This window comes from Microtus pennsylvanicus, chromosome 15 (assembly GCF_037038515.1).
Source record: "Microtus pennsylvanicus isolate mMicPen1 chromosome 15, mMicPen1.hap1, whole genome shotgun sequence".
In the NCBI taxonomy this organism is placed as follows: Eukaryota; Metazoa; Chordata; class Mammalia; order Rodentia; family Cricetidae; genus Microtus; species Microtus pennsylvanicus.
Window position 1 is genome coordinate 21,195,962 of NC_134593.1, and position 144,179 is coordinate 21,340,140.

The 144,179-nt window shown below is 42.2% G+C and overlaps 2 protein-coding genes and 1 long non-coding RNA gene across 3 annotated transcripts; 1 reads left to right on the forward strand and 2 right to left on the reverse strand.

Moving 5' to 3' along the window:
• Positions 1–1,868: 1,868 nt before the first annotated feature.
• Positions 1,869–3,324, forward strand: LOC142835707 (uncharacterized). The gene is made up of 3 exons (XR_012907919.1): positions 1,869–2,007; positions 2,192–2,428; positions 3,030–3,324. It is a non-coding gene; the product is annotated as an uncharacterized LOC142835707 (long non-coding RNA).
• An 8,509-nt stretch (positions 3,325–11,833) lies between these two features.
• Ebpl (EBP like) lies at positions 11,834–38,707 on the reverse strand. The gene is made up of 4 exons (XM_075950238.1): positions 38,436–38,707; positions 16,620–16,689; positions 12,905–13,043; positions 11,834–12,197 (listed from the first exon to the last, which is right to left on the reverse strand). The coding sequence occupies exons 1-4, from the start codon at positions 38,580–38,582 to the stop codon at positions 11,957–11,959; spliced, it is 597 nt and encodes a 198-aa protein (XP_075806353.1). The 5' UTR covers positions 38,583–38,707; the 3' UTR covers positions 11,834–11,956.
• Positions 38,708–44,400: 5,693 nt separating this feature from the next.
• Positions 44,401–114,267, reverse strand: Kpna3 (karyopherin subunit alpha 3). Its single transcript, XM_075950237.1, has 17 exons — positions 114,108–114,267; positions 84,482–84,526; positions 72,879–72,968; positions 72,665–72,694; positions 72,519–72,571; positions 72,301–72,396; positions 68,327–68,412; positions 65,655–65,741; positions 65,137–65,306; positions 63,982–64,026; positions 55,402–55,533; positions 54,212–54,340; positions 50,530–50,634; positions 50,362–50,433; positions 50,049–50,211; positions 47,514–47,608; positions 44,401–46,919 (listed from the first exon to the last, which is right to left on the reverse strand). The coding sequence occupies exons 1-17, from the start codon at positions 114,174–114,176 to the stop codon at positions 46,821–46,823; spliced, it is 1,566 nt and encodes a 521-aa protein (XP_075806352.1). The 5' UTR covers positions 114,177–114,267; the 3' UTR covers positions 44,401–46,820.
• Positions 114,268–144,179: the final 29,912 nt, after the last annotated feature.

A 144,179-nucleotide genomic window follows, 5' to 3' on the forward strand; every position in this document is an offset into this window, starting at 1 on the left:
AGATTGGAGGCTGAGAGAGTAGAATAGCTCTGAAACCTACAAACCAGCCAGACTGGAACACACAGAGGCACAGAAACATTGCGAGACCCTGTCTCACCCAGCGAAAGCAGAGAGCCGTTTCCTGAAGGTTATCCTCTGCCCTTCACACACACACACACACACACACACACACACACACACATGTGCGCACACACATGTATGCATGTACGTATACACACACGCACTAGCATAGCACAAACAGGCATATTAATTCAAGCACACAAGCAAACACACACTCCAATAGTAATTTTTAGGATGATACAATATTGATTATTCAGATAATAAATGGTGTCTATATATTCATTGGCACTCATGTTGTGTAACTAACATATAAGGAAAATATTTTCAGGGTCTTCTCAGTCATCTTCAGTGTTTCTAATTTCCATGTGACATGTGTCCTGGAAAACTATACTTGTACCATGTGGCCCTTTCATTTCCTTTTTACAACTGGCTTAAGCATATTTAGTTAATGATGAAGCAATGAGTGAAACATATGGCGTGTGAAAGTGTGTCTAAGGCTCACAAATCTCTAGCTTTGATGTGTTCACGCTCATCATTCTCAAGGAAACCAATGAACTGAACATTTTCACGTGATGCCCTTGAGCAGTTTGGACACACATGTAGTATGTTACTTCCTCATATGTTTTCCTTTACAAACAATGCTTCTCAAGCTATTTTGTTTACCATCTCCGTGTGACATTGTTTGATCATGTTGGGTAAGCTTTGGAACGTTTTCACATAAGTAGCACAAATCCTCCTCAAACCTGGTACATGAGTCTGTTCTCATTCAAGCCACCACAGAGATGCTGAAACAGTCCATTGCATTCATCAGCCATATATAAAAACAGTCATAGCTAAGGAGTAAGAGTTTGGATGGCCTCTCCCAGAACCCTTCCTTCAGCCCCATAGTTTCCATCCACTGTGGGAAGTGGCACACTTTATTCATGCATTTCAAAAGTCACCCTCCCTATTCTGTTATCCCAGGAACCTAATGGGCAATTGTGAAAGCCATGGGGAAAGCAGTAGTGTGGTGCAGAAGAGCGAGGTTCTTTTTGTTTCCAAAGCCCCCGATTGTCACATTCTCTTAATCTGGATGGAATGTAAAATCCTTGTCATAAAGACAGGAGAGGACACATTGTGTCTTTTTTTTTCATCTTTCCATTATAGAGAGGTAGCAAAGAACAGCAGAAAAGAAGGCATAAAGCTGAATAGGTCCCCTTTTAAGATTCTCAAACTCTGGGCCTTTGACTAAACCAATGGAAGCAAAAGTTTCAGGATATCAGCGGTTATAGTGATAAAATTAGCCTGAGAAAACAAACATTTGGGGACTCTAAATCAAGACCCTGACATTATCAGATAAGTTCTAAAATGAACAAAAAATAAGTGAAATTTTCAATGAAATCTAACATCTCAAAATTTCCTTAAAGGTTGAAACAAAGAAGGGAGAAGATTTCCTTCCTCCATCCAATATGCATGACATCGTGCCCCAGCCTCCTGCCCATGCCAATGCCACATCAACTTCTCATGTTAGTGAAACAGGTGACAATCGTCAGTCTTCTGAGGAGACTACTGTTAACACCAGCAGCGTTAGTGAAAGAGGTGACAATCGTCAGTCTTCTGAGGAGACTACTGTTAACACCACCAGCGTTAGTGAAAGAGGTGACAATCGTCAGTCTTCTGAGGAGACTGCTGTTAACACCAGCAGCGTTAGTGAAAGAGGTGACAATCGTCAGTCTTCTGAGGAGACTACTGTTAACACCACCAGCGTTAGTGAAAGAGGTGACAATCGCCGGTCATCTGAAAAAACTACTGTTAACACCACCAGCGTTAGTGAAACAGGTGACAATCGTCAGTCATCCAAGGAAACTACTGTTAACACCACCAGCGTTAGTGAAAGAGGTGACAATCGTCAGTCTTCTGAGGAGACTCCTGTTAACAACACCAGCGTGGATCACACACCTTCTCGAGGTACTTATACTGGGCATGCAAGGGGGAGAACACATGCTGTCCCTGAGCTTGCTCCTGGTAGCCACACTGGTGATACCATGGACCCTGTGCAACATTCTGACCTTGTTCTTGATACCTGCTTAGAAGAGAACACAGTGTCTTAGCTTCACTACTGACCAGGAATCTGCTCTTGTTTGTATCCCAGGTGACGCGTTGGACCCTCAGAATGCTCATATGCGGGTTCTTGTTTCAAGTCCTGCTCACGGCACCAGCTATGCAGCGAAGACTCCTGTCATGGTTTTTCTACTTTGGGCAGCAACCACATCCTTGCTCCTCCTAACATCGTCAATGTGGTTGCTGCAGTTGGTGGCTTTGACGATGCCGTGGATATGGAACCTAATTTAGAAATCCTGCACAGTTAAAGTTAAAGGAGCTTAACAAGGTAAGGTAGACCACACCAATGGCTTAAAATAGATAAATATTTCTGTGCGGGAAATCCAATTCTCTTTGGCTCTAATATGCATGATGATAAATAAATTTCATACTTTGTATAGGACTCTTTAGATATTACCTATAACTAGAAAAAATGATTATCTTTTCTAGTCATATTGAAAATGCATCACATAAAATTACCAATTCAGTTTAGTCCAACCAAACTGATCAAGTAAAGTTGGTAAGCACACAGTTGCCTCCCATGCTGGAATGAGGAAATGATTTTCACTCTTAATGTGAAACTTGTATTTTCTGAATGGCTAAGCAGGGAAATGTAACTGTTAGATATTAGTTGTTATTTTTCTGTGCCCATACACTGTGACTTATGTGGACAGCAGTGTTTTGGAAACAAACACCCCAAAAGAAACAACCTCTGAGAATAAAACCAATGAAACAAGACTCCACATTCTCACCATTCTCAAATACAATGATACTCATTGTGACATGACACTACATAGGATTCTACGGGTGATGCCTCTGTTACTGCTTATCTTGACGATGCCACCAATGATGTTCTTGATACTACTGATAATTCTTGCTTTTCTTTTTAGTTTCTGCTGAACAACCTAAGAGGAGCTCCTGTCAACAAATGACAAGCTGTTAGAAATATTTTTTTAAGGTTTTCTTTCATTTTATTGTTTGAAGAATATTTTCAGTTTACTCTTTGACATTTTAATGTATGTAATTCAGATCATCCATGTTGCTCATATCTTCCCCATCCCTGTCCTCTGCCTCCATCCCATCCCATTTTTGTGTCATTTATCTTAAGGAGTAAGACTTCCAGTAGGATCCCCCACAGCCAAGTGCATGTGGACATTATCAGTTGGACTAAGTGAGTTATTAAAAAAGGGAGGGAGGCATAACATTCATCTTTCACCAGTGTTGCAGATAAATTACATATAGTGTTTTGTTCCTTGAATTACTGGCCAGGCATTAAAACATTAAATCTTATCTAATTCTATAGACCTTATTATGCTTTCAGTACATGTAAAGCTTGCTAAACTTTCATTCACCTATTTAAACATGTACTGTACATGCATCCCCAGAGAGAGGACACAACTCAAGGGGATACACAATTCAATAGGAATTTGACTTATCTAGTGGAACACATTGATAAATTCTGAAAGATAAACAAAAACACTTTGCTACTTGGACTTAATCCTTGATCAGAAGCCTCCTAGTTGTGTGGAATTCTAAGGAGGTTAAGGAGCTTTAATGGATAGTTGAAAGCAGCAAGGGTCAAAAGTATTTCCAAGAGATCAATAAATTCATTATTCTGCCATCTGATAAAATATTGAAATCAATTTCTGCCTAGAATGAATTTCATGAGATTTCCAGAAAACGAGTAGAGTTGTTCATTTGTAACAAAAGATGACAAATATTAGATGCCAAGTTTGCCACATATTTATGAATACAAATATAGATATGTATGGGTTCCTTGGCACCCTTCAACATTCAAAAATGAAAAATTCCACTGAGAATTGTTGAGACTAAGAGGCCCAGCTAGGGCTAGAATATAAAAATCAACATGGCTTATGTGTGTGGGAGGTTATATATTTATATATGTACAATTAAAATACCTGGTCTTTTAAATGAGCTCAATATTTTCAGAATGCATGATTTTAAAACTCTGTTTTTGAGGAAACGTGGAATGTACTGCAGGGGATGAAAGAATACTATAAAAATATATAAAAAATAAATTATAATGTATTTCTGGTTCCTTCTTATATATATATATATATATATATATATATATATATATATATATATATATATATATATATATGTAATCTAGTTCCTTCTTAGTCCACCTCCTTTTTGGTATTCTAAAAAAAACTATTAACCTGTTGTACATTATTTTGAAAGATTAAAGATATAAGACACCTTTAAAAATGATGTTATTATGATATTATTACATTGGCTTTCAAGTGGCAATCTGTCAGAAATATTTTATAAAATTTAGAAATTTTCCTCAATTGGACCTTGGGAGCTCAGTCCAGTGCTCCAATGTGGGTCTCTGTCTCTCTCTCCATCCATTGCCAGATGAAGGTTCTATGGTGATATGCAAGATATTCATCAGTGTGGCTATAAGATAGGGACAGTTCAGGCGCCCTCTCCTCAGCTGCTCAAGGAACAAGCTGGGGACATCTCCTTGGACACCTGGGAACCTCTCTAGAGTCCAGTCTCTTGCCAACCCTAAAATGGCTCCCTTAATTAAGATATATACTTCCCTGCTCCCATATCCACTCTTCCTCCATCCCCACCATCCCATTCCCCCAAGCTCTCCCCATCCTCCCCTTCTCACTTCTCTCTCCCCCTCTCCACCTCACCCAACCCTCAAGCTTCCAATTTTTGCCTGGATATCTTGTCTACTTCCAATATCTAGGAGGCTAACTATGTTTTTCTTTGGGTTCACCTTCCTATTTAGCTTCTCTAGGATCACGAAGTATAGGTTCAATGTCCTTTATTTATGGCTAGAATCCACTAATGAGTGAATACATACCATATTCATCTTTTTGGGTCTGGGTTACCTCACTCAGGATAGTGTGTTCTATTTCCATCCATTTGCATGCAAAATTCAAGATGTCATTGTTTTTTACCACTGAGGAGAGAGAACATGAACAAGGAAGTCAGGACCGCAAGGGGTACACCCACCCACTGTGACAGTGGGGCTGATCTAATGGGAACTCACCAAGTCCAGCTGGACTGGGACTGATGGAGCATGTGATCAAACCAGACTCTCTGAACATGGCTAACAAGGAGGGCTGACTGAGAAGCCAAGGACAATGGCACTGGGTTTTGATTCTACTGCATGTACTGGCTTTGTGGGAACCTAGTCTATTTGGATGCTCACCTTCCTAGACCTAGATGGAGGAGGGAGGACCTTGGACTTCCCACAGGGCAGGGAACCCTGACTGCTCTTTGGACTGCTGTGCCCAACTGTTTTGGTGGAAACTCATTTAGAAGTGTTTTCAACCTCTATGTTTGCTCTTTTATACAAATGATATACATGAATTGTTCTGGATCAGGGGCACAGAAAAAGACATAATTTAACATTACAATTAAGTATTAGTTTAGTTTGTAAAAGGCGGCTATTATAAAGACCAAGGAAAGTGGTGGTAATTGTTACATTTTTCTCTTAAAAGTTGGCTAAACAATCAATTTGAGTACACAGTAGGAGAGCAGCCTTATGTCTTAAGTGACCTCAAGATATGTTATGAACTCTGGCTGTGATGTCAAGCAATTGTTTCAGTCTCTAGAATAAGACATATTTTCATATTACATCACCATGGCCTCAGTCATTGGGCTCTTAACCAAGTTTACAGAACCAGCCAAGAGTTCCCTACTGTATGGTAGACCTAAAATCAAAGCACAAATTTCATTGTTCCTCTAAGAGTCAACACACAGAGAATATCTTGCCAGGCAAGTTGTCACACACAGGGTCTACAGATGGGTAGAATCATTGCCAACTTCCCTCATCCAGTAGCTTGCATAGAAGTTCTAGTACTGTGTACTGGTGTAAATAAATGCAAGGCTGATATTAAAGAATATATACAGCTTTAATGTTTAAATAAACTTACAGAACCGAGGTTCCCGCACAGCCGTTTTCACAGGAGGCAGGAAAAAGGAGGAGCAGCCTCCCGCGCTCCCGATTTATTCATACACATTTGCCCGAGGCAAACCTGCCCCCTAAAGGGGCTGGCTTAACCCTACATCTCCCCCTTTTGTCTAAATAAGACAGAACTAAACCAAATATAACTATAAATAATAATAACAAATGATAAATATAACAAACACTATTGAGAACAAAAGATAACTGTAGGAAAATATGTTGCTTGTTATAGGAAATTTAAACATTAACAACAAGGACATATACTGACATATAAAGAAAGACACAGATATGAGGAAAGGCAAAGAAAGTTTATCAAGTATAAAATTATTCTTATTCTGTCCCATTTCATGGATCCTGACCTGAGACAGAAACTCTGAAATATCTATTATCAACAGGCTTGGAATTGAAGAGGGACTGAGCCATAGTCCAATTCCAAAACCAGCTCTACACATTTATAAAGAAGTGTTCAATAAAACATATAAATATATATTAAAATATCAATACTTACAGTATGTATAGAATTTTATTGTTGATACTTAGTGGGTCGTAACTATTTTCCATCCATCAGTAATTAAATATTCAGGGTCCCTTAAATTCTTTGAAGATGAATATTTTCCTGTAGAGATAAGAAAAGAACCCTGCCCCAAACCTATCTGTAAACCTTACCCTCAGTATGCTCGCCATCCTTGTGAATGAATTGTTATTTATCTTTTCCAAGTGACTTCTCTTCTTCAAACTGAACCTTTATTAATTTTGACGGTATCCATAATTTTTCCTCACCTGTGGAGATAAGAGCAAAACCCCTTCCCCAATGCAGCACATCTCCTGGCTTCCATTGTGAGGTGAGCACATCCTTGAAATAAACTGGTTGATTTAGTTCAGCAGACTTTTCCATTATCCAACGTCTTTCTGCAGCCGTCGTTCCCTTCTCATTAGCGTTGAGAAAATTCAAGGTTAACAAAGCATTATGTAACCTATTTCTGGGGGTGTTTTCCACCCCTTTCTGTTTGTTCAACATATCCTTTATAGTTCGATTTGATCTTTCTATGACTGCTTGACCTGTAGGATTGTATGGTATACCTGTAACATGCTTGATATTGTAATAATCAAAAAACCGTTTCATTTTCCTAGAGACATAAGCAGGACCATTATTCGTCTTTATTTGTGTAGGTATACCCATGATAGCCATGACTTCTAATAAATGAGTGGTTACTGAATCAGCTTTTTCTGAACTTAAAGCAGTTGCCCACTGAAAGCCTGAATAAGTGTCAATGGTGTGATGAACATATTTTAATTTGCCAAATTCTGCAAAGTGGAACACATCCATCTGCCAGATTTCATTCCTATGGGTGCCCTTTGAATTAGCCCCTGCTGGCAGTGGTGTTTGGTTATAGAAAGAGCAAGTAGGGCATTTCTTTACAATCTCCTTAGCTTGTTGCCATGTAATTGAAAACTCTTTCTTCAAACCTTTGCTATTAACATGATGTTTTTTATGAAATTCAGAGGCTTGTAGCACACTACCAATCAATAATTGATCAATTTCTGCATTACCTTGTGCTAGACGACCTGGCAGACCCATATGGGATCAGATGTGTGTTATGTACATAGGGCAAAGCCTGTTCCTGATCAAATCTTGAACCTGGAGAAACAATGAGGTTAGTTCTGTATCATCAGGTATAAATTCAGCAGTTTCAATATGTAAAATAACTCTTTCTGCATATTGTGAATCAGTAACTAAATTAATAGGTTCTTTAAAATCCCTTAGCACCATAAGAATGGCATATAATTCTGCCTTCTGGACAGAATCATAAGGACTTTGTTCCACCTTACCCAAGTCTTCTGATTTGTAACCTGCCTTTCCTGATTGATTGGCATCAGTATAGAATGTATGGGCTCCAGTTATTGGAGCATCACGGACGATTCGAGGAAGGATCCAAGAAGTTCTCTTTATGAAGTTAAGCCTCTTGCTTTTTGGATAGTTGTTATTAATGTCTCCCAAAAAATTAGCACAAGCTCTTTGCCATGGTTCATTATCTTCCCATAATTTCTTTAGTTCATCAGCAGTGAAAGGCACTATAATTTCTGCTGGGTCTATGCCTGCTAGTTGACGAAGTCTCAGCTTGCCTTTTATAATTAACTCAGAGACTTTTTCCACATAAGTTTTCAGTTTCTTACTTGGTTTATGTGGTAAAAAGATCCATTCCAAGATAATATCATCTCTCTGCATTAAAATTCCTGTAGGAGAAATTTTTGATGGTAGTATGACGAGAATACAATCGAGCTCTGGATTCACCCTGTCCACATGTGCCTGTTGTAATTTTTCCTCAATCATTGTCAGTTCCTTTTCTGCTTCTGCTGTTAATTCTCTGGGACTGTTTAAATCTTTATCACCATCCAAGGTTTTGTTCAAATGAATTATTAGATCAGGTGTTATCCCAATAGCTGGTCGTAGACTGGAATTGTCTCCTAACAGTCTCTGAAAGTCATTAAGAGTCAGTAGGCGATCTCTTCTAATTTGTGCCTTTTGTGTCTTAATTTTTGCAAACCTATTTTATAACCTAAATAATTAACAGAATCTCCCTTCTGAATCTTTTCAGGAGCAATTTGCAATCCCCATTTAGGTAAAAGTATCTTTATTTCTTCAAACAGCCTGTTCAAGGTATCCATGTTTGAATCGGATAACAAAATGTCGTCCATGTAATGGTATACTATAGATTTGGGAAATTTCTTGTGTATTATTTGCCTTTCTACCCTTTGCTCTTCTTCATCAGAATTTAGAAATTCCTCAATCTTTTCAATTCTATTCACTATTGCCTTCTGCAATGTCTGAATCTCCTGTCCAGAATTATGTTCCAAAGCCTTCATTGAGGATTCTAAAGTATGAAGTTTGTCCATTAGAGATAACATCTCATCTTTGGACATAATTTTTATGGCATAAAACGTGCCTTCTTGAATTGACAATCTTTCTGCCAATCTGTCATAAACTTTAGACAAAATCCAATTGTCACATTCAGCAGTTTTGATTCTCTCAGTTAATGTTTCATTTCCTACAGAAAGGGACTGAAACTTACGATCCAAATCAGCTGTTCCCTCTTCCATAGTAATGAATTTCTCCTTAATATCAGCCACTAATGTTTCAGTTCCTACAGAAAGGGACTGAAGCTTATGATCCAAATCAGCTGTTCCCTCTTCCATAGTAATGAATTTCTCCTTAACATCAGCCTGGAGAACTTCAAACTGATTCTTGAGAAGATTGTTGTCATTCTCAATTGTTTTTAAGCGTTCAATCTTTGCCTTAAGAATCCTGGATTAGTCTCATAAAGACTTTATCATATTTCTATTATCAAACCATTTAGTGCCAATGAAAACTATGAATCCCAGAAGGATCCATAGATGTGGGGTGATAGACACCTCTTGTAAAATCTCCCATATGGTACAATTAAAAAAACTGTTAAATTCTTGAACAGTAACATGTTCAGACATTTTATTTTTAAAAGAAAAATTTTTACCTGCAATGATCGGTTCCTGCCAGTGGTGGTCTCTGTGTTTTTGGAGCCTGTCCTAAAACTAGCTCTTGTAGACCAGGCTGGCCTTGAACTCACAAAGATCTGCCTGTCTCTGCCTCCCAAGTGCTGGGATTAAAGGCGTGCACTACCACCGCCTGGCCGGCCTCAAACTCACAGAGATCCGTCTGCCTCTGCTTCCCAAGTGCTGGGATTAAAGGTGTGCGCCACCACCGCCCGGCCAAGTCACTTTGTATCAGACCAAATCTGCCACTGTGGCGGCTTTTGTTGCGAAACCGCAGGTACTTGAGCTTCTGCTAATTCAGGCAGTGGGGTTCCGCTGCAAACTTAGCCACGGCAGGCAGAATGGGCCTGTGTGGCCGAGTGTGTCTCGGACTCCGCACTGGGGCTGGAGTCACGAACTAAAAAACAGCACCCAGGAGGGTGCTGTGTTATCTAGCAGGCTACCCGCTTGAGTAGGGGGCAAAATAGCCCGACGTTGGACGCCAAAATGTAACAGCGTAAACGAATGCAGACAGATTGTAAAGATATATATACAGCTTTAATGGCGAAATAGACTTACAGAACCACTGTTCCCGTGGAGACCAGGAAAGCAGAAGAAACGGCTGGGAGCATGTTCGCCAAATTTATAGGCAAACATTAGCCCGAGGTGAACATGCCCCCTAAGGGGCGGGACTTATCCCTACAGGTTCATCTTAGATCTTCAGACCAGGAGGTTTCACTGTGCAGCCCCATGCAGTTCACACTCACAGTCCCACAGCTAGGGAACAGTTTTGCCCCTAAGCATCTCTGGTACAGGCTAGTCAACTTGTGTGAAATTTACATACATGAAATCGCACACTCTGCATTCTCTTGGCACAGCTTTCCCACCTTGTGATGTCATGAGCATCAGTTTCCTCTTCTTTGTTTTCAGTGCACTTGGTTCACGGTGTACCCATCATAGAGTGAACATCTGCTTCCAAACACTTGTGGTGAAAAACAGCCACCATTTCTGGTGCCCACATCAGACATTCCGTGAGGTCTATGAGATTTATATCTAGGGGTCAAATCTCTGAGTTACAAGGTACAGCTTCTAGAGATGACTTCCAACCCACAGAGAGGACTCTGCCACAAGAGGTGTGGTATGACCAACAGGCCAACTCTGGGACTACTCACTTCTTAGTCTTGCTTCTGGATGACCCACCTCCACGAAAGCTCACCGAGCATAAAGCCACATTTGAGGAGTCGGTGAAATGGCTCAGAGGACAAATGTGTCTGCCACCAAGCCTGACAACCTGGGTTCAAACCTGGGACCCACATGGTGGGGAAAACTGATTCCAGCATGTTGAAACATAACGTGGGCCTGTCCAATCCTGGTACAGAACACAGACACCAAGTTTGTACTCTACTTCTCTCAGTCACCCCAACTGCTAAGGTACAAATCACACTGTGACAAATCTGTTGAAATTTATTTTATTATTTTATTTTTTGGTTTTACAAGAAAGGGTTTCTCTGTAGCTTTGGGCCTATCCTGGACCTAGCTCTTGTAATATTGTTAAGGTTTACCAGTCAGTTGTGGTGGCACACACCTTTAGTCCCAGTGCTCAGAGGCAGAAGCAGGAATATCTCTATGAGTTCAAGACAAGGCTGGACCACAAAGTGAGTACCAGGACAGCCAGGACTACACAAAGAAATCATTTCTCAAAAAACTTTCTTTCTCTCTCTCTCTCTCTCTCTCTCTCTCTCTCTCTCTCTCTCTCTAGCTAGGATCTACACTATATCAACCAGACTTGCCTCAAACCCATGAACTGCCTTAGCTTGCCAAGTACACACAAACGCCACTGCTTCAGGTACTGCTACTATTTTCTCCTGGTGCACAAATTTTAAAAAATTTAAGTACAAGACAGAATCATTTCTTTTACTTCTAGGTTTAAACCACTAACCCAAAGAGACCACTGAGAAGAATTAAAGCTGAAGGAAAATATATTTTTGGAATAAAAATTTATACTACTCCTTACACTATTCTGCAATATTCATTTGCTTTTATTGGCATAACAATTATGCAAGTCATAAGAGTATCTTGTTAAACATGATCTTATTACAAGTGAAAACTTACCCGCCACCACCTTCTGTTGCTGAGAGTGCAACTCAGGGCCTTGTGAGCCAGGCAAGCACCACACCCCACAGCCCCTCTTTTCGTTATATTATCATGTAATAAAGACAAAAGCAAACAGCAAAGTTGCCACCTTCCAACCCATCTGTGATGGCTGTTTGGAACAACACTGAAAAACAAAGTATTTATTGGAATATCTGATCAATTCTGACTCACAAAGCAGAACTTCACATGGAATGTTTTGAGAATTTACAAGTGCTTTTTCCCTAAGTGGGCCCTTTGGTAATGTGTCTCCTTCAGCTCCATCCATGACTGCCACAGCAGCAGGCCAGGGATCAGAACCCACAAGCCATTAAAAAACAGCAAGTAGACCCAAAAGTAGAGCCAGCTCTCGGTGTTGAGGTTGGGGCTTCCAACAAGCCACTCGGGGAAGAAGGTCATCCAGCCACCGTAGAGTTCACACACACACAAGGTGATCTGTATGAAATGCCTGTGGGAGAACACACGACATGAAGCAGGTACAGCTTGGGACTCTGAATTATGGCATCTTTTATTTCGTCTTTACTACAGAAACTTGTGGGCTCCTGGGTGGTGCTTCTTTGATGGGCCAAGCCAGCCTAGAGAGCAAAGACACCATCCCTGCTTGCAGAAGCAGTGCCGCCCCTCCCAGCACTTAGAGTTCTAAGGACACTTGAGTGTCCTGTACTACTCTCAGGATGTAGTGAGGTCACCGCTGACCCTCAAAGAGACCTGGATATGAACTTGACCCCAGCCAGCTTCATCTGTTGTAAAGGTGACAACTGTCCTTCCTCAAAGGGCACTGCGGAGAGTAAATGGACGATGTAGATGAAGGGTCTTCATTACCTGTGGCTGACACAGGTCATGCGCATATTATCAGTGCTGGAGACAACACACATGTAAATTTGTAATGTGTCCACAAATGTGGTCTTGGAGCCAAAACAATGTTAAAGCAGTCAAGAAAAATCACTACTAACTATCTGTGGAAGTGGTGGGGAAAGGGGATTAAAAGCTGGAGGACTCTCTCAAATCTGAGATTTCATGACAAAGCTTTACATCTTGAAGTCTTATATAAAGCTCCTGTCTTGCGGGTAAACACGCTTGCAACTGCATCCAAACGTGGCGCGGGCACTGGGCAGCTAATATCCCTCCCTTCCCACTGGATGGCAGTGAACTTACCTGTAATATTTCTCCTTGACTATGGCGTAAATGAGAACCAATGCCAGAATCCCATCCAAGACAACAGTCAGAATTTCCAAAGACACAATGGTTGGGTCAAAATACAGCCATCTTGAATCAGCCTTGCCGTATTCTTTCCCTAAAGACAAAATACCTGTGTTTAGTCTCTCAGCTGGCAAACATTTTGTGTTGTTAATCTTTTAGGGAGAAGACAAACAAATGGGCTGCATCACGACAAATTCAGACAAGCCATCAGTTTATTCTGTTTATTCATGCGCGCCACCTCGTTACCCCCTCGGCTGCTCTCTTTTCTCCCCTAAATGGCCGCTTTCTACTTCCATGCCCTGTATACCTTCTAATCTCTATTTGCGGAAATGTGGTCCTTGCCCATTTATTGATTGGAGAATGAAGGGTACATGCCTGGGGCCAGAAGCCAGGCAGCTGCAGCCAGAAAGCCAGACAGAAACAGCAGAAAAGTACAATACACAGAAAAACAGAAAGAAAGGTAAAAATCCCTCAGGTGAAAAGAAAAATAAAGAGAAACAGATTAAAATAAGATCTAAGATAAGGCCGAACATTCATAACTAATAAGAGTTTCTGTGTCATGTTTTGGGAGCTGGTTGGTGGCCCAAAAGAGAGCCTGGCACAGCAGTGTTGATTGTTTCTTATCACAACCTAGGATCACATGGGAGATGGGCGTCTGGGGCTGGAGCTGGGGCTGCTTTGCTATCACTAACGGAGGCGGGAATCCTGCCCACTGTTGGTGGCATCACTCCCTGGGCAGGGAATCCTGGACTGTGTGAGGGCTGAGGGAGCAAGCTGAGCATCGTATGTGTATGTCCATGGCTCTCTGTTCCTGACTGTGGTTGTGAAGGGGCAAACTCCCACCACAGTGACTTCTGGGCCACGAGGGACTGCTCCTGAGCTGTGAGCTGGGCAAACCCTTCTCCTTCAGGTGGCTTCTGTCATTTTATCACAGCGACAGGAACAGAAAGTAAGATACACATGCATGAAAAAAGGCAGGCAGGATGGTTCAGTGGGTAAAGGCTCCTGCTGCCAAGTCTCACAAGCTGTGTTCCACCCCAAGGACCCACGGTGTTCACACACACACACACACACACACACACACACACACACACACACACACAAATTTAATTTTAAAAGTTAACAATCTTATGAAAACATTACACTCACTTCAAATATAAAGTTTTCAAGTGTAATTTAGATGTGGGAAATTATAAGGAAATATTTCTTAGAACACATTCTGAGGGGCTGGAGAGAGCGCAGTGACTAAGGGCACTTACTACTACTGCAGAGGGCCCAGGTTCCGTTCCAGCACCCACCTGGAGGCTGCCACCCCCTGTAACTGCAGTTCTAGGTGATCTGAAGCCCTCCCGCTTCTGGCTTCTGTGGGTAGCAGGCCTGCATGTGGTGCACATATATACACATACATTCAGGAGAAACATTCGTGCACATAAAAACAAATAGATCTTATATAACAAAACATACTTGTACCTGGACATAGTGGCACATGCCTTTAATCCCAGCACTTAGGAGGCAGAAGTGGGTAGACCTCCATGAGACCCTGTCTTCAAAATCCCATTTTGTGATTTTTGAATTTTTACTTAGTTTTACTAAAAAGAAGTTTCTGCCATTCCACCCAGGCTAGCCTTGAGCTTGCGATAGCCCACCTCTGCCTCCTGAAGACACCCGGCACACCTGCCAGCTGAAGACTGAGTGCTGAAGGCCTCAGATGACGCAGATATGTAATAAATAAATGAAGATAAAAGCAGAGTAGAATAACAACATAAAGAAAAGAAGGAAAAACAAAGACACACAGTAGACAATGCAGACTTGCAGATGCCAAACCTGAAAGCACTAAGAGATGCTGGCACCTGGTTCACTGACTTAACCACACTGGTATAGAACACACTGGGAAGTCAATATTAGTTGTCTAAGTGTTGGTCAATTTACACAGAGTGTAAAGAAGATGGCAAAACTACTTTATAGCTCTATAGGGTAGGAGGAAATGTGGGATTCCCCTCTGTATGCTGTGAATACCATTGGTTAATAAAGAAACTGGCTTGGCCTGATAGGGTAGAACTTAGCTAGGTGGGGAAAACTAAACTGAATGCTGAGAGGAAGAAGGCAGAGTCAGGAAAAACTATGGAGCCGTAGCCATAGACAGACATGTTGAAACCTGGCCAGTAGGCCACAAGCCTTGTGGTAAAATATAAAATAATGGAGATGGATTAGTCCTAGATGTAAGAGCTAGCTAGCAATACGCTTAGGTAATTGGCCAAGCAGTGATTTAATTAATACAGTTTCTGTGTGGTTATTTCAGGAGTCTGGGCAGCCAGGAAATGAAAAGTGGCCTCCTTACAACAAGGAAGTTTGGACGCCCAAAGAGGCCAAAGGTCAGAGAGTTTGGGACTTGTTTCTAATTCATTGAAGGTTATTGTGCTTCTAACAAAGGTCCCACCTAGTTGTAAATCAGAGTTCTGCTCTTTCAAGGCCATTGTCAACAGGTCTTGCTCCTGAAATAGGGAAGTAGTTGGTTCCTACCTAAATCAAAGGTCTAAGGATCCAACTAAGTTCCAGTTCAATTATGGAAATAACTTGGGATTTCACCCAGGGAGTGGTTTGCCTACAGAGTGTTTGGTCTAGGGCGTGAATCAAGGACAGGAGCAAGGAATGTACCCTGCTACTTTCAATTTGTTGTATGTCAATGCAGTCTTTTGTTTTACTCCTACCTTTTGGGGCAAGGGGCAAATTAACCAGTTGGAAATTAAACATGGGCGAAATTTTAGTACTCACTGAAATTCCCTCCTAATACTATCCTATATGTTTCTGTGTTTTATTATTTTCATTTATGTCTTCGTATTCTTTACTATATTTCTAAATCCCCACGCCTCTACTCTGGAAGAGGTATATTTGTCAAGGCTGGCCCCCGACAAGGAGGGATTTGGAGAATTATATAGAAGATAGGTATAGACATACAATCAAGGGAAGACTGTGGGCTGGAGAGATGGCTCAGCAGTTAAGAGTATACATATGCTTTTCCAGAAGACCTGAGTTCAGTTACCAGCATCCACACTGGGCACTCACAACTGCCTGACTCCAGCTCCAAGGGAGCTGGTGCCCTCTTCTGGCCTCTGAGGACACTGCTCACATGACAAACCCACACAGACACACATGCAGAATTAAAAATAAAGTTTAAAAAGTAAATTTACATAAAATATCTGGAGAAGCACCCAGTTTAAGAACTTCAGGCCTTTTGGTGTCTTTTGTTTTATAGTGTTGTGTAGGGGCTCACACATGTTAGGTGAGCACTCAACCACTGAGCCACACCCCAGCTGTATACACTCTGTTCACTAATAGATTGCTGAGATGTAATTCACATGGCATACAATTCCAATTTTATTACGTCACAGATCTGAATAGACACAGTCTAACTGAGAATGTTGCAAACGAGAACCCTCACCCATTAACAGTCACCCATCTTCCCGCCCACAATCTGACTCTCATCCCCTGCCCCGGGCAACCACTAATTTGCTGTCTGTCTCTACAGATTCACCTATTCTGGACAGGACAGGACAGGACAGGACAGGTCAATGGAATCGTACAATATGAGATACAGACATTCGGTTCATAGTAGCCATTCTTGCAATTAATCTCCTCAGACATTCAAATGTAAACGTTTTTAATTACTTACATAAAGATGCAATCAAGCCTTGGGAATCTGCAACGTTTCCTACTAAAGACAAGTAGACGAAAGCGCCTTCCTAGAGGGAAGAAAAGGGAGACAGGCTCTGTTTAGCCTCACCACCACAGGGCACGGCAGACACAAAGGCACTGCATGGCAGCAGCTCCCCCTGCCCCTCTGTAAGGTGTTCAAATCTTGGTCCAAGGACTTGAGGACCACAGCATTTCTGGAGGCTAACCAGAGATATGAGCATGACCAAAATTAATAATAAATGTTACTTTTTAATGATTGGCATTATCAAACCAGAGGTGTGTTCTTATGTAGAAAAAAAGTGAAAATTTTATGGAGAGTGCTTGACTGTTGTACAAAATAAAAGTTAGCTTTAGATTATTCCAAAGATCTTAAATCTTCAAAAAGACTGGCAATAGTTCATTTTTTTAACCTTAAAAATGAAACACATGTGGCCAGCAAATGTCTATAGTAGAGTTGAGCCCCTCCCTATATTGTTGCCTGAGGGAAAATCCACAAAGGTTTTCTTTGGATATTTAGTGATCAAAATGTCTGCAAGTATCTAGTATTCCCCAATCATGGAAGTATTTCTTTACCCAAGCTTCCAAAATTCAAACAGCACTCTCTGCCCCCCACCCCACAGCTTCATATGACACTGGCACTCTCTGTCCCCACCCCACAGCTTCATGTGACATTGGCACTCTCTGCTCACCCTCTACTCGCTTGGGTACCATGTTTTACCACTTCTGGGAGCTACCTGCTTCTTGAGACCATTCACCCTGTAAGTTATTCATTGACATCAGCCCCTCCCAGGCCTCCCAGCAGTAAGTCTGGGGCTTACTCTATGTCACACAACAATGAAGCTCTCCTCTTGTGCAAATCTGTACCTTCGGGAATGGACTGAAAGTGTCAGTCCACTCAGTCATCTGTGTGGTGTGGGCCCCTTGCTAAGAGCACAAGATGCCTCTACGTTCTCATTCCGGAGTCCAGCGGCCGACTTCTGTCCATTTTGGTTGTTAACACAGAAGACACTGCCCATGGATTAAATTCCCATCCTGGTTCTGCAAGCCTATGCAGTTACTTTCTCTGTTTTATCTGTCAGTGGTTTCTAAAACCGGAAAAGCCACTTGAGCCATTCCTACCGTGCTTGTAGAGGTGGTGTTCACTGCAGGGGACCATGGATCTTTTTCTTTACTGACCCAGTGTCTTGACCCTGTGTCACTTTGTGGTACAGTTAGAGGTGGAAGGTCCTTCCCTACCTGTCTCAAAATCACACTGTATTAGTTTGCTTCATATGTGGGCTAGGGCTTACTAGTGAGAGATGTCTGTCCATCCCACAGTTTCTGACTGTCTGTCCTTCTCTGATTTTCACGTTATCTCTTGACTGTCATTCAGCCCCTTTCCCGCCCTAATCTCTGCTAACACAGGCTCGGACGCAGGTCTATGCTACCTTTTCTTGACTCTCTTTCTGGGTCACCTAATTAGTAAATGTGCTTTGTCTGAGTAAATCTAAAATGCATCTTCTTTTTTTTTTTTTTTTTTTTTTTTTTGGTTTTTCGAGACAGGGTTTCTCTGTGGGTTTGGAGCCTATCCTGGAACTAGCTCTTGTAGACCAGGCTGGTCTCGAACTCACAGAGATCCACCTGCCTCTGCCTCCCGAGTGCTGGGATTAAAGATGCATCTTCTTGATAGGAGATTTAGACCAGGCATGGTAGGAAAAAACCTGTACACAAGTCAATGCCAGCATAGTCTACACTGTGAGTTATAGGCTAGCCAGAGATGAAAGAATAGGGGTGAGGAAGAGCAAGAATGAAAGAAAGGAAGAAAGAAATGGAGAAAGAAAGGGAAAAGGAAGACTCTAAAGTGTGCAGACTGAGGACACAGCGCAGAGGCAGATCACTTTTCTGGCGTGCACAAGAACCATCGTTCCGTTTCTACTTCCCAGGAAAACCAAGAGCAGCTGAAGGGTTTAAGATATATTTTAATTGTATGCATGTGTCTGTCTGTATGCATGTTAGTGCAAGTGAGTACAGGTGCCTAGGAGGTCAGAAGAGAGAGTTGGGTCCCCCGAGGTGAACATTTAGGTGGTTGCTAGGAGCCCAGTTTGAGTCCTCTGCAAGAACAGGATGCACTCTTGATCACTGGACTGATCACCAAACCAACCCAGTTTATCTCAGTTGCTCTCTCTCTCTCTCTCTCTCTCTCTCTCTCTCTCTCTCTCTCTCTCTCTCTCTCTCTCTCTCTCTCTCATACATTACAATTCATAAACAGTAGCAAAATTACATTTATGAAGTAGCAATGAAATAATCATATGGTTGGGGTCAGCACAACATGAGGAACTGTATTAAAGGGTCTCAGCATTAGGAAGGTTGAAACCCACTGCATTAGGAGGTAGAGGCAAGAAGATCAAGACAGTAAAGCTAGCCTTAGCTTTCTGGTGAGTTCTAGGCTAGCCTGGGAAACATGAGGTCTTGTCTCAAATAGAAGATTAGCAGACTGCATCAACCTGCACCCAAGGTGCGATGGTGTAGAGTAACTGTCATCTCACAAAAGTGTAGAGGACACTGTCATCTCACAAAAGTGTAGAGGACACTGTCATCTCACAGGTGTAGAGGACACTGTCATCTCACAGGTGTAGAGTACACTGTCATCTCACAGGTGTAGAGTAACTGTCATCTCACAGGTGTAGAGGACACTGTCATCTCACAAAAGTGTAGAGGACACTGTCATCTCACAGGTGTAGAGGACACTGTCATCTCACAGGTGTACAGTACACTGTCATCTCACAAAAGTGTAGAGGACACTGTCATCTCACAGGTGTAGAGGACACTGTCATCTCACAGATGTAGAGTACACTGTCATCTCACAGGTGTAGAGTACACTGTCATCTCACAGGTGTAGAGTACACTGTCATCTCACAGGTGTAGAGTAACTGTCATCTCACAGGTGTAGAGTACACTGTCATCTCACAGGTGTAGAATACACTGTCATCTCACAAGCTGTGATATACACTGTCATCTCACAGGTGTAGAGTAACTGTCATCTCACAGGTGTAGAGTAACTGTCATCTCACAGGTGTAGAGGACACTGTCATCTCACAAAGGTGTACAGTACACTGTCATCTCACAGGTGTAGAGGACACTGTCATCTCACAGGTGTAGAGGACACTGTCATCTCACAGGTGTACAGTACACTGTCATCTCACAGGTGTACAGTACACTGTCATCTCACAGGTGTAGAGTACACTGTCATCTCACAAAGCTGTGATATACACTGTCATCTCACAGGTGTAGAGTAACTGTCATCTCACAGGTGTAGAGGACACTGTCATCTCACAGGTGTACAGTACACTGTCATCTCACAGGTGTACAGTACACTGTCATCTCACAGGTGTACAGCACACTGGCATCTCACAGGTGTAGAGGACACTGTCATCTCACAGGTGTAGAGGACACTGTCATCTCACAGGTGTAGAGTACACTGGCATCTCACAGGTGTAGAGGACACTGTCATCTCACAGGTGTAGAGTAACTGTCATCTCACAGGTGTAGAGTACACTGTCATCTCACAGGTGTAGAGTACACTGTCATCTCACAAAGGTGTAGAGGACACTGGCATCTCACAGGTGTAGAGTAACTGTCATCTCACAGGTGTAGAGGACACTGTCATCTCACAGGTGTACAGTACACTGTCATCTCACAGGTGTAGAGGACACTGTCATCTCACAGGTGTACAGTACACTGTCATCTCACAGGTGTACAGTACACTGTCATCTCACAGGTGTACAGTACACTGTCATCTCACAGGTGTACAGTACACTGTCATCTCACAGGTGTAGAGGACACTGTCATCTCACAGGTGTAGAGTACACTGTCATCTCACAGGTGTACAGTACACTGTCATCTCACAGGTGTACAGTACACTGTCATCTCACAAAGGTGTACAGTACACTGTCATCTCACAGGTGTAGAGTACACTGTCATCTCACAGGTGTACAGTACACTGTCATCTCACAGGTGTAGAGGACACTGTCATCTCACAGGTGTACAGTACACTGTCATCTCACAGGTGTACAGTACACTGTCATCTCACAGGTGTAGAGTAACTGTCATCTCACAGGTGTAGAGTAACTGTCATCTCACAGGTGTAGAGGACACTGTCATCTCACAGGTGTAGAGGACACTGTCATCTCACAGGTGTAGAGTACACTGTCATCTTACAGGTGTAGAGGACACTGTCATCTCACAGGTGTAGAGTACACTGTCATCTCACAGGTGTAGAGTAACTGTCATCTCACAGGTGTAGAGGACACTGTCATCTCACAGGTGTAGAGGACACTGTCATCTCACAGGTGTAGAGGACACTGTCATCTCACAGGTGTAGAGGACACTGTCATCTCACAGGTGTACAGTACACTGTCATCTCACAGGTGTAGAGGACACTGTCATCTCACAGGTGTAGAGGACACTGTCATCTCACAGGTGTAGAGTACACTGTCATCTCACAGGTGTACAGTACACTGTCATCTCACAAAGCTGTGATATACACTGTCATCTCACAGGTGTAGAGTAACTGTCATCTCACAGGTGTACAGTACACTGTCATCTCACAGGTGTAGAGTAACTGTCATCTCACAGGTGTACAGTACACTGTCATCTCACAAAGGTGTACAGTACACTGTCATCTCACAGGTGTAGAGTACACTGTCATCTTACAGGTGTAGAGGACACTGTCATCTCACAAGTGTAGAGTACACTGTCATCTTACAGGTGTAGAGGACACTGTCATCTCACAGGTGTAGAGTAACTGTCATCTCACAGGTGTACAGTACACTGTCATCTCACAGGTGTACAGTACACTGTCATCTCACAGGTGTAGAGTAACTGTCATCTCACAGGTGTAGAGTAACTGTCATCTCACAGGTGTAGAGGACACTGTCATCTCACAGGTGTAGAGGACACTGTCATCTCACAGGTGTAGAGTACACTGTCATCTTACAGGTGTAGAGGACACTGTCATCTCACAGGTGTAGAGTACACTGTCATCTCACAGGTGTAGAGTAACTGTCATCTCACAGGTGTAGAGGACACTGTCATCTCACAGGTGTAGAGGACACTGTCATCTCACAGGTGTAGAGGACACTGTCATCTCACAGGTGTAGAGGACACTGTCATCTCACAGGTGTACAGTACACTGTCATCTCACAGGTGTAGAGGACACTGTCATCTCACAGGTGTAGAGGACACTGTCATCTCACAGGTGTAGAGTACACTGTCATCTCACAGGTGTACAGTACACTGTCATCTCACAGGTGTAGAGGACACTGTCATCTCACAGGTGTAGAGTACACTGTCATCTCACAGGTGTAGAGTAACTGTCATCACACAGGTGTACAGTACACTGTCATCTCACAGGTGTAGAGTAACTGTCATCTCACAGGTGTACAGTACACTGTCATCTCACAAAGGTGTACAGTACACTGTCATCTCACAGGTGTAGAGTACACTGTCATCTTACAGGTGTAGAGGACACTGTCATCTCACAGGTGTAGAGGACACTGTCATCTCACAGGTGTAGAGTACACTGTCATCTCACAGGTGTAGAGTAACTGTCATCTCACAGGTGTACAGTACACTGTCATCTCACAGGTGTAGAGTACACTGTCATCTCACAGGTGTAGAGTAACTGTCATCTCACAGGTGTACAGTACACTGTCATCTCACAGGTGTAGAGTACACTGTCATCTTACAGGTGTAGAGGACACTGTCATCTCACAGGTGTAGAGGACACTGTCATCTCACAGGTGTAGAGGACACTGTCATCTCACAGGTGTAGAGTAACTGTCATCTCACAGGTGTACAGTACACTGTCATCTCACAAAGGTGTACAGTACACTGTCATCTCACAGGTGTAGAGTACACTGTCATCTTACAGGTGTAGAGGACACTGTCATCTCACAAAGGTGTAGAGTACACTGTCATCTCACAGGTGTACAGTACACTGTCATCTCACAAAGGTGTACAGTACACTGTCATCTCACAGGTGTACAGTACACTGTCATCTCACAGGTGTAGAGGACACTGTCATCTTACAGGTGTAGAGTACACTGTCATCTCACAGGTGTAGAGTAACTGTCATCTCACAGGTGTACAGTACACTGTCATCTCACAGGTGTAGAGTAACTGTCATCTCACAGGTGTAGAGTACACTGTCATCTCACAGGTGTAGAGGACACTGTCATCTCACAGGTGTACAGTACACTGTCATCTCACAGGTGTACAGTACACTGTCATCTCACAGGTGTACAGTACACTGTCATCTCACAGGTGTACAGTACACTGTCATCTCACAGGTGTAGAGTAACTGTCATCTCACAGGTGTACAGTACACTGTCATCTCACAAAGGTGTACAGTACACTGTCATCTCACAGGTGTAGAGTACACTGTCATCTTACAGGTGTAGAGGACACTGTCATCTCACAGGTGTAGAGGACACTGTCATCTCACAGGTGTAGAGTAACTGTCATCTCACAAAGGTGTACAGTACACTGTCATCTCACAGGTGTACAGTACACTGTCATCTCACAGGTGTACAGTACACTGTCATCTCACAGGTGTACAGTACACTGTCATCTCACAGGTGTACACTACACTGTCATCTCACAGGTGTAGAGGACACTGTCATCTCACAGGTGTAGAGGACACTGTCATCTCACAGGTGTACAGTACACTGTCATCTCACAGGTGTACACTACACTGTCATCTCACAGGTGAAGAGGACACTGTCATCTCACAGGTGTAGAGGACACTGTCATCTCACAGGTGTACAGTACACTGTCATCTCACAGGTGTACACTACACTGTCATCTCACAGGTGTAGAGGACACTGTCATCTCACAGGTGTACAGTACACTGTCATCTCACAGGTGTAGAGTAACTGTCATCTCACAAAGGTGTAGAGCACACTGTCATCTCACAGGTGTAGAGTAACTGTCATCTCACAGGTGTACAGTACACTGTCATCTCACAGGTGTAGAGGACACTGGCATCTCACAGGTGTAGAGGACACTGTCATCTCACAGGTGTAGAGGACACTGTCATCTCACAGGTGGAGAGTAACTGTCATCTCACAGGTGTACAGTACACTGTCATCTCACAGGTGTACAGTACACTGTCATCTCACAGGTGTAGAGTACACTGGCATCTCACAGGTGTAGAGTAACTGTCATCTCACAGGTGTACAGTACACTGTCATCTCACAAAGGTGTACAGTACACTGTCAACTCACAGGTGTAGAGGACACTGGCATCTCACAGGTGTACAGTACACTGTCATCTCACAGGTGTAGAGGACACTGGCATCTCACAGGTGTAGAGTACACTGTCATCTCACAGGTGTAGAGTACACTGTCATCTCACAGGTGTACAGTACACTGTCATCTCACAGGTGTAGAGGACACTGTCATCTCACAGGTGTAGAGTACACTGTCATCTCACAGGTGTAGAGTAACTGTCATCTCACAAAGGTGTAGAGGACACTGTCATCTCACAGGTGTACAGTACACTGTCATCTCACAGGTGTACAGGACACTGTCATCTCACAGGTGTAGAGTACACTGTCATCTCACAGGTGTAGAGTACACTGTCATCTCACAGGTGTAGAGTACACTGTCATCTCACAGGTGTAGAGGACACTGTCATCTCACAGGTGTAGAGTACACTGTCATCTCACAGGTGTAGAGTAACTGTCATCTCACAAAGGTGTAGAGGACACTGGCATCTCACAGGTGTAGAGGACACTGTCATCTCACAAAGGTGTAGAGGACACTGTCATCTCACAGGTGTACAGTACACTGTCATCTCACAGGTGTAGAGGACACTGTCATCTCACAGGTGTACAGTACACTGTCATCTCACAGGTGTAGAGTAACTGTCATCTCACAGGTGTAGAGTACACTGTCATCTCACAGGTGTAGAGTAACTGTCATCTCACAGGTGTACAGTACACTGTCATCTCACAGGTGTAGAGTACACTGTCATCTCACAGGTGTAGAGGACACTGGCATCTCACAGGTGTAGAGTACACTGTCATCTCACAGGTGTAGAGTACACTGTCATCTCACAGGTGTAGAGTAACTGTCATCTCACAGGTGTAGAGTACACTGGCATCTCACAGGTGTAGAGTACACTGTCATCTCACAGGTGTAGAGTAACTGTCATCTCACAGGTGTACAGTACACTGTCATCTCACAGGTGTAGAGTACACTGTCATCTCACAGGTGTAGAGGACACTGGCATCTCACAGGTGTAGAGTACACTGTCATCTCACAGGTGTAGAGTACACTGTCATCTCACAGGTGTAGAGTACACTGTCATCTCACAGGTGTAGAGTACACTGGCATCTCACAGGTGTAGAGTACACTGTCATCTCACAGGTGTAGAGTAACTGTCATCTCACAGGTGTAGAGTAACTGTCATCTCACAAAGGTGTAGAGGACACTGTCATCTCACAGGTGTACAGTACACTGTCATCTCACAGGTGTAGAGGACACTGTCATCTCACAGGTGTAGAGGACACTGTCATCTCACAGGTGTAGAGTAACTGTCATCTCACAGGTGTAGAGGACACTGGCATCTCACAGGTGTAGAGTAACTGTCATCTCACAAAGGTGTAGAGGACACTGTCATCTCACAGGTGTACAGTACACTGTCATCTCACAGGTGTAGAGGACACTGTCATCTCACAGGTGTAGAGGACACTGTCATCTCACAGGTGTAGAGTACACTGTCATCTCACAGGTGTAGAGGACACTGTCATCTCACAGGTGTACAGTACACTGTCATCTCACAGGTGTACAGTACACTGTCATCTCACAGGTGTAGAGGACACTGGCATCTCACAGGTGTACAGTACACTGTCATCTCACAGGTGTAGAGTAACTGTCATCTCACAGGTGTACAGTACACTGTCATCTCACAGGTGTAGAGGACACTGTCATCTCACAGGTGTACAGTACACTGTCATCTCACAGGTGTACAGTACACTGTCATCTCACAGGTGTAGAGGACACTGGCATCTCACAGGTGTACAGTACACTGTCATCTCACAGGTGTAGAGGACACTGTCATCTCACAGGTGTAGAGGACACTGTCATCTCACAGGTGTACAGTACACTGTCATCTCACAGGTGTACAGTACACTGTCATCTCACAGGTGTAGAGGACACTGGCATCTCACAGGTGTAGAGTACACTGTCATCTCACAAAGGTGTAGAGGACACTGTCATCTCACAGGTGTACAGTACACTGTCATCTCACAGGTGTAGAGGACACTGTCATCTCACAGGTGTAGAGGACACTGTCATCTCACAGGTGTACAGTACACTGTCATCTCACAGGTGTACAGTACACTGTCATCTCACAGGTGTAGAGGACACTGGCATCTCACAGGTGTAGAGTACACTGTCATCTCACAAAGGTGTAGAGGACACTGTCATCTCACAGGTGTACAGTACACTGTCATCTCACAGGTGTAGAGGACACTGTCATCTCACAGGTGTAGAGGACACTGGCATCTCACAGGTGTAGAGTACACTGTCATCTCACAAAGGTGTGGTCTCCAAGCCAAGGGAGAAGGCACCGACTGTGAGCAACTGTGAGGTCTTTCCTCAAGGTTAACAATGAGGGCTGAGAAACTCTCTCCTTTCCCTCAGAGCAACTCTAATCTGGTAAACCTTCCCAGCAAGCACATTAGCCAGGCATCCACTACCACAGCAGCTCCCCCGAGAAGGGCTGACTTCAGAGGAAGGGGTCCCTTGGCTCACCATTTCAGGGCGCGAGGGTCTGGATGGCCCAGCCTACAATGGACAGAGAATGGTGGAGTCTATGTGGAAGAGAAACCACATCTCAAACCAGGCTTGGTTCTTTTACAGCAATCCTCTGTGTGAACTGTCAATGGGTCCCATGAGGACTACCATATCCCTCAATGACCTTCCCTTTAGATGTCACCTCTTTCAGATGGTATTTCTGGAAGGTTCTGTGACTTCAGCCTGGTCTGTTCTTACACTGAAAGAACTCGGAGAAACACAAATAGGCAGGCATAGGACCACTGCAGCAGCTACCCTAAAGTCCACAGACGCCCCAACAACACACTGAGCAAGACACCGGAGGCAGAAATTGGACACACAAGGAGACCAGTGACTTGGGTTCTAAAGATTCCTGAGGACCCCTGACCAGTGTTCTCTAACCACGCAGGAAGTACACCAGAAACCATCTAGTGTGATTTCCCAGGGGCCAACATTGTTGAAGGAGACCTACAGGGCTCCTGACATGAATCCACTTTGCGTTGATGAACTGAAAAGCTGCTTTTTCTACCCCTTCAAGTTATTTTAGCCTCTGAAGCTTCAAATATGCAGGGACCCTTTCATAAGCAGCACCCAGAGTTACTAGCTTCAGAAGTTTTACATCATAACACACACTCCATATCCAACCTTTCAGATTAATAGCCAAAGTATACGAGAACTTAAAAATAACCAAAAGAGTAACAACAATTTTAACACCAAAACAAGTCAATGAATCAATAAGCAAATGGACAAGCAAACAGCATTTCCCAAGGTTCAAAGGGCCACAAGCATGCGACAAAATCTTCAACACCTTTAGCCATCAGAGACAAGTAAATCTGAACTACATTGAGACTCTATCTTACATCAGTTGGGATACCTAGTATACAAGGAATGGGTGCTAGAGAGACATTCAGAATGGTTAAGAGAACAGGCTGCTCTTCCAGAGGTCCTGAGTTCAAGTCCCAACAACCAGATGGCAGCCCACAGTTATCTATAATGAGATCTGATGCCCTCCTCCAAATGCAGAAAGAGCACCCATATACATAAAAATACATTTAAAAAATCGAGCTGGGCACAAATGATAGTATACACCTTTAAAATCTCAGAACCAGGCTGAACCAGGAGGATCTCTAATTTCAGGCTAACATGAGCTACATAATGAGACCCTTTCTCAGAAATCAGGCTGACAAAATGATTTATCAGGTCAAGGCACTTCCTGTCCAAGCTGGTAGGCCTGTTTGAGCCTAGAACCCACATAGAGATGGAAAGAGAACCAAGGCCACAAAGTTGTCCTCAGACTTCCACAGAAGCGCCATGGTAGATACACAGATACACACATGGTAATAATACTAAAAAACCCACACAGAAACCTACTACTGTAGAAGCTTCCTAAAACACATACATACACAAAAAAATTAAATGGAGTCCATATGTAATGGAGGAGACAATACTCTAACTAGACATCAAATGGTACCACGTAAAGACCCCAGTTATAGGGAGTGGTATCTTTTGATTCACTGGCCAAAGAGGACTTAAAGGCCCACCATACTCTATAGACTATTGCCAGTGCTGTTGGTTACCATCCACAACCTTACAGTAAGGCCATGTTGCAGGGAGACACTACATACTTTTGGCACAGAACATGGAGAAGTCAGGCTGGTGCTCAACCGGAAGCTTCACCGCTACTGGCTAGTGTCCATAGTGTTAGAAGGTGCTATGCACACAACCAAGTGAGAAAAGTCATTATCAGTGTTATCCAGGGATGAAACCAATGAGAAAGAACAAGAAGTTGGGTGGGTAGGGATGGAGCCTGGAGGAGATGGGAGGAGTTGGAGGACAGGGAAGAATGTTATAAAAAAAATATATATAGTGTATGAAATTCCCAAAGGGGGAAAAATAAAAATAACCAAACCAAAACATTACCCATGCCAACCACTTCCTGCACAGCTTGGTCTTATTAGCTGGACTGGGGTGATGAGAGAATGAACAAAGACAAGACACAAACACACACACACACATGCACACGCACACACACACGCACACGCACACACACACACACGCACACGCACACGCACACACATCTGGGAGTGTAGTCAATGCATTCCGTGTACTCTGTCAACACTCACACATGGACCACAGGGAGGCTGTGCTAATTCTGAGTTTGACCCGGGGAAGGCTTTGCCATTTTCATGGATCTGATGCACTGGGTCCTTGACACAGCCATGTCACTAACACACATTCACTCAGGGCTCCCTCGCTCCCCACACATGCCCAGATGGGAAATGACCAGTCATCAAAATGCTCACCCCTGCCTCAGGTTGTAGAAGGCATATTACTCTCCAATGAGGTCTGCATAAGGTGACCAAGTTTGCTTATTTAAAAAAAAAAAAGTAAAGTTCTGAATATCAAGGTATTTGGCCAAAAAACAAAACAACAACAATAAAAGCCAAGATAGTTCCTGTTGCAAGGCTAAAACAGGAATGAGCTAACTTTGTCTAACTGAGAAGCTTGCAAAGCCACTTTAAATGGACCTTGGCAGATGAAGTTAACAAAACTCTGCCTCCTTTTTCTTTTCAGGTATTCAGACTTGTGGCTTGTAACAATGTATTTTATAGATTTCTAGAAACTGGGAGTCAAAAGAAGCCAGCGTCTTGCTACTGTGATCTAGGATTGAGTAACAATTGTACAAGAAGTGGTGCGTGCACTCATTTAGTCCTCAAAGAGATGAAAAAAAGTGGCTTTACCTAGACTAAAAAACAAAAACACAAAATGAGGCCAATTTGTATGTAAAACATCTTGGCATTTTTTGGTTTTTCTCTTCTTTGCTTGAAAAGTACTTGAATGGAGACTCAGAAAACAATGTGGCACTCTGCATTAAGAGTGGAAAGTAAGGTGGAGTGGGAGTGGGTTAGCGCACACTAACCCTGGCGACACGTATCAGTACTTTCAGATCTGTCCAGGTGTCTCAGCCTCATCACACTGGGGTTGTCATGGCAACAGCCTGCACACCATTCAAGGGAGGACCAGCTGCAGCAGCCCTCCCCCAGGCTTGACTGACTTTAGACATGTCTAGTGACAGCTGCCATTCTCCTATTGAAATGACACTCCCCTTTGATGGAGTCTTTCTCAGCCCCAGCAGCCGGATGTCACCTGACATTACCAGTGGATAGTGGCGGCTCCTTCGGAACCTTGGTGTCAGTCACACTAATTCTACTGCACCCGTGATACTGGGCTTAGTGCTGGATTTAGGACATGGGAACCTCTGTCCTCTTAAGAGGATCCTCATTTCTGCTGAGACAGCTGTTCTCAGGCTAAGGACCAGCCGGGAAGCCTTGAGGATCACTGTGACAGGACATGGGGATTATGCTGTCTGGTACATGAACAGGATGAAAAGGGCAGAGGGGAGTTGGTGAAGGATGCAGGCAGAGGCTGGGGAAATGCCAGGCACTCTGTGTCCTTGCAGCCCTGGTCCTGGAATTACAGATCTCCTATGGGAGTTTGTCACCAGTGCAGATTCTCAGCTAATCCCAGTGTGACTGTGTACATGGTCAAGTCTGAGAAACGCTGCTTGAAATCACAAATGGTATTTAATCCTTATAACAGGTTGTTTGTTTGTTTGTTTGTTTGTTTTGAGGCAGGGTGTGAATTTGTGGTGTGCGCTAGCCTCCATCTCAAAATCCCCCTGTCTCAAACACTGAGCTTTTCAGAGTGAGCCACATGACTCCTGGGTTTGCAGCACCCTTTGAAGAGAATGATTATTTCCATGTTTGAGGATGCTACTCAAGACTGGAGAGATGGCTCAGAGGTTAAACACACTGGCTGCTCTTCCAGAAGTCCTGAGTTCAACTCCCAGCAACTACATGATGGCTCATAATTATCTGCAATGAGATCTGGTGCCCTCCTCTGGCATGGAAGTGTACATGCAGGAGGAACATTGTATACATAATAAATACATCTTTTAAAAACGGATGTTAGTCAGCTTCAGCTGTCACAACCATCTGAAGGAGTTTCAACAGAGGAATTTCCCAGCCCAAGAGTTGTCTTGATTGATGTGGGAAAGCCCAGCTTGCCACAGGAGGCCAGCTTACTGCACCTGGTACTATCTTGCCAGGCAGGTGAAGGGGATGTACAGGAAAGCTAACAAAGTAGCCTTCCTTCTGCCATGCCTCCTGCCTGATTTCCCTCACAGGTGGCCTGTGGCCTGGAGGCAGCCGGTGAAATAAACCCTTTTCTCCCTGCTGCTTCTGGTCAGAACATCACAGCAACAGCAAGCAAACTAGGAAGATGGATAAGGAAACAGAGAAGGGAGTTTCCATCCTTCCTCCTCTTCCTCATTACTGGAAGGGTTTACTGTGGGAGGGGCCTGCCTGTGCATTCCCAGCAGGCAAAGCACAGCACTGGGCTCAAGTGCACGTCTGTTCTTCCTCACACCTCACATCCTTCCCTCCATCCCCAGAGCTACCAAACTGAACAGTGAACGAATACTTAATAACTGACCCTGAGCTTACCTTATTTTATTGTTTTTTTTTTACAGGACAGGGTCTCCTATATAGCCCTGGCTGTCCTAGAACTCACTATATAGACCAGGCTGGCCTTGAACTCACAGACATCTGCCTACCTGGGCCTCCCGAGTGTTGGGACTAAAGGTGTGTGCCACTATGCCCACCAATCCGATGTGTAAAGAGGAATCTACAGCCGGCAGGAATGGGGGAGGACAAGAAGAGTGGCCAGCTTAGCAACTTGTAGACACATGACCTCACTACCCTTGGTTACAAGTGAATGCTGGGCTGGGCCTGGCAAAGAGAAGCCATCAGAGGTCAATTTCAATTCCATATCAGAAAGACTTCTACAAATAGGGCTGCTCCAGCCCGAGAAATGGTGCTCACTAAAGCTCTCAGACAAGTAGGTGTGTCAGGAAGATCCTGGCTTCCAGGGCCAATGGAACCACTAGGGACTTAAGACTGTTCCTCAGACCCAGCTGCTACCACCTTCTTTCTTCGTTACATTTATTTATTATTCATTACATTCATGACATCTTTTTGGCTGTGTGTACATGTGCCACGGTACACACATGGAAGCTGGAAGACAATTTTTGGCAGTCAGTTTTCTCCTTCTAGCATGTGAGTCCTGAGGATTAAACTCAGTTCTTTAAGCTTGGGAGAAAGTGCCTTTACCAACTAAGACATCTTGCCACATCTCTGCTATCACCTTCTGTCCCTGCACCTGGTGCTCCCGGGACACATCTAAGTAGTATGTGCTGTGCTTGGCATGAGCTCATCCAGCTTCCAGTATGTCAGTTGTCTTAGTTTTCTATTGCCATGACAAAATACCATGACCAAGGCAACTTATAAAAAAATTAACTTGGGCTGGAGAGATGGCTCAGAGGTTAAGAGCATTGCCTGCTCTTCCAAAGGTCCTGAGTTCAATTCCCAGCAACCACATGGTGGCTCACAACCATCTGTAATGAGGTCTGGTGCCCTCTTCTGGCCTGCAGGCATACACACAGAATATTGTATACATAAAAAATAAATATTTTTTAAAAAAGAAAAAAAATTAACTTGAGGGACCAGGGTTCTAGAAGGTTAGAGTCCATGGCAATCATGGCAGGGAACATGGCAGCAGATAGGCACGGTGCTGCAGCAGAAACTGAGGGTTTACATCTGGATCCAAATGCATAAGGCAGGTTGGAGAACTAACTGGGAATAGTGTGGGCTTTGAAACCTCAAAGCCTCCAGTGACGTACCTCCTTCAACAAGGGTATATCTCCTAATCCTTCCCAAACAGTTCCACCAACTGTGTAACAAATATTCAAACAGATGGTCCTATCAGGGCATTCTCCACAACAGCTATGGAGGACACAGGTGACTGGACCAAAGATGAAGATAGAACATACCAACCCTCGAGGAGGTAACTCCCAGATGGACGGCTGGTGGAAAGTAGTCACCTGTAAAGACTAGCTGGTAAATGACATCTTTGCCCTCTGAAATACAGACTGAGAAACAGAAGGAAGAAGTCATGGGACTCCAGGAAGGTGGCTCAGTGGATAAAGGCATTTGCTGCCAAGTCTGACGAGCTTGCTCCCCAGGGTTTCCATGGTAAAATAAGAGAACCAAGGCTTGCAAACTGTCCTCTGACCTCCACATACATGCTGTGGCAAACACATATGCTCCTCCAAATAAGTAAATAAATAATAAATAAATGTAATAGCAAAAAAAAGAATGGGTGGCCAGAGCCAATCAGAATGCACACACACACACACACACAGACACACACACACATGCACACACGCACACACACGCACACCAATGCTGTGGGATGTCCTTCTGTATATGTGTTACTTTTATTGGTTAATGAATAAAGCTGCTTTGGCCTACTATGTCAGGACAGAATATAGCCAGGCTCGAAGAGATATAGAGAACAGGCAGAGTCTAGGAGACACCATTTAGCTGCTGCAGGAGAAAGTCGCCATGGCTGAAACCTTGCCAGTAAACCACAGCCTTGTTACAATACACAGATTAATAAAAATGGGTTAATTTAAGATATAAGAGCTAGGTAGGAATATACCTAAGCTATTGGCCAAGCAGTGCTGTAATTAATATAGTTTCTGTGTGATTATTGGGTCTGGGTGGCCAGGAAATGAATTAGCAGTCTTCATTTACAAAATGGTGTACACCATCTGGGGCATGAATCCACATAAGACCTAATAAAAGCTTAAGGGAAAAAAAAAGAGAGCTTCTAGACTCACAAAAATGGAAGCCACGTGCAGTTTCTTGGTAGCCATATTTTTTCAGATAGGCTTTGTTTGCTGGCAGCAAGCAGAGGTGTAGCTCCTTTAAGAGTGGGCTTCCTGACTCAGCACTAGCAGCAAAAACTGCACAGCCTCTTTAAGGGAAGGTTTCCTGATTTGTGCTGGCAGCAGGAACTCTAGCTCTTTTGGGAGGGTTTTGTGAGCAGCATGCTACTCGTTGCTTAATGGAGACATAGACCGACTGCATCCCGGGAGCTGGAGCAATGAGCACAGTTGGCAGAGGCGGTGAACAGACCTCTACCAATTTGGATGGAGTGAAGCCAGCAGCCAGGGCCATGGAGTTGGTCCTAGTCATGTCTGCTTAGCATTTAAAAAAAAAAAGAAAAAGGTGTTCTTTGTCAGAAAATTATTACAGGCACGTAATAAAGACAGATTCACACAAGAAAACCCACCTCTGAATGGGTCACAGTGTTGGATAACTGTAATAGGCTTATGAAAGAGAAGAAAGAGTACAGACAGTCATAGATTAAAGGAGTAAGGATAATAAAATAAATCTTAAAAGAAATAAAATAAAAAAGCCACGTAAAGGTGAAAAATACACAGAGTCTGGATTGTGCATATTATTGTGTTTTCTTTGAATTTTTTTGACTGCAGAGAGACATTTGATTCTGGGGGCTACTAAGTTAAACCAACATAAAGGTATCTTGACTTCAAAATTTGGGTCTAAGAATATGCTGCTTTGGAAAAGAGGTTCTGCTTTTGTTTCTACAGAAGATGAGAACCTCTGGATTCCTTCCACGCTAATGTAGTTTGATGGAACAAGACCCACCCAAAAGGTCTTCATGAACCTTAAAAGTACCTCGCCCAACAAACAGCAGGAGTAGTTTGGGAAAAACTTTTTTTTTTTGAGAAAAAAATCCCAAAATGATTGTTTATAAATGTTTGTTTTCATTTAAAGGAAGTTAATTATAAGTGATTAATGGACAAGTCAATTTCAAAAAAGGGGGGGAGATATGATATAGAGAGGAACACTTTCCATTGGTATGAATCTTGGTCTATTGATACAGATTTAAGGGCTATTTTGTTACACTGTATATATGTATATTTCTACTGTTATTTAAGTATTATGCTTAGACATCTCATTTAAAAATGTAATCTATAATTAAAAGTTGCAGATTAATAGGTAGTCATTTATAATAGTCAAACTTGTAGTCATGTTAGTTAGGTTTTCTAGATATACAGAGATATATTTCAGTTAGATAATCTTCATCACTTCAAAGACCTACAAAACATGGCATTAATGTTTTAAGAACTTAAGACTTTTCTAGACAATGAAATATGTCTGCTTCTGGCAGCACCAATTACTTCAGAAAGGTTGATGGGCATTGAAGAAACTTGCTGTGGCATTTGCCTTCAATGTGACAAAACTAGTAATTTGGGCAAGAAACTGCTCTTGCCTAGACTGCTTGATGGTGTGCTGTATGAACTGGAGATGCAGGACCCACAGAAAAATGACTGCTGAACTTTCCAAAATACAGAATGGTACTTCAAGGTTCCTGTTTCACATAAAAAAAAACTGCCAGATATTTTGCAAGACATAAGCAACTAATGAACTTTACCATTATAAGGCAGAAAAGATCTTCAGATTTCCTGCTTCACTGAAAAGTCTGCCAGATATTATGGGCCTGTAGGCTAAAGATGGATGTCCCAACATTACAGAAGAACTTTGGGTGATTGTTCAGATAGTGAGATATCTCTGTCAATTCTAGAACTTTGGAAGTTGCTTACAATGCACTTCCTATTTACTCAGGTAATATCATATCCTTCTGGGGTCTTTGGTGGAGATAAAGACTAGTTAATTAAAATTCTAGTTTTCCTTAGTTATAATAAAGGATAAATTAGATATAAAACTTTAGACTCACAAAGATATGATAGATGATAGAGTATTTTCCTTTTTTTGTCAAATACAAATAGACTAAATACTGTAATTCTTGCTTGATTTCTGTTTTATGTAATTTTACTATTTTAAAGTTAAAAACTTCCTTTTTTTAAAATTAGACAGAAAAGGGGAGATGATGTAGGATGTCCTTTTGTATATGTGTTGCTTTTATTGATTAAGGAATAAAGCTGCTTTGGCCTATGGCAGGACAGAATAGAGCCAAGCTGGAAAAGACATAGAGAGAGAGTAGGTGTCTAAGAGATGTCATGTAGCTGCTGAAGGAGAAAGACGCTGCTGCCAGAACCTTTCTGATAAACCACAGTCTCTGGGACAGCAGTTCAGCTCAAAGGTTCAAGCTATGCATCACACAGGCAGTTCACCTCAAGTGTCCAACCAGAGTGTACTGAGTAATCATGATTATCAACCTGACTGGATTCCGAAGCACCTGGAGCTGAGTGGAGCCCCCTCTGTGTGAGGGGACTGGGGTGACAGATAATGAGCAAGGCTGTTACATGGTGGGAAGGATTTGAACAGGAACACAGGTGACTATACTACAACTATACCATGTTATACCTGGGAGGTCTCAGAGGCAATGAGGGCAGCCTGAGTACTAAGGGCGAAGCTTTTGTTCTCAAGGCTCTACCTTGTAGTATCAAGTAATTCCGTACTTTTGGATACCCTTACCTATCAGGCTTCATTTGCAGCCAACTGCTAACGGAAGCTAATCCAGGCAAGTACTTACAGGCCTCACTGCTAATTCCTGTCCTCCCCACATCTCTAAAGACACTGGGCAAAAGCACTGTTAGTAACTGCAAAATGTCCATTAATGTGAGTTTATTAGGATATGTAAGATTTGTCTTAATTTCAGAGAGATTAGAGTACCAACCAAGTGGCGTGGGCTTGTCAGTGATCACGTCCATATATGGAGAAAAGAATACCTCAGATGGGAAGAACTAGGGCAGGAGCAGGGTCATCACAAAGGAGCCCTTCCCAACAGGCTATCAAAGGCTATTTGGGGGCATTTCCTTTATATCTGGAGAGGTGGTGGGGCATGGTGGGGGCGGAGACAGACCATTTCTACACAGACCACATCTCCAGGTAGCGTGAATAGAGGCAAGTGCCATGCTACCTAGTCAACATAAACAGGGTTGCGGACATACAAGTATATTTTTTTGAGAATCTTTACACCTTTATATATTTCTGGAATGTTATCATCCCCCTTAAGTGGGACAGTTTGCTTGTTTGTTTTTGAGACAGGACATCATGTGCCCCAAGTTGTCCTTGAGCTGACTATGTAACCAAAGATCAATTCTTTAAACAAAGGTTTCGAGGGAAAGAACCTTGCTCCAGTCTCTGCACAAAATTACTAGGAAATTACTGGGAAAGAAGGAATTTCATCTTTGCGAATACCTGGTATTGACACATTAAACTGGAAATGCTCATTGACCTAAACCATTGCCAAACACCATGTCTTCTTTGTATTTCAAGACTATGGACTTTAACTTCACATTAGCTGGAGGGAAGGCCAGATTTTATTTTTTAAAAAGGGGGTATTTAAGATTATATTTTTAAAAACTTGAGGGGAGTAGATTTCATTAGTACTATTTATGTATAGTCACATTGGCTATTTATAAAGTGGGGTGAGGGACCAGAGAGATGGCTCAGTGGACAAAGTCCCTTCGGCCAACTGAGGCCCAAAGTTTGAGCCGTAAAACTCAATAGTGGGAAGACAGAAGTGACTGCAAGTTGTCTACTGCTCTCCAGATGTAATCCTGTGGCGGGTGCACGATCCCCCAACCCATCCAATTAAATAAATGAAAAAAAAAATTATTCACTTTATTTTAGGTGAATATTAAGGACACATTATGGTTAATCTGGACTGTCAACTTGATGGGACCTAGAATCACCATGGAAACAATGCCCTGTCAGGGATTGTCTATACTAGGTTAACCGAGAGGAGGAGACCCACTGTACATGTGGGTGGTACCATGCCGTCAGTGGGGTCATGGGCTGAAGTTTCTGACTGTGGACCCTAGGTGTGCAGCTGCCCCTGCTCTTGCCAAACCTTCCCTGCCACAGCGGACCACGGCCCCTTCACTGTGAGTCAGAGCAAACCCTTCCTTCCTAAAATTTCTCCAGCCAGGATTTTGTTGCAGCAATAACACAAGTAACTAATACAGGAACTTAATAACCTGACCATGCAGTTCTTGGGCCTTTGGAACTGGATTGTAAGAAGAATGTGAATAGTTTGAAACTTTGGGCTAGAAAAGCTCTAGAGTGCTCTAAGCAACGTTTTATAGGCCATTCTGGCAAAAGTTTAGAAGACCAGAATACTGTGAGAAAAGATGAAAGTGGAAACCAGGCTCATGAGAGACCAGGGGTGTAGTAATAGGAGGAGCGGGCTGCGTTCCTACAGCACAGGGGTGTAAGGCCTCTGAGAAGCTGACCTAGACGCCATTCAGGTTACACCCTGACACAGAATCTGATTGCTTTCTAGCTGTATCTTGAGTGCGTAAGACCGGAAATGCACACACCACAACAGATTTGTGGATGAGTGGGTAGTTGAATAAATCAAGGAAATTTTAAAACATGATCTCAGAATTACGTGAAAATGAAAAATACCAAGCTTGTGGGATGAAATAAAAGCGGTACTAAGAGTGGAAGTTCTTAGCACCTACATTAAAAAAAAAATCAAAAATAGTTCGAATAAATAACTTAATGATGCACCTCAAGAATTTGAAAAAAAAAACAGGAATAAACCGAATTCCAAAACAGGAGATTGATTGTAAGAAATAATTAAAACCGAAGGAGAAATTAATAAAATAAAAAACAAAAGAATCAATAAAAGAGAAAGCTGATTCTTTGAAAATATTAGCAAGATTGACAAATCCCTAGCCAAAATAACCAAAAGACAGAAGACCTAAATTAATAAATTTAGATTAACAGACATCAGAGAAATTCAGAAACTCGTAGGGACATACTTGAAAAACCTATTCTACAGAATTAGGAAAGCTACAAGAAATGGATTTCTGGATATATCTGTCACACAAAAGATAAACCAAGATGAATGGTGTTGGGAGAGGGGTGGAGGAGGTGAAATTCCTGTAGCAATTCTCAGGGGATACCTTTGATAGAAGACCAGGCAGCACCTGAGAAGAAGGGTTCGGTTTGAACCAGGAAATCAGCCTCGTTAAAGGGGGCGCCCTCTGGCCTCCCGGGATCTCAGCAGGTTCCCAAACTTTCTCCCGTGGGCGGAACCCAGGCAGTTGGCAAGGCGGCAATGCTTACCAGCACGAAGTGCACCAGGGCATCGTAACAGAGCCAGGCGAGCACCCCACGCTCCACCGCGCTCCGCCCGCGGCCCAGGCGCAGGCCCAGCGCGCACCCCACGGCCAGCAGCGCCGAGCAAAGCAGCAAGGAGGAGCCCGTCGCCATGCTCAGTGCCCACTCCTCGTTCACAGGTTCCCCAAATAGCCCAAATCTCTGCAAGCCAGGCAGCGAGACTGTCGTAGGCGGGGCTTCCCACGGACTGAGCTTCTCTTGAGCTCCGTGCTCGTAGGTGGGAGGGAAGGAGGGACTTCTCGTGGGCGGGTCCCTATGGGCGGAGCTTCTCGCGAGCGGGCGGAGCTTCGCGTGGGAGGGATCCTGAGGGGTGGTGACGGGAACCCAGGGGCGGAGCTTCTCGTGGGCGGGCCTCCAAGGGGCCTGCCCACAAAGCTGGCTTGGCCAGCCTGGACTGGATGGTTTCTGGACCTAGGATCATGTGTTACATGCTTAACGGCTTCCACAAGATATGTGAAGTCTGATGTCTAACAAGGTTCAAAAGATTAAGCCACTGAGTGAAAGTCCAGACGGTGGAGATTTCGTCGGAGACAGAAATCTTGAGAACAAAGGTTCTGAAGAGGCCTAAGCAAAGATCTTCACAGTCATTACAGGCCTTTCAACCATTGCTTCGTTTGTTTGAGATAGCCTAGCTACTTAGCTCAAGATAAAATGGAAACCAGTATGCAGCCCAGGCAGGTCGAACTCAAGGTTATCCTCCTGCCCTGACTTCCTGAGGGCAGCAAAGACAGGAGCATCACCATGCTACCACCCGACCTGGGCTCCCTTGCAGGATTTTTAAATCTCATACAGCTGACTGACCCTATTTCTAATATTTAACCCACAAAAGTCAGGTGCTGTGTGCCTCTGCTGGGGATGGGTCTCCACAACACAACACTTGCCTAACACCCACTACATTTCCAGGTTTCCGGGTGGGGGCAGATTTTGGGAAAGAGGGAAGGGCAGCTGCTTAATGGAATTAATTCCAACTTTGCAACACAGGACACTTCTGTAGGCTGGCCTCACGGCAGTGTGAGCACACTAAGCACCACGGAGCTATATGCCTTAAAGATGGCTGGCTAGGAGGGTGGATTTTTCCGTATCTGCAGAAGGTATCTCTTTACTGTGTATTGCTCCTCCCTCGCACTAGAACATAAACTCCACGAGACAGGGACTGTGACTGCCTGTCTGGTAGGGGATACCTGACACCTATTGCAGATCTGGCACATACCAGCTGTCTAAAATCTGCTGACTGAGGGGGCAGAGCCAATCCTGCCAGACTAGTAACAGCAAACTAATGACTCTTTAGTATGGCCGGTGCATTTCTCAACGACACTGACAGGCTCTAAGGTCAACAGAGAGCCGAGCCTCTCTGAGCATGCCTAGCAAGCATTCTCTGGATTAGCTTAGTGACGCTGGGAAGGCGCTATTCCATAGAATGGGCTCTGCACTGAGGAAAGAAAGGCAAGGCGCTGGCATGCTTCACTCTGCCTCCTGACTGCATGCCACAGCCTCTAGCTCCTGCCTCCATGATTGCCCTCCACGAACTGGGAGCCAAAGTAAATCCCTTCTCCTTTAGATAGCTTCTGTCAGTACATTTTTTATCACAGCAGCAAGAAAAGCCATGCACTTGGGAACTAACCTGTCTTCTAGATGAAAAAGCTGGAGGTGGCTCCTGCCCTTTCAGAGGGTCTGAGTTCAGTTGCCACCTCATCAACCACCTCTAACTCCTGCTCCAGGGCACCCAATGATCTCTTCTGGCCTCTGCAGCACAGCCTGCACATACACATGTACAATTTAAGAAATAGAAACATTGTAAGAGCTTAGATTAAGAGCCTTCAGAGTCCGCTCCTGCTCTGCAATCTTCTGGTTTCTGCCTTCACCACCATCCCGCAACAGCTCCCTCTGATCTGTGACTTCCTCATCAGTCCTTCCTACACTTTAAACCAACTTACTTCACTTCGCACATCAAGGTCCGATTCTTTCCTGTGCCTCAAGTTAATTCCATTCCCTCCTATCTAGAACCAGCCAGAATCCGAGAATCATTCTCAATACTTCTCTCCGCAGACTGCCCCTCTCGGGCATCACCAGCCTGGTGTGTACAGCTGCCAGGCACCTCTGACCCTCACTCTCCATCTTTCACCTGTCTCATCCGCACTAAACTGACCAATTATCCTGAAATGACTAAAGCTGAAAGACTTGGCTACCAACTAGCTGTCCTTATTAGAATTCATCTTCTGTGTACATAAATGGGTTAGGGTAGGTCTTGGGCCTGCCACTCCCAGAGGACAGAAGATGGCACTGATCCACTGGTGATGGAGTTATGGACACCTGTAAACTGCAATGTGGGTCCTCTGCAAGACTAACAAGTGCTCTTAACCTGTGAGCCATCTCTACAGCCCCAAACACCATCTTCCTTTATCCCCTTTGCGCCAATTTCCTACTGCTCTGTGCAGATATCCTAGGGCTGACCACCGGGCTGTGTCACCTGCCCCATCAGCCCCTTGCTGGCCCCTACTTACCCCTCTCCGTTCTCATCACAACCTTGCACACCCTTTTGTACACCCCACAATGCCTGTGTAGTTTTCCCACCTCCACATTTTTCAGCGAAACTGCCCAGTCAACCCCTGCTCTTGAGGCTTCAGTTTGGAGAAAACACAGCTGGACAGATCTTCTTCACCAGGTCAAGAGTACTGCACTAAATCAAAAGCACAACTGACCTCAGGGAACGCTCGCTAGCCTTTCTGAGCAGGCCTCTTCCTGACAGTTGTTTATCCTATGCCCTAGCGTAGTGCCTGGCATGAGATAGGATGCTCAATAAATACCTTAATGTTTCTAAAGGCTTAGTCAAAACCATTCATTAAGAAAAAATTACTGTCAAGGCACAGATAGAGTTAAAAGAATATGATAAGGAAAACTGGAATAAGATAGTATGAAATTTAAGTTTCAGACAGGCAGATGCCTAGTGATTGGGCAAAGGAAGTTCAGGCTGTTCACTCCAAGTCCAAGAGTTGGAAAATGACTGAAACTCTCTTTTCCCACACTAGAATTAAGGGTCGAGAGGACGGAAGCTGGTTACACTACTCATTGTTGGGGTACACAGCCTGTTTAAGTTGAAAGGAACCAGGCTCAATTTACAACCAGGACGGGGCCAATGCATGGGTGCTCTGGTGTGTGTGTGAGGGGCTCTTGTAAAAACAGCTCAGTCTCTTCTGCTCTCTGAAAAAAAATCAAGCACTAGTTCTAATCACACTTGTAACGACAGCCATTCAAGAGTTTTTCAGGGATAGGAGGAACTCTATAGCAACAGCAGCCAACACTGCAGACTAAGCTCCTTTGAAGTGACTCATTACTTCTCAATCTTATCCCATAAAATGGCTGCCTCAAAAATCTGGTTTTATCTCCAAAATAACACATGGATGTAAATGCTCTGGAACACAGGTTCGCAGCTTCATAAAACTAGTAAAGCTGCTACCCCATGAAGACATTCCTTATTTTTCAGCTTAACAAGGTTTTGTCTTTGGACACCGTCATTGGGAAGGGAGCCATTCAAAAAGCAGACGGTAATTTTTAAGGGAATGCCGGAGGATACCATTCCTTAGCACTGGTACCCACTTTATTTAATGGTTCTGGAATGTGTACTCAGGGTCTGGAGCGTGCCACTCCATCTCTCTACATCGCTCCTGTATTACTCAATACCCTTGCAAGCTTTCCAAGGGAACAAAATTCTGTGTGACTTAGGAAGTGATGAGCATGAAAGTTTTCAAACTACGCTGCCTTAGGGCCAACACTAACTCGCCGGACTTGCTGACCTCTGAGAACAGCCTACAACTGGTCACACACTGTCTTAGCTGGGCCTTTTACACGGGAGTTGACTTAGACCAACAGTGTACTAGGATGGAAGTCGGGCCCCAGGAGACATTTAGGAATTTCATGTTCAGGTGTCTGGACTGGAAGAGCATGAGGTGCTAACTAGGACCTCGTGAGGATGAGCACAGATGAGGCTAATCATCTCATAGTGCACAGGAGAACACCTCAACAATCAATTACCCAACAGCTTGAAATGGACTGAAATGAGTTGCACTACCGGTTGAGCTAAGAGATCATGGGGACAGACTGTATTCCCACAACCGTTTTCCCGAGCACCCTTCTTGATGACTGATCTCCACATACATTTCCGAGTCTTGCACAACCGTTTTCCCGAACACCCTTCTTTTTTTTTTAAAATTTATTTATTTATTTATTAAGGATTTCTGCCTCCTCCCCTCAACCGCCTCCCATTTCCCTCCCCCTCCCCCGATCAAGTCACCCTCCCTCATCTGCTCAAAGAGCAATCAGGGTTCCCTGACCTGTGGGAAGCCCAAGGACCGCCCACCTCTATCCAGGTCTCCAAAGGTGAGCATCCAAACTGCCTAGGCTCCCCCAAAGCCAGTATGTGCAGTAGGATCAAAAACCCACTGCGATTGTTCCTGAGATGACTGATCTTTACATACATTTCCGAGTCTTGCACAACCATTTTCCCGAGCACCCTTCTTGATGACTGATCTTTACATACATTTCCGAGTCCTGCAGTCCCAGTCTTTTGCGTCTGCATGAAAAGTTTTCTTTTAAGCTTCAAGGTGGGTTCATGAGCACTTTTTAGGCCAGTTGAATTAAGAATCAGGTTAATAAATATAAATTACACACCCCCTTCCCTCCAAGAGTTAAAAGTTTTCCAGAAGTTTAAAAATTATAGGTCAATTCTGCCTCCCCTCCATCCAGATCGAAACAATAATAGTAAAATAAAACAAGTAAGAACAGGACAAAACAAACCAACAAGAGCCAAAGATAGGGGAACCATAAACAGAATGTATTGGATGAAAAAAATTTCTCTCTCTTTTTATTTTTGTTTTATAAAGACAGGGCTTCTCTGTGCAGCCTTTGTTGTGCTGATCAACTCACTCTGTAGACCAGGCTGGCCTCAAACTCGGAGATATGCCTGACGCTGCCTCCAGAGTGTTGGCATTAAAGATGTGTGATACCATACCTAACTGAAAAAAAAAATCTATTTTCAATAAATGAAAAATATCAAAACAAAAAAAAATATAGGTCAAAAAGTGTTTTTAAAAGTCACAAAAAGGCTATCTGAAAGCCAGATGCTGTTGGTTTACCTGTAACAACGAAGGCCCTAAAGAAGAAGGCACCTCGGAAGGAAGCGATGGAAAGATCACATGATCACATTGATTTTCTTATACATCTTTTACAGGTAGTCTGAAGTGGCAGCATATAGAAGAATATCTCTATGCTCAAAAGTCCAGCTGCTTCTTTGTTGTTCTTACTAATCCAAGATTTCATTCTGAGCTACACTTCTACCTCGACAGGGAACACTTTCAAGGTTACTTCAATGACTACTTTCTGTTACAATTACATGCTTTCATAGCTTAGGCAGCCTTACTCTGAATGGCTAGTTTGTTGCATCAAAATCATAACCACACTATTTTTCCAAATAATGGTTTTCCCCCTAAATTACAGATTGGCAAAGAATGGCAGGATGAACTTATGAGCCAAGGATTGCTGTTCACCATCAGAAGCCAGAAAGGAACCCTTTCCAGGCTTGAGAGTGGAAGACAGCCTGGAACAGACAGCTGGGCTTGACATGACTTCTCACTGCCAGATCTGCACCCATTTCTGAGGTTTGAAGCCCCTGGGTCACAGGGTTACTGTTTTGATGGCTTAGGGAATTATACACGTTGGTACTTCTGATGTGCCACAAAATATTCTCTAGGGTAGCTACTGGTTAGTCACTGTTGTGGTAGAAAGGAGACATCAAAAAACAAAGGCAGTCACTAATGCTTTACCATCACTGTGGCTGGCACTTGAAGACATTTCAAAAGTTAAACTTAACCACACAGAAAACAAGCTACAATTATTTTTAAAAATAAATCTTTCAATGTTTTATCATATTTGATAGCAGCTTTTTTATTGGTTACAAAAACCTAAGCCCATATACAAAATTAGGAACACGTTTAGATGCCTCTTTTGAAAGAACATTTTAGTTATTTTTAAACTGAGTTTAAAAAAAAATAAAAACAATGCAATTTTTAAACACTGTTTTGAAAACTTAAAAGTGCAGCAATACACTCAGTTCCTTTGTCTACGAAATGGTGCGATTCCAATTCAGGCCTGGTAAGGTCACGGCAAACTGAATCAAGCCAACGCACAGTCTGCACTGCTTGATGCTACTGTTACTTAAAGGTTAGTTTGCACTTAGGACGCGAGAGGACATAGGGATCATCACAGTAGAGGCCCAATTTTCATCTCAATGTGTGCAAATTTTAGAAGGTAACTGTCAGTTAAGTAGGGAGAGTCCAGAAGAAACTAAACCTGAAGGGGGACAATTCACAACATCAAGAAGATTTGGACTTTAAGGGTTTCACCAAAGTTTGTGACCTTAATTCATTCTTTGTTATTCCTACTTTTAGTGAACACTACACAGTTTCAAAATTTTTAGACAAGTGTTTGAACAGGATGCAGTTACCATATGAAGCTTTAACTCAAAATTTGGGTAAAGAAAAAAAGGCACAATGAACTTCAACTCAATTTTATGTGCACAAGAGTTGAAAAATCTGAGCCACCTTAAAGAGAAATTGATTCTAAAATTTATAAAACCTATAAATAATCAGAGGCCAAACCACTATATTAAAACAGATTCTCTAGCAAGTAAAAATCTTGCAGTTTAAACATACGCTTGTATCCATTTTGGATACAAGACAAAGCTCGCTCTTTAAAGTGGCTCCACCTTGGCAGATACACACGTCTGTAATGAAGCACACCTGCTGTGTTGTCGCTCAGGGAAAACACCCCAGCTGGCTCACAAAGCTCTGATGGCATCGGCTCCTCTTCGTCACAGTAGACACGCCCCCATCTGAACACTAACTTAGTTTAGATTTCTATCCCTTCACATCAATGCATTGGGAAATTATACCCAGTGAACAAGAGCAACAAACCATTTCTGTGACAGCACAAATTATTTAGTTTAAAAAACTGCAAATCCATATTCATCCATCAATATCCGGATCAGACAATTTGCCAAAAGCAACAACTTTACATAGTAATACCGGTTTTACAGATGAAAGAGCTCTGCAAATCGGGCTGAGTTAAATAACTGCACATCATTCCTCTACACAGATCCTGGCTTTCTCTTTAACGTGCGGATGCTCTGAGTGGGATCGGAATGAGCTCCCCGATCCTCAAGAATGAAGTCTTGGAACACTTCTAAAGAGTTGCTGGTTGGTTGCCACCACTTTATCAAAAGTACTGGTTACTAAGTAAAAAATGTTTTAAGACTAAATTACAGTAAACATGAAAGCTCCACAGTTTAAACCCAATATAAATCAACCATATCCAATTATCAAATTAAAACAAAAAATAACTCCTGGAAGCTGAAAGCAAGACTATCTTAAAACATTACCAATGAGTATTTTAGACCTTTTTCATTCCTGTTTTGACGTATTTATTTATTGACGTATTTTTTTGTAGTCAGGGACTCTTGCTTTCAACTTAACAGAAGTTCAAGTCTGTAACAGGTTGCAGCTCAGGTAGAGACCATGCACAGCATTTGATTATTCAAAACAGCAGGAACACACAGGCTGAGTGAGTGGTCAAATAGGGTTTGCTGTTCTCAAAAATTAGGTATAATGGCGAAAGCATTACCATTGGTATCTAAAGCTCTTGCTCCAACCCTGGCTTCTGAGGCAGATAATAAACACATCAATTAATGGTAGGTGAAGTACAGTTTTAAAAAACTTATCTTTTTTAATCAATAACCAAGTTTCTTGTTTTTAAGTTATTACTTTTTTGTGTCAGTTCCACCAATGAAAATCATTTGGCTTGTACTTTAATTCTTCCACATAAGAATATGAAAATATGTTTGTGGAGGACAATGATGGAGGCTCAGATCACACTGCACCTCTGTAGTCTTCCAACACGAATATATATCATACCAAAGTGTCTTGATCCACAGTGCACCTTTTTCCAAAGGAGTACCAGCGGGCAGCTGATACGTCACCACTATGGAGAATTCTAACTGGAGACTGCAGTTGTCAGCATGTGGCACCAGGGAACATGGAAAAATAGGGTAGTTGAGATCGTTAAGGAGAATTCTAAAACAGTTCAGGAAATCATGCATATGCATTTACAGTCCATGTGAGAGTGACTTTTGGCAACTGCAAAGTGACTGAGACATGGCTTGCTTTAGAAGCATCAAAACCAAGAGGCAAGAGTGCTGGGAGCCTTCTGCTGCTTGCTGTCTTATCGCTTGGTGGCCATCTGGTGGTGTTTGTATTGAATGAACGATGCTGCACTTAATGGACCTTAGAAATTAAATTCCTTTGTCTGGAGGTTGGCTGTTGGATCAAAGTTGTAAGTACCTCCTTGTGTTGCTTCAGGAATGAGGCTGGGATCTTCATCAATCTAAAAAACAAAGAGAAAACTCCAAATGAATATTTTAACTGCCTAAAAATATCCAGGTAATTAGTGATAATTTCATGATATATTAAACAAACACAATTGAATAATTTTTAAAAGGTGCTTGGCTTAATAAGTTTCCATATCACTTCACATGAGTGTCATTTCCAGAATTATCTCTTTCCAGTTAATAGATTATAAAACTGTAACAAGAAATGCTTTTATAATTTTTCCTTATAGTGAAATTGTGAATAAAATGTTTAAGAAAGTGATTAGTGGAGTATCTAATAGAAAACAAAACAAATTTCGTGCACATTAAGAATAAGAGAAAGGAGCTGGAGAGATGGCTCAGAGGTTAAGAGCATAGCCTGCTCTTCCAAAGGTCTTGAGTTCAATTCCCAGCAACCACATGGTGGCTCACAACCATCTGTAATGAGGTCTGGTGCCCTCTTCTGGCCTTCAGGCATACACACAGAAAGAATATTGTATACATAATAAATAAATAAATATTTTTAAAAATTTAAATAAAGAAAGAATAAGAGAAAAATTCTAAGTAAATGCCCATTACATGCAGACATCTATATTTTAATATTTACTTACATCATCACCAGAGAAATATTGATCTATGATTTCAAATGCTAATTTATATATGTCTTCATTTTCATGTTGCTGCAAAACTTCAATTTTCTCCAAACCTGACAAAAAAATATAAGAATAATTAAGGTGGTAGTAATCTGCATAATCTAGTTACAGAAAAGTTCTATGAACCTCAGAGTATGTCTTTTCTCACTCAAATATGACCGTCTAAGATCTGGAGAGGTGGCTCACCAGTGAAGAGCACTGGCTGCTCTTCCTGAGGACCTGGGTAAATTCCCATCAACCACATTGTGAAGCACAACCATCCATAGTGGGATCTGATGCCCTCTTCTGGAATAAAGATGTGCATGTAGGTACATAAAATAAATCTTTTTTTAAAAAAAGTAACAGTCTGAAAGAACACGCAAAAACCCAACCATCAGCAGATTAATTCCTTTCCCCTTAAAAATATTTGATATTCCCTGGTCTCACAAACCAAAAACAAACAAACAAACAAAAACCCAACTCAATCACCAAAACATTCCACCTGAGATGACAGGGATTTGCTTCTTGGTGCATGGCAAGTTAATGACAGTATAAGATCGGAAAACCTCCCAAAAGGTTTCAATATAATCATGATAGCTCTTCCACAGTTTTCTGAATGTAGGTCTTTAGAAATAAATTGATGGGAGCTTTACATCAAAAACACTGCATTTCAGAAAGGGAGTAAGTCAGGCAGTGGTGGTGCGTGTTTAATCCCAGCACATGGGAGGCAGAGGAAGGCGTATCTCTGTGAGTTTGAGGTCAGCCTGGTCTACAGAGCTAGTTCCAGGACAGACACAAAGTTATATGGAGAAAATCTGTCTGGAAAAAACAATAACGAAGTGAACAGGTTATGTTCCACAGGTATGAACAGCAGAAGGAGGAAGTATTCATCTCCTTTTCAGGTTTTATGAGACAAGACTGTGTAGTCAACTCTGGACTTGAACTTGAGGTCCCCTGCTTCTGTCGAGTGCTGCATACAGGTGTGCACACTTGTGCGCAATTGAGAATATCTTTTATAGTTCCACTGTACCACAGACTTCATGTACCAGGTGCACAACTTTATGTAATTAAAACCTTAGTATTCATCCAGGAGATAACATTTTTTAACATATTAAACCAGCTGACTTTTAAAATATTATATACAAATCAGAATATGAAGAAATAGGTGTCAACACTAATAAATGAAAATGCTTTATGATATTACACATTGTGATTATTACTCCAACAGGAACAAACATAACAACATAACTTTTAACATTAAAGAAAGAATTGTCTAAGCTATTCAAAATTACTGGGTTATGAACTTGACTATGAAATTAATTTTTATCTTAAAAGATATCGTAATAAAAGCATGAGCATGAATTTGCGTGTATCGAAACTATTTACACGATCTTGAACAAAACTCTCACATACCTTTCTGTTTTTATTGATCTGTGAGGCTATTGCATTTATATTCTCTAAAGCATAAGCTGGGTAAACTGCAGAGCTAACAAAATGCAAACAAACAAATCACTACTTATAGTTTTATAGCAATGTCTGGATACTTTAGTACATACTGAACAGGTACTTTTTAAGAACAGAATTTTTAAATATGTATTTCATTATGTTCTTACCAGAAATTATAATACTAAATAAATGACTTCAGTCCTATTAACATCAACACGCTTTTGTAACAATCCTAAAAGTCCTTCCAACTTTTGGAATTCAAATAAGACACGCACAATTGGGCAACCACTTCCCAAAGAAGGGTCTACCCAGACACATGGTACTATGTATAACATAAAAATAATGTGTTTGCTTTGTCTAGAGTTTGAGAATGGAGTAAAGAAAACTTTTACCGACTCGACTAGTCCACCAGGTTTAACATTGTACACTGTGACTTCAAAATGAATGCTGTGGTTTGGTCCTCAGAACTGAGTTGTTGGGAGGACTTTAAGGACCATTAAGTAACGGGGCCTACTGAAGGTTTGATGTTGGGGATCTGGCCTTAGAAGAGTTAGTAAAACTTTTGCAGAACCATCCTTAGCTTTATCTTACACTGTACGTTATTGCAAAGCACTGAGTCTGACCCTGGATCTGTCTTGTATTCTCTTATGTGCTCTGTCCTGCTGCTCCAGCCGAGGAATTTCCTAGAGGCATACGTATCCACACATTACACACGAACTCAACAACCATTCTGTCTTACGCTTTCACTTTCCACAGTTCCCAGCTAAAGAAACCTTGCTTTTCTAAGCACTTAGCCTCACATAGTTCTGGTATGGCGATGGAAAACAAACCATGTAATAATGAGTATTTCCTAAAATCCATCAACCTCCAGGAAAACTGACTTCATGACCAGTATTTCTAAAGTATGACTACTGTATTCTTTTGTGAAAATCCTTCAGCAATGCTAATATGCTGAATAAGACCAGGAAAATACTCTGGTCACTTAATAACAATGAGCCTGTAGTAATTTTCTAGTAAGCTGAGCTGAGAGAAACTAGTATTTTAGAACGCCAATATTCACCTACTCACCTCCGCATTCCTCTATTATTTCAGCTATTGTGCTCGCTTCATCACCAGCCATTATCAGGATGTTTTTAAGACCATCCAGAACCACCTGAACCACCTGAGAGTCTTTCACCGACAGTAAGTTACAGAATGGTGGTATTACATTCTGTTGTACTAGGTACTCCACCTAGACAATACAAAAGAAGAAAGAATCTATGAATTCTCTTTCCCTCTAGAAACTGCAGTAGACGAAAATGTTCAGTAACTTCTAAGAATAAGAAAGAAGTGTCCTTGCTGCAGTTAGTAACAGTGACCAGTTACATTTTTTCAAACTCACTTGATCTTTTCTGCCACTTATCGTTAAGTTGCTAATTGCCCAAGCAGCTTCCTTTTGTGTTCCAAAGTCCCCCTGGAGAGTAAAAACAAATTCATGAAATAAATTCTTTATCCAAAAGTCTGGGTTGTAATAAATTAAGGTAAACAATGTATTAATGATATGACTGACCTTAGCAAGCTGGTGAATGATCATGGGGATTAATCCAGCATCTATTACAGCTTGAACTTGCTGCTGATTGCCTGCTGTTATATTGGAAAGGAACCAAACTGCTTCCTGTAGTGAACAAAATATGGGTCAGTTTTATTGGAAAAACTATATTTATTATCTGTATTTTTCTCTTTTTAATATTATAAATATTTGATAACAAAATCTCCTGAGTAGGGTTAAAGTGACCGTGTCTAAAATGTGACTGGTTAAGACCTCCATTTTCTTTTCTTTTACTTACTATCATTTTATGTGAGTCTAGTGTTTGTAAACAAGTAAACGGATGTGCCCATGCATGCCATGGTGCGCATGTGCAGGTCGGTACTTCCCTCCAGCATGCGGTTCCAGAGATCAAACTCAGGTTGTCAGGTTTACATAGCTAGCACTTAAACCATTATTTATTCAATAATCTGTAAGCCTAGCTAAAGCTACATATTGTTCTAGGCAATGGTGATATGGCAACAAATAAAACAGACCCAAATCTTTAGCCTAGGGGTACATTTCATTCTCTTTTTGAAAGGCAGGCCAGAAGAATGGAGTTTCCAAATACTCGTCAACACTACTTGTATTAAAGAGCTGTAGTTTATTGGAAAGCATGAGGCGGGGGAGAAGGATCACTGGGTAAGGTGCCGAGGTCCTGATGCTCAGCACCTGTGTCAAGATGCATGGTGACAAGCGTCTATACTCACAGCTGCAGAGAAAGCAAAACCCTAATATACAGTCAAGTACAGCCATTAATGAAAGTCTGAAGGTTCCTCAAAAAGCTACCACACAATTGCCATGACTCAGCAACTTCCAGTATGTCAGAAAGGAAATTAAACCAAGGACTGAAACAGTCCCTGAGGTGTCAGTGTTTTCTGCAGCATTAATTACAACAGACACAAGGTATGAACAACCCCAGTGTCAACCAACAGGCAAATGAGGAAAATGAGGCGCATACATATGAACAGAATGGCTTATTCAGCCATAAAAGCAAATCAAGTCAGGGCTCTGGGAAGTGGCTGCGCTGGGGAACGGCTTGCCATGCAAGCATGAACATCTGATGGATCTCCAGCATCCAGGTAAAAGTTGGGCTCAGTGGCATCTCTACCTGGAGCACAACTGAGGCAGAGAGAAGGGGTCTGTGGTGCCCATGTCCAATGAGAGACCCTGACTCAAAATACAAGGTGGAGGAGCTGGAGAGATGGCTCCAAGACAAAGAACATGGACTGCTCTTCTCCAGAATCAGAGCTCAGCTCCTCAGAACCACACTGGGTGGCTGACAACCGCCTGTGCCTCCAGCTCCAGAGAGCTGATGCCAGATGCACATACCCATCCGCCCGTACACTGAAAAGACACAGAACTAATGTAAAAGTAATTTTAAAGAAATACATGTAGAGGGAGGAGAGAGGAAGGGAGGGGAGCAGAGAAAATGTACAGTTCAATAAAAACAAATTTTAAAAAGAAAGGAAAAAAAATACATGTAGAAAGTAACTAAGGAAGATACCTGATGTTAACTTTGGTTCTACACACACACACACACACACACACAGAGAGAGAGAGAGAGAGAGAGAGAGAGAGAGAGAGAGAGAGAGCGAGCTCTAATACATTGTTTTAAATGAACTTTGAAACACGGTATAGGATAGGCAAAACAATCCTGTACAATAAAAAAACTTCTGGAGGCATCATAATTCCTGACTTCAAACTCTACTATAGATCTGCAGCCTGGTATTGTCATAAAAACAGACAGGAGGACCAATGAAACAGAATCAAAGACCCAGATTTAATCCACACACCTACAAACACCTGATTTTTGACAAAGAAGCAAAAAATATAAAATGGAAAAAAAAAGCATATTTAACAAATGATACTGGCATAACTGGATAAACATGTAGAAGAAGCTGGGCGATGGTGGCGCACGCCTTTAATCCCAGCACTCAGGAGGTAGAGGCAGGTGGATCTCTGTGAGTTCGAGACCAGCCTGGTCTACAGAGCTAGTTCCAGGACAGGCTCCAAAGCCACAGAGAAACCCTGTCTCGAAAAAACAAAACAAAACAAAACAAAACAACAACAACAACATGTAGAAGAATGAAAATAGATCTAAGTCTATCACCATGCACAAAGCTTAACTCCAAATAGATCAAAGACCTCAACACAAAGCCAACCACACTGAACCTCACAGAAGAGAAAGTAGGAAGTACACTTGAATGCACTGGCACAGGAGACCACTTTCTAAATATAACCCCAGTAGCACAGACACCGAGAGAAACAGTAACTGGAACCTCCCGAAACTGAGAAGCTTTTGTAAAGCAAAGGACATGGTCAACAAGACAAAATGACAGCCCGCTTCACTAACCCCACATCGGACAGAGGACTGATCTCCAAAATATACAAAGAACTCAAAAAAAGAACAAATAATCCAATTTTAAAAAATGGGGTACAGACTGAAATAGAGAACTCTCAACAGAGGAATCTAAAAATGGCTGAGAGACACTTAAGGAAATGCTCCACATCCTTAGTCATCAGAGAAATGCAAATCAAAACAACTCTGAGATTCCATCTTACACCTGTAAGAAGGGCCAAGATCAAAAACACTGATGACAACTTATGCTGGAGAGGATGTGGGATATTGCTGGTGGGAGTGAAGCTGGTACAGCACCTTTGTATATCATTATGATGATTTCTCAGAAAATTAGGAATCAACCTTCCTCAAGACCCAGTAATATCACTTTTTTTTTTTGCTCAATTGTACTACAAGGACATGTGCTCAACTATGTTCATTGTTTGTCATAATCAGAACCTGGAAACATCTAAAATGCCCCTCGACCGAAGAATGGATAAGGAAAATGTAGTACATTTACACAATGGAGTACTACACAGCAGAAAAAAAATGATATCTTTAAATTTTTAGGCAAATGGGTGGAGCTAGAAAACATCATTTTGAGTGAGGTTACCAGACCCAGAAAAACATATGTACTCACTCACAAGTGGCTTTTAGACATAAAGCAAAGAAAACCAACCCAGAAATCATAAGATCAGAGAACCTAGAGAACAATGAGGACCCTAAGAGAGATAGATATACATTGATCTAATCTATATGGGAAGTAGAAAAAGACAAGATCTCCCGAGTAAATTGGGAGCATGGGGACTATGGAAGAGGGTTGAGGGGAGGGGAGAAAAGAGGAGGGGAGCAGAGAAAAATGTATAGTTCAATAAAATCAATTAAAAAAACATGGTATGTGAAATAAGCCATAAAACTCTTAAATAATTATCTACTATACAATAATAAATTTTTAAATAAATTTGAAACTTTTAAAAGTAAATTTTTATCATCTTTGATAGAAGGCATGACACCTTTAGAATTAGGTCTATTCTAATTTTGCAAGGGAATAACTTAACTGTTTTAAAATTACCAGTTATTTTAGTGAGAGATTATGTTTTTGCATACTGGTTACTAATTTAATGATACTGTTCAATCTGTAAGCACATAAACAGTCCAAACAATTTATTGTGATGATAGTGCGACTAAAGGAGACAGAAACTAAAAGTTTTCAAGATTCACTTACAACCATCCTCATCTTGAGTGCATGACCCTGCGTGAGAAAACACATCGTGACAGCAACAAGGAAACAGCCACAGACAGAAGAAGGGCAGTGTGTGCCTTTACCTTATTTATTTTCTCTTTCGGGTGTGATAAGAGGTTTGGGAAGTGGGACAGGACATCGCAGTTAAGAACCACCTGGGTCTGCTCGTCAGTGCCAGTCACTATGTTCCCAACTGCTCTGAGTGCTGCAGTCTAGAGAGGGGAGAACATGTTTTAAGTATGTTTATAATGAAATTGTCGTCTCTGTAGTTTTCATAACTCTGAGGATGTGAGGAGCAAATGATGAACATTTATTTCATCCCTTCAGCAAAGCCAGAACCAAACTAGCAAGGACTTTTAAACAACCATCTCCTATGGAAAATTATAGAACTCCACAAAAAATAGGTGAAAATTTGTTAGAAAAAAGATTTTTAGGCCTAGCAGTTATGGCACACACCTTTAATCTGGGCACTTGGGAGGCAGAAGCAAGAGGATCTGTGAATTCGAGACCAGCCTAATCTTAATCTCTTACAGAGCGAGTTCTAGGACAGCCTGGGCTAAACAGAGAAAACCTTGTCTTGAAAATAACAAAAGAAAACCAAAACCATGCTCTGCCCTCAAAACCACACAAATATAAAGCATCTAAAAAAGAAAGTTTTTAAAACAGTGGAAACTAAAAATCATCAAGTCCTTTCTTTAAAAACAGTTGTTCTTATGACCAAAGCAGCACCACACATTTTAACATGGCCCTGAGTCAGCACACATTTGTGTTTCTTATATAATATTTAATGTTACCCGGGGTCAGCATGCATTTGTAGGGAGAAAAACACTTCGGCAAAGAAGCATGAGGAGCAGAACTAACTGCCAATCCTAATCAGAACAGAGTCAGGGTTCACAGTTGGAAGGCTCTGGAAACTACCCAGAGACAGAGAGCTGAGATAGGCAGACGGAAAGCTTAAGTGAGATGGAAAAGGAGCTGTGACAGAGGGGCTGGAGGCGAACGTGGGCATCAGACAAGCATTATGCTGTCTCCTAACAGGATACTAGAAGAAAAAGCTATTTGTGGAGACCAACAGTTTCACGTCTTTCTATTTGAAATCATAATGGAATGTATGCAGGTCTATGTTTAATGGCTTATGTAACTGAAAAGCTGAAAAATTATTTCAAATGAACAAATGTGGGTTCAGGAGATAAACTAGGGCAATCCTGAGGTGCATGCTGCTGGACTTAATAAAAAAGAATTTTATACAAGAAAAAAAACAGAAAATACTTACTTGAACTTTCACTTCCTGGTGGCTCAGAAGGGGCACGAGGAATGGGACAACCCCTGAATCAATAACCATCTGTATCTGCTCATTTCCTCCATCTGTCAAGTATGACAGAGCCCAAACAGTGTCCACAAGAATCTATAAGAAGTACAAACAGAAAAAAGCTATTCCAGAAGTTGTAACAGAAAAATAAGGAGTTTTCTGTTTTAACTTGGTGGGAAAGATAACCATGTACATGACTGATATAAGTATAATCTTTTTCTCAGGGCTTACCTGCGATCACCTTTCATAAACATGAGACAGAAGTTTAGGATGCTTGTTTCCAATTTCTGACTTTATGTACCAGATAGATAAAAATAGAAATAATGTGTTGGCAAGATAGCTTAGCAAGCAAAGAGTTTGCAAGTTATCTTGGTGACCTGAGTTTGGTCCCCGAAACCAACATAAAGATGGAAGAAGAGAACCAACTAGAGAAAGTCATCCTCTGATCTCCAAACAGGTACAGCATTCATACATAAACATAATACACAAACATAAAATAAATAAAAATTGTTAAACAAACATAAAATTTTCCCTGAGCCCAAAAATTAGGCACAAAAATAATTGTGATCTATCTCATACACAAGTCTGAGGCCAAAACACTATGCTGCTTCAAATCTAGAAGACCTCAAAATAATCTGCCAATACAATTTTTCCAACTACTAAAGTGAATAGGCTAAGGAATGATTCAGTACTTGAACCTTGACAAAGGCCCTCAAATGAAAAGCATGAAGTACAATAACGTAGTGCTGAGTGTAATGGCACACGTGTGTGATCACAATACATGGGAAATGTAACCAAAGGAGCAGGAGGAAAAGCCACCCTCAGCTACACAGTGAGTGTGAGCAGCCTAGGCTGCATAAGACCCAAAACCCAAATTAAGCCACATCCTCATCCATCTGAAGTTTTCAACTACAAGAACAAGACCAAACAGGATACCAGCCTCCAGGATCTGGTGAACTGATTCAGTACACAGAGGTAGTGTGTGGTTCTCCTTGGTGTCCTAACAGCAGCAAAAGCACAACTCTTAACCCATCTGAAATCCAGAGGCCTTTCTACTAAGTGTCCAAATTAAAGACACCTTTTGCCTGAAGTTTTCAAAAGCAGCTACCTCAACGCACATATCCTTTAAGAAGGCATGCGTACAAGTCAGAGGAGCAGATAAAACTACACATAACTTATACCTTTAGCATTACTAAGAATCATGAGAACACAATTCCAAATTACCTATAAGAAGAAAACAAATACTAATTTGGATCTGGACTCATTCCAAACCTGTGTGAGATGAAAAGAATAAAGAATGAGAAGGAATGGAAGAGGTACAATTATGCATGTTTGAAACAGAAACTGTCAGGGGGGGCATTACGGAGAAAAAAAATCAGAAGGAACTCAAGAGCAACAGCAAAAGAAACCATATAATCTAAGTATGGTTTGAATATAATGACTCCCATCAGCTCATATATTTGAATATTTCGTCATTAGGGGGTGGAACTGTTTTAGAAGAACTAGGAAGTATGGCTTTGTTGGAACAGGTGTGTCATACTGGAAAAAGTAAGTGTGTCATTGGAGATGGGCTCTGAAGTTTCAAAATCCCTAGCCAGGCCTAGTGTCTTTCTCTTCTGTCTCATGTATGTGGATCAGAATGCAAGTTCTCAGCTACTGCGCCAGCACCATGCCTACCTGCGTGCTACCATGCTCCCCACCATGGTGACAATGGACTAAACTTCAAAACTGTAAGCAAGCCCCGATTAAATGCTTTCTTTTGTAAGATTTGCTGTGCTTGTGATGTCTGTTCTCAGCAATTAACACAGAAACTGTACCGAAACTGGGGTGTTGCTGTGACAGGTCTGGCCAAGCAGTTTGTTGGCAGAATGTGGACTCTGGATTAGGAAAGCAGGTGAAAGCTTTAAGTGGGGCTTAACAGGCCAAACTAGTAAGAGCAGGGAAGACGGTGCTGAGAGCAATGGAGACAACAGCCTGGCCCAAGAGGTTTCAGAAGAGAGGAATGTTAATAAGTAGTCTTGAGACCATACTTGCAGTATTTTGGCAAAGAGTGTGGCTGTTTTCTGCCCTTGCCCACCCCACCCCCAATCTGCCTGACAGTAAACCGAAGACTTTTCGATTAATGGCATTTGCAGAGGCGATTTCAAGATAGCCTAGTATTGACTGTGCTGTGTTGCTATTAGTGTTCAATCTTACGTAGATGTTGAACAAGCAAGCTGAACAAGGAGAAATAAAAAAAAATGTACAGTTTGAAGAGAAAAAGGCACCAAGAAATGGAGCTAAGTCTGGTGTTCAAGGAGATAAAAAGTTTAAAGTCCAATGCTAAATAGAATAAAAGGAAATGGTGACCTCCAGGCAAGACCCCATCCAGCTAAGTTTCCAACTTGTGACGAGGGAATTAGAGAAAACCTTAAGTGAAGGAAACCACTGAAAACAGAAAGCTAGACAAGGGGACTGAGCTCCAGCCCCAGTAAGCAACAGATCTTGGCAGCTTTGGCCATGTGCTTCTGACCTTAGTATCAAGGATGCAAAATATGGGTTGTGGAATCTGAGATCTGCTGAAGGCAAGTGTGTGGCAGTGGTGTTCCTTCATGAAAGCCATTGTGGGAAGCTGTGAAGGTGAAGTAGGGATTGCCTTGGAGACCCCAAGATGTTAGAAATGTCAGAGCCACGGGATACCTGCTGAGGAAAGCTTAAGACTGGGTGTGGAACCAGCCCAAGAGAGAGGAGTGTTGTAGTCAACAAAGCTGGAAGGAGTTGGAGTTCTGAAGAGCTCATCGGGCATGGAAATGCAGAATTAGGAGTTTGCTCTGCTGGTTTTCACTCTTGTGTTGTACAGTATTTCCTCATTGTAATCCCTTTCCTCTGTGTTGTTAAGTACAGGATCTACCTTTTTTTGTTTTTTGAGACAGGATTTCTGTGTTGCCCTGGCTGTCCTGGAAATAGCTCTGTAGACCAGGCTAGCTTTGAACTCAGACATCCACCTGCCTTTGCCTCCTGAGTGCTGGAGTTAAAAGCATGTGCCACCAACGCACAGCTGAACTTTAAACTTTTAAACAGTGTTGAGACTTTTAAAAACTTTTGAAGCTGAATCGAATGCATTTTCACATTATGATACGGCTACAGCTTATGGGGCCAGAGAGTGGACTGTGATGGCTTGAAACAGAATGGTTCCCCCAATAAGCTTGTATATCTGAATGATTAGTCATCAGGGAACGGCAATGCTTTTGAAGGATTAGGAGGTATGGCTTTGTTGAAGTGGGTGTGACCTTGTTGGAGGAACAAAGTCAGTGAGGGTGGGTTTTGGGGTTTCAAAAGCCTAAGTATCTCTTTCATACTGCCATCTGAGGATTCTTCTTTAGCACCATGTTTACCTGCACGCTACTATGCTCCCCACCATGCTGACAATGAACTAAACCTCAAAACTGTAAGCAGGCCTCAATTAATTGTTTTCCATTTAAAGAGTTGCTGTGGTCGTGGTGTCTCTTCACAGCTACAGAACACTAAGACATTAAGTAACAGTATTAACAACAACAAACCCAAAAACCTGAAAGGAGCAAAGCCAAGGAGCTTGCAGTACAACAACAAAGCTGATATCTGAGTCATCAAGAGTCCCAGGACAAAGAGTTGGAAACAGCCTTGCTCCCAAGACTGCGAGCCACCTCTGTGTTGAGGAGGTGGGAGTTAAGTATACATTTATTTTTACTGTGATTGTTCAGGACCACACTTTACAAAATGCCTTGTTTCCTTTACTGTTGTTTTTGAAGGGAAAGTTTTATTAAAATTGTTTTAGTTTTGAATACAGAATAGTTCTATTAATTACGACTAATTTTGGAAAACTCTTGAGCTTTCATTCAACTGTTTGCCAAAACCTTCCGAAGTAAAGTGATATTCAAAGACAGTTATTAGACCAGATGTCTTATAGACATTTCTGGGGTATTTACATTTGAAGATTCCATATTAATGAATGTCTGACTTAAATTCTAACCAAAAACTGTAACATTATTCTTCGTATATTTTCGTTATAAGGATTAACAACCTTAGCTGCTGACAAATAAAATATTTAAGCTATTTATTAAAAAAAAAAAAGGTAGAGCTGAAGAAAAATGTGCATAATGGAGGAAAATGCCCCCAACTGTGCAAACAACTTAAATCTATAGATGCAAAAACAGAGATGAAGCAAAAATAAGCTCATTGATCACTGCACAGGCAACTGGAATAAAGGAAAGGTATTTAAAAAGAGGTAAATATACAGATAGCTGCTAGAATAAAGCATATAAGCATATTAGATGATTATAGGATTAAAATTAACTCTTGTGTTAGGGTTGCACACAGGGCTTTGTCTGCACGAGGCAAGCAACATCCTGCGTGGAGCCCTCAATTAGCTTCTTAAATAAAAGCCAACTCTACAACTAAGGGCATACCTATACCAAATAAACAAGAAAAAGAAAGGAGAGGTTGCAATTCTGGTAAGAGAACAGTAGCTAAGAATCAATGCAAAAGATACTTTATGACATGAAACTAATAAAGATACAAATGTCTATTCACCAAATAATACTGCAACTGTCATTATAAAATAGATAATATACAAGAATACTTCAAAAAGCTGGAGAAGTTTGTTCTGTTACTGTTTTTTTGTTTTTTTTTTCTTTTTTGGTTTGTTGAGACAGGGTTTTCTGTGTAACCACTGTGGCTGTCCTGAAACTCTCTCTGTAGACCAGGCTGGTCTGGAACTCTGAGATCTGCCTGTCTCTGCCTCCCGAGTGCTGGGATTAAATGTGTGAGGCACCACTGCCCTGCCTCTGTTACTGTTTTTTTAGACAGGGTCTCTAAGGCTGGCCTTAAATTCCTTATCCTCCTCCCTTTAGCTGCCAGTGTTGGGATTACAGGCATCTGCCACCAATGCCTAGCAATTAGGAAATTTAACACACTACTTTCAGTAACCAGGAGATCAAACCAACAAAGAAACAGCCAACAGGGGCTCTAGATTTGTAACCTATATTGAACTTTGTATCCTGGTGTATCCTTTTGATGGGTAATGACAAGCATGAGTGTGAACAGCTTTCTGAGTCATGAGTCATTCTACTAAGTCATCAAGCGCAAAGTGGTCTTTGGGGCGCCCAAGTCCTCTGTCACTAAATACCAAGTCTTGGCACATAAATGATCTGCTAATATTGATAACTTTCCTTACATTACTAGTAAAAGAGGCTAGGCTGGTGTGAGATGTTATGTGACACTGCATTGTCCACGAACACATTCAAACAGGTGAGAAAGCCAGATACTCTAGCATTACAATCGCAAATTAACTTCCAGCAACAAAACACATAAACAAACTGGCTCTCTGGATTGTCCTGCGATCTTCCACAGTAGGTGTGGTTTGATTTCTGATGCCTCATAACAGACTACTAATGGTATAAATCCATCTAACTTCCCATAATCCCATCTGACCGCCTTCTTTCTCACTAGTTACCATCTCACACATCCTGGTGCCATGGACCCCTTCCTGCTGATAGTTGTGCTGCCATACACATCCTAAAATATAAGTAAGAAACCTGGTATTCCTCATTTCTTTTCTCTCATCACACATATGAAATGCAGCAAACTTTCAATCTAAGCATACTTAAAGTCTCCCACACTTTCATATTTCCCAATCCTCAGCTTTAGCATTGGCTAATTTTCTCCTGTGTCTACCAAAAATGCACTACCAATCTGCCTATAACTCTACAATTCCCTAAAATCTGTACTTTCCTTACAAAATGTGAATTCAGAATAATTTCGACTACTAATTCCTAATTTTGCTATCACCAATATAAAAAGACTATGAGTCTTAATATTTTATCCAAGGCCCTGTATGACCTATAATCTGATCTCTGCCTTTATCAATTCTAATTTTATGTGTTTATTGCTCTGATTTAAAGGGAAAAAAAATAGCAGGTTCATGAAAGGAGCTAACATAAGAATGTCTTTCAGAACTAGTTTTGCTAACTAGGAAAGAGAACAAGAAAGTTTCACAACCACAAATGGTGTGTGTGTGCGCACGCACGCGTGCATGCACACTTAATTGAGCGTTGAAGTGGGAATGCATTAGAAGGGACAGAGCACAGGCGATCATGATGGGACCTTGAACAAAGGCAGCCTCCCTGCTTTAGTTCCCAAAGGAGTCTCAGTAGGAGAGTTAAAGGACAAATGACAGGGGTTCTGAAGCATGGAGCCTTAACAAGGGAGTTTCTGATTCTTATAGGTTGCCAGAGAGCGGACAGACTTCCTATCATGTGACCCACTTTGGTGGGGCCTGTGCACACAGGCAGGCACTAGGCAGGACCACAAGCTTCTCTTGCAGTTGCTAGCGAAGGGTGCTAAGGCTGCTTTCTTACCAACTTCCCACTGGGGTGGCCAGTAGGAGGTTTACTTTCACCCCAGGCCTGAGACATAGCAGGTGTCTGTCAGTACTTTGGTCTAAGAAGTGGACAGTAGATTTCAGGGAGAGAGGGAGACAGCCACAGGGTCTGTGATCTAATATCTGTTATACTTACACCACTTTGTTGGTTTTTCCTCCCTTGCTTCTAAACTTCAAACACAAAGAATTTCGGGCTGAATTTTAGCACTTTCTAGAATACAGCCTTTCCTATGAAATCTTATTCAATGTCCAGGTTTTTATCAGTCCCTCATATTCTGCAAATTTTTAATCTATGCTGGAAAATACTCACAGAAAAAGTTCTATAATTCTGGTCACTTTCCTTTCCTTAGCTGTGCCTATTAGCTGTGTTCAAGTTTTCATCAACTTCAAATCTATTTTAAGAAAATAGTTCTGCTTACTTAAAACTTCCCTACTATAAGTCATACATTTTCTTAGCTGTCTATTACAAGTATCAATTCTCACTTATCCATCTGAAAACCTTCTATAAACCTTACTCATTACCATGCAAAGCCCAAAGTTTCTAAACACAGGACCCAAGACTGTAGATAAACTCCCATCAAACTTTTGAGTCACTGTCTACTTGTACTCTCTAAAACCTCAAGGTATTCAAGTTCTCAATACCCTTCCTGGTGTTCCTGAAATGATGTTCAACCTGACAAAAACAAAAACAAACAAACAAAAACAAAACCTACTAGTCAACTCTATAACTTAGAAATACCATCTCATAGGACTTTATAAATTAAACAAGTTGACATATATTATGGCAAGTGCAAAAAATAGTCTTCTATACATTTTAAACCAAAGATAGGCATCATCTTGACCACTCCTGCCATAATTACCTTGTACTTACAATGCTAGAAGTACTTTATTTTGTTGTGGGTTTTGTTTTCTTTTGGGATAAGATCTCACTAACTCAGGCTGGCCTTGAACTCCTGCTCCTTCTCTCCCTCCCAAGCAGAAGGATTACAGGTGCAAACCACCACACACGGCTCTTATATTGTTCACTGCATATGTTACTTCCTTGGTGTTACTTTTAAAGTTGTCAAATAAAATCATATGGACTTCCATAGTTAGTACTCTGGCTATTTCTCTATTATACTTTCTTGTTTCTTTTTACACCACGTTGTGTGTTTGTGAGATCATGGTATAGATCATGGACCTAGCTTTAATTCTGTCATGGCAATTATTTATTATGACCATAATGGTTCATAAAATTTTTACCATTTTATAGATAGTTGTGGTGTGGGAAGTTCTTCTGTATATGTGTTGCTTTTACTGATTAATAAAGAAGCTGCTTTCAGCCAATGACTTAGCAGAAGATAGCAAGGCTAAAAGAGATATGGAGAGAGAGTAGGAGAAGTCAGTGAGAAGCCATGGAGCAGCCAGAAGAGAAAGAACCACCGACTGGAACCTTGCTAGTAGGCCACAAGCCTCATGGTAAAATACAAAATAAGAGGAATGGGTTATTTTAAGATAGAAGAATTAGCCAGAAATGTGCTTAAGCTATTGGCCAAACAGTATTGCAAATAATATAGTTTCTGTGTGATTATTTCGAGTCAGGGCAGTAGGGAAATGAACTAGCAGCATCCGACAACCTAATTGTGCTTTAAAATTCACTACAGCAGACCCCGTGGGTCTCTAATACCCACATGGATGCCTACTGTGCTACAGCACAGCACAGAAATACTTACATATATAGATAGATGTATGTGTTTTCTTATTCATAGATATTAGATAGTTTAATTCACAAATTAGGCAGATTAATAAATTGACAAAAACTAATGATAAAATAGAGCAAAGATAGGCATATACTACAAAATTATTTTAAATATATTAATAAATTATTCTAAAGCTGTTCGTTTAATATTTTAAGACTGCAACTGACTACAGGTGACTAAAACTTTGGAAAGTGAAACCACAGAAAGAGATTGCTGTTCTGAATCACTTCAGGGACCAACAAATCAGCATACTTGCTGGAAGACTAAAAACAAAAGTTACATCAATCTGATTTAAACTTACTCTCATTCTCCAGCCCCCCCCTCACCCACTATTCTTTAGCACTGCTTTTAGAAAACCCTTCTGGCAGCATCAAGAGACAAACCCCACAGTGACACCACTTCACTCACATTTATGTCCGTGTGGTATATGAGAACACATAGAGCTGGCAAAATCTGAGGAAAGAAGATAAACAGTCATGCTAGTTGATGGAAATGTCTTTATAAAAACAAATAATGACACAAAAAACAGTAACTACTTAAAGTGTGAAATTTGTTTGAATATCTAATTTAATAAATTCAATTTGAAAATCAAAAACGTATTTCAAATGTTTAAAAGATCCAAATAAATCTAACAAAGATTAATACTCCTTAAAAGAAAGTCAACTATTTTCAGAAACCTTATTTATGGCATAAAATGTCAGGTGAGAAGAATGGAGATGTTAGCATACAGGAATACATTGTAGTTACAAGAAATTTCCTTTCACAGTCATCATCGTCTAAATTTTTATTCAATAAGATGCTGGAGTAAAACACTAACTTTAGTCAGGAAAATTACAACCAGCTGGGCAGTGGTGGCGCACGCCTTTAATCCCAGCACTTAGGAGGCAGAGGCAGGTGGATCTCTGTGAATTTGAGACCAGCCTGGTCTACAAGAGCTAGGACTGTTACACAGAGAAACCCTGTCTCAAGAAACAAAAACAAAAACAATTACAACCAGTACAAGGTAGAGGGTTTGTTTGCTGACCCCTGGGTCTAACAGATCTTCTACAAACGTGGAGCAACTGAGTAATGGCTGTTAGGCACTCACACTAAGAATAGACACTAGATAAAGACACAGCTTATAAAGATACAGAGTCAATGACTCTCTAAACAGTAGAGCCAATAAAGGTTTTAAAGGATTTTTAAATTTTAAAGTAGAGCACATTTCTAAGAACACCAATTTTTTCAGAATTCAATGGACTGAATGCAAATTAACTCAAATTATTTGCATATTTCTTAGCATTAAATCCAAAAAGTAGTACAGCAAAACAGGACTTCCTCCCTCCCCACTTATTTGAATTTATGTTTTCTCTTCATGGAAACAGTCATGAAAAAATACATTAAATGGACTGGCATTCTTCTTGCTACTGTATAGCACTTAACTCTGACATATGGTACGTTATACTTAAAAACAGAAGAATTTTCAATAAAGTCAGTATATGCTCATTATATATTTCCTGTGCATGAATACCTAAAGCATAATCAGGGAGATAAGCCATCTCGCCTTTACAATTCTGCATTTACCTCCTGAACTGTCTCCATAGGCGGTGGGGGGTCCTTATTCCTGCAGAGATTGACAATGACCCATGTGACGTTCCGAAGGAAGGTGATGGGAATGGAGGGATTGATGAAGGACAGAAGAGGTTTGACAACTCCCAGTGATATGACATAATCTCTACATTGAGGACCATCACCTACAGAAATGAAAATTGTATTTAAAAAAAAATTACAATCAGGATGGGAAAGTCTGAAATGTGTGCAATGGCTCATGTTGGGACACTGATGCTCTATGTTTCCTCACCATAGTCAGACATCAAGTGCTGCTTTCCATGATTTTGATTTGGGGAACACAAATTTAACCACTACCAACACAAATTATATATTCCTTTTACACTTAAGAACCACCTTATAAATGTTTATGAATACAGTCAACTCATATGAAATTCAGAGGAAACATAGTGTGTAATGGCTATGCCAATGTAGGAAAAAAAGTTAATTTAAGATTCTCAACTAAAGCCTTTTCAAACCCAAATTCAGCTTACCTATAATGTTTCCCAAAGCCCACACCGCTTGTTCACAGACATTCTGATGTGGGGAATGGAGGAGTCGCAGAAAAAGGGGCACTGCATCTGTGTGTAATAAAAACTCAGTTATCTGACATGGTCACAGATTTCTACCCAAGCAAGTCAATAAAGTAGTCACAGGTCAGACACACTATAGCTGTCCAACTACAGTTCACTGTATAAACAGGGCAAGGATACATAAAAATAACTAATTTTAGTACTTTTAACCTGGTAATACTTGAACAATAAAGTACCAAACAGAGCCCAAAGCATACTACTATGCCATCAACTAAAAAAAAAAAGCACAAAATCTTCCCTATATTTAATTTTTTAAGTTCCCATCCCAAACATGTATCCTGAAATCATCATACTTATTTTCAATAAAATTCCTCAGAACCAACTAACTAGATTTACCAAGTAATGTAAAATAACCATATTTCTTATTCTTTCTATCTTCATTTTTATGTGTATGGGTGTTTGGCGTACATGTATATCTGTGTACCAGAAGTGTCTGTGGAAGCCAGAAGAGGGTGTTTGATGCCCTAGAACTAGAGTTAAAGATTGCTGCGAGCTTCTATGTATGTGTGTGCTGGGAAAGGATTCCCTGGGAGAGCAGGCAGTGATCTTAACACCTCTCTAGTCTCTAAATTTCTTATTCCATTAAACCCTACACATTATCACCATAACCAACCTCAAGATAGTTCACCTTTTCTTAAACTTTCTACTCTAGTGCCAGCTCCAGGATATTTAGGCTTTACCTGTACACTACTAAAACTTACTAGGCCTTTTTGTTAAAAAAAAAAAAAATTTCATACTTTAAAAGAATGTATCACTGGTAAGTATATATTACTTTTTAGCACTTTTGCAGAACTACATGTTCATCAACCCTCGAAGAGCTTTCCAATCTCTAGCAATCACTAACCACTTACTCTTCTATTATTCAGAACCCAAGAACCAGGCAAACATTAAATAGCTGCCTTTTCTGTTTATATATTTCAGAGAATCACACATACTGATTTCTTTCATTATGTGACTTTTTTTTTTTTTTTTTTTTTTTTGGTTTTTCGAGACAGGGTTTCTCTGTGGTTTTGGAGCCTGTCCTGGAACTAGCTCTTGTAGACCAGGCTGGTCTCGAACTCACAGAGATCCGCCTGCCTCTGCCTCCCGAGTGCTGGGATTAAAGGCGTGCACCACCACCGCCAGGTTAAAGATTTATTTATTACTTATACAGTGTTCTGCCTGCATGTATCCCTGCAGGTCAGAAGAGGGCACTAAATCTCATTACAGATGGTTGTGAACACATGTGGTTGCTGGGAATGAACTCAGGACCTTTGAAAGAGCAGGCAATGCTCTTAACCACTGAGCCATCTCTCCAGCCCCCACTATGTGACTTTTAAGTGCGCCTCTAATGTTACGGGTACAGATGCTTTCTTCTTCTAGACTGTTAAACAGTATTCTGTTGCACACATTTTATTGATGCATTAATAATAGAGGACTTCTGAATCACTATGACTGATGCTGCTGTGAACACCTGTCACCTGTGCACCAATCACTGTATGCTTTCTCTCTCCATTTCATCTAGGTGTAGAACTGGGGACACATGGTAAACTCCATGAGGAGCTTTTAAAAACTAATATTCAAAGCATTTACATTTCCACCACTGATAAATTGTTTATAATGAAAATCAAACGCTGTAGTTAACCTTACTTCCTAGTTTCTATTAAAAACTTGTTCATAGCCAGGCAGTGGTGGCGCGTGTCTTTAATCCCAGCACTCGGGAGGTAGGGGCAGGTTGATTTCTTTAAGGCCACCCTGGTCTATATAACAAGTTTCAAGTTAGCCAAGGCTACACAGTGAGGATGTGTGTAGTGGCATATTATTTATGACCAGAGGCAAAGCTAAAGCCACTAGAGGTCAGGCAACGGTGACACACAACCTTAATCCCAGGATTTGGGAGACATAAAGTCAGATGAAAGTCTCTGAGTTCAAGGCCACCCTAGGCTACACAAGATCAATGCAGAAACAAATCCAGGTGGTGCCCTTAATCCCAGCACTAGAGGGAATAAATCTGCGGTCACCCAGCCTTGGTAAAGGTAAGACTTTTAGTGACTTGGCTGTTTTTGCTTTTCTGGTTTTTAGGTTGAACCCCAATATCAGTATTCATGATACAGACCTATCTTACAATTCAAAAACAATTTTTTAACTAGTATATATAAACCAGGTGTAAACCTGTAATCCCAGAACTTATAACACTAAAGCAGGAGTATCCTGAGTGTAAGGTCAGCTGGGGACTATACAGAAAGCTCAAAGACAGACCTGGCTACACAGCAAGACCCTGCCCTGCCCACCCCCCAAAAGAAGTATATGCCATAACATGAAAAGGCTTAAGCTACTCAGCACACTCAGAAAGTAGTATTTAAAACAAGACTTTTCAGTCCTTATTAGGGGATAGTCTCCACCCTGAAAGATAATAGTCCATTTTCTTTTTGGGTCCAAAGTAAGAATTATTTTATGACAGTTTAATACTGAAGGAAAAGAAATCATTAAAGTAACATAAAAACTTATACTGTAACTTTAAAATATTCTAAGATGAAATTCAGTCTTTAGTATAAAACCCTGTGTCATCATTAAAAAAGAAAGATTTGACTTACTAGACTGTACAACAGCTTGAGTCTGTGCAGAGGTTCCTGATGCTATATTAGTTAGTGCCCAAGCAGCTTCAAACTGTAATGAAGGACTGTTAAAAAACAAAATAATCCTTTTAGACATGGAACTATCACCTTAACTTATAAGCCTCAAATCTACACAAGCATCATACCCGATCTTTCAATTTCACTTGTTCTATTCATCACTGGCTGCCACCTCTACCTAAGCATCTGACCGCTTCTCAGTTACTGCAAACCTGCCTTCTTTATGTCCACTGATGGTTGCAATACTTAGCCAATTATGTCTCATGACTCTTCCTCAACATTCCTAGCCTTAGAGAGTAACCCACTATCACTGTACTAGCCCAAGTTCTCGCATCAGGTCAATACCAGCTGCGCCCTCCAGACTACTCACAACTGGGACCCTCACCTGAGTACACTATCATTTGGGTTACATTACTAACTGTAGTTATTAAAGCCTGTATAGTTCTACAGCTAAAGCATTATGATCTGAGACCGTCATGGAAGATCTAACAAAGTAAAAATCAAGTTCACTGTTCTAAATTTTAATTTAATCGGCAGGCACTGACACTCTATGCTAAAAAGGGTATCATGGGTGGGATGATATGTATGGACAACAAGAAATGGGGCTAGAATGCTGAAGTTAAGGATGAACAAAAATAAAACTGTGATCACGTAAATGTTGGTGGGATATGGTGACTATCTCAAATATTCTAGGGTTCACAACTTGAAATTTATTCTGCTGAGAAGAGTAAAGCCAGGCATAGTGACACACACCTTTAATCCCAGCATTTGGGAGACAAGTGCAACTTTGTGAATTGGAAGCTAGCCTGGTCCACATAGTAAGCTCCAAGTGAGCCAGGGCTACACAATGAAGACCCTGTAGAAAGAAAGGAAAGTGAGAGAGAGAGAGAGAGAGAGAGAGAGAGAGAGAGAGAGAGAGAGAGAGACAGAGAGACAGAGAGAGACACAGAGAGAGAGACAGAGAGAGAGACAGAGAGAGAGAGAGAGAGAGAGAGAGAGAGAGAGAGAGAGACTGACAATCAGAAGAAAGGAAAGTAATGGAAAAAATAAAAACAGGTGCAATTTTAGATACAAGCAAGAGAGGGGCAGGGAGAGAATGATAAGTTCATGGACTGCCTGAGCTACAGAGAAATTCAAAATGGCCTGCCCAGGTCAATGAACAAAACTACAACTCAAAAGTAAAAACAGAAACAACAGCTAGAGATACAGTCCAGTGGCAGAGTACTGCCTGCCTGGTATAAGGATCCAGTAGGGGAGTAGGAGGATGGGGGTCAGAGTCAGAGTCAACAGCATGTAAAATGGATAAAAGAGGTTAAAGGCTTCTACAGGAGAGGTCTGTTAAAAAGAAGTAACAAAGATAGAAGAATATAATGTCAGAAATAGTGGAATAGGAAGGCATATAGCCAAAAATATAAAATAAAAAAGAAATGAGCTCAAAACTAGGGAATGAGAAGAAAAATCTCTATACAAACATGGAAGTAAGGAAAACAAATGATCGGCTTTAGCAGCAGTGCAGATGGAAAATAACTGTTACATGCCATAAAGAGCAAGTAGAAAACGGAGCAGACGGAGCTGACCGGATCAATTCTGGCAGAAAGCAGGGAATGAAAAGGTAGGAAAGGCAGACTGGGGAGTGGACGTTAACAGGATGCTGTAACAGGAAGCAACAAACAATCTAGACTTCCCTAACTAGAATGGGAGGAATTAGCAAACTCCTGTGGAGAACTTAGGAAACACTGGAAACGGGGGCCATGAATGGAAAATGGGAAGATACAAAAAGTAAAATTTCAAGGCCAAGGAAAGTCTTCTAAAGGGTCATATGGGAACAAAGAAGAGAGAGAAAAGATATAAAAACAGCTGATGAAGCAAATAAACAATGTAGAATATTTTGTTTAAACTGTGTACATTTTCTCACAGCCACCTAATTTTTACAGATGGGATGACTGAGGATCAAAAGTCAGTTGGATTCTGGTCAATAACAAGTCTAGATTTAGACCAGGATCTCTATGGCTCTGACGTCTAACATGCCTTTTACACTGTAACACAGCTTTCCATGAGAAACCATAAAGTCATTATCTAAAAGCACTGGCAATTTTCTATTCATGACTTGGGCGATGGCTCTGAAATTATTCATTAAGTTGTTTATATTTTGTCCTATTTTTTGTTTGTTTGTTTCCTAGACACACTCCCACAAACCTATGCCACAAAGGCTATATCAAATAGACAGGAATGGAAGGACCAGAGCCAGGAACCAAGAACAAAAAAGGAGCCTTGCTGGCAAATGTAAGATGGAATTTAATCTTTTAAACAGCTGGAATAAAAGTTATCTTTACTTTCTGCTATGGAAAATATACGGCAGTTTTTTTAAGGTGTTAAGTATAGTGACACATCTTAATCAAAGTATCTCTTAATCCCAAAGAGACTGAGACTTTCCAGACCTCACAGCTCAATTGATAATCCCCCCTGAGATCACTTAAGACAGTGTACTTAACCAGCTAGCCTTCTAGGAGTTCTGTGTCTTTAAATTTAATTTGCCTTTAAGAGAACAATGTAACCAGAACAATGTAACCAGCCTTACTAGGCCTTGGATTGTTCATGCAATCAGCAACTTTTACAACTTAAGCTAATGCATAGCTTTAATCTTAGTATTCCTCCATGCTCCTGACCCAGAATTGTGTGTGTGTGTGTGTGTGTGTGTGTGTGTGTGTGTGTGTGTGTGTGTGATATCACTTGCTGAAAACACCAGACAGATTTAGAAGCAACCTTATATGACAAATATCCACCATAAATGTTGAAAACAATTTGTGGATATAGCTTGATCATGTGTTTGCAGTATTGTTTGCCTGAGTTAGTTGAATTCCCCATCCCTTTCTCAACTCCCTGTTTTCTGTGCTGACCAATACAGAGCAAAAGTCATTTGTTAGGAACAGACACAAGGATAGGGGCATATTCAGACACATATAGATCAGACAGGCAACAGGGACAAATCAGACCCATACAAGAGGTAGATTACAGATGGGCCAGCAACCACAGTATACAGATAGATGAAAGACACAGGAAGAATATTGGAAATAGAAATTTGGGCTTACTCTTTGTCAAGTTAATCTAAAAGGAAGTGGCTTTGTTTTCATTCCCTATAGCACCATCATTGCATTTTAATGTTTGCTGAGGTTATCTTCAACGCATTAACAGACACAGTTAAGGCCTAGCGGTAGAGGGAGGATTGCAGCTACTGTGGAAGCATAAGGTGTTTGCAAATACAAAAAGTCCTTATCGGCAGCACTTTTATTTTTATTTAATCAACTAAAACTTTCTTGGATATTTAGCAAAATAACTTTTTCAGGCCATATGTTCTAGATGCAAAAATAGTATTTGTTTTAAAGAATTATGGGGTTCAAACCAAGTTAATTCAAACTGAAGGAGCTTAATGCATAGCCCTGAGAAATGTCTATGTACAAATGGACTGCCCTCCCTTCTCTTCTGGGTAAGCAGCACTCCCTCGCATGATACGGGACAACTAACCATGGCTGGAGTGTACTACCCAGAGGATCGGTGATCTGCGGGTCTATTCCCAGGGTAAGGAAGAGCCACATGGTTCTGGACATCATTCATGCTGACTAGTCATGAGGCTAATCTATATATAGAATCATAAGCAAATGGTGCCTCAAATACTATTTGTGATGTTTAAATACCATCAGAGAATAAGAAAATTACGTAGAAATGTATGACAATTTAAAGAGTATAGCACCTGCTATATATATATATATATATAAAGAATATATAGCACCTGCTCAAGGCCTGAGTTTTTTCTACAGTACCTCAAAACAAAACAAATCCAAGCTCAGTGAGAGTAAACCACCACCAAACCATTTAGTAAAATACCAATTTTAAATTTAAATTAACTGGAAAAAGTGAGCAGACAAATCCAGACTTACTTATCATCCCTTTCTAGACATTTGACTAGAATTGGTAAAATCCCAGACTTTATTAGGTCATCAATTGGTGGATTTCTGTCACTGGATAATAGTTTCCTATAAAAAGAAATATAAGATTAATATTTGTTGTAGCTCTCAAATTATGAACATAAATATACTCTACTTCCCCACTTCTGCACAGTCAGCTCCAACACCATAAGGTGTGGATCAGCTCTTACCTCGCTGCCTGGACAGCACTCAACTGGACTACAGGGTTATCACTTGTAGCATTCTGCAACAACAAGTGTATATTTCAGACATTTATAAAAAAAAAAAAACTTATTTAAAACCATTTCAGAATGGTAGTATTAAATTAATAACTTACCTGCAATATAGCTTCTAGTGTTACATTTTGCTTAAAAAGAAAGAAAGATAGTTTAGCAGAGAATATTAACAAAACTATTTATTAGTCTATCTGGTTATGAATTACTATGCCTTGTAATTATCACTATCTGATTTTTGTTAAATTTGAAAATAACATCCCCTGGTCATGACGAAAGTATTTACAGACACATTATAAAAACAAGGGCAAGACTTACTGCTTTAAAATCAGCATCGACATCTGAATCCTCTAAGCTTTCTTCCTGGGGAACATTTCTCTTTTTCAGTAAGTGTTCATCTCTTTTGTTCTGAAAGGTAATAGATAAATGTTTAAGAGCTCATGAAGGCTGTTGTTAATAAAATTGTATTTGGTGCCGAATTAATTAACAATGAACTTGTTTAATTCCACTGTTTCTGTGTCATCTCCACCCCCAGCTCTTTAAGCACCAAGTGTTCTGACCAACACTCTAAGGGTTGAGGTACAGAACTATGCATCAAGCAGTTTCCATCCACCTACTGCTTGCTAACAGCTGCCTAAAGCAATTTATTAAGAAGATCTTAGGATAAGTATTAATGCCTAGTTGCAAGTTGGGGGGCATAAGAAATTATTAAATGTCGTATGAATTAGCCACAGTGCCATGTATGGAAGAGGTCAGAGAAACACTTTTGGGATTCAGTTTTCTCTTCTGCTCTTATGGATACCAGGAATTGAATGAAGGTGGTCAGGCTTGTGCTGCAGGTACTTTGACTGACTGACCATCTTGCCAGCCCAGATTAAACCCTTGCTACCTAAATTTTACAAACAAGAGTTCCTCCTATCTAACATTTCATGACACCCAAATTGTTCAGAATGTTAACTATGCCATTTCAAGTATTATTTAACAGCAATAAATTTTTAACTTAAAATTTGAATAAACTTCTGGTACCCAATATTTGTGGATCTTTTCAATTCTGAAGAAAAGTTATTTAAATATCCTTAATATTCATGGCAACATTCAGAATAGAAAATGAAAACTACATACACATGTGCATAACACTAACTTCTGTTCTATGTACAAGCCAGCACATGCAAACACAATGACGTCTATATAGTCATCATTCTTCCTTAGTAACTACACAAATAACCAACAGTAGCTACCTTTTAAACTACAGTACCTCACAGACGGCAAAGCCCCTGATGGATATATATGAAGGTATAGTGAAAACAACGGTGGGTGGCGCTCTCTGGTTTTTTGTTCTGTTATGTTTATTTGGTGTGAGGCAGTTACTATGGACAGAACCTGGGGCTTTGTACATGCTGGGCAAGCACTCTACAACTAAGCCATACATGCAGATCTCAGATGGTATTTTTGGCCAAATGACAAAACGTGCTACCAACAGTAAAGGACAAGTTAACTCTGTGTGCTCCCTGGTCTGATGCAGGGAAAAAGAAAAAAAAAAATATCCCGTTGGCATTATTCCTAATCAAACTAAATAACTTTAGAAAAACCAGAAAAACCCTAAACTACCACTTAATAATAACAATAATAAAGCCTGCATGCTTCCAAGATGAAGTCACTACAGGAAACGCAGTATGTGATCTTGGATAGGCTCTTTGACTTACAATTTGCAAATTCTGAGTCTACTCTACTGATTAGAAGATGTAATCCTATGTTAACCTGATAAGTGTACTATTACACAGAAAAGTCTCTTTCTATGGATACTAAAGGTAATAGAAAATCCTGCCATTATTTGTAGTTGGTTCAAAGAAAAAAATACATGTGTATCTAATATATAAATAAAAGAAAGCAAACATGGAAAAGTGCTAACAATCCAAGGAAGCTATGTGCCACAAGCATGTACAGTGGTTTTTATATTTTGTATTTCTTGCAATTTTAAGTTTCAAACTACAAACCTGAAATTGCTTCCCAAAAACTATAACTCCATTTACAAGTTTAAATAAATTAACTTTCAGCACAACTATCATCCTGGCTAGTTTTTTTTTTCCCTTTTGTCAACTTGACACAAGATAGATGGACTCTCAGTTAAGAAAATACCCCCCATAAGATCTGTCTGGAGGCAAGTGAGAGGCATTGTCTTGATTGATGGTTGATATGGAAGAGTCACTGCTAGCAACGCTACCCTCGGCTGGTAGTCTAGGTGCTCTAGGAAAGCAGGAGGAACAAGCACAAGGGGCAAGCCAGTAATTATCAGCCCTCTTCCATGGCCTCCACTTCAGTTCCTGCCAACTTGCCTACATGACTGACTACAAGCTAGAAGATGAAATAAACCCTCTTTCCCCCAAGTTGCTTTGGTCATGATGTTTCCCCAAACTATTCTAACCCTGATCCCTTCTATCTTCATCCTGGTTCACTTCAGCTTCTCAGCCCCTGAGAAGTTAGGCGCCCAAATCTCTCAGGAATCTTACTCCATTTATCACTCCTACTATTCCAGGATAAAAATAGATCCCTGTCACAGAATAGCACTTTTCATCATAAACAACATGTCTGCTTTCATAGGTGCACCCTTATGTACTTAGGGAAAAGCTTCCTATACTTTTCATTTGGATAGACAGTGCCTCGCTAGGTAGTCCTCACTGGCCTGAAATTTGCTATCCCTATCAATCCAGCCTCAGACTCTGATGTGCCTCCCTCTGCCTTCGGACACTAGAATAAAGGTGTGTGCCACCACACTGGACAAACCACCTTTCTATACCTAAACTGTTACGTTTCTTTTCAATTATGATGTTTAATTCACTAAATCGTGTTCCTTTTGTATCAACCTTCCACCTTCTTCCGCAAATGTGAAACCCACTTTTCAATGTGAAACTACCCTTTTAATTCTTGGACTCAGTTTATAAAGATGTCATTTAATTACTCTTCCTCTCCCAAGTGGAAGTAGCTGACAAGCATATTTTCTGGAACTGTCTCATCTAGTGCTCCCGTGGTAGTTTTTGTTTCATAAAAGTGGAGAACTTTCCAATTGCCAATCAACCTCCTCCCCTAAACTTTCTAGAAATAGTCGTTATGCATCTTTAGTTCTTTAGAAACACCATGGCTGCTCCTGACAACACAGAGAACAAATGAAACTGATTGGTTGAACTGAAAGGCTTGCATTGTATATCAATCAGTTCATATAAGCAAAGTTCCTAAGCTTTGACTGATTGGTGAAAATTGTAACTGTACCTTAGCATTTCTTAATGCTTGTAATTTGTGTGCTTATAAGCCCCATTTTTGCTCCTGCGTGGTGCTGTCAGGAGAACAAGGCTCCCGAATACTTGTCCTGCAGCTCTAATCAATCAGAGACCGGCTTATTTGGTGAATTATTCAAATCTTTGGAACCTGTAAGCGTTGTCTCTTTCCTTCCTCATGGTTCATAACAGGCTAGGTGTAAAATCTGCACTACCTTGCCAACCCTAAATTCCTTGGAACATTTCTCCAAGGAATCATGTGATCCTTTTAGGATATCAGTAACCAAGAGGTAGTAAACTAAGTACTCTGGAGGCTGAGGCAAGTAGATCGCTTGAGTTCCAGAGAAGCCTGGTCTGCACAGTGAGTTCCAGGACACCCAAAGATATATAGAGACCCTGTCTCAAAACACACACACACACACACATACACACACAGACACGCAAACACACGGAAGGAAGGAAGGAAGGAAGGAAGGAAGGAAGGAAGGAAGGAAGGAAGGAAGGAAGGAAGGAAGGAAGGAAGGAAGGAAGACAGGCATCTAAAAAAATTTTCTAAAAAAACAAATCAGAATACAACAAAACAAAACAAAACCAAAGAAATAGCGCAAGAAACACAGCTGCAGGGACATTCCCATTCACACACACAGACATTCCATTAAAACACAAAATAGGAAATGACAGAATATAAGCAAAAAATCTGGGGGCACTAGGCAAAGCATTAAGTTAAATCTGGGGGCACTAGGCAAAGCATTAAGTTAAACGCCATTGTGTTTGTTTTGTGTTGGCTATCTGTTGCTAGACAAGGGCCTACCCTTAAGTTTGATCTGCATACCCAGAGGAACTCCATTGGAAAAAACCAATTTTTCCTTTGCAAGCAGTTAACAACTGGAGATGGCTTTCTGTATTAGGAATGGGAACTTCTGTCCACTTACACTCTCAGTACTGAAAACCCCATCTGACTTAAACCTATGCAGGCCCTGTAGCTGCTGCCATGGTCTGAGTTCATATGTGTGTCAATCCTGCTGTGTCTAGAAGGCCTTGTTTCCTTGGTATTTCCCATCCCCACTGATTCTTAAAATCTTTCTGCCTATTCTTCCATCAAGTTTCATGAGACCTGAAGGGAAGTATTTGACAAAGACATCCCATTTAGGACAACATGTCCAAAGTCTCTCACTTTATACACACTGTCCAGTTGTAGGTCTCTGAATTTGTCTCCATCAACCGCAAGAGAAAGCTTGGGTATAGCAGAATATCATTAGCAGTCATTTTATTGCTACATTCCTTTAGCAGACAGTGGTATCTGGTACCCCCTTGGGTCTAGAACCTATCTAGTCTCAGGTTCTTGGGCAGTGTCAGCATGGTCTCCATCTCATGAAAAAGGACTTCAATCCATTGTGGTTGTTACTCCCACAACTTGTTCGCCACACCACTGCACCAGCACATCCTACAGGCAGGTCACTGCTGTAGACTGAACGTTTGTAGCTGGGCTGTGTGTATCTTTCCCTCTGGTAATATACAGTTACTTCCAGTACGATGAACTCTAGTCCATAGGGGTGAAGGTTCTAGGTAGGCACCAGCTCAATTTTTCTGTACAATGAGTTATGTAGTTGCTGCCTTCAGCAACAGGGCCTCACCATCAGTTTGTGGAGAAAAATCAACAGCGTTAGAAATCACATTGGTAGTTTGGGGATTTCCATAGGTTCCCTTAGCCAATAACTCAATTAGATGCAACCATTTCCAGCAAAGGTTTCATTTGGCTGCAAGAAATGTCTCGTTGGGGCTTTGTCTCCCCTGCTACATGGTGACATCATTTAGATTTCATTCATAAACAGGTTTTAAAAGCCTCTACTGTAGTGGTTTTTCATACAGCACCTCAAATGGTCCTTAGTGTGGTTGTCCCTCTTCCGTCTCCTTCCTTCCCCCTCTTCCCTTCCCCACATTTGATTTTCCCATTCTAGTCTTTCCACTTCTTTCTTTAATGTCTTAAAGTTTTTATTATACAAATCTACCATATGTTTGGTTAGTTACCCCCCACAAAAAACTTTTGAGGCTATTGTTAAAGATATTGTGTTTCTGATTTATCTCTCAATCCATTTGTCGTTTATTTATTGGAAAGCTACTGTTAAGGATGTTCGTTTTTCTTTGCATTTGCTGAAGGTGTTTATCAGCTGTGGAAGTTTAGTGTCAAGAGTTTTCAGAATCATTTATGTATATGATCACATCATCTGAATACAAAGATATTTGGACTTCTTCCTTTCTTATTTTTTTCTCCATTTAGGTTGATGCTGGCAGTGATGCTATAAATGACCTTTATTATGTTGACATATGTCCTTTATATCCCTAGTCTCCAGGAATTTTATCACGACAGGATATTGGGTTTTATCAAACCCCTTCTGCATCTAATAATGCAATCAGACGGTTTTTGTCTTTCTACACTGAATCCATCTGGTCCTGGGTTGGCTTTGGTTGGGAGACTTTTAATTACTGCTCTTATTTCACTCGAGTTTGTAGATCTGTTTAAGTTGCTTATCTAATCTTGATTTAATTTTGGTAGTGTTATGTATCAAAAATTTTATCCATTTCTTTGAGATTTTCTACCTTGATGAAATAAAGTTATTTTAAGCATGTCATCACAACTCACTATTTCCTTCGTTTCTGTTTGTCCCCTTTTGTTTTCTTGTTGATCTTGTCTATTGTCTGTGTGGATGTGTCTTTCCTTAGTTTGGGAAAGTTTTCTTCCATGATTTTGTTGAAATTTTGTTCTGTGTCGCTGACTTTGAACTGATTCTTCTCCCTCATCTATGACGCTAATTCAAAGATTTAATGTTCTCCACGGTGGCTCACATCTCCTGTATGTCCCAACATTTCCCTTGTTATTTTAAATTTTTTTTCAAATTCCTTACTTATTTGATCTAGACCTTCTACTTTATCTTCCATTCCTGACATTCTATCTTCTAAGAGTACTGGTATTCTTTCTTTTGCTTGATTCATTTTACTTTGAAGGCTTTCCTTGAGTTTTCTAGTTGATTCAATTCCATTACCACACCAGTTTGTTCAATTCCATTACCATCTCAGCTTGAGTCTCTTTAATATTTCTATCTTCTTATTAAATCCCATTCTCCAATCCTGAATTGTTTTTGTCATTTCGACCAGTCTTGCATTTGTGTTTTCTTGGGCATCAGTCCTTTATTTTCCCTAAGTTCTTTCACCTTAATTTCACTAAATTGTTTCTTTAAATATTCTTTAAATTCCTTGAATTCTCTGATAAAGTTTATGATTGTGCTTTTAAATGAAGTCTGAGTTCTGGGCTCACCAAGGTAATTCTCGCTGGAAAACATGTCTATTAAGTTTCAGAGAGATGACATTGGCTTGATCTGTCATACGGTTGGTATTTTTGCAATGAGATATGAGCATGTGGACCTTTCGGTTGTTGTTAGTTCTGAGTATAACATTGATAAGAGCAGACGAGGGATATATGGGTAGGTTGGGCCTTGAGGTTGCAAATGGCTCAGGTAGAATGAAGTTAAATGAATGGACAAAGGGGACTGGGCTGGTGTACAGGATGTGCTTCCTGGCCCATGCCTAGAGTGTGGGTGGAAAGGTTGGGTGTGAAATAGAAAGGACCTATAGGCTAGGGGACAGTTAGGAAGAGTCCTGGAAGAAGCCTAGAGATTAGCATGGCACAGGCAGGTGAGGCTAGACTAGACCAAGGTACTATATGTGGAGGTCAGGGAAACTTACCTGGCTAGATCCTAGAAAAGTAAGGAAAAGTTCTGGCAGGGTAAAAAGGTTGGATTTGGTGCAGAAGGGGCCTGAGGGTGGTAGTAGGTAGGGCATGTTTGAGTGGAAGCCTAGAAGGTGCTTCAAGAACAAGTGGGGTGGCCAGTACTGGATGTGGGAAATGGGCTAGATTTATTAGGTTGGGGAAGTGTGGATGGAAAGGCCAGAGACTCACCCACAGCTTGTCTTTTTATAGATTATGATTTTGTAACCTACTCATAAGTCTATGTCTGGCCCTAGATTATGAACATTTCCTTTATTTTTTCTACAAATTTTATACTTTTATGTTTAAATGTATTACCTGAGTCTGAATTTTGCATATAGTATGATGTCTGGATTGAGGTATATTTTTGTTGTTTTTTAAAATATTATTATTTATATAAATGCTTTACTTGCATATTATGTTTATGTACCATGCATGCGCCTGATTCCCAGAGGCCAGAAGAGGGCATCTAATGTTTTGGGGCTGTAGTTACAGATGGCTATGATGTACCACGTGGGTGCTGAGACTCAAGATCATCTAGAAGAACAGCGGGTGCTCTTAACCACTGAGCCACCACTCCAACAACCTGAGGTGCTATATAGGTGTTCAGTTGTTTGGTGCCCCTTGATGAGAAGGGTATCCATCTTCCATTGAAATGGTTTGTACTGTTACCAAAAATCAGCTGGGGACTAAGGCTGGTGGCAGAGGCTTAACATGTGCTCCCTAGGTTCAATTCATAGAACCATTAAATACATAAATAAGCAAGAAATCTACAGGGGACTTGGGTCTATTTCAGAGTTTACCTCTGTTCCATGATCTGTGGAACTGTCCTAATAGTAGTAAAGTATTGGTTACTATTCACTATATACTATAAGCTTCCACAATGAGAAAACCAATTCCTGTTTCCTTTTCCTTTTTTGCCAAGACTGTATTAGCTATCCTAGAGTACATTTTAAAATTAGCTTTCCAGTGTCTATAAAAATTCTTGCTAGATAATATATTAAACCAACAGATCCATATGGGATAGAATCTTCACTGTGTTGAGATTTCCAGTCTGAATATAGTATACTTAACTCTGTTTACATAAATCTTCCTTCCTTTCAATAGCATGTTATAGTTTTCAGTATATAGAACTTCTACATGTTTTCATTATGTATTTGTGTGTGTCTGTCTGTGTGTGTACCAATACAGGTGTGGAGATCAGAGGACAATACACAGGAGTTGCTTCTCTCATTCCACCATCTGCATCCTGAAAAATCAAACTTAGGTCATCAGACTTGCCAATAAATGCCTTAACCACTGAGCCATCTTGCCACCTCCTCTATTTTCATTTCGTTGGGGTTACTATAAATGGTACTGTTTTTAATCCTGTTTCTGCATGTTGTTGGTATTTATGCTGATTTTTACTTTTATGAACGTTATGCTTATCAAATTCATTTACAGTCTAGATCTTGTAATATCTATTTTTTTTGAGATAGGTGTTGGGATAATCTTTTATTAGACTGTGTGAAGGTGTGTTTCTGTTTAACCTCACTGGCCTAAGGTACCTTCTGATTGGTTTAATAAAGAGCTGAATGGCCAATAGTTGGGCAGGAAAGGATTGGTGGGACTTTCGGGGAGAGACAGAAATTCTGGAGCAGGATCTGAGAGGTGGAGATTCACAAGGGAGATGTGGAGGAAGTAAGATGCACAGTACTGAAGAAAAGTAACTAGCCATGTGGCAGAATATAGATTAATATAAATGGGTTAAGTTTCAAGAGCTAGTTGGGACAAGTCTAAGCTAAGACCAAGCTTTCATACTTAATAAAAAGTCTCTGTGTCGTTATTTGTGAGCTGGCAGTACAAAGACCAGTTACGGATAGGGTCTCATATATTCACAGGCTAACCCTTAAACTTGCTATGTAGCTGAAGATGGCTGTGACAGCCTTACCCTAAAGAGCTAGGATCACTGGTAGGCATCACAACTGGTTTATGTGGAGCTGGGGTAGAACATGGGGCTTCTTACAGGCTAGTAAGCACTCTACTACCAATGCATTTACTTTCTCAGCCCCAGAAGCCTTAAAAGTGAGTATTTTAGGATTTTTCCCATACAGACTGTCTTGACATGGACAAAGCTATCTTTTCCTTGCTTTTCTTCTTACCTTCCTTCTCTTCTGGCATCGATTAGAACTTCTAACAGTATAATAATTAACAGCAGTGAGAATGGATCCTTGCCTACAAATCTTAGGGAAAGATTTCAGTTTCTCACCACTAAGTACGAAGTTTGTGGTTGCTCTTCATCAAATGTGATAATTCCTCTCATTCTGCAGGTGTTTAGTCATTTAACCAGAAATGGGCATTAGATTTTGCAAAATGCTTTGCCCAACTAACCAATATAATCTTACAATTTTTCCTGTATACCTTGCAAATATAGAGAAAGTTCAAGGCAAGACTGTTGTAGTGGTTTAAATAAAAATGTCCCCCATAGGCTCATATATTTGAATGTTTAAGGAGTGGAACCATTTGAAAGGATTAAGAGGTGCAGCCTTGTTATAGTAGATGTGGCCTTGATAGAGAAAGTGTGTCAGTGGGGGGATGGGCTTTGAGGTTTCAGAAGCCCAAGTCAAACCCAGTGGCTCTCTCTTCTTCCTGCATACCAGGATGTAGAATACTCTTCAGCACCACGTCTGCCTATGTGCCTATGCTTCTTGCCACGCTGACAGTGAACTAAACATCTGAAACTGTAAGCAAGCCCCATGGTCATGGTGTCTCTTTACAACAATAGAACACTAAGACAGTCGATTTATTCTTTTGAGGTTTTCTGAGATAGGTGTTTCACAAACTCGGGCTAACCTTGAACTTAGGGCAATTCTGTCTCAACCTTACAAGCACTGGGATTATGGGTATAGGCTACCACATTCAGTTCAATTTGTAATACTCTGTGTGTAGAGGGTATATGTACATGCCATTGTGCTCAGGTGGAGATCAAAGGACAGGCTGAGAGAGAGCTAGTTCTTTCCTTCCACATTTAGATAGGTTCTGGGGATCAAACTCAAGTTATCAAACTTGGTGCAAGTGCCCTTACCTGGTGAGCCACCTCACTGATCTACAATATAGAGTATTTTTTAAAAGAAACATTTTAAGAAGAGAAACAACTAACTGATACAAACAATGAATCTGATCAGGCAAATGAGGCATTTAGTGATTTCTTACACTAAGACCTTAATTTGTCTCACATTAGCTTACCTAACTGATCAACCAACAAAAACAGATCGTAAGTTTAATATAATGTATCAAAGTGGGAAATAGCAGTAACAAGTTTTAAGTTAGTTCTCAACTTATAAATATTATTCCTTGAACATTTACACTCGGACATATTACAGCATCATGGTTAAAAGTTTTGTCATTTGTCAGCTAATGACTTGAGCTAAAATATTTAATTCCTATGTAACTGTCCACATGAGAGAAACCAGAAGTATAGATGTCTGAGAATCACTTGTATAACATCTGCATACAGACTTAACAGAGAGGAGAGTAAGGAGATAAAATGGAAACAAGGGTTCACATAACAGGAACCACAAGTCAGGTAAACAGTACATATAGACACATTTTTTTTTTCTTTAAGACTGAAAAGCTTCATAATGTTAATCTAACAGAGAAAGGAGTTTTAGGAATGAGTTAATCCAGAAAAAGGATCTAATTTAAGATACCAAGATTTGAAGTAAGTTCCAAATATATTCTTAGAAAACACAAGTATATAGAGAAATAAATATACTTTCTTGGTTGGCAATTTAAATTCCTATAAAATAGGTTCACATCAAAATAGAATCTGGTGAAGATAACTGTCTTAGTCAAATTCTATCTATTGCTGTGGAGAGACAGCATGACCACAGCAACTCTTGTAAAGGAAAACATTTAATTGGGGCTGACGTAAAGTTTAGAAGTTTAATTTGTTATCATCATGGCAGGAAGCATGGAGGCGTGCAGGCAGACATGGTGCTGGAGAGGTAGCTGACTTCTACATCTGGATCAGCAGGCAGCAGGAAGAGAGCCACTGGGCCTGGCTTGGGCACTTGAAACCCCAAAGCTCACTCCCGGTGACACACTTCCTCCAACAAGGCTACACTTCCTAGTATCACTCCCATAAGCATTAAAATATGAGCCTATGGGATCCATTCTTATTCAGACCAAGGTAACTCTCTAAACTCTTCCAAATAAAATGAAAGAAAATAATCTTGACACCACCTGCATTCAGTTAGCAACAAATAAGTTTTCTCCTATTGTAGGTCGTGGAAATAGGGAGGGCACCTACCATACACAGACCAGAGAGGATTAAGAGAGCATCTTCCTTAAATGTTGTGGAATTTTAACAGTGACACAGTGTTTCTCAAAACACCCAGAAGCCTTAGTAAAATAGATGCTGACTGTATAGAATTATGAACTATTTAGTTATATGAATTTTTATTTATTAGTACTACTGTGTGTTTATATACGGTATGTGTGTGAGAACGTGTACTACGAAGGATGTGTGAAAATTAGGACAACTTGTGGAGTGGGTTCTCTCCTTCTACCGTACAAAAAGTGCCTCTACATGCCGAGCCACCTTGGCAGCCCTGGTGTGGCTGTACTGAGTGGTTTTAGGGATTACTGGTGGGCCAAAGTATTTTCATAATTCAAGTTATACACAATTTTCACATAGAAAAAAATTACCCCTTGCTCTGTGTACCAGTTTTTTGAGATAGGGTTTCATGTAGCCGAGCCTGACCTTAAACTTGCTATGTAGTAGATGACCCTTGTCCTCAATCTTTCATCCTTTACTTCCCCCAGTGTTGTGATCACAGGAATGAGGTGTCACATCCCCAACCAGAACAATACCTTAACTCATTTCTTGAGATGCACATTCCCCTTACCTTCCGGAGTTCAACTGTCACTTCATTTCTGTGTCTTCGCATTGTCTACAAATAAAAATAAAGATCACATTAGTATCAAAGTATTAGTACTACTAATATGCAAATTGTTTCTTTTTAAGAATCAACTTAATTTTCTTAAAAGTTTTTGAGGTTTATTTTATATGTACGTTTACCTGAATATATGTCTCTGTATCACATGTATACAGTGCACAGAGGCCAGAAGAGGGCACTGAATCTCCTAGGACTACAGAAGAATGCGAGCCACCAGGTGATGTCAGGAATTGAACCTGTATCTTCTGCAAGAGCAGCCAAAGCCCCTAACTATTAAGTCATCTCTTCAGCTCCCAAATTTAATCTTAAAAATTAAAAACTATTATTTATTTAATCTGTTTGTTTTTAAGACAGGATCTCACTACATAACCTAGGCTGGCCTTAAATTCAAACTCCTCCTATTCCAGCTCCCTTCCAAGTTTAAGATCATAAGCCTGTGCCATTGCATCTACCTGATCAACTCTTTTTTAAATAATGAACTGTAATTAGCTAAAAAGATGACAACTGAGCCAGGTAATGGTGGCGCACGCCTTTAATCCCAGCTGGTGGATCCCTGTGAGTTCAAGGCCAGCCTGATCTACAAAGTGAGTTTCAGGACAGCCAGGGCTAAACAGGGAGACCCTGTCTTAGAGTGGGTGGGGGCTGACATTGTTTTATCAAACATCTGTTGGTTGATTTGTATAAACTGAGGAGTAGATTGGCTATCAATGAACTACTATTCTATCTAAATTGCATGTGTATGTTTTGTTGCTATTGTTGGTAGTGGTGGTGATGGTTGTTGTGGGGGGGGGAAGGTGAGCGTGTGAGCTGTGTCCTTGCTTCTGTATATTTTGCATAGGAAATCTAAACTGCCTTACTCTCTCCTATCTTGTCTCTTGACAAATACCACAGAAACAATCACCTGTAGTAAACTCGTGGGTTCTAAGCAAGGGGGTGCCGTTAAATTCCCTAGGAAGAAAATGGACATAGAATCAAGAATGCCCACACCCTCATCCACAAGCTACCTCATTCTTCCAGTAAGTTATAGTTTTGCTTAGGCAGTCAGACGAAGTGATATCCAATGAAGTGATCTCTAATGATTCATATTTCAAAGTATCGTGCAATTTGCACTTGATTACAGCCTGGTCCTGTATGAGCAGCTGCCACATGCTTCTGCTACCATACCTTCCCTACCACGATGGACGCTACCCCCTCCATCTATGAATCAAAATAAATTCTGCCACCTTAAGTTACTTCCTTCAGGTACGTGCTCACCGCTGCTGTAACAACCCATGCAGTGCAGACAGGCTGTTGGAACTGGCTTGCAGGAGGAATGTAAAAGAGTTTACAAACAGGTACTAGGGAGCAAGAGCACATTCTGTTAGGAGGCAGGGAAGTCAGAAATTATGATGCCAGCAGAAATAGAGGTAGTAAATATTGTGTTCATGAAGTTCCATAGGAAAACAAAGATTCTATAGGAACTAGACCAAAAGCTAACCATGTTACATTCTGGGGTAAAAAAAAAAATCTGGCTACATTCTATCTGAGAATTTTAATGAGGCTGAATTCAAAAGTAATGAACTAATTTGTTTGGAGAAGGAAACTTCAAGATATCCTAGCATTCAGGTTACTGCATGGGTGGTGCTCATTGCCTTTAGCCTGCTTTATAGCAAGAACTCTAAGCAGAAAACAGAGAAGAATATGTAAAATGTGCAATTTGATAAGGAAAAGGGTGTTAGAAGCGGCAGACAGACATGACAAAGCTGCTGCAAATGTTAAGGAAGTAAGGGCAGTAAAGAAGAAACTGCACACTGTAATGACACACTAAAAATAATTTTTGTCAGGCTTAAGAGTTTCATGGGTTAAGAGTGTTTGCTGATCCTTAAGAAGATGACAATTTGGTTCCTAGCTTGCATATTGGGCAGCTCATGGCCACCTGCAACTCTAGCTCCAGGAATGCAAACCCTCTTCTTGTTTCTGAAAACAACTACACATCCATGGTGTTTTAATGGCAACATCCCATCTATAAAAGACTCAGCATTGTAAAACTAAACATATGTTTGAAAAACTCATTTGACAGCAGAATGTCTGAAAAACGAGAATACCTCTGTAAGAGTCCTCTGCTCAAAAAATGGCTGCCTGGAGAAGTCTACTGCCTGGGTTAAGCTATGAAGACATGTGGCCACTACAGCCACAGCAGAACTCGGAGTTCAATTTTGCAGGCATGAAAAATACAAGGGTTCAAGGGTCATGAAGACTTACACCAATGTTTCTGAAGAGGTCAAGCAAGGTGTGGCAAGAGCAGATTCACTGCAAGGAGAATCTGTGTGGCCACTGTGTAAAACTAAGGTAAAGCCTAAATTTCAGTGATGACCCCAACGTGCTGAAAATGTCAGCAATAAAGGATGTCTACAGAGAGAAGCTGGTCCAAAAAAGAGGCCATGTGTGCTGCAAGGAATAGAGGTGTAGAGTGAGGTCACCTCAAGACCAGTGGGACCCACATAAGGGTTCTGATGCCAGACATGGGATACTGGGCTTGGTCTTTCCATGTTAGGTCTCCATTCCTCCCTTTGGAATAGGAGTGATTATTCTCTGTCACTGTAGACTGAAACCTGATTTCTTTTGAATTTATAGGGACTCACATTTAAGAGATTGCCTTGAGTCTCAGAAAAGGCTGGATTTTTAAACAAAGCTGAAACTGTAGACTTTGAGCTGTATGTATTTGACCATAAATTTATGGAGAGCCAGTAGCAGAATGCCATGGTTTGAGTATGAAATGTCCCCTACAATCTCATGTGACTGCTAAATTCACTTTCTCACTAGTTAACTTCCCAAACAAGTCAGAAATTGGCAAGATGAACTTTGAAAATCTTCCAATTATATACCTCAAATGACTCCTTCAGATTTAAAGACAAATGCATTAGTTACTTACTTACTTACTTATTTATTTTTAAGCAAGAACTGCTAGACTGGGGGTTGGGGACCAGAAAAAACAAGGAGGAAGTAACAAAGAAAAGAAACTGATAGTTCAGTGGTTAAGAACACTGATTGTTCTTGCAAAAAAACAAACAAACAAACAAAAAAACCCATATTTGATTCCTGGCACCCACACAGGGGCTCACAACTATCTGTAACTCCAGGCCCAGGGGGATCCAATGTCCTCTTCTGGCATCTGCTAGCACTGTGCACATGTGAACACAGATATGCAGGCAAAACACTTATACATAAAATGAAAAACAATTTTAAAAAGAATAAAAGTTGATAAAACTGAAAAAAGGCAAAACAATAAAATTCAGTTCTCGATCTATCTGAAAGCAAAATCAGCATAAGTGACAAAACACAGAAAAAAATAAACACAGAAAGAAAAACAAAGGAGGTCACAAACTTCTTATACTGGAAATCAAAATGGCAGCAACACGGTCTATAACGTAACAAGAAAAAGAATAACTGGAAATATATAAATCTGTTAATTTAGATTACCTGGTTGAGCTGAAAACCAAATTACTATGTTTTAAACAACAGAAGAAGTTAACAATACTATAACTAATGATGAAATTAAATTTCATCATTAAATTAAATTTGTAATTTAAGTGTTTTCCTGTCAGATTTAAATGGAGAAATTTTCTAATGTCTGGGGGAAAAATCATAACATCACCTCTTTTCAAAAATAAGACAAGGTAAGTAACAAGAATACTACAAGCCAATATTCCCTATGGCACAGATGTGGAAACTCTTAAGCAAGAAAAATTACCAAATAATATTCAATATATAGTAATTCTTCCCTATCAGGAGCTTTTCTTTCCAAGCTTCTACCCACTGTCAACTGCAGTCTAAAAGTATTAAACGGGGGCTGGGGTGATTGGTCAGTGAGTAAGAGTGTTTGTTGTGCCAGCATGAGGACTTGAAATTAAAATCCAGATGTTACTCCTGACACACATGCAAGCGTGCACGCGCACGCACACACACACACACACACACACACACACACACACACACACACCCTGGCATGTCCATGCATGCCTGTAGTCCAAGCATTAGAAGGTGGAGAGAGTCTGGCCCCAGCAACTCAATAGCCAGCATATGACCATGTTACAGGTACGGTAAGAGACTGTTTCAAGTGAATAAAGCAAAACATGCCAAGTCCTTCTATAGCTCCCACTCATAAGCCAATAAGTACACACAATATATACACAAATTCATATAAAGCACACAAATTCAATGAAAAAACACAAAAAAACTATTCTGTACCATTCTGAGCAGCATGATAAATGCTACCTTCTCATCCGACAAAGAATCCCTTTGTTCTGTTTAGTAATTACTTAACACCATGTTAGCTATCTCAGTAGCTGTGTAGCATTGGACTGTGTTCAGGTAACCCTCATGTGGCATTCCAATGCTATATTAAAATGCCCAGTTGTCTTCATTCACCCCACCTCACCTCATCTAATCTCATCTTGTAGGCAGTGAGCCACCTCAAATCATCATCACAGGAGTACAATATGATAAAGTATGTTGAGAGAGAGAGATAAGCCATGTAAACGTTATTATAATATATTGTTAAAGCTGTTTAACTTCTGCTAATCTCTTACTGTTCAGTTAAACAGAATATCAATATTTATATATAGGGGGAAAGTTAGTTATATACACAGTATAATAGAATCCATACCACAGTTTCAGATACCAGTAAAGATCTTAGAACGTAGTTCCCGAGGGTTGGGTGGGGGCACATGGGCAAACAATGACATACTGTACAAAACTATACACCATAACCAAGTGGACTTTACTCCAGAATCCAAGACTGTTTCTGTATTAGAAAACTAATCGTTGTGAACCATATTAACAAACAAAAAAGGATAAAATATTCGACAAAATTCTACAGCCAGTTGGGCATGGAGGCATACACCTTCAATCCCAGTGGGAATTCCTGGCCAGCATGGATACATACCAAAACCCTGCCTTAAAAACAAAACAACAACAAAAACTAAACCCATGCATAATGAAAATCTTTCAGAAAAATATCAAAAGTGGTTCTTCAAATCAAACAAAAGAACTACAAAAAACAAAACCAAAAAAGACGTAAAAACTGTTAATAACATATCTGAGAACACAAGTCTGAGTATCTTCCTCAAAAGACTGAGAAGACAAAGATTTCACTTCCACAGTTCTCAATCAATACTATAATGCCAGGAGCTCTTGGCAGTAAAGGAAGGTAAGAAAAGGAAGCAAAGATACACAGACCAGAATGCAACAACAACAAAACAAAAACAAACGAAATGGTCCCCATCTAGAGCCAGCAGAACTGTCAATAGAAAACCCCAAAGAACCTACCAATAATTTCTGTATCTAACTAGTACGTTCAATGAAGTCACAAAACAAAAAATAAAAACACAAACTATACTTCTACATTAGCAATAAAAACACAGACAACAGCATTTACAATAAAGTTTTACCCTTTGAAAAATTTACATATTCAGGATTACACAAGCTACAATTTACTGGAGATTCAGAGAGAGGCACATTTTAAATTGCAGTAAACAGCAAAACAAACAACAACAGCAAAAAACTAAAACCAATTCCTGCGCCCTACAATAGATGTTCATATGCTAAGCCTGACAAAGCTGAGCCACAGACACTGGGCATGTACCTTTCTCAAAAACATATTAACAAATGTGATGTTAGTTTAAAAAACCAAAGAGGTGCTGAGGAGACTCCTGAGTGGATACAAGTGCATGCTGTGTCAGCAGGCCGACATGAGTTCAGATTCTCAGCACCCACATAAAAAGCCAGGAGTGGGTCCCTGCATCTGTAACCTCAGCATTGGGGATTGGGTGGGTGGTAGAGACAGGAGGATCACTGGCACCTGTTGGCCAGCAGCCAAGCTGAAAATCAACATACACCAGGTTTAGTGACAGACCACTTCAAGGGATATAGCAAATAACTATAAAAGAGAATCGTCTTCCTCCATTAGAACAGTTGCGTGTGCACACACACACGTGCACACACAAGCCCTACATATACATCAAATGAGCCATCACACAAACACCTCAGATTATTATCTTAACTTTGCTCCATCCAGTGGGGTGCAGGACCACAAGGTAGGGAAAACGGCAGTTATCAAGGTGGCTGTAGTCCAATCAACCTGGATTTTTATAATCTAGCAATACATAAGCAAGACTTGTATGAATAAATTACACAACACTGATAAAAGAAGTCAATGGGAAGATGGCTTGGTGGATGAAGAAAGTGTTTACCATGCAAGCAATATCTGAGTTCAGGACCCTTGAATTTACGTAAAGCCTAGGTAAGGCGTACATCTGTAAACCTAAGCACTCCTATGCAAAACAGAAGGAAGAAAAACGGACTGTCTCAAGGACATAGAAGGTGAGGATCCATACCCAAGTTTGTACTCTGACCTCCAAACCTATGCACACCTTCTTTCCCCCACCCTGCTTGCTTGCTCGCTCGCTCTCTCTCGCTCTCTCTCTCTCTCTCTCTCTCTCTCACACACACACACACACAAATGCCAATTTTTTTACATTTTAAAATTAATCCAATGATTATATAAACAAATGAAGAATATAATGTTTATGTATTAGTAGATGTAACTTGGTAAGGAAGTCAGTTCTTCCCATAATGATACAAGTTTATAAAACAATTCCTATCAAAATCCCTGGGATTGTCCTATGGGCAGCCTGACAGAAAAGCTTTGTAATGACACCAGATGTTGGCAAAAAGAAGAAAGTTCATACCTTGTTGGGGAATATAAAACAAACAATTATTCAAGAACAATTGATATCTTTTTTTTTTTTTTTTGGTTTTTTTCGAGACAGGGTTTCTCTGTAGCTTTGGTGCCTCTCCCGGAACTAGCTCTTGTAGACTAGGCTGGCCTCGAACTCCCAGAGATCCGCTTGCCTCTGCCTCCCGAGTACTGGGATTAAAGGCGTGCACCACCACCTCCTGGCCTAGACACTAAACTTCTAAGCATTCATCCCAGTAGAAAGAAGCTTATTTTCATAAGAAACCAATACCCTACGTTTAAAACAGCTTTACTTCTAGCAGTCAAACAAAAAAAGCAACAACAAACTATTTTCCACACCTAAACTGCAACACATCTGTACCATGGAACATTGTTCTAAACCAGTAACACGTGTATAAGAAAGTCAGATGATGGGCTGGAGAGATGGCTCAGTGGTTAAGAGCACTGACTGCTCTTCCAAAAGTTCTGAGTTCCCAGAACAACCACATGGTGGCTCACAGCCATCTATGATGAGACCTAGCGCCCCCTTCTGGCATGCAGGCACACATGGAAGGAATGCCATACACATAATAAATAAATAAAATAAATCTTTAAAAAAAAAAAGAAAGTCAGGTGATGAGATTAAAAGGCTTCAGGCTAATGGCATGATTTGGATAAGTATCCCCCAAAGGACCCTAGCCTATAGTATTACTCGAAAGTTCGAAGTCTTTAAGAAGCAGAACCTAGTGTAAGAAAAATAGGACACTGAAGGTGTGACCTCTCCCTAACAACTTTCTTTGCTTATCCACTGCCAAGAATGAACAGGGCTTCCTCCACCATACACTCCCAACATAATGGTACTGTGTGGCCACAGGCCCAAATGACCATAAATTCCAACTCTGAAACCATAAACTAAATAACCCTTTCCTCCTGGAAGCTGACAATCTGAAGTACTTCATCGTGGTATAGGAAAACTGATTAATAATGTAAAAAACAGACCTCAAACTAACAATCTCATGGACAATTCTGGTGATGTTAAATCTGGTTGTTAATTTATTAGATTAAAGTATGGCCAGGTAGCTGGCTAAAAAAACAAACAGCCTGGCAGTGGTAGCACACGCCTTTAATCCCAGCACTTGGGAGGCAGAGGCAGGTGGATCTCTGTGAGCTCGAGGCCAGCCTGGTTTCCAAGACAGGCACCAAAGCTACAGAAAAACCCTGTCTCGGAAAAAAAAACAGAAAACAAACAAACAAACCTCATTATTATCAGTGTTTAAGTAGGCACTGAGTTCATTCTTCTTCAGGTGGCTTGGCATTTAGACATCAATAAACTGTCTGGTGTATGTCTGTAAGGGTGTCTCAAAGGATAGTAGCATCTACGTTGGCAAGCTGAGTGAAAAAAAAAAATCTGTCAGCAACATAGGTGGGCACCAGCCAATAAGCTGAGCATCCATGCAGAACATCTGGGGAGTCTTCCTTCTCTGCCTTGGAGCACACTCCCTACGCTTTGGACTCACAGTGGTATGCCTGCCTTTCCCTTGCTGCCCCTCATGGGCCTTCAGCTTTAGTCAGAGCGACACTGGACAGTGAGTCTTGAGAACAACTGGCCGTTAGGTTGACATTGGGGTGTGTGGAGAAGGAAGTGTGACAATGCCACTGCAGTGAGTTTTAAGAAGCCTTATATTTTAAGTAAAATCATCTTCTTAATAATAAAACCAGTAACTTTTGGGAAAAGTTCAGAGAGGGCTGCTTTTCTACAACAACTGCATTGTGTCTGGTGGGGTGGGGCCTGTAATATGCTGCTGCACCAGATTAAGCCTGAGGAAAAGTCCTAAGATCAAGTGACAAGGAAACTAACGATAAATACCCACTGCATATTGGGAACGAAGTCCCACCCCAGATGAAAACTGCAGAGCTAAACAGTAAAAGAATTATTTAGTCAGAACTTCAAAATGGCCCCAGCAGGCTGTTTCTTACACAAGCAGATATGTGAGTTTACTACAGAAAAGCAGTCTCCAAAAATTAATCATGTCCCTAGACATTAGAAAATAAACCACAATAAACAGAACCATAATCAGAATAAGAATGAATGGCAAGAACTGCAAGAGAATGTAAGCTCCTCCTTTTCAGATCTGAAATACCAGAGTTAAGTTATAAAATGTAAACTGATTACTATAGCAAAAATTTAAAGTAAAGACAAACAATTTAAAATATCAGGATGTGCCGGGCAGTGGTGGCACATACCTTTAATCCCAAAACTCAGGAGGCAGAGGCAGGCTGATCTCTGTGAATTCTAGTCTAGCATGGTCTACAGAGCAAGTTCCAGGACAGGATCCAAAGGTACAGAAAAATCCTGCCTCAAAATAAATAAATAAATAAACAAACAAACAAACAAACTTAATATCAGGGTGTAAGAAATGATCAGAAATAATTCTAAAAAAGAGAAGAACCAAAAAATGCTGAAATACAATAATAAAACACAAAAGTATAAACTATTAGTTTCTATAGATTTAGTGTGATTTATTTACATATTTTGTTAACTTTAAAGTAAGTCAGAAGAGGGGCATGAGATGGCTTGACAGGTAAAAGTATTTGCTAACTAAATTCAATCCCTAGGACCCATAGAAGCATGAGGTCACTGTGCTCACAGATAAGCATTGGGGAAACCAGGAATGTTAAACACACAGAGCTGCCTCTTCAGAAGAAGAGATATATAATCTGGTTTTCACCCAGAAGGCTGGGAATGAGTGAACTCTGCATTACCTATTTGACCAAGGCCACATCTGGCTCCCCCAGACTTCCCTAAACAGGACCTGAGATGGTGCATAGCCTGATGACCTCTGTACCATCTATCTACATGACCAAGACTGCACCAGATCCTGCCCTAGGCCCTTAAGGTGACACGTATAGTCCATCTACAGAACCCATCTTTATGGAAGAGCTGACATGTACTTTGAGACGAATTTCAATGAAATTATGCCTCCAGTTTTCTTGTGTAAAGAGGATTATGTTACACAAGAAAACTTTTTTCAAATTGTACTGTACTTAAAAATGCCTAAAATAAACTGCCCGGTGTCAGACTCCACAAGTTTGAACCAATACCAGCTACTGAGTAATGGTGAACCAGACCTCATTCTTGCCTAATGCAGATCAACACTGCGGGCTGTGGGGTCTGCTGAAACCCCTCACAAAGACCCACATGGTAAGAGACAACCACACTCTCGACTGTCCCCCTGATACACACACAGAGAGACAGAGAGAGAGGGAGGGAGGGAGGGAGGGAGGGACGGAGGGAGGGACGGAGAGAGAGAGAGAGTAAATAAATAAAAGTAAAAAAAAATAAGTTAGAAGAAACAGTTAGAAGTTCAATGTAGTGATACATGTCTGTAATCCAAGCACTTTGGTAGCTGCATTGGAAGGATCCTAAATTCATGTGCAAAGTGGATTATTGAGATTCTGTGAAAAGGGAAGAGGAGAGGAAAAAAGAGAAAGGAGATGAAAGAGAATGAATAAACAGAAAGAGAAAAGAAGAAAAAGAAGGGAGCAATAACTAGTAAATATAAAAGACAATGATAAAAATAGAAAAGAAAGAAATTAGCAAGTTTAGTAAATTATAATATCCTCTTTACTCAAGATCCAAAGAGATAAAGGCATTGACAAAGCAACATTTAAAGAGATAACAGCTAAGAATTTACAACAGGAAAGGGAAGAGGAGGAAAGGGAAAGCCACATTCAAGAAGTCAGGCCTGCTGGATCTCTGAGTTCAAGGCCAGAAAGGTCTACAGGGTGAGTTATAGAACAGTCAGAGTTCCACAGAGAAATCCTGTCTCGAAAAACCAAAAAGACAAACTCCCAGTACAAAAACAAAAAGCAAATGCACATGGACAGATCCATGCACCAAAGAGAAAGAACCCTAAAAGGAGCTTGGGTGAAACAAACTGTATCCAAAAAAGCAGTCATTTGCTTCTGAGCGGGCTTTATATACATTTTATTTTATATTTTATTGATCTAGTTTATTAACAATTTTATCTTTTAAAAAGCAATAGCCCAGCCAGGCGGTGGTGGCACATGCCTTTAATCCCAGCACTCGGGAGGCAGAGGCAGGCGGATCTCTGTGAGTTCGAGACCAGCATGGTCTACAAAGCTAGCTCCAGGACAGGCTCCAAAGCCACAGAGAAACCCTGTCTCGAAAAACAAAAACAAAACAAAAAAAACAAAAACAAAAAAAAGCAATAGCCCTTAATGGAAAGTGGCTAAAAAATAAAATAAGAGAGTATCAACTTAAAATAAAATGACAAACCTAGCCTAAGAATCTACACTGACAATAATAAATCAACCAGTTCAGAAAAATACAGATTGCAGCAGGAGTCACACACCTGTAAGCAAACCACAAATCAAACTGATACTATAGTCCACAAGTTGCATAAATAAAAACTATACCTCAATAATTAATAATAGCCTCATTATACTTGTCCCTTGACCTATCAACTGTCTCCCAAGCATTGTACCTAGAAATGGAGTGTTTAAATTTTACTTGAGGAAAGGAAGGTGAAAGACAAAATTTCCAGACTCAACTTGGCTTTGTAGACTGTATAAGAACACAAAATTGCCTTCGCCTCCAGTAGTGACAGATAGAAAATTATTGCATCTTGTGTTGATGCCCTTTAAGGACTGCCAAGTAAGCATTCATGTTTCATGGTATTCATGACAAAGCTACTTTTATAATGCAGTAAAAGCCATAGGGCAATGAGGCATCAACCTCCTGAAAGAACAAGATGTTACCCTCAAACTCAGAATTGTGAAGCAATGACAGAATTCTGATGTCATCACAACTAAGTAAATTCATAGGTCCAGGCAATAGTTATCAGTAATTTCTACCATCACAAACACAATCTGACATTATATACCTCACAACAGAATTATATTCCACTCCCTTAAATTGGGAGGTTTGTATAAATCTAATAGAAGAGACAATATGTCTTTAAAGCTAACACTTAGTAATAAAAAGACAAATTACACTATGAAAGCATGGCAGATATGCTAGGTAGTAATTTCTCCAAAGGGAGACAATGACCAGCAAACATATCAGAGAAATAAATACACATGAAAATCACCTGAGATGCTGCCTACAGGACGGTTAAAAGGAGGTCTAGTGTTGCAGCTCCGTGGTAGAGCACTTGCCTACTTGTGCAAAGTCCTGTGTTTGCTATCTAGTACAAAAATTAAAAAAGCAGGTGTGTATAGAAGGACTATGGGAAACTAAAACAGATCAACAAATACAATGTACTATATTCATTAACTATGTAACAACAACAAGGAATAAAATACATATTAGTAACATCTAAGAACTTTGAGCCACATACAGTTCTTAACTGCTGAGCCAGCTCCCCAACCCTTACTTACTAAAGGAATTCTATGTTCCTTTCCTCCTCACTCCCTCTTTCCCTCCCCCTCTTTCCTCTCCCTTTCTCTCTGTTAAGAACAATTCCAGTCCCAGGGGATCTGACAGCTTCTTCTAAACCACTTGGGCACCAGGCAGTCTGTGCCTCATAAGGGACTCAGTGTCTCAAGAATTTAAACTCTTAGAGCAGCACTATGGAATAATTTCATTCAAGAATGCTAATCAAATTAGAAAAAGTACAAAGTGTGATTACTAGAAACACAGAGATGACTCAGTGGTAAAAGCACCTGCTGCTCTTACAGAGGACCTGAGTTCAAGTCTCAGCACCCACATTAGGTAGCTCATAATTGCTTATACCTCAGATGAGGGGTGGAATCTAACTCCCATTTCTGGCCTCCCTCTTAGTCCCTACCCCTCCCACCTCACATACACACAAATAAAAACTAAAGAATTAAGAGTATTCCTGTCATCTTGATTTGGTGACCACTTCATGATGTACACATATGACAAACAGGCAGTTTATCATTACTTTAATTATCCTTCAATAAAGCTACTTGAAAATAAAATTAGTGAATGAAACCTGATTCAAATTAAAAAAAAAACACATACCATGCAGGCTAATTTTATGTCAACTTGACACAAGCTAGAGTTATCTGAAAAGAATGAGCCTCAACTGAGAAAATGTCTCCCTCCATAAGACCCTGCCATAGAACATTTTCTTAATTAGTGATTGATGGGGGGTGGGTCCATTGTTGGTGGTGCCTCCTTCCATGTTGATCCTTGGTTCAATAAGAAAGCAGGCTGAGCAAGCCATGAGAAGCAAGCCAGTGAGCAGCATCCTCCACGGTCTCTAAATCAGTTCCTGCCTCCAGGTTTCTGACATGCTTAAGATCCTGTCCTGACTTCCTTCAATGGCGGACTATGATGTGGAAGTGTAAACCAAACAAACCTTTCCTCCCCAACTTTGCTTTTGGTCATGGTGTTTTATCACAGCAATAGAAACCCTCACTAGGATATATACCTAGTACTTTCTTAGACATTAAAATCCTGACAGTGGACAGATGCCACAGTTCAGCAGCAAGAAGACAGCGACAGTGGGGTGACTGGTACTGAGGAGCATCAGTGGTGTGAATTCTCACTGATATAGGCCACAAAGGCCTTCTGCACCCCACAGTATATTTCTGGACACTTTCACATAATCAATTCCTTATGACATCATTCTTCAGCTGAGTGTTCAAGTAATGAATGAATTTACGAACATGCCTCTATACCTGTAAAACCCAAAAGCTCTCAAGAAATCATCAGAGCTGTCTGCTATGATGCTTCATTTTAACCGATAAGACTTTTATAGACTCCTGATGATTGTCAAGTTAAGCCGTTTGGAAAAACTTTGAGAATGTACAAAAAGAAAGCACTGTCTTCTGGGGTCTGGGTAGAGTTTTTGAAGCAAGGTCTCCCTACACAGCTTGGGCTGTCCTCAAATGCAGTGACCCTTCCTCCTCCCTGACTCAGACTCTCAAACATGGATTACAGGTCTTCAATATTGGTTCAGCAAAGAGTAATGCCTCTTGCTCCAATTTGTTTGAAGAGAGCTGGTCTCCTCTAAGCAGTTAAGTACTCTTTGACTGTGGAGACATCTCTCCAGCCCCACAAAAGCTCTTTAATAAACATATTTTTTAAATGCTAATTGCTGTACAGTTGGGCATATCTATCTATACAGACCATTCAACATGTACCTTATCCTTGTACTCATTTACACTATGAATACCAACATCAAATACATACAAACTCCTGACGCAAGGTCCAGAATGTACACACCACAATGAACCTGTTTCAACCTTCAGACCTCTTTCACCTTATACTGAAAATGCTGAGGGCCTAGTGTGGTGGCACACGCCTTTAATCCTAGCATTCAGGAGGTATAGGCAGGTAAACCTCTCAAAGCTTGAGATAGTGACTTTCAGGTCAGTCAGGGCTATACAGTGAGATTGTACTCCTAAAGGGGCGAAGAAAGAGAAAGAAATGAAGAAACTGCTGACTTTGCCTGGAGACAGGGCTCAATTGTTAGTGGCTGCCCTATATGTATGAGGTCCTGGGTTCAAGCCCCAGCACTAATAAGTACTACTCTTACTTGCTTCTTACAGTCTGACAACCTGTCTTAGTTATATGAAAAGAAACTGCAGTCCAAACAGACATTCTGCTGTGCTTTTTAGGTTCTATTGTTTTTCTTCTTGTAGGATAATCAAATACCTGAATTAGTCACTAAATGTCTATACTGGCTTTTCATACTAGGTCGCCTCATTACAGACTGCCATCTGTAAATGAACCTATTTGGAGTATTCTACCACTAAAGGCCCTGGCATCCACCACGTACACGCACAACACTACAGACTGACAGGATACGGCAGATTTTATACATAAATGTTTGGACTTGCTCCCTTTCCAGCACCCTCCATGATTTCCACTGTCCTATCCCTACAACTCTAGTTTTATAGTTCAAGCCAGTAACACTGTGTACTCTGCCCCCAAGCAGCAGGATTATACGGAACCCTTAGACAAAACCTCAACAACTTATCATTTCACCAAATAGCCATTTTTTTAAACAAAAGGACCCACTCAAGGTTAAACATGGTGTTTAATGCTCCAATGCTTTAAATTGTTTTAAGTAAATATATTTTATCTAGGTCTTGCTATATGAGGGATGGAAACTTTAAGAAACTATATAGTCACTGAGAGTCAGAACTCCATATGCGTTTTAACTACATAAAATGAAACGCCTTTATTATCTGCTGTCTTAATTAGGGTTACTATTGCTGTGACATCATAACCAAAAAGCAAGCTGGGGAGGAAAGGGTTTATTTGTCTCACATCATTGAAGGAAGTCAGGACAGGAACTCATGCAGGGCAGAAACGCAGAGGTGGAACTGATGCCGGGGCCATGGAGGGTGCTGCTTTACTGACTTGCTCCTCATGGCTTTCTCAGCCCACCTTCTTATAGAAGGTAGAATCACAACCCAGGGATGGTGACACCCACAGTGGGCTGGGCTCACCCCCATCAATCACTAACTAAGAAAACGCCCTACAGGCTTGCCTTCAGCCCATCTTAGGGAGGCAGTTTCTCAATTAAGGTTCCCTCCTCTGATGATTCTAGCTTGTGTCAAGTTGACATAAAACTAGCCTGTACATCTCGGTTGCCCAGGCTGATCTTGAATTCCCCACCTTTCTGCTTCCCCCTGAACACTGAGATCCCCCCTTTAAGTACAGTAAGATAATAAACTCAGTACTTAAACATCTGTTATTGTTGTGTGTGCATGTATGATGAGGGGGACACATAACGCCACAGCATATATGTATAGGTCAGAGGGCAACTCTATGGAGTAGGTTCTCTCCATCCACCTAGATATGGGTTTCGATGCAAGTGCCTATATCCATTGAGTCAACTCATTAACCTCCGCATTTGCTTTATGAGACAAGGTCTTTCACTGAAACTCTATTTTACCAACGTGGCTAGTCCTATTGGTCAATGAGCTTCCAGATCTGCCTGTCTCCACAATTCCATAAGCCTGGCTTTTACATGAGTTCTGGGGATCCAAACTCGGGTATTCATGTTGCGCAGTCATCTCAGCCCTAGCACGGTATCTGTGGAAATCCTCTACGTCATAATGTGTCAGCACTTGGCGTGCATAGTCACTACACTCTAGTTACTCATTCTTCGGGTAGGGGACATTTTGAAACTGTGATACTGCTACTACCTTTGCATGCTTTCCTATCTTTTTTTTTTTTAACAACTTTATGTGCATTAGTGTGAAGGTATCAGATCCCCTGGAACTGGAGTTACAGACAATTGTGAGCTGCCATGTGGGTGCTGGAATTGAACCCAGGTCCTCTGAAAGAGCAACCAATGCTCTTAACCACTGAGTCATCTCTCTAGTCCACTTTCCTATCTTTTAGATATACACAGGAATAAGATCTTGGGTCAAAACTCTGATTAACACCTTGAAGTACTAAACTTTTTTCCAGAATGGCTAATAATTCTACTACACACGTATGAAGGTTCTGATTTCTGCATCTTCCAAAGGCTTATTATTATCTAACTGCAAGCATCCCAGTTTACAGTACACCTCACCGCTGGTTTAGTTTGCTAACGTAATAACATTCGTCTTTTCTTGTGCTTGTTGGCCATTTACCTACCTTCTTTGGGGAATGTCTATTCAAATCAGTCAGTTTTTAACTGACTAGTTTAATGCTGTATTGGTGCACTGTGGTTTTTATGTATTCAAGACACAAGATGCCAGGTAAAAGCACTTACCCACAAGTCTGATGACCTAAGTTCAATACCTAGATCCCACAAGGTAGCCAAAGACCAGACTTCCAAAAGTTGATCTTTGATCTCCACACATATGTAGAACTATGCATACATGCACACACAAAAAAATAACAGTTTGAGCTTCAGAATCATCCAGGAAGATGTGTATGAAAGTAGGTATGGTTATAAATAAGATAGTTTATGAACTGCAATTGTTCATTGTGTGAAGGTATCCAATTCTCTTTACTTTGTATTTCTTTGAAAGTTTCTAAAACAAAACTGGCTTCTGGTTTTCTGCAACTAGGAACAGTACTGCCAAATGGGTGAGTGGGTGACAACTGTATCTCTAAGGCCTAAGTTTTCACCTTTGTGACAAAAGAGGCTTGGATCATTAAACTACCAATGTTCCTGCTAGTTCCATTTTTTAAAATTCAACTAAATATGAAGTTTACACTTCAAATCTGGCTTACCAATTCTAACAATGTACGAGAAAATGTATTTATCTAAATCTGATACAACTAAGTGAAAGAAAATATAACTGCCATAATTAACAATACAGCAGAAGAACAGAGCAGTACAACTACTCCTCAAACTCTCACAGAGCTACCTGGGCAAACCCATTGCGTGAGACAGTACTCAGGGCAAGAGTGTCAAGTGCAGCCAACCCACGGCAGTGCGTATGGCTAAGCAGCCAAATATCATCAGCTCAGGAAGAGTAACTAAAATTTGAAGTATGTATCATTCTCAAATAATGGGAAAGTTGAAAACCTGTATTAGAAAACTGCAATACCCTAAGTCAAGGAACATCTGTTTCCTTCAGCTAAATCCCTCATTTCTAGAAAGGTCCTAGGTTGCACTCCCCAAAGCACCTTTTCTTCAAACACCACCTCCTTTAGAACATTCTCTACATTGTAGCCCAGCTTCATAATCTGGAGGTCGGGCCCTTATATGAGATCTTGTAGCTGAATTTCTCTCAAGTAACAGGAAATACAGCAATGATAAAAAGTTTTCAAATGTCCAGCGATAAAAAGGTAACCAAAAATGTTTTAATAAGCCTAAAGTGTTTGAGGTTTGCTCGGGCATATCACATCATGACTTTACTACGGTCCCAGGTCTGAACATGTGTGCACTACACTCCATGGAATATTACATGCCTGAAAGACCTCAGGCTCAGGTTCTAGACTATTATATGCTATAAACATAGAGCTGTATACATATCTTCTGCTGTTCTAGAGAAACATAATGGGGAGCTGGGGGCTGGATCAGTGGTTAAGATCACTTGTTCTTCTTGCAGAGGGCCCTGCACCCACATGGCAGCTCACAACCATCTATTAATCCAGTTCCCAGGCTTCCAATGCCCCCTTCTGACCTCCACAGGCACCAGGCACACACATGGCGCACAAACATACATGCAGGCAAAACGTTCATACACATAAACCTTTTTTTGAATTAAAAATTAAATCCAAAAAGACAGTGAATTGTATTTGAGGGCCAGTAAGACAGCTTCTAGGTAAAGGCATTTACTGCCAAGCCTGGCCAATGAGTCCAATTCCAGGCCCCACACGACAGAAAGATAGGACTGACTTCTGTAAGCTGTCTTCTGACACACACACTCTCTCTAAATAAATAAATATATTTAAGTTTTTAAAATTAAAAATTGCAGAATGAACTGCTGGTCTGAGTTTCATCAAAAGCCACCAAATGATTTGGGGCTTGGGTTTAGTACAGAATTTCTAACAGTTTCTGAATAGCTTTAAATATACTTCTATTTCATGCTACATATTTATGTGAAGTGTCATTCTCAGCACTGATGCATCTACCTCATTATAATGCAAAACTGTTTCGTCTTTAACATGTGGTAAAATTACATGTATACCAAGAACTGATTTAAAATAAATTTCTTTATGACTATCAGTAAATGTTTTATTTGTATACCTATTTTATATACCTATATACCCAGTGTGGGAAAAGTTTACAAGCCCTGTCCCAGAAATAACTTTGTTAAAGAAAGAAAATAAAAGAAAGCCATCAAATTCAGTAGCTTTATCAGAATACATCCACACACCCATTTATTTATCAACTATCTACTGTTCCTTTTGTGCTCAAGGCAGAGGTGAGTAGCCACATGAAATATAGCTCTCCAAAATGTAAATTATTTGGGCTTCAAAGATTATGGCTTTTTACAGAAAAAAAACTTGTTCTACAATGTAAAATACACTAAATAGTGCTAATAACTTTTCCTGCTTTTAAGTCTCAATACCAATGCTATCTCAGATCATCTATGAGATTTCTAAGTATATTACTCCCAACTTGTCTTTTTGCTCTCACCAATACAACTCTTCAACTGCAACCAAAGAATAAAGAACAGTTCTCTATGCACAACTCACTCCTGGGAGGAGAGGTTTCCACAATCTAGCTCCACCTATCCTATTCAACTTTCTAACCACTCCATATTTAAGAAATACTCCATTATTTTAGTTCCCTAAATACAACCATGTTACCTCTTCCAGGTCCACCCAACACTTACTACCAACTGACACACCTACATGTTTACCTACCTTGAACTTAAGCAAAATCATCTTCATGAAGCCTTTCCTGACTTGCCCAGGCCAGTTTGTATAGTTGCTTTCCCTAAGGGACCCACTGTACTAAGAACACATTTCCATTAAAGTGTTTCCTTGCTTCCCGTAGTTCTGTACCAATCTCATTCTTCAACTAAGAACCTTGAGGCAGATTGGGTGGATGGCTAAAGGGCGGAGCTGGGAAGTTGGAAATATGAGTCTTGCCCCTTCCTAGAGTCACCTTTTTAAGCGATTTACCTAACTCACTTTCTTTATCCAGGTAACAAAACTCTTGTGACAATAAGAGTATTCTTACAAACCAAGTGTTCTGCTCAGTTAAGTGCTCCACTGGTTATCCTTATCTTCGACATTTTACCCCTCAAACTCAGTTCAGAATTCAAATGGTTAACAGTTAACTAAGAGGAAAAAGTAAAAAAGATTCTTCAGCACACACACATTATTTTCAGCTGTACACCTGATACTTCTATATGGCCATTTAGATTCCAGAACTCACTGTCTTCATATTCGAGCTATTTAGGTTGGAATGACTTGTTAAGGTTTGCCTAAAACCCTTCTCAGTCCTGTGCCCTAAAAAGTCCTTCAAATCCACACAAACCACAGGCAAGTAGTGCCTGCAGAAGCCAGAAGAGGGCACTGAATTCCCTAGAACTAGAGTTATAAGGTTGTGAGAGGTGACATGGGTACAGACAATCACGCCCTGGTCCTCTGGATGGGCAGTGCGCCTTACCATTGGCAATCTCTCCAGTCCCTCATATTTATAACCTTTATGGCCAAACCCTCCGCCTGGAACACAGGGAAACATTAAATGTTATTAAATCTGCTTTACAATCACTACAGTCTATGAATCAAATAAAAAGGGAAGAAAAGGCTACTACAGAAAAACACACTGACAATATCAAAAATAAGAGACTCAGTGCCCAAACACGATGAAGAACAACTCCACAGGTCTAAGAATAGAAATGCCCAATCTTAACTTATCTAAGAAGCTGAGGACATTATTTATAAAAAGGAAACCTAATATCTATACACATAACAAATGTTCAGAAGAACCAAGTAAACTAAGAGGACAAAGAACAATCTAAGACAGAAACATGCTATTCCAAAAGAAAAGAAAAATTGGTAGATAAAGAATTCTATAACCCAGAAGTCTTGACAGTTCAGCCATTACCTTTCTCCTCTCTGATACCACTTGCCAAGACCACTGTCACAGGCTGGCAAGCTGTGCACTGAACACCTGATCAGCATCAGTATCTGACTGAAACTCCCTGGATCAGGAAAAAAATCATTACTTTTCATCTTTTTAATCATTGTTTCAGAATAATTCCATATCATAACTGACATGAAAAGACTATGGCAAAACCATAGAAATAACACTTACATCTATGTGCCTAACTATTTTAATACCCCCTTCTCTTCAAGATAAAAGAACAGACATGGAAGTGATGCTACAGCCACACCTTGTACTAACAAAATAATCTTGCCTTATGAATGGTGTCAGTTACACAAATGCCACTGACTCTGAAGCCAGGCTTTCTAGAAATACCCTTTGTAACTTCTTTACTTGATAGCTAAAGTCAGTTACTTTTTTCTCCTTCAAGTGTTGTCCAGTATGTCATGACTCACCTAACTAAAATTCATTTCAGCAAATATATAGTAACTTTCATATTTGTGACGATTCTCTATCATATAAACCCTCTTGTCAAACAATATCATTTTCAGCATATATTCTAAAACACAGCATTAATTAAACTTTTTAACAACAACAAAAAAAGGCTGAACTGGGAGTGCTGATAAACACCTGACTCCTACACTCAGAACAGGCAGAAGGATCAAGGCCAATCTAAGCTACAGTGTCACAAACAAACTTAATCTGGGCTAACCATTTAACTTCCAGTTTACAGAAAATCCTGAGGATGGTGCAGAATATGAAGAACAAACTAAACTACACCATGAGAAAAACCTGTGTCAGGACCTAATAGGCTCAGCCATACGAAACTGCTGATACTTGGTTATTCTGAACTGCAAAAATTATAATTTCCCATGGTGCAACACAATGTAAAAACACTGACCTTTACTCCTTTTCCAACAAATTAAACAGTGGGGAGCACAAGGGTGCACACACCTGTAACACCAGCACTGTAACACAAGAAGAAGTAGCATCAATTAAAGTTCTAAACCAGACTAGGCTGTGCAACAAAGCTTGTCTCAAAAAAAAAAAACAAAAACAAAAACAAAACAAAACAAAAAAAAAAAACCAGTAAGGTTGAAGACGTAGCTCAGTCAGCACAATACTTGCCTAGCGTGCTGGAAGTCCTGGGTTTGATCCCAGTACTAAACAAGCAGAAATATCAGCTCAAGGTCATCCTAGGCTATACAAGTTTAAAGTCAATCTGGGTACATACACGAGGACCCTACATAAAACAAAAAAGGCCAAAATAAACAAAATGGTGAGCAGACAACAGCCAAATGTGGAAGTAACCCAAGTATTTACTGATAGAATGAACAGACCAACAGTTCTCAACTTTCCTAATGCTAAGAATCTTTTGACCCCCCAAACATAAAATTATTTCCATTGCTACTTCATAACTGCAATTTTGCTACTGTTATGAATTATAATATAAATACCTGCATTTTCTGATGGCCTTAAGTAATGCCTGTGAAAGGTTGAGAACTGCTAAGACAGGCAAAAAAAAAATGCAGTATATACATAAAACGGGCTAATAAAGGCAGGAAACTTTTATACATGCTATAATATGCATGAATCTTGAAAACATTATGAAAGTGAAAATAAGCCAGTATCAAAAGGCCTGTGTCTCGATCCTTATCTAATAAGTGCATGCCTTAATCTCCAAATACTTTACCTGGCAGATTAAAATGTTTGCATTTTATTGGCAAAGTAGAAAGGAAAGATGGTATAGGGTTAAAAGTCTCAGTTCCACACTGTACTGTGTCTTTTCCCTTGTTGGCAGTCTGAAGACAAGATGGTCACTAGCAGCTCTAGAGTCACCTGTGGAGTTCGACCAGGGGTCTCACTCTTGCAGTCTCCTCAAACCATCAGGGTCTGATGGGGAAATGGGTTGACATGTGCCAGCAGTGGTGGGTTCTTCAGCACACAAAGGACAAGTTTCATTAGGTTTTCCTAACTGACCTTTCTTGAATGAATGACTTAAGAACCATCTATGCAGCAAGGGATCTTTGTACAGAAAACAAAACAAAAACAAAAAAGCCTTAAGACCATACAAACACACACACACACACACATACATATATATTTTGCAGGGCTGTTAAGACTGTTCAGTGGTCAAGAGCACCAGTTGCTCTTGCAGAGAGCCTGGGCTTTAGCACCCTCATATTCTACAACATCTGTAAACTCCAGTTTCAGGGGATCCAACACTCTCTTCTGGCTCCTCAAGCACCAGGGATACAGTTGGTACACAGACATACATGCAAGAAAAATACCCATATGCAGAAAATTAATTAGATATATATACATACATACATACATACATACACTTTGGGGAAATGATGTGCCAGTGGTATCTAGAATGGCTGTATCCATTAGACTGTTGTAGTGCTTGCTTTGTTCCAATCATATTATGAAGCAGACAGTGAAGATACAGAGTGGTGCCCTCAAAAACCTCACAATCCAGTTGGGAGAACAGACAAAACACAATTCAATATATTACCACTGCTAGAATAACAAAGATATATGCAAATTCTCTCAGGAGCAAATAAAAGTACCATGATCTAAAGTATTTAAGAAGCAGGGATTAGCCAATCAACAGGAGGCAGAGGATATTTCAGTCAGCCAAATAGCCCTGAGAATAGAAACAGCCCTGGCAAAGAGGGGAGGATAGGACTCCAGATTAGGTATAAGCATATAAGAAGTTCAGTGCTGTAGAGCTTAAAGGGGTGGGAAAGAGGAGGGGCAGCGAGGAGGAAAAAAAGCATCAGGCTTGCTAAAAGATCCTAGTGAATTGGAGGAAGGGCACCACTTTGAGAAACTGTTTTACTGCCAGGTGACAGGCAGTAAGGCCTCGCCTGCAGGGAAACAGAGTTAGAATAAAGTGGTGAGGCTAAAATCCAGACACACCGAGAGTGATACTACACTGACTAGCATCTGACTGAAGGTGAAGGTGAGGAAGGAGTCCAAGAAGGGTCTCAGGTTTCAAATTTAATCACAGCTAGGGCAATGAGAACACAAAGAAAGAACATGGCTTTACACGCGTTGAGCATGAGAAGCTGCTGAGGTGTCCCTACGAGCCCCTCCAGCAGAGGACTAAAATAGATTTCACGCCTGCTCTTGCCATCCCCTCCCCGCCCCAGAGAAGTGATGGCTAACACTAAATGCACTGCTGGTGTAAACAAAACTTGTTCCTAAAGGAAGACTCAAGACAGATCCCAACACATGCCTAAACTCAATGGATAGATAGGCAGTGAAGCTGGCAAAGCCAAAATGAAGCCCAGGGTGAAGGAACTAGGAAAAGCATGCTCCCCACTAGGAAATTCAAGGAAACTGGTGCCTGACATAGGACAGAAATTCCTGAAAAGCATCACATGTTGCAAATTTAGTAAAGGACAAAGAAATACCAGGAAGGCTGGAGCAATTAAGCACCTTCAAGGCACGGCATGTAGTTAAACAGAGCTAAAAAAAGAGATTGGGTGGATACCAAAATCACTCTGTTCAATTGCTATTATTTACAAAGGCTAAATATCAATGTGCCAGTAAAAATAAATATGAACTAGTATGAAATTTGTACTAATCTTCCTTCTAGTTCACATTCAAGGATGACTTTGTTCACTTTACAGAAGTAAATTACAGCAAAATAGATTAAGTTTGCTCCAAAAGAAATTATTACTATCTTATAATAAGGGCTGCCTGGAGAGCTGGCTCCCTGGTGAGCGCTTACTATTCTGGCATGAGAGTTCAGTTTCCAGCACCAATGGGAGGCAGCTACAAATATCTGTAACTCTTAACTCCAGGGCATCGAATGCCCTCTTACGGATTCTGAGGGTATCTGCACTTACGTGCACATAGCCATAAACACACACACACACACACACACCACACACACGCATGCATGCATTTACAACATCTTTTTAAAGTTTTAATTTTTAAAAAAGTATAAAAAGCAGATCTTACAATACTGTCCTTCATCCCTAAATACCAAGTTTTAAAAAGTATATTATCTAGTCCCTTTTCTCAAATAGTATGTATGAAACGTTACCTGCCAATCACATGACAGCAACACTGCAAGGCATCTCAACAGAGCTGATATATTTTAAAACAGTATACACGTAGACTGGATTGTTGAACATCATGGCACTCTATTTCAGACAAGTGAAAAGAAACCCACTTAGGAAAGCACTAGAAAATAGCAAACAATAGTACAGAACACAGGCCAGTCAGCAAAGACTTTATGGGGACCTTCTGAAGGGTCAGTTCAATCTTATTGATTCTAGAGGTAGATGGAGAAGTCTGAGCAGTGAAGAGCTTACATGAGTAAACCCAACTCAAAGGACAGCCAGTGAGTTATAATAGAATTGCATGGACAAAGTCACAGAGAATGACTTACCAATAGAATGTCTACAGATAAAGAAACAATCTTGGAATTGCTAATTGAATTTGAAAATGAAAAATGTGTTTTATCCTTGGTACTAAATCTAAAGTATAAATGTTTGAGTGTTTGCTAACCCAAGAATATGGGTTATTATTTCCTTGATAAAACAATCTCGCTTTTAATAAGAACAAAACCTTACAAGAGGAAAAAAAAGGCAAAGAAATTCAATGATAAATTGTGTGTGATTAGCAAGGTTTTTTTTTGTTTTTTTTGTTTTTTTTTTGGTTTTTCGAGACAGGGTTTCTCTGTGGCTTTGGAGCCTGTCCTGGAACTAGCTCTGTAGACCAGGCTGGTCTCGAACTCACAGAGATCCGCCTGCCTCTGCCTCCCGAGTGCTGGGATTAAAGGCGTGCGCCACCATCGCCCGGCATTAGCAAGGTTTTAAAGGACCAAAATAAAAATGCTATGATATGGTCCTTCAGGTGTGCTCACTCACGGCAAGCTGTACTTTCCATCAGGGGAGGAGAGAACGCTGAGCAAAACTTCCTTCTGATTTAGAGTCGCACTGCTCTGACAGCCCAAGTTCCCCGACAGCATACAGGATGGCAATGGCCAAATAATAATTCATATTAACTCTTAATATCATAAATACTCATTAAGTATTAAGGTTTCTGTCTTAGTTACTGTTCTGTTGCTATGAGGAGAGTTCATGAGCCAAGTAATTTACAAAAGAAAGCTTTTAATTGGGGGCTTGCTTACAGTTTCAGAGGGCTAAACCAAGACCATCACGGCCCAGGGTGCTGAGGCAGGCAGGCAGTTGAGAGCTCACATCTGATTCGCAAGAAGGAAGAGCAACTAGGTCTGGGGTGGGCTTTTGACACCTCAAAGCCCACCTCAAGTAATACATCATCTCCAACAAGCCAACACCTCCTAATCCTTCCTAAGTAGTTCCACCAACTGGGACCAAGCACTCAAACATATGAGCCTCATTCAAACCATCAGGCTTTTGTTTGTTTGTTTGAGGGTTTTGTTTTGTTTTTTTTTTTTTTGTTTTTTGGTTTTGGTTTTTCCGAGACAAGGTTTCTCTGTAGCTTTGGAGCCTGTCCCGGAACTAGCTCTTATAGACCAATTTGGCCTCAAACTCACAGAGATCCTCCTGCCTCTGAGTGCTGGGATTAAAGGCGTGCACCACCACCGTCCAGCAAACCATCAGTTTCTTAACTTGTTATTATTAATTATTGATAAAAATGTCATACCCATGCCATCCAGAGAGCTCAGTGAGTAAAGAAGCTTGCCACCAAGCCTGGCAACCTAAGTTTGATCCCTACCCACCCATGGAAGAAAAAAACAAACTCCTTTAAGCTGTCCTCTGACTTCCAGAAGTATGCTATGGGGCACATGCACCAAAAGAAATAAATAAATAAAAATTAAAAAAATTCCAATGCAAAAACAGAAGTCATCTCCTTGAGAAGTGCATAAACAAGGATAACATGGGTTCCAGTTCCTTTCATGTTGTGTTTTAGAAGAACTCACGCTGGGTGGTGGTGGCAGCGCAGGCCTTTAATCCCAGCACTTGGGAGGCAGAGGCAGGAGGATCTCTGTGAGTTCAAGGCCAGCCTGGTCTAGTTCCAGGACAGGCTCCAAAGCCACAGAGAAACCCTGTCTCAAAAAAACAAAAACAAAAAAACAAAAAGGAGAACTCACTAAGCAGAATATGTCTGTTTTGCACACCTTTCTATATTTAAAAAGAAAAAACAACTTTCTTTAAAAAAAAAGCTTTAGAGTCAATGCTTTATATGAAAATGTTTAGTACTGAGATCCAAATTCAAACCTGTTTCCTCTTCAACGTCTTTCTAGGTTGGCTATAAAAACATGACTCCCTTACCCAAGCTTCAGGTCACTACAGTTCCCTACCTCCGCCTGTGCACTCAGGCCCAATTATCCTCTTCTGTGAACTCCATACGAATAAGAATGAGGAAGAGGAGAAAGAGCAAGAGGGAGGGGAAAAAGCTGAGGAGGATCATCCAGACCTCATTTCTGGGAAATCTCTCCCCACAGACAAGATCACAACCCTCTTCCACCAGACCAACTCTACACATTGCTCTCGATACTTTTTCCACTGCTCTCATCTCGACGCCATCTCTGTCTCTGCGCTGAATAAATTTCTGAGATCTTCCTACTAAGTAAAACCTTCCAAGGGACACACCTGGCCTGTGTATTCTCGGACCAACAGAGGCCAGATAGAAGTCTCAGGTTCACCCCTCATGTCATCACACCTCTTTCTCACCTGGGACTGTATTCACTCATTCCTCATCTGCTCATCTCAAGACTGATACAGTATCTGGTTCACCTGGGACTGTATTCACTCATTCCTCATCTGCTCATCTCAAGACTGATACAGTATCTGGTATATTTGTCTCTCCAAAGCCCTCTTGGCAGAATGTCTGTAAGACCTCCCTACAACCCTCTGTCTACTCACTCACAATCCCTGCATAACTGCCTTATTTTCCTTATTTACCAGCTGAATGCATAAACTGGGACTTTTCAATTAGTACTTCTAAAATTCCAAAGGCCTCCTGCCTTCTCCTCCCATAGTTAACCCCTTCTGCTTCATTCATTCACTTATTTTTAGAGGTAGGGTGTCGCATAGCCAAGGATGACCTTGAACTCCTAACTTTCTGCCTCCTGGTCCCAAGTGCTGGGATTACAGAGATTGCACCCAGACTTCTCCAACTCTTCAGGATCAGTTCATTCCCATTATTAGGAATCAACCAGACCTCATCACTGTTTAGAAGTCAACTTCCCTGACCCAGTGTAGGGATTTCTCACAAACTGACTGTAAGCTCAGGGCACAGGCAGAATCTTAGGTCTTTTTGTATGAGCAGGCCAAGCATTATAGGCACCTATCAGTCATCTAGCAAATGAATGCTCAGACATGACCAGCGCATTACATAAATGCTGACATTCTGTGTCAAAGTACTTTTTTCTCTAGTAAAGTAAGGACAATGCCACACCTAACTCATAAGGATTAAATGGGGTAGCAAGCTCTTAGTATAGCACAGTGTCTAACACAGAGAACTACCATTTGAATGCCTGCTATCTCATGTCTTAGTTTTACTAACATATCCTTGGATGTGTAATGTGAGCAAAGTCAGGCAGAATGGCTTGGCAACTCTCCTGTCTTCCTCATGCATCCACAAGCCACTGGTTACCTTTTGATGAGCAGTAGCTATATGCTATGGAGCTATCCCATGCAAAAGGCCTTACTAGGTATCTCACTAAACAAACTAGAAGTAAATTATGACAAAAATTTACACCAACATCCAGAAAAGAATGAACACGCAATACGAGCATCCACACAAACTATGCAGGTTTTGCTTACAGTAATAAAAGGCAGCTTCAAGAAAAATCACCGGTGGGACTGGGTGTGGTGGCCCCTGCCAGAAATCCCAGCAATTGGGGAGCCTGAGGCAGGATTATTTTTGTACGCTTGACCAGCCCGCCCTGCAATGAGGCCCTGTCTCAAAAAGAAAACAAACAAACAAATAACAAAAAAGGCCAGAGAGATTACTGGTGAACACAAACACAGAAATTACTGGTGGAAAAAGATCAAAACTGTCTTATTTAAAAAAAGAGAGAGAGAGAGAGAGAGAGAGACTGATGGCTGTTACAGTTGCTAGGTTTCACTTTTGTTTGGAAGTAGTTCTCAAAAAGGAAACTTAAATGTGATCAGGACAGAGAGATAGATGCAGTCTCACTCAAATGGGAATTCCATAAAATATTCCCCCAGGTTTTTCCCAATTCATACTTAACTCTGTAGCTCTGAGAAATGCCACAGCTTCATCTGCTTCTCTACTAAATCAAACCCTGCTATTTACTAGCCTCTTAGCAAAAATTACAGGACTATACAAATCATATTACCTACTATTAGAATAGAGAAGAGGGTACGGGCTTAAAACTATTCCCCCCATCAAACCAAGAGAGGTCGAGTCCCCGTGAAGTTTGTGCTATTACACACACTTCACTGGTTTCAGTAGGAGCAGAGAGACCTCTAGCGCTACCTCAATAAGTGGAGTTTGCAAATAGTAACAGCTAATGTCACCTTAATGAGACAATGGCAACATGCTGAGTAGCAGCTAACTGAGTGACCACAATGAATGTTTACAGTTTTGCAACCACTTGGAAAATCTACCAGCCTGGTGGCATGTGGTATACACAAGGACGTAGGAATCGATGTATCCAATTCATTTCGGCAAAACGGGTCAAAGAAATTATTTCCCTACGAGTCACGCTCCCACTCCAAGAGCTTTAAAAAAAAAGAAAAAGAAAAAAAAAGAACCCCAGATCAGAGAGGTCTGCATAACCTCCTTCTCAAAGCTTCAACACAATAGATGGCAAACTATTGTCCACCTTTAGCTCGCTCCGAATGCCAGCAGTCACAGGGATATGAGCTGCAACAGCTCGGGAAGACTGGTCCAAAGGACAGCACTGGAATATAAGAAAATGGTCTTGGCGCATCCTACCCTCCCCCATCCACCACCCTCAAACAAGTCAGTTACCCGGCTGGTCCCCACCCCCCTCTGAGGTCTGCCACCGCCCGCCTGGGCCCGGCTCGCACAAGGTAGGCGCTGGGACGGAGGCTCCATGTGCGGCAGCGCGGGAGGCTGCACCGGCTGCGGACGCGAGCGGCGGCAGGGCCCCGGCGGTGCGGTCGGCACGCGGGGCGGCAGCATCCCGGTCCGTCCTCCCGCGCGGCCCGCGGACCCCGCCTCGGCTCCACATCCCTTCCCCTCCGACAGCAGGCCGCGCCCGCGCGGCGGCGCCGAGCGCCCAGCGGTCCCCGGTGTCCGCGCTGGCCGCTCAGAAGGCGGCTGCAGCCCGGGCCGCGGCGCCCCGAGGCGGCGGCCAACTCCGACTGACCGCCAGCCGGCGAGAGCCAGCGGCCACGGGCCCCTGCCCCTCCCCTCTCGGCCGCCCGGCCCGGCCCGGCCAGACGCGGAATACACTCGCCTCCACATCGCGGCCCTTGTTCTTGAAGCTCTTGATGCGGTGGTTTTCCAAGCCGGGGTTCTCGGCCATGGCTGCGCGCGGCTCCGGCGGCGGCTGCTCCTGCGGCGGCGGTGGCGGCGAGTCGAGCGGGAGGGGACGGAGGGGGAGGAGCGCGCGTCACGGTAGCCGCGGCGCGGGGGCGGTGCTGAGGAGCGGCGCGCGCCGGGAGAGGCCGGGGCGCTGGCCTGCTGGCTGTCGCGGTGACCCTGCCCTCACCCCACCATAGGGCCTCCCCACCGCCGCTAGTCATGTGCTAGAAATGGAGCCCGACCTAGTAGCTTTTACCGCCACCCCTGACGTGGGGCGGCTGGCGGGAACTACAGTTCCCAGCATGCCCGGCGCTGGTCTGAGCCACGCCGGGAGAGGACGAGGAGCATGCCGGGAGGGCTGTGCGCGCGCTTTCGGCGCGGCGCTTTCCGAGCGCGGGCTCGAAGCCCCACCTCTGGGCGGAGTGGTGGGCGGGGCTTCCCCGGCGATGGCACCTTGCGGCCTATCGGGAGCGAGAGGCGGGGCTCCCGGGGGCGCACCTTGCTCCCTACCGCTTGGAAAATTAGAAAAAGAACGGCCACGCGTGCTCTGCGCTTTTGGCTTCTTTGGGGTCTCCTCAAATAGCAGCCACCCCCAAACCCTTTTCTCTTGCTCTGCCTTGGTTTTATAAATAGCATGCCTGTTTCCACTACCCAGATACATGACAGCGTGATGTGTGTGTTTATGCTTGCTCGCACCGCACCGTTAAGAAGCTCAACAAGGCAACAGACTTTGTTGGTCTCAAGAATCTGTCAGATCAAAGCCGGGCGGTGGTGGCGCCGCCTTTAATCCCAGCACTCCGGAGGCAGAAACAGGCGGATCTCTGTGAGTTCGAGACCAGCCTGGTTTACAAGAGCTAGTTTCAGAACAGGATCCAAAGCCACAGAGAAACCCTGTCTCGAAAAACCAAAAGAGAAAAAAGAAAAAAAGAATCTGTCAGACCAACACAGTACTTAGTAAGTTCTCTCAAGAAGAAGAAAAAAACCGAGTTCTAGCATGCCCTGATTTCTCCCAAACATCCTTGTGCAACCTTCACTTTGACAGCCCTACCTTCCTGTGTCTCCACGCCTCACAATCCACCTTAACACATAATCTAGCCTTCCGGTTATAATCAGGCCCTGCGGCAGCAGACTCCGGCTTGCCTTCTCCCTTTAGCGTCATGGAAGAAATAACAGAGAGAAATTTGGAACAATAACAGCTTTTTTTTTCAGCAGGTGGACTTTGCTTATGTATTAGAATATTACATTTCAGAATCTTCTGCAGATGTCAGCCCGTATGCAGTGTTATACTCCGTATGATCGAAATGAGCCGGGTCAGTTTGGTAGAAATATACCATAAAGAATTCAATTAAGATAATCTTCAAGCCAGGCCGTGGTGGCGCACACCTTTAATCCCAGCATTTGGGAGGCAGAGGCAGGCGGATCTCTGTGAGTTCGAGACCAGCCTGGTCTACAGAGCTAGTTCCAGGACAGGCTCCAAAACCACAGAGAAACCCTGTCTCGAAAAAAAAAAAAAACAAAAGATAATCTTCAAAAGAAAAGAGACCTGAAAGAACCTGAGGGCCAAGAGTTAGGAACTGAAAGGCCTCAGTGGTCAAGCTGTCACCCGCATTTGTTTTGTGAGTGGCCAGTTGGTGACTACAAGCCCATGTAAAGATTTCACACCATCTTTGCCCTATTGGAGTGTGATCTACTGATGCCAGAGTGCTTTCTCAGGGAAAAAAAAAACCGTTCTCTTTTTTCTCTATTTTATTTTTTAAACTATTTTAACTGTACTCTCCTCTTTTTATTTCTTTCTTTTTTATAAATAAATTAATTGAAATTTTTCACTGGTCTTCTTTGATCCTAGTCAGATCACTCATTTGAAGGAGACAAACAACAAAACAAAATAAAGGTGGGAAAAACACTTACCTGTGGTTAGCATTACGATAACAGCTCAGTCTTCAGTAGTGGAACTTTTTTGTTTGCCACTCTCGATCGACTGGAAGGAAAACACGCACCATAGCGCAGTTTCCTTTATCATTTGCCAGGAATTCCCTTGTGAGGGCTTTATCTCCTCTGCCACCTCTCTGTACCTAGGACACATTTAGTGAGGGCTTCCCAAGTGCCAGACAGTGCACTAAGGCTAGAATCCCCGGGTAATAGAGCCACGTGTTTACAGCCTCCAACCAACTTCTTCTTTGCCAGAAAAGAAAGATGATAAAACAGCAATGAGCCCAGTGGTGTGGTAGTCATTGGGAAAGCAGCCCAAGGGCCCCTTTCTCACATGCTCCTGATGTTTGCCGGTCTCGAAGCAAGATAGCAAGTGAACGCCATGTTTATGTGCTTAAAAGCTATGAAACAATCTAACAGCTTAAATAAAAATGTGATTTCAGAAACTGACAAATAAGCCCCTTATAATGACCTAAAAGTCTGGGCTTGAATTTACATTTCCTGACTTACGATTCTGTTTCAGAATGCCGCTGGAGACCGGGCGGTGGTGGCGCACGCCTTTAATCCCAGCACTCGGGAGGCAGAGGCAGGCGGATCTCTGGGAGTTCGAGACCAGCCTGGTCTACAAGAGCTAGTTCCAGGACAGTCTCCAAAGCTACAGAGAAACCCTGTCTCAAAAAACCAAAAAAAAAAAAAAAAAAAAGAATGCCGCTGGAGTAGACCTGGATGCTGAGCAAGTCAGCAGCCCAAGAACAGTGTTTCCTGTGGGCATTTTATCTTGTCAACTAGCCTGGACTTAGTGTCACCCAGGAAGCTGGTGAGGCACACCTCTGAGTGTGTCTATGCGGGCTTACCCAGAGAGACTCAGAACTGAGGATGGGATTGACTATTTGAGCACAGAACCCTAGTGCCCTGGTGAACCAAAGATTACGCTAGCGCCACAGAATTCCTTTGCCCAGGGGGAGGGCTGCCACCAAATGTCACAGAAAAGCAAATTCCAAAGCAGGATCCCTTCTGGCTGAGGTTTAACTTGCTCGTTTTCACTTTTTGGCATTGCCCTGGTGACTTCAGCATCCACACATTATGTACCCTGGTTCCAGTGTCTCTCAGCATCCTTAACTTCATCAGATTTTTGCCTCATCTAGCCCCCAGCGGGTCTGGAGTCCTTCAACTTGGGAAAATAACTACCTCCAAGGCCTCAGATGTGGGCCTTCTCCCTGTTAATGACCCTTTTGCTCCCCTACCTCTCACTGACCCGACACTGCTCCTGACGATATTTCTTTACATTGTATTTGGTTTTTTTTAGCTTGTTTTGAATATGAAAATCAAAACAGGATGCTTGACTAGCCTCACTATGCACACACTCCTCTCCTCTGTACTACGTGAGGGAATGGGGACCTCCCAGGATGGGGGCGCTACCTAAGGACTGAAGGAACAGCGCCCGCAGTGAGTCTGCATACACTTGCCCTGTTCTTCCACACACTGTCCTGGGCTGTCAGTATCGCCCACGTATTGGTCATCTTGGAGTGAACAGACAATGAACGGTTTTCTGGAGAAATTTTGCCAACCTAACAGCTAGCTTTGAGGCTCTCACTTAAAAGTATGCATGTTAAGCGGCTTTGACATGGATAAAATGTTACTTTTTTTATGTTACTTTTTTTCTCCAGCTGCTCCGCCCTCCCCTCCCTCTTTGCTCAGATGTGCCTCCCCAGGCAGTGGCATGTTCTCTGCCGTGCGCCATGGCAGCTAGTACCCGGCTATGGCTAGCTACGTTTCAATTAATTAAAATTAAATTAGCTCCTCCAAGATACTAGTTTCATTTCAAGTGTTCACTAGCCTCCATATTATGCCCGCCATATTGGGCAGCAGAGCAGTCTCTATGGACGCCCTAGAAAGAACACAGGTATAGGGACAGAAAGAACCTCATCTTTTCTGTCCCCGCTTCATGTTTTCTTAGACTCTCAACAATGGACACTCTTTCAAAGTTTCAATCAAGCTATGTAATAGAAATGCAAATACTTGTGAAGTGTTTGGCATAACGCCCAACGCATTTTTAACTGCTTAATAAATTATAAATGAATAAAGGTCAGAAATTCAAACTCTTTCAGGAACCCCCTACACAACATAGGTTATTGCCATTGCTCCTGGTTGCCCCGGGAAATAAATGATTAGACCCTATTGCTGAAGGTACAGCATGCTGTTTATGGGACATAGAAAAATCAAGCTGGGACTGACCTGAACACTTCGTCCCCACTGGCTAGCCTTCATGGTGCCAGACGGTGCTACACAGGTAAACGGGAAAGAGAAAACAGCAGTAGTCTTACCCCCCTGGTGACCTCTGCGCTGTAGAGCACCAACCTGCCAGACAAGATGTGCTTACTGGGGGAATAGCGGCATGACTGTTATGTTAGGGGTCGCTCACCAACCGCCTTTGATTGAATTTGAGGTCTGCTCCACGGGAAAGAGTTCTTGCCTGGTACTGTAAGTCTAGTCAAAAGCCCTAGAGGGGAACCTACTGCTGTTGTCTTTCTAAATAGACCTGTTGTCACCCTGCCTTCCAGATGTTGGTGTGTGTACACATGGATTAGTGGCTGCTCCCAGCCTTGGCCAGAGAAGCTCCTCTCCCAGTGAGCAGTAGGGAAGCGAAGCAAAGACTCATAACTAGTCAAAGTGCTAAGAAAAAGTGACGGCTGAGCGCTCATCGCTAACTGGGACGTTGACAACAAAGGGACAGACTATGTGACGGAAGTTGTGTGATGTGCTGTGTTCTGGCCATAACACGGCCGTTACACCCTTGAGCTCACTGCCGCGAGGGTCCTCTGCACCAGCAAGCCGGCATCAAAGGGAAGCACGGTTGGATTGAATGGGGCTTTCTAAGACAGAGAGAGAAGAAAGAAGAGAGGGAGAGAGGGAATACATGAAGTAGGGTGAGGGACGTGTTGTGGGGTGACTACAGGGACTACAAGGGAAGAGTTGGAGGTTGCTGTGATAAAGATTCATTGTTTATGTTTCAAATTGTTAAAGAACAAATAAAAAGTAGTCTATTTAAAACTTTTGAGATTGGGCGGTGGTGGCACACGCCTTTAATTCCAGCACTCAGGGGGTAGAGGGAGGTAGATCTCTGTGAGTTCAAGGCCAGCTGGGTCTATAGAGCTAGTTCCAGCACAAGTTCCAAAGCTACACTGAGAAACCCTGTCTTGGAAAAACTACAAAAACAAGCAAAAACAAAACAACAAACCAGTAAAACTTTTGCAATTCAACTTAGACCTGAACTTTACCTTTAGATCCTCAGTGCTCAGCAAACTCTGCTGGACACCCCCCGCCCCCATCAAACCACATTTAAAATTCCGTACAAACTAGACACGGTTGTTCGTGCCTGCGATCACAGCACTCTGATGGGGAGGCAGAAGGATCATGAGCTTGGAGCCAGGCTACCCTACAGTGCAAGACTGCTTTTAAAACAATTAATGAGTTGACTAATAAAATGATAATAGAGAATATCTGCATATTTTTTGTTTCTTCCTTCTATCAAATAAAAAAAATTGTCTCAGAGAAACCAGATCTCAAGCTTAAGCCCATTAATTGACCCAGAAGATTCTTGATTCCCAAATCATTCCTGACATTTAATTCTGGAACATGTTTAGCAAATGTCTGTACTCACACAAGAGGAAATCTGTCAGCTGTCTGGGTTTGAATTTCAGAGCACGGAGGCAAAACTCATGCCACCCCCCCCCCAGTTTCTCTTGGAAGTGAAACCCAAATAAGTTATACCCCACCTTATCCATTCCTTTGGATCAGTATCAAAAACTGAGAGGGAGGAGCGCCAGCATTGTAGCCCGACTGCTCACAGAGCAGCCCCGGCAGAAGGGCACGCTCTGGTTAGGAATGCCGGCAGCCAGCGCCAAAAGAAGTCCAGATCCTCTCAGCCACTCTTGGGATAGCCCCAACCTCCAACACACAAACAAGGAAAGTGCTGAGTGACCTATGGCTCTTTGCATGAAGCTCATAGAACCACTAACATCCACTTAGGCAGTCTGCCATCCCCCAAGTGAAGGCTCTGCTTCTGTTTCTGTGTCATTGTGTTCTAGATGGCTACAGGAGGATTTCCTCCCCAAACCCAGGACACAAAATCCTTGTGGTAGAAAGACCAAAAGAGCAGCAGCAGGTGGACACATACCAACCAGGTGAGTTTTTATTGCCAACTTGCCACCACCTAGACTCACCTGAGAAGACCTCAATCAAAGAGATGTCTCCCTCGTGCTGGGATTAAAGTTGTGTGCCACCATGCTGAGCTTCAGGGATTTTCATACAGCAACAAAGACCGGACCAAGACATGCACACATAAAGAGGGTGTCTTAGTAAGGGCTACTGTTGCTGTGACGAAACACCATGAGCACAGCAAGTTAGGGAGGAAAGGGTTTATTCGACTGGGCTTCCACATTGTAGTCTGTCACTGAAGGAAGTCAGGACAGGAACTCAAACAGGGTAGGAACTCGGAGGCAGGAGCTGATGCAGAAGCCACGGAGGGGTGCTGCTTACTGGCTTGCTTCTGGCCTGCTTTCTCTAAGAAACCCAGGACCACCAGCCCAAGGATGGCACCACCCACAATGGGCTGTACACTTTGCCATCAATCACTAATAAAGAAAAGGCCTTACAGCCAGATTTTATGGAGGCGTTTTCTCAATTAAGGTTCCCTTCTTTCAGATAATTCTAGCTTGTGTCAAATTGATATAAAACTAGCCAGCACAGATAGAAACAAAGGCAGACAGAAAACTTACTATGTAGGTACCCATCATATTTACATGCAAATGTACCATTTAGCACAGCTTCCTTCTTCTGATCACGGGTGATAGTTGGCACCAGTCTGGGATGTGGACCCAGGCCTTTCCTAGCCAGAGTTCAGGCATCCACGCTTCAGTGGTCAGAGTTCTGTGGAGCCTATTCTAACTCTAGACTTACCTTCCATTCTAGTAGCAGAGACCCGCCCTCAGGCCCTATCCCTCCAGACACCGCCCACTCTCCTGCTGAGACCGCTATCAGTATTTGTTCATCCCCATTTCGTTAAGCCTGGATCGCAATCTTCCCTTGGCAGCCAGCCCCTGGGTCTGGCTCATCGTGTTCAGCCCCGCCATGAGCATTCCGCTTCTTTTCCAGCTGTGGATCGGAAGCTAAGGCCATGGTGATGGGACAGGGCCATAGCTACTTCCTGCCTATTTACCTCAAAGTGCCATCATTCTCGGGTACCCTCTTCCCATCAGGCACCAGGCTTGGTTAATGTCAGACCTTGCAGTCCCCCAAACAATTCATGAGCCCCCCAAATTTATTAAGCATGTTAGTTACCTTCCTTGTCACTGTGGCCAAAATGCCTGACTCTGACGACGGAGTTGGAAGAATTGTTTGGCTCAGAGTGTCCGAGGACTCAGTCCATGAGCACTTGACTGCATGTTCTTGGGTATAGCATCATGGCATTGGTTTGCAGTAGCAAGGGTTCTCACTTAGAGACAGAAAATAGAAGAAGGAAGGAAGGGAGGGAGGGAGGGAGGGAGGGAGGGAGGGAGGAAGGAAGGAAGGAAGCAAACGAGCTACAAGAAGGTGACAGGACAAGATACACCCCCAGGGACACGCTTCCTCTGACCCCTAGAATCTCTTCCTTTTTACTACCTCTCATTAATACCACCATACTCTAAACTCATCAATGGATAAATTCAGTCATTATGTCAGAACTAATTGGCTCTGGAAACACATACACAAACATACACACAAACACACATACTCTCTCACACACTTATATACACAATCACACACTCGCGCTTCTATACATTCACAAAGACACTCACACGCTGACACATACTCATACACTCTCACACACTTATATACACATTCACACACTCATACACACATGCACACACACACACATATATATATACATACTCACACACACACATATACACAGTCACACTCATGCATTCGCATACTCATACACACTCAAAAACTTTGGAGGAAAGGGTTTATCTCTGCTAACAGCTCTCAGGATCTAGTCTACCATCAAAGGAAGTCAGGGCAGGAACTCAAGGCAGGAATCAGTGGGCAAGGTCTACTAACATCAGTCTTAAAACAATGCCTCAGACTTGCCTATGGGCCAATTGATGGAGGTGATTCCACAGTCAAGACTCCTTCTTCTCAGATGACTATAGCTTCAGTCAAGTTGACCAAAAAAAAAATCTGTGCACCATCTCCAGCCAGTTGGTTCTTATCCTTAGAGTTATCCCTCATAGTCACAAGAAGATTGCCACAGCTGTAAGAATCATGTCCACATATGCATACATATATCTACAGGTAGGAAGAGGAAGATGTCTCCTTATGCCCCCTCCCGACATCAGAAAGAAAAACTTTCCCCAGAAACACTATAAAAGTTGTACATATAAATTCATCAACTGGGGTTGACTTGCGTGCTCATACCATAATAATAATAATAAAGGCATGTTGCAGTTTTAGACTGGCCACAAGGATGAAAGTTGAAGAAATAATAGTCGCTGGAAAGCTAATAATATTAGACACACTTGCATGATATCTAATCACAGTTTCAGTAGGTTTAGTTGATCTTGGCAGAGAAGCCATGGTGCGGCAGCCCAGTTCATAGCAGAGGGAGCCTGTGGCCAAAGCTCTTCACATATCTGTACAACAGGAAGCAGAGAGCAGGACAATATCCAGGGGTCTAAGCATAACCTTACTTCCCTGTTGTGGAATATTAGTTGAAGATTGTCACATTCATTTATACTGTGGAACATTTGTTTAATGATGTAAAGATGTGGTGCATTCTTTGATGTGGCATTTGTTTAACTCTGTGAAACTGTGTTACCTTGCCTGTCTAAAACACCTGATTGGTCTAATAAAGAGCTGAATGGCCAATAGCAGGGAAGGAGAAAGGATAGGTGGGGCCGGCAGGCACAGAGAATAAGTAGGAGGAGAAATCTGGGGAGGAGAGACTGAGGACAGAGGGAAGGAGAGGAGGATGTCAGGGACCGGCCACCCAGCAACACAGCAAGCCACGTAGTGAGAAGTAAAGAAAGGTATACAGAAAGGTAAAAGTCCAGAGGCAAAAGATTGATGGGGCAATTTAAGTTAAGAAAAGCTAGTTAGAAACAAGCCAAGCTAAGGCCAGGCATTCATAAGAAAGACTGAGACTCCATGTGATTATTTGGGAGCTGAATGGTATATCCCCCAAAGACCAAAGAGTAAAAAAATAGTCAACTACAGCACCTTGTAACAAATACCTGCCAACTAGGGACCACATCCTAGGGTTTTCATAACTTCCCCAAGATAGTACCTCCATCCGTTCAAAACACAAATATGAGCTGTCAGTCTCCAGCACATGGAGCAGCGGCACACCTCTATACTCTGGAAGGGGAAAAGCCCATATGTCACTCAGGCATGCTCTTGATTCTTCGGCAAGGCTTCATAGAGGCCATCCCTTCCTGCAGTGCCTGTGGGATCAAAGCAGAGGATGTCAACGTTCCTTCCCAAGAGAAATCCCGGAAGTGCCCTTTCCACACACATACAGCCTGTGTGCTGCGGAGTTTGAACTGTCAACTTGGCACAACCTAGAGTCACCTAGGAAGAGAGTCTTAAAGAGGAATTATCTAGATCAGGTTAGCCCATGGGCATGTCTGAGGAGAAATTGTCTTGATTGATAATTGATGTTGGAGGTTCAACCCACTGTGGTTTCCCTAGACAGAGGTCCTGGACCATATAAAAAGGATAAAGATAGCTGAAGACAAATAAAAGATGCTTTTATTCTAGCTGTGCTGTTGACTATGGATGTGCTGTGCCTGGGGGTTTAAGTTCCTGCCTTAATGCCTCCAAAATGATGGAGGCGTTATTGTGAGCCACATATGCCCTTTGGGGTGGTTTGGGTGAGGCTGGCCCCCATAGGCTCCCATATCTGCATGCTTGGTCTACAATTGATAAGATGTCTGGAAAGGATTATGAGCTGTGGCTTTGTTGGAGGAGCTATGTCACTAGGAGTGCCCTTGTTCAAAGGCCTACCCAGGCCTCCTGCTCGCTCTCTCTCTCTCTCTCTCTCTCTCTCTCTCTCTCTCTCTCTGCTTCCTGCCAGTGAATGAGGATGTAGCTCTTGCCTACTTCTCAGCACCATGCCAGCCTGTGTGCCACCATGTTCCTCAGCATGATGATCATGTGCTCCCCGATATGACAATCACGACCCAACCCTTTGAAACTCTAACCAAGCTCCCAGTTCAGTACTTTCTTTTGTAAGAGTTGCTGAGTTCACGATGTCTCTTCAAAGCAATAGAACAATAACCAAGGCAACCTTCTACCTTTATGTAGCTTTTTGTAGTAACTGGATGTTTCTCTCACACCTACCAGTTCCCAAATAACCATTCTGGGACTTAATATTAACTACAAACTGTTTGGCCAATGGCTCAGGCTTTTCACTGGCTAGTTCTATATATAAATTAACCCATTTCTAATAATCTGTGTATTGCCACATGCCCCGTGGTTTACCATTAATGCTCTGGTATCTTATTCCTTTGGCTACTGAGTCCACCTTCTTTCCCTCTGTATCTCTGTTTGGATTTCCCGCCTGGCTCTATTCTGCCTGGCTATTGGTCAAATCAGCTTCTTTATTAACCAAGGGTAATAAAACATAGTCACAGCATACAAAAGGGCATCCCATATCATCTAGTAGGGAATTTTTTTTAAAATCATAGCTACAGAGAAGAACTAGAACAATCCATCAGGCTGAGAATTATCCCCGAACAGACACAAGGCCCATGTGTAGAGGTACTTGAAATGACTTCCTCAGTGTTCAGATACTGAGGAGGCCTGGCTATGGTGGTGCATGATTTTAATCCCGGCACTGGGAAAGAAAGGGCAAGTGCCTCTCTGTGAGTTGAGGCCAGCCTGATCTACATAGAGAGTTCCAGGCCAGCCAGGGCTATGTAGGTCCTGTCTTTAACAACAAACAAACAAACAAACAAACAAACTCTGAGCAGCTAGAAAGTGCTTGATGCCCAAGAATGAGGACCCAGAGTCGATCCCCCAAAGTCCACATTAAGAATGACGACAACAACAACAACAACAAAAGCCTGGTGTAGTGATGCAGCTGTAATCCCAGAGCAGAGGACCCTGCGGCTTGATGGCCAGCTGGTCTAGTTGAATCAACAAGCTCCAAGTTCAATAAGAGGATCTGTCTCAAAAAATAAAGTGGAGAGTGATTTAGGAAGACCCCATATGTCAACATCTGGCCTCCGCATGTTCATGCACACATCTGCAAACACACACACAGAACTAAATGATTTGGGAAGACCCTGTATGTCAACATCTGGATCCCACATGTTCATGCACACATCTGCAAACACACACACACATATAGTTCTAAGTGATTTGGGAAGACCCTGTATGTCAACATCTGGCCTCTACATGTTCATGCACACATCTGCAAACACACACACACAGTACTAAGTGATTTGGGAAGACCCCGTATGTCAACATCTGGCTTCCACATGTTCCTGCACACATCTGCAAACACACACACACACGCAATACTAAGTTGTAGGTAAGTACATATACACAGGCTGCCTAGCTCAAATGACCCTGCTGTCAAAGAAAACTGAACAACCCTGTCCATGGCCCAAAGAGAAGAGAATGGGCAGAAACCCCACCAGAAAGGGGATACTTTCCTGACCTTGCGGAAACTAAAACTCATCCTCGGGTCTAAGGAGGAATGCAGTTTCTGTCCTTGGCTGTCTTGGAAAGCTAAAATAGATCAGCACTTTTAGCATTCAGCTGGGGACGCATGCCCATGTCTGAATGAATACACACAAAATGCCAAGTGCCGGTTACACAGCCATGTAGAACCCAGACCATGTTACTCTGCAGAAGACACCTGGGAACCACAGAAGAGGGTCCCAGGCCACGGAGCTGAATAAATTACCTTTGCTTCAGTGTGTTCAGTGCTATTATGGGCATGTGACCAGAGGATGTGGGCATGCTAGTGGGCAGAGGGACAAGAGGCTAGATATCAGGAAAGCCCCGCATTAGGTCACCTTAGGTTCGTGGACAGTGCAGTCACTCGGGGTCAAAACAAGAACCTGAGTCATGAGGAAAGAGCTAGGAGGAATTCAGAAGTTCCATCAAACAAGGCAGGCTAAGGGAAAAAGGAAGGGCTTTGGAAGGCCTCTTAAGGTGGTTTGCAGGGGGAGGGAAATAGTTTTAAATGTCAGTTTCAGTATTTTTTTAATTTTGAGCCTGTTGTAATATGAGCAGCGGGGCTGCGTTCCTGGCACCCGGCCGCCCACATGGCTAGCTTTATACCCGAAATAAGAATAACTGTATTCTTTTAAACACTGCCTGGCCCATTAGTTCCAGCCTCTTATTGGCTAGCTCTTACATATTGATCTAACCCATTTCTAATAATCTGTGTAGCCCACGAGGTGGCTTACCAGGGAAGATCTTAACCTGCGGCTGTGTCAGGTGGGAGAATCATAGTGACTCCTGAATCTGCTTCTTTCTCCCAGCATTCTTTTCTGTCTACTCCGCCTATCTAAATTCTACCCTATCAGAGGGCCAAGCAGTTTCTTTATTAGTTAACCAATGAAAGCAACAGATAAGATACAAGACCTACCTCCATCATTTCCCCTTTTTCTGTTTAAACAAAAAAGAAAGGCTTTAACTTTATCATAGTAAAATTACATATAACAAAACAGTTATCAAGTAAGAATTACAATTACAATATTTATATCTGCTTATATATATATTTATATCTGCTTATATATATATGGCATCTTATTTCTCAAACTTATTTTGTTGTTATTTTTTTCCTTGTTTGTTTTCTAGATAAGGTCTCTCTACATAGCCCTGGCTAGCCTGGAACTCACTACATAGGCCAGGCTGACTTTGAACTCATAGAGAGCCACCTGCCTCTGCCTCCAGAGTACATGGTACCATCATGCCCAGCCATGGCCTTATTTTTTGAACCAGGGAATCTGACTGAACCTGAAGTTTACCATTTGGGCTGCTTGATTAGCAAGTCTCAGGGGCTGTCCTGTCTCTGTTCCCCAAGGCTGGAGTCGCAATCATTGTGGCCATGGCACTTTTTATGTGGGTATTGGGAATCCGAATTCAAGTTCTCTAGCTTTTATAGGGAGGCTCCTATCCACTGAACCAACTCTTTCCCATAACTTTATTAATTTTTATTTTATTTTTCATGTGTTTGTGGGGGGGATTTGTGTGCCACAGTGCCAGTATCCATGTGGAGTCACAGGGCAGCTTTTGAGGGTCAGTTCTCTCCTTCTGTCTTGTGAATATGGGGATCAAACCGAGGCTCCATGGCACATGAGCAAGTGACTTTACCTACTGAGCCATCTTCCCAGTCCTTATTAATTTGTAGATAAAAGCTCACACAGCCCGGGCTGTTCTCAAGATCACTGTGTAGCAGAGGATGACCTTGAGCTGCTGGTCTTCCTGCCACTGCCTCTCAAGCACTGAGATTTCAGGTATACACTGCCCTTCCCAATGTAGCAACACTGCAGATGGAATCTAGGGATTGGTACAGGATAAGCAAACACTCTACCAACTGAGATCCGTTCTCAGCACCTTCTTTTATTTCTAGGTCTCCCTCCACACATACATTTGTGCATATGTGTGTGGCACACGTATCCTTTGTGTGGTGTGTGGACATATGTAGAAGGCAGAAGTTGACATCGAGTAATGTCCTTGATTTCTTTCCACCTTAATATTGATTACTAATTTTACTCTCGCATTTTGTAATCATTTGATAAGAATTCTGTGCGTATACAGTATGTTTGATCATATTCACCTCCAATTCCTTCTCCACCTTCCCTTAACCCACCTCCAAATCTATGATTCCCTGCCAACTTCATGTCCTCTTTTTTTTTTTTTTTTGTAAGCCGTGTTTGGTTTGCAGAATTCATTGGCACTTGGGTGCGGGGCCATCCACGGGAGCATGGGCAACCTACTAACGGCCACAGTCCAAAAGAAAAATGACTCTCCTTCCCACCGTGGCAGCCAACTGCCAACAGCTCCTCAGCTCGGAGAGGAGCCCCACGAGCTCCTCCCCCACCCGTGGTTGGATTTTGACTGCTTGATCGTGCACAGATAGCCACAGTTGGAGAGAGCTCAAGAGTGCCACAGCCATACCCCTCCAGAAGAGAGCACTTCAGAGCACGCCTCCCCACTTGACAGCTCGTGTGTTCTTTCTGTCCCCTCTTCTTTGATGTCCCCCGAGCCTCTGGAGGAAGGAAGGTTGACGTAAACATCCTATTTAGGGACGAGGACTCATCGTCATTTATTCTTAGCACTTTGACCGATTGCAGGTCTCTGAATTAATTGTACTACATTGAGAAAAAAGAGGCCTCTCTGACATACATCGAGAGCAGCACTAATTTACGTATATACGTACAAACACTTAAAAGATAGCTTAGTGACAGGAACATTTAACAGAGCAACAACAGTAGGTTCCCCCACCCTTGGAACTATGCCCATTCAGCCATAGACTTTGTTCTAAGTTCAAGGCACACATTTCATCCTGTAGAGCAGGCCTCATAGTCAAGCAGAAAGTGGTTGGTTACTCCTGTGATAGTAATGTCGCTGTTGCCCCAACAAATCTCACCCAGTAGGTTAGTATTGTGGTATGTAGGGTACAGCTCTGGGTAAGATATTCGTGGCTCTCCCACCCCCAGCAGACTGCATAACACCTTCTGGTGCCATGAAAGCTGGCCAGCAGATAAAATGTTTTCAGGGCAGTTCAGATTGGGTTCTTTATGTCCAGGAACCAAAATGTGTCTCTAGCAATAGAGTCTTCTTATCTGCTAATGTCTCTCAATGAACCTTGAACTCATTGACTCAGCTAGGCTGGCTACCCAATGATCTCCAGGGATTCTCCGGTCTCTTCCTCTCAAGTGCCAAAGATGCAAATGTGTATTGCCATGCCTTGCTTTTAAGTGTGTGCTGTGGCTCAAACTCAGGCTCACATACTAAAGCAGCGAGCACTGTAATGACTGGACTATCTCTCCAGCCCCAGGATGTAGGTTTTTAAGGTGTAGGCAATAAAGATCCGAGAGGTTCAACAACTGTCTGGGGGTTCTCACCTCTTAACTGGCAAAGTCAGAACACAGACCAAAGTAACTTTTGGGAAATTCTGTCTCAAGAAACACATGCTTTTCTGGGAAAGGCATTTAAAGATTATATCCAGGATCCAAAAGAAGTTTGCTGCTTGCCGAAAACAGCAACAGCAACAACCGAAGTTGGGAACAGCTACAGAACATGCTGGAGCCCTGCATTAGACCTTCAGCAAAATAGTAAAAACAACCAAAACAAATCAAATTTAAAAATCAATAAAAGCTAGTAGTAGAAAAGAAACAGCTTTCCTAAAAATTCAGACCCAGCTAAAGGAATGTCTCCGTGGTTTAGAACCTTCGCTGTGCCTGCAGAGGTTCGATTCCCACCACCCAGGCAGCTCATAGGAATGCCAGTTCTCAGACCTCTGCTCACAGTCACATGATAAAGATTTCTCCATGCAGGATCCTCTGGGAAACTGATGCACAGTGAGCTTGGGACTTGTGCTGCTCAATCCAACCCTTTCCCTGCCCTCTTCCCTCCCTCCACAGAGAAAGTTCCCGGGTGCCTTGAAAATCAGACATGCCGGAAAGACATGCCGTGGATAGTAAAAGATTCACTTTAGATTGAAGCAATCTGTCTGTGTTTTAATGGGCTTTGACTTCATCTACTAATTTCTTTTCTCAAATTAGCTTTATTCATTTTTAATCATTTCCTTTACTTTTTGAAATTATAATTTAATTATATTATTTCTTTCTTCCTTTTCATCCCTCCAAACCTTTCCATAACCCTCTTTGCTTTCTTTTCAGTCCATGGCTTCTTTTTTACTAATTGTTGTTATATACACATATGTACATGTACAGACACATATTCCTGAAGGGAGAACTACAACCTGCTCACTCTGTATAGTGTTACGTGCATGTATATTTGCAGGACTGCCCATCTGGTACTGGATAAACAGTTGGAGTGCTCTTCCCTGGAGAGGACTGTGTCTCCCATTCTCGGCATTCCTTAGTCGCCTGTCGTTCTTGTGTAGGGTTGAAGCCCCATGGGCTTTCACCTTCCATGCTAGTCTGTCTATTGTTGTCCTTGGTCAGCTCGTGTTTAAGCAGTCACACTGATAAGAATGAAAGGGTGTAGCTTCTGACATTACTAGGAGACAAATTCACAGCAGTCTCTCTTTATCTTCTGACCCTTTCAACCCTTCTGTCCCCTCTTCCACAATGTTCCCTGAGCCTTAGGTATAGGAGTGTTTCATAGATGTGTCGATTGATACTGGGCTCCACAACTCTGCATTTTGGTTGTTTGTGGCTTTCTATAATGGTCTCATTTTGTTGTGAAAAGAAGTTTTCTTGATGAGAGATGAGGATGATATTTATATGTAGGTATAAAGACAAATGTTTAGATTGCTGTTAGGTATAAATGCAGACTGTGCTTTGGTTTCCCGGTCACCCAGACATGAATAATCACACAGAAACTATATTAATTAAGACATTGCTTTGCCTATTAGCTCAGGATTCTTATTAACTAGCTCTTATATCTTAAATTAACCCATTTCTGTGTATCACCACAGGTTCTGGCGTCTGTCTCCTTCAGCAGCTACATGGTGTCTCCTTGACTCTGCCTACTCTATATATCTCTTCCAACCTGGCTATATTCTGCCCTGTCATAGGCCGAAGCAGCTTCTTTATTAACCAATGTTAATTAAACATAGAGCATAGAGGGGAATCCCACATCAGCGATTATGCTGGTTTAGTAAAGTGGTCATTGCAGGTTCTCCTCCAAGATCCATGACTTCACTAGCCCCAGGTGATTGGCTAGTTCCCAGTACTAGACATGGTTTCCCTCTCATTGAGCAGGCCTTAAGTCTATATAATTCGAGAGCTGTTGGTTACCCCCAAGGTATGCATGCCACTACCTCCCTCTTGGGTTATTCTGCCATTGATAGGACTCAGAGGCATCATAGCCTATTGGTTGCTTCTCTCATCTGGAAGCTTGCTTGGCATTTTCTGGTATCATAAAAGCTAGTCCTCAGGGAAGAGTCTTTTTTGTTTTTTTTTAAATATTTGTTTATTTATTATGTATACAATATTCTGTCTGTGTGCATGCCTGCAGGCCAGAAGAGGGCACCAGACCTCATTACAGATGGTTGTGAGCCACCACGTGGTTGCTGGGAATTGAACTCAGGAGCTTTGGAAGAGCAGACAATGCTCTTAACCACTGAGCCATCTCTCCAGCCCAGGGAAGAGTCTTTAAGTCAGTTCCATCACAAGGACCTCTGGATGTCTGCAGGACATGGTGTCGTTAGCAACAGGGACTTACCTCCCACCTCTGGGTTCAATCAAGGGCAACAGCAATAGCTTGTAATTTGGGGGGAAATCTCTTGAATAGCCCCAACTAACGCCACAAAAGAAGGCTTCTCACGCCTAGTGTTGGAATTTTTGTTAGATGGGCTCTTAGAGGAAGCATTGTCAGCCCAGATGACAAAAGTTTATTTAAACTATATATGTATATTTATACATTGAATTGCATGTACTAAAGGCTTTTAAAAGATAGTTAATAGTACACTTCCTTATGACATTTTCAGACAGTCTCTTCCTTCCTTCTGTATTTATCCCACTCCCGCCCCTAATTAGAGCCCACCTTTGTGTCCCATATCCCTCATCAGGTCACTGTACCCTGCTGGTCTCCTCCCTGTGGCTCCCCAGTCCCACTGCCCCGGCCAGGGTCCCTTGTTACTCTCCGGGTTTTTCAGTGACTCCAGGACACATGCTCACATCCGAAGATTTGGAACTGGAAGCCTCAGATGAGAAAGGGCATGCACTGCTGTCTTTCTGGGTCTGGGTTACCTCATTCAAGACAATCTTTTCTTGTTCCATCCATTTACCCGCAAAGTTCATAACATAATTTTCCTTTATAGCGCAATATAACCTGTTAACTTCCTTCGCATGAAGTCTAGGGAAGTTTGTGGCCAGACAAGAAAGCAGTTGCTATAACCAGCAGTATCACACTTCTCCCAGGGCTCAGGTGTGAGGCCAGCACCCGAGGACCAACTGCTGTTTGCCTATTTCACTACTGTTTCAAGGAAACAGTGGGCACGACTTGTGAGTAGTCTCATCTTATTCCAACACAGCATTGCTGGCCCACTGAGATCTTTCCAAATGACACAACCCAACGGCCTCTCTTTCTGAGACAGGGAAGCAGCAGTGCAGCATGGGAAATGGACTGGGGACACTGTGGAGGAAAATCAGCTTGTCCGAAGGAAGGGAGGGAAGAGTTTCAGCACCAAAACATCCGCATTCGCATTTCGCATATGTGAAGTAAAGGATGATGGAGACAAAACCAGGAAAGAGCTAGGGCACAGCAGGAGTCAAAGACAAACAGAGACAGGCTCGAAACAGCCACAAAGGAGGAAGCTGTTTTCCCCAGCCTCCTTCTGACTTTTGCCTGTGCAATGCTTGCAGCGAAAGCAAGAGGAACCCGAGTTAGTTAGGGGACAGTCCCGACAGGAGAGCTTGTGTGCTGTGCTGACTCCTGGCTGAACTACACTTGACTCTGGATGACAGCAGGGTAGTGTGCTCACACCTTCAGCTAATGAGGCAGGGGCCTAGAGCAGTTTCCTCCCTGCAGAGAGTTGCAAAGCAAGAGGTGTAAGCTGTGAGGTCAGCAGAGTTCATCTGCGGGGGAATTTCTCAGAGATGAACACAGGCCGTGAGATGATCACAATAGAACTTCGCCAATTACACTGTTTGTTCAAGGTGGGTAAAGAGTTTCCAGTACGCAGCATTACCAAACTGTTTGTAAATTTCGAAAGTCTCCCAGAGACGTATTATGCTTTAACATTAATGTTCCCTACAGCTGAGTTGAGGAGTCCTGCTCCAATTCTTTCAGCGTGGAACGCTTGGAAATTGCAGGAAGAAAGTGATTTAATTTAATCTGCATGTCACAAGGGCCTGCAAGCTAGAAGAGGACCTGGCTCAGAGCCCCTGAAAACCCTGAAGACGGACTGGGGACACACATGTAGTGACATTTTCTTAGAGTGGTAGTTTCTAACCTCTACCTTTTTGCTTGAGTGGTCCTAAGACATGTTTTTACACCAACTTAGCTGAACTGTGCAAACGCACGGTCAACTATTACTCTTGATGTCTCTGTGAAGGTGTCTGGAAGGGACTAACATTTAAATTGGTGGAGTAGAATTAAGCACATGTCTGGTCCTCCCTAATAATGGTGCCCAAGGCCTGGGAGGAACTCAGACCCATCTTCACTGGAGTGGAGGGAGTTTCCCAGCCTGGAAGGCCTCTGGATTTGAACAACACAGCATTGACTCTTCCTGAGTCTTCAGCCTGCTGGCATGCCCTGAAAACCATGGACTTGCCAGTCTCCCTAACCATGTGAGCCAGTTCCTCCTCCAACCTGCCTTCCTCTGCACACACCCTACCAGCTCTGCTTCTCTGGGAAAGCCCGGACTACTGCAAATGTCATTATGAGTTTTTAGAAAGAATGTTTTCTGGATTCTTTAAGTGTGCTAAATTGTGGACCCCCTTCCCAAGGAAATTGTACACAGACAAAAAAAAATATTTTATGCACTCCCCAAAATTTGGAGCATACCCGAGGATCTGCTTCCTTGAATTAAAATCCCCTGGGCCTCTGGTTAGTGAAAAGGATAAGCCCACTTCCTCTCCAAATGGCCTCACCCTGAGAACAACTCCTCGTGGTGGGAGAGGAAGGCCTCTAACTTCACACAGTTGCAGAAGTTCCAGAAAGGCCTCCAGCCCAGAACAAAACTCCAGAAAGAAATGATTCAAGGAAGAAGGGCTTGGGTTTCCAGAGGTTGTAGTTCGTGGTTGCTTAGCCCTTTGGCCCTGTACAACTGGGATGAATTTCATGGCAGGGGCACAGGGTGGAACAGGCTGTTCACATTGTGGTGAGCAGAAAAGCAATGGGGGATGGGTAGACAATCTCCCGGAGGATCCTCATAGACTGCCCTGCTTCCTCCGCCTACATCTCATCCCCTAAAGCTCCATCAACCTCCCCAGATAGCACCACCTGTCCTCAACATATGAGCCTTTGTCGGGGACACTTCATATCAAAACCACAGCTCCCTGCTTCTCCGAGAGGCCAGGGATTCCTCCTGTTGGGGTTGGGGCTTCTAGACAGAGTTGTGTTGCCTCCGATGGAATCCGGTGCTGTTCCCACACTTGGAGCAGCCCAGGCCAACTGGCAGCTGGTTAGCATCATAGCACCTGCTCCTTTCCTGCCCTCACAGATGAACTGTGGCAGCAGTGATGCCTGTCACCTCTGATCAGAGGTCCTTCTGCTGATGACAGTTTCTATTCTTTCTTCCTTTGCACCCAGCGATAAACTTCAAGTGCTCAGAGAGTTGCCGGCTGGAAGGAACTCAAAAGCACAAGGGACCAGAGGCCCGCTCTTCCCAAGCCCTGTACTAGACCAGAAGTTACCTTTTGATTTTGCTAAATTACTGAATTCTGCAAGTGGCTTGTCAGCATACTCTAATATAAGAAATGCTGCCATTAAAAAACAACGGTGCTAGAAACACTAGACAAGCATCAGTTTGGAAACCTAATGTTTGAAGGCCATCATTTCCCACTAATCTTAGCAGGGACTAACGCCGGAGTCTCACCTTGATGAGGACAGAGGGGTCCAAACACAGAGATGGCACTAAAGACTAGACTCCTGTTAGGTGCCAAATCCAGAAGGTGCCATCCTACAGTCCTCTGAAGTGCATAGCTTACCTGTCTGAGCAAGTAGCTGCTCCTGGGGCAGGGCGGTGGGAGAGGGACGGGGAGGGGGAAGGGAAGGGGGAAGTGGGCAGGGAGAGCATCCATCAGGAAGAACTAGGAAAAAGAGGAGAAGAATGATACAGAAGCCCTGTATGTCTGTCTCATGGCTTCATCCAGTGCCTTGTCCTTATCTAACAGTCGCCTCTGCAATTAAAACATCCCCTACTGCAGGGAAGCTCTGTAAGTGTGGAGGTAGTGACTCAAAACAGCTTCAGGAAGTCCCTGAAACTGACCAGATTCACTAGGACCCTCCCTCCCAAAGTAAGCAATAAAGCTGCTGAGAGTTGTTCTCAGACAAGTCAAACTGCAAAGAAGACACCAGACCATAAAACTCAGCACAGCCAGATTTAGGTGATATCCATATCTCGGTCTGTTGTGGGCTCCCTATCATGGCTTCCCTGCCTGGGGTGAGTCCACTACATGTGTGTAGCGCCTCCCCAGGAAAAGTGTTGTCACACAACACTTGGTCATTGCTGAGAGACCTGGAGAGTCTGTCTACAAGTCAACAAATCAGATTCCAAGGCAAATCCCAGCGTTTCAGCCGTCTGACTGTGGAAAGAAATACTACCTTTCCAGACACAGTTCTTGTAGGGTCTACCTTCAGTTAGTAGCTCCCAGAGAAAAGTGGGGCTGAAAGATGACCTACCTGTCAAACCATGAAGCTGGAAGGTAGGGACCATTAATGTGATTTATCATAGGAAAACTTTCTCTCTGATTCCAGCCTGTGGTTGGCTCCTTCCACGGACTGCTGTTTCTCTTTTCTAACTTTACATAATGTAACATTTCTAATACATCCGAAATACAAAATAGTGTTTCTGGCTGTCACTAACCTCAATAGTTACCAACCATGGAAACCTGGCTTCTCCTGTTCCTCCCAGTCCTTACCCTTTGTTCCCCTGTTCACTCAGTTGGACCATTTGGAGATGAACACCCTACATTGTTTCATTTCTTTCACACATATTGTAAAATGTATCTAAAACAAGGACTCCATTAGAAATATAACTGCAATCTCATTACCATACCTAAACTGCAAACTCACTCCTGTCAATGCACAAAATGTCCCCAGTTTTTTTGTATGCATGCATGTGTGCGTGCATGCATGCATGTGTGCGTGCATGCATGCATGTGTGCATGCATACCTGTCTGTGGGGGCATCAATGTCAAACGTCTCCCTTACTTGCTATATACCTTAGTGTGGTAGTTTAAATGTAATTGGCCCCCATATGCTCATAGGGAGTGACACTATTAGGAGGTGTGGCTTTGTTAGAGTGGGTGTGACCTTGTTGGAAGAAGTGTGTCACTTTATGAGAAAAGTGAGGGCGGGCTTTGAGTTCTCCTATGCTCAAGCTACGCCCAGTGTCACAGTTGGCTTCCTGTTGTCTTCTCATAAAGACGTAGCCAGCACTATGTCTGTCTGCACGCCACCAAGCTCACTGTCATGATATTGTACTAAACCTCCGAAACTGTAAGCAAGCCACCACAATGAAATGTTTTGCTTTGTAGGACTTGCCATGGTCATGGTGTATCTTCACGGCCACAGAACCTTAACTAAGACATTTATTTTTGAGAAAGGGTCTTTCACTGAGCCTGGAGCTTGATGATTGGCATGAGTAGCCGACCCACACCCTCAGGCTGTCTCCTCCTTCCCACTGCTGGACTTACAACCCCACACGGCTGCACTCTACTTTTTCTGTGGGTGCTGGCGATAGAATCCAGGCGTCTGTGTGTGTAAGCCATGCCTTTGACTGTGCCATCTCCCTTGTGACGTACATTTTTTTTTAGTTTGTTTATATTAATATCCACACATGAGCCCCACACTGTGGGTGGCTAATCACGTCCCCCGGGTCTCTCTTCAATCACACGCTTCTCTGCCTTCTTTTCTTTCCCTTTCCAATTTATTTGTTGGAGAAACTGGGTCATTTGTCCTGTTGAGCTTCCGCATTCTAGATTCGGCTGACTGCATCCCTATGGTGTCATTCAACACATTTCCTTAAGCCCTGGATTGCCTGAAATGTCCAATCGGTCTAGGGCCTTGATCTGTCAGGTTTGATTTTCCTGGTAGTACTTCTCAGGTGGGAGTGGGCTGACCTTCAGGTGCAGGCCCTCAGAGGCGTGTGCTATTTGTCTGTCTTGCCTTTGCAATGTTAAGGTTGGCCAGTGGGTTCAGGTCTTGCCGGGCCTGGCCCATCCAGCATAGAGCCACCATCAGCCTGTAGTGATCTTGCCTGCTATTGACAGCTCTCCTATCCACTGAGATGGCAGTGGCAGAATCGTGGCCTCCTGGTCCCCCCTCCCATTCCTCCTTCATCTGCTAGCTGAACTGTTTCTAAAAGGAGACCTTTCCCTCAACAACAGTTTAGCTACCCCAAAATACCGCTCATATAGAAAAGACAAATGCTTGTTTCTTTCCCTTTTTAAGCTAGTTTTCAGAGAAATGAGTTGGTTCCCTAGCAACCTGTAAAGGTGACCTATGAGATGGTTTTCTTTCCCCCGATATAATTATAAACTCAGGGATTTTTAACATATTTGATTTATTTCAATCCATTGCAGATGCTCAAATTATTCCATCTTTGAACAGAGGGAGTCTCTTTCCATTGGCTCCTAACAGGGTTTTTGGATATGGTCCAGGGCTGTGAAGCATCCTTGCTTTCCAATAGGACAAAAGTGTCCAGCTCTTGCCGCAGCACCAGAATCACTGATTACCCGCGGGAGCCCTCTTTCCCTTGAGTGATGAATGACACTTTGAGCACAGGCTGGTGCTGAGGCGGCTGTTGCTCCTGTGAGGGTTTGGCTTCTCTGGTCTCATCTGCTCCTCCTCTATTGGGCCGTGGGTGCTGGCCCTGCTTGTTCTGCCGCTACAAGGAACAGAGAAAGCAAGGCTTGCACTGATTTCCTCTGTCGCTAGACACAGCTGACTCACTTCCTTATAGCCTTCGGGTCTTTGTCTGAATACCATGGGTCTAGCAAGGCATCCCAGCCAATGATGTCAACAGAACCCATGTCCTCTGATATCTATCCTCTGTCCACTTCCCCTACCTAGTATTCTCTACTGAAATTATCTTTCATGGTGGTCTACCCACTGTTTTCAAACCGACTGGGTTTGGAGTCACTGCGGAACCACACCTCTGGGCATGTCTGAGAGAGTGTCTTCCAGAAAATTCTATCTAGGCATAGAAAACCCACCTTGAATATAGAGGGGCACCACTACGCGGGCTGGGGTCCTGAAATGAATAAAAATGCGATAGCATTCTGCTCGATTTCTCAGCTTAATCACACTGAACACAGCACGACCTCAGGTTCCTCGGCCACGCCTTCTCTGCAATGATGGACAGCCATGAGCCAGAGTAAACCCTCGTCCCTCAAACGTACACAGAAGATTGCCTGGTACACGGAGTACACTCCGATCCTGTGCCGCTCACCTGTTGCCTACTGATGTTTCTTTGCGTTTGCTTACCTCAGTGGAGCGCCATCCTAGGAGGGCCGAACATTTGGTCAATTTTCTTCAGAGACACAGCATTAGTGCCGTCAACAGAGTACAGCATAGGATATACGGAGAACGAGTAACCTGACTGTGATGACCTAAGCCGCTGGTCTCTCAACGCCCTCGGCCAATAGCCATAGCCTACAACAATCCTATAAGTCCAGAGAAAGAACTAAATGTAAATATTCACAGGTCAAGGAGGGAGGGCGCAGGGAGATGGCTCAGTTTGCCCGAGTATGAGCCACGCCAACCTGAGAATCTGAGTGCGGATCTCCAGCAGTAATAAGAGGCCACCCAAGGCCACATTCATCTTTAACCCTGGAGCTGGAATGGGCTGGGAGGGTAGGAGGGTCTCTGAGGCTTGCGGGTCAGCCAGACTAGCTGAATTAGTGAGCTCCAAGTTCAGTGAGGAACCCTGCCTCAAAACCTAAGGTAGAGAGTACTTGCATACACAAGCGCCCCCCAAATAGGTTAAAGAGGTGTGCCAGCTGAGGAAACTGACGAAAAGACCAGCAGGAACACTCACCACAGCTGCCTCACCTCCTGTTGACTGGACCACACACAGACCCCTATTATTATCAAAACAAACTCCCACCTTCCGCTTCAGTTTATTTTAAAGCAACAATGTTTTTCTGCGGTGATTTTGCTGGCCGTGGGTTGGGGCAGGCAACCATCCTGACTCCGGCTGGGGTAAACAGGGTATATACCAGTCTCTCAGATCTGCAGGGACTACTCACACCATGACAAAGATTCCTATCCTTGGGAGTAAGAGGCATGCCCTTCATTCAGTCTAGGGAGCCAGCTCTCCCATGTGTCCGACCTTGGGAGCTGAGGACTAGGTGCCACAGAACAGGCTGTATTAGAGTAAGACTGTTTAGGCTGGGGCTGTGCTCTTAGGGACCCCCAGCCCCTCATAGCAAGGCCTGCCTCTCCCCCACATTTTGTCCATCTTCCCCTCTGGTAGTGGGCACCCTTCCTTCCTTAAGCCTCACACCTCACATCCATGTTAGATCCTGTTGTCCCCAGCCCTTGCTCGCCCCATCCTCTCCACAACAAAACAAAGGCTCATCGCTTAAAGGAAAGGAAATGTAGAATGCCAAACAGCACCTGGATTTGGGCAAATTCAGACAAACTGCTCTTTCAGTCTGTTCCCTTCTTGGGCATAAGGGCCACAAAACTATCAGGACCCAAACTAAGGGGTGGCAAGTGGGGAACCCTGACCCTTTGCCTAGCGTATGGACCCTTGATCCCTAGCAAATTTCAGACAGCATGCTCTTTTTCTAGAGCAGTTCCTTGAGCATCTGAGCATCAGATAATCCAACAGCGGCTACACTATACAGCGTCTTTTATTATATTGGTTGTTTGGTTGGCTGGTTGGTTGAAATGGTGTCTCATGTAACCTGGGCTGGTTTCAAACTCTCTACACAGCCAAGGATGACAGAATTCCTGAGCCTCTTGCATCCATGTTGGGATTCCAGGTGTTCATTGCCACACCCAGCTGACTATATGGCTTCTCACTGAGGGCTTTTATCATTTGAATTGAGTTGAATTGAGCCCATCCAGTTAGTGCAAGACAGTTGGATGTGTTTCGTGAAGTCACGGTTGGGAAGGGTCTCTGGCTATTAGAAAAAGTCTGAACAAAAGGGGCCCTTCTTGCAGATACAGTAGAAAGTAAAGTATTTGTTACGCTGCCACAAGAAAGAAACACAGAACCTTCCTGGATCTGTAACAGATGGTATGAACAGACAAGGAAGGTTGACGTTTCACTATGTGTCTTTCTGTTGTTGTTTTAACATCATCAATGTACAGGTGGCAGCTAGTTTTCATTGTCAACTTGACTGGTGTAAAACAGACCTCTTGAGTGTGTGTGAGAGAGAGGATGTCTCCAGACACGGTCAGGTCTTGAGTGTATGTGAGAGAGAGGCGTCTCCAGAGACAGTCAGCTCTTGAATATGTGTGTGAGAGAGGGCATCTCCAGAGACGATCAGGTCTTGAATGTGTATGTGAGAGAGGGTGTCTCCAGAGATGATCAGTTCTTGAATTCATGTGTGAGAGAGAGGGCGTCTCCAGAGACGATCAGGTCTTGAATGTGTGAGAGAGAGGGCGTCTCCAGAGACGATCAGGGTGTCTCCAGAGATGGTCAGCTCTTGAGTGAGTGTGTGTGTGAGGGAGAAGCGTCTCCAGAGATGGTCAGCTCTTGAATTCTCTAATGTAATCAATGGGTTAATCCCTCAATGGATTCATAATCTCATGCTATTATTGAAATTGATAGTAAAGAGGAAGTAGATCCCAGTTGAAGGAAATAGGACACTGGGGTCTTGTCCTTGGAAGTTCTGTCTCGCCCTTCTTGCATCCCTCTTTCTTTGCTTCCTGACCACCATTACAGGAACTGTCACTCAGTGTGATGTCATTCAGTGTGATGATCTGAAGTCACAAGTCAACAGACAGTCCTTCCCTTTAGTTGTTTTGGTTACATAACAAAATGCTAACTCACATATATAAATTATCAATTTGAAACCAGAAAGGACACACTTAGTGAAGAAGCAATGCCAATGGGTTGGTTAACTTCACTATGTAGGGAGGAACTGTGGAGGGATTAAAGGTGAGCTCTTCCGGAGACACGTCTGGTTTCCAGGAGACATTAGCAGAGATGGTTGTGTCAAGGGACTGTGTCTTGCTTAAGCTGATAGTGAGAACATTGTACTTGAGCATCAGCGCCATCAGAGGAGGTGCAAATGGGCTTGCTGAGGAAGCCTGAGGAAGTTGACTTTGGTTCTAGAAGAGAGTAAAGGCATCCCCTCTGGCCTTGAGTCAAACCCCTATACTGTATTGCCTTTGTCTGTACGCAAGCAGGGAACTAGGCTGGAGACTTAAAAACACTTGCACATAAACAGAGACACGGGACACGGGTCACCCTTAATACAAGAATGACAACTTTATTGTGCTCCAGGGAAGCTTATATAGGGACCCTTAACTGATAGCCACTCCCCAACTCTCAGATCTTTTAGCTTCAGGCCTCACCAGAACCCACTCCCCTGCCATCCAGGTCTCGTACTCAGAGCAGCTGCAGGAACAGGTAAGCAAGGTGTTTTGCTCAGTTCACCGGAGCAGGCAAAGGGTCTGAGGCAGGCAAAGAAGGTCAAGGGGCCAACGGTCTGCAGCCCCCAACACTACACAGTGCCAATAGTAGATGGAGAGACCTGCAAAGACTTTGAGCCCAGTGGGGATTGGGTGGAAAGGAAGGTGGGTTCTCACACCTTGCCTCTGGTGTATACCTCCTGAGTCAGGGAGAAGAGAGGAGTACTGAGTTTTTGCGAAATATTATTTTAAGTTGTGTTACTTTTTTTTTAAATGTTGTGGAACATTTGTTTTAATGATGTAAAGATGTGTTGTATTTGTTATGTTGTATTTGTTTAACTCTGTGAAGCTGTGATTCCTTGCCTGCCCAAAACACCTGGTGGTCCTAATAAAGAGCTGAATAGCCAATAGCGAGGCAGGAGGAAGGATAGGCAGGGCTGGCAGACATAGAGAATAAATAGAAGGAGAAATGTGGAGGAGAGAGAGGAGCAAGATAGAACAAGGAAAGGAGGACATCAGGGGCTAGTCACCCAGCCACCCAGCCACCCAGCCACCCAGCCACCCAGCCACGCAGCCACCCAGCCACGCAGCCACGCAGCCACCCAGTCACCCAGCCACCCGGCCACCCAGCCACCCAGCCAGCCAACGGGTGAGAGTATAAGTAAGATTACAGAAGAAAGAAAAGGAAAAAGCCCAGAGGCGAAAGGTAGACAGGATAATTTAATATAAGAAAAGATGGCTAGCAACAAGCTAAGCTAAGGCTAGGCATTTATAAGTAAGAATTAAGCCTCCATGTGTGGTTTATTTGGGAGCTGTCTGGCAAGCCCTGCCACCAAGAGCAAAAGAACAAAGTGTAGTACAATGAATAAAAACCCAGAGACAGATATTAGTTCAACCTGAAGGCCAGAAAAGCAAAACAGCCTGTCACTGGCTCAGAGGAAGAGCTGAATGCAGTTCCTGGTCACACACCTCTGACCTGGTTGCAAGATTTGGGCTTGGCTTTTATGACCTGACCTGAGAGTGGGTAGAGCCACCCTATAGAGCCATGAGGAGAATCCAGGTGTAGCTTAACAGTCTAAAGTTTGCTCATAAAGTCGAAAAAGACTAGAGATATGCAGCAAAAGAGGTCCAGTTGGGAAGAAAAGCATGTAAGCAGGTTCCAGTGTGTTTTACAATGTGTGTAGGCTTAAGAAAGAAAGAATGTGGGTATAGACAGTCATAGAAAAAAATAGCTTGAAAATAATAAAGTCTTTAAAGAGAGAAGTAAAATAATGAAAAAGCATAAGTCATGCTGAGATGGGAAATATACAGGGAGTCAGAGTCCTGTATAATATTGTGTTGATTTTGAATATTTTGATTGATTTCAATACTTGTTTCCACAGGAAAAAAGAGGACATGAATTCACTCCAGGTTGATATGGATCTGGTTTGGTCAAGGGAGACCACCTGTGTAGCATGAGGGCCTGCTCATTGGAGTTTCTGTCCCACCCGGTACCCCACAGCCTGCAAGGTCCCAAAGAAAATCACACAGAGGTCTCCAGATGATTATATAAACTGATTGACTCATTAGCTCAGGCTTCGTATTAGTTCTTATAATGTCTACCAACCCATTTTCCTATCTATGTTGACAGTGGCCTTGGTGGTGTGTTAGGTGGTACCTGTTGAGTTTCTACCCCTTTCCACACTCTTGGAAAGAATAAGTCACTACACCATCTACACTTCCCACATCTACAGATGTACGAGTTATTCCCCATCTGCAGAGCAAAATCTACATAATTGTCCGGAGTTCTACAGAAAAGTTTTGTCTCTTCTTCCCTGTTTTACCCACTCATGTGCTCTTTTAACTTCATCAAATAGCATAAAGACAGTGTTCAGCTCTCTACCGGACAGTCAGTGTCTTTGGTGACCCTCCATGGCCAGAGCTAGCCCTGTGGTTATGGGACAGAGGTCTTAGGCACAACAAGGTGACAGCCAGGCACACTTCAGTGAAGGAAATCCATCATAAAAAGGGCATTTGGGGGGGGGGGGTTGAGACAGGGTTTCTCTGTAGCTTTGGAGCCTGTCCTGGAACTAGCTCTTATAGACCAGGCTGGCCTCGAACTCACAGAGATCCGCCTGCCTCTGCCTCCCAAGTGCTGGGATTAAAGGCCGGAGCCACCACAGCCCAGCCAAAAGGGTATTTTTCAAAGTAAATTTTTAGACCGGAAACTGATAAGGAAAGCAATCAGGTGGTGTTCCCCTGCCCGAGACTGGTCCCATACACAGTTAAGATGGGTCCTCCCACAGAGTCCAGATAACCCCTCACAGGCTTCTCCCAGGGCCTTTCTTCTAAGTGTTTCTGTCAAGTTGACAATTAACTACCACAGGAGCCTTACCAGTTGTCCAGTGTTCCTGAACGTATACTGCTTGTACCTGGGTGGAGTGCTCAAAGCCACAGCTAGCTGTGTCTATGTATGCTCTGGTAGAGCCATCAAGCTTAAAACTTCTTCCTTAAGAAGTCAGGCAATGGTGGTGCATGCCTCTCATCCCAGCTTTCAAGAGGCAGAAGCAGGCAAATATCTGAGTACACAGAGAAGCCCTGTCTTGAAACCTCCTCCCTGCAGAAATTTCCTAAAATA

Bases quoted from the DNA above. Each gene is read 5' to 3' on its own strand.
- Kpna3 (XM_075950237.1), bottom strand. From the start codon at position 114,176: ATGGCCGAGAACCCCGGCTTGGAAAACCACCGCATCAAGAGCTTCAAG. The intron at 72,969-84,481 runs GTAAGGGGAATG...ATTACCTTTCAG, and splicing joins TGACAGTTGAACTCCGGAAG to AACAAAAGAGATGAACACTT. The intron at 65,307-65,654 runs GTAAGCTGAATT...TCATTTCTGTAG, and splicing joins GGCTTTGGGAAACATTATAG to GTGATGGTCCTCAATGTAGA.
- Ebpl (XM_075950238.1), bottom strand. From the start codon at position 38,582: ATGGCGACGGGCTCCTCCTTGCTGCTTTGCTCGGCGCTGCTGGCCGTG. The intron at 16,690-38,435 runs GTAAGCATTGCC...TCTTCCCTCTAG, and splicing joins CCCTGGTGCACTTCGTGCTG to GAAGGCGCTTTCGTCTACTT. The intron at 13,044-16,619 runs GTAAGTAATTAA...TTTTGTCTTTAG, and splicing joins AGGCTTGATTGCATCTTTAT to GGAAAGAATACGGCAAGGCT.